General features: G+C 40.2%; 34 non-coding genes across 34 annotated transcripts; all 34 read right to left on the reverse strand.

Moving 5' to 3' along the window:
• Positions 1–5340: 5340 nt before the first annotated feature.
• On the reverse strand, positions 5341–5413 carry TRNAR-UCG (transfer RNA arginine (anticodon UCG)). The gene has a single exon. It is a non-coding gene; the product is annotated as a tRNA-Arg (tRNA).
• Positions 5414–20835: 15422 nt separating this feature from the next.
• On the reverse strand, positions 20836–20908 carry TRNAR-UCG (transfer RNA arginine (anticodon UCG)). Its single transcript has one exon. It is a non-coding gene; the product is annotated as a tRNA-Arg (tRNA).
• A 1752-nt stretch (positions 20909–22660) lies between these two features.
• TRNAR-UCG (transfer RNA arginine (anticodon UCG)) lies at positions 22661–22733 on the reverse strand. The gene has a single exon. It is a non-coding gene; the product is annotated as a tRNA-Arg (tRNA).
• A 1747-nt stretch (positions 22734–24480) lies between these two features.
• TRNAR-UCG (transfer RNA arginine (anticodon UCG)) lies at positions 24481–24558 on the reverse strand. Its single transcript has one exon. It is a non-coding gene; the product is annotated as a tRNA-Arg (tRNA).
• A 1751-nt stretch (positions 24559–26309) lies between these two features.
• Positions 26310–26382, reverse strand: TRNAR-UCG (transfer RNA arginine (anticodon UCG)). The gene has a single exon. It is a non-coding gene; the product is annotated as a tRNA-Arg (tRNA).
• A 1752-nt stretch (positions 26383–28134) lies between these two features.
• Positions 28135–28207, reverse strand: TRNAQ-UUG (transfer RNA glutamine (anticodon UUG)). The gene has a single exon. It is a non-coding gene; the product is annotated as a tRNA-Gln (tRNA).
• A 1752-nt stretch (positions 28208–29959) lies between these two features.
• Positions 29960–30032, reverse strand: TRNAR-UCG (transfer RNA arginine (anticodon UCG)). The gene has a single exon. It is a non-coding gene; the product is annotated as a tRNA-Arg (tRNA).
• Positions 30033–35432: 5400 nt separating this feature from the next.
• On the reverse strand, positions 35433–35505 carry TRNAR-UCG (transfer RNA arginine (anticodon UCG)). The gene has a single exon. It is a non-coding gene; the product is annotated as a tRNA-Arg (tRNA).
• A 1752-nt stretch (positions 35506–37257) lies between these two features.
• Positions 37258–37330, reverse strand: TRNAQ-UUG (transfer RNA glutamine (anticodon UUG)). Its single transcript has one exon. It is a non-coding gene; the product is annotated as a tRNA-Gln (tRNA).
• A 1752-nt stretch (positions 37331–39082) lies between these two features.
• TRNAR-UCG (transfer RNA arginine (anticodon UCG)) lies at positions 39083–39155 on the reverse strand. Its single transcript has one exon. It is a non-coding gene; the product is annotated as a tRNA-Arg (tRNA).
• A 3571-nt stretch (positions 39156–42726) lies between these two features.
• Positions 42727–42804, reverse strand: TRNAR-UCG (transfer RNA arginine (anticodon UCG)). Its single transcript has one exon. It is a non-coding gene; the product is annotated as a tRNA-Arg (tRNA).
• A 1751-nt stretch (positions 42805–44555) lies between these two features.
• TRNAR-UCG (transfer RNA arginine (anticodon UCG)) lies at positions 44556–44628 on the reverse strand. Its single transcript has one exon. It is a non-coding gene; the product is annotated as a tRNA-Arg (tRNA).
• Positions 44629–46380: 1752 nt separating this feature from the next.
• Positions 46381–46453, reverse strand: TRNAQ-UUG (transfer RNA glutamine (anticodon UUG)). The gene has a single exon. It is a non-coding gene; the product is annotated as a tRNA-Gln (tRNA).
• A 1752-nt stretch (positions 46454–48205) lies between these two features.
• Positions 48206–48278, reverse strand: TRNAQ-UUG (transfer RNA glutamine (anticodon UUG)). The gene has a single exon. It is a non-coding gene; the product is annotated as a tRNA-Gln (tRNA).
• Positions 48279–50025: 1747 nt separating this feature from the next.
• On the reverse strand, positions 50026–50103 carry TRNAR-UCG (transfer RNA arginine (anticodon UCG)). Its single transcript has one exon. It is a non-coding gene; the product is annotated as a tRNA-Arg (tRNA).
• A 1751-nt stretch (positions 50104–51854) lies between these two features.
• On the reverse strand, positions 51855–51927 carry TRNAR-UCG (transfer RNA arginine (anticodon UCG)). The gene has a single exon. It is a non-coding gene; the product is annotated as a tRNA-Arg (tRNA).
• A 1752-nt stretch (positions 51928–53679) lies between these two features.
• On the reverse strand, positions 53680–53752 carry TRNAQ-UUG (transfer RNA glutamine (anticodon UUG)). Its single transcript has one exon. It is a non-coding gene; the product is annotated as a tRNA-Gln (tRNA).
• A 1752-nt stretch (positions 53753–55504) lies between these two features.
• Positions 55505–55577, reverse strand: TRNAQ-UUG (transfer RNA glutamine (anticodon UUG)). Its single transcript has one exon. It is a non-coding gene; the product is annotated as a tRNA-Gln (tRNA).
• A 7226-nt stretch (positions 55578–62803) lies between these two features.
• On the reverse strand, positions 62804–62876 carry TRNAR-UCG (transfer RNA arginine (anticodon UCG)). The gene has a single exon. It is a non-coding gene; the product is annotated as a tRNA-Arg (tRNA).
• A 1752-nt stretch (positions 62877–64628) lies between these two features.
• On the reverse strand, positions 64629–64701 carry TRNAR-UCG (transfer RNA arginine (anticodon UCG)). Its single transcript has one exon. It is a non-coding gene; the product is annotated as a tRNA-Arg (tRNA).
• A 3577-nt stretch (positions 64702–68278) lies between these two features.
• TRNAR-UCG (transfer RNA arginine (anticodon UCG)) lies at positions 68279–68351 on the reverse strand. The gene has a single exon. It is a non-coding gene; the product is annotated as a tRNA-Arg (tRNA).
• A 3577-nt stretch (positions 68352–71928) lies between these two features.
• Positions 71929–72001, reverse strand: TRNAR-UCG (transfer RNA arginine (anticodon UCG)). The gene has a single exon. It is a non-coding gene; the product is annotated as a tRNA-Arg (tRNA).
• Positions 72002–73752: 1751 nt separating this feature from the next.
• TRNAR-UCG (transfer RNA arginine (anticodon UCG)) lies at positions 73753–73825 on the reverse strand. Its single transcript has one exon. It is a non-coding gene; the product is annotated as a tRNA-Arg (tRNA).
• A 21216-nt stretch (positions 73826–95041) lies between these two features.
• Positions 95042–95114, reverse strand: TRNAR-UCG (transfer RNA arginine (anticodon UCG)). Its single transcript has one exon. It is a non-coding gene; the product is annotated as a tRNA-Arg (tRNA).
• A 3571-nt stretch (positions 95115–98685) lies between these two features.
• TRNAR-UCG (transfer RNA arginine (anticodon UCG)) lies at positions 98686–98758 on the reverse strand. The gene has a single exon. It is a non-coding gene; the product is annotated as a tRNA-Arg (tRNA).
• Positions 98759–100510: 1752 nt separating this feature from the next.
• On the reverse strand, positions 100511–100583 carry TRNAR-UCG (transfer RNA arginine (anticodon UCG)). Its single transcript has one exon. It is a non-coding gene; the product is annotated as a tRNA-Arg (tRNA).
• A 1752-nt stretch (positions 100584–102335) lies between these two features.
• Positions 102336–102408, reverse strand: TRNAR-UCG (transfer RNA arginine (anticodon UCG)). The gene has a single exon. It is a non-coding gene; the product is annotated as a tRNA-Arg (tRNA).
• Positions 102409–104160: 1752 nt separating this feature from the next.
• TRNAR-UCG (transfer RNA arginine (anticodon UCG)) lies at positions 104161–104233 on the reverse strand. The gene has a single exon. It is a non-coding gene; the product is annotated as a tRNA-Arg (tRNA).
• A 1751-nt stretch (positions 104234–105984) lies between these two features.
• On the reverse strand, positions 105985–106057 carry TRNAR-UCG (transfer RNA arginine (anticodon UCG)). Its single transcript has one exon. It is a non-coding gene; the product is annotated as a tRNA-Arg (tRNA).
• A 1752-nt stretch (positions 106058–107809) lies between these two features.
• Positions 107810–107882, reverse strand: TRNAR-UCG (transfer RNA arginine (anticodon UCG)). Its single transcript has one exon. It is a non-coding gene; the product is annotated as a tRNA-Arg (tRNA).
• A 1752-nt stretch (positions 107883–109634) lies between these two features.
• On the reverse strand, positions 109635–109707 carry TRNAR-UCG (transfer RNA arginine (anticodon UCG)). Its single transcript has one exon. It is a non-coding gene; the product is annotated as a tRNA-Arg (tRNA).
• A 1752-nt stretch (positions 109708–111459) lies between these two features.
• Positions 111460–111532, reverse strand: TRNAR-UCG (transfer RNA arginine (anticodon UCG)). The gene has a single exon. It is a non-coding gene; the product is annotated as a tRNA-Arg (tRNA).
• Positions 111533–113284: 1752 nt separating this feature from the next.
• Positions 113285–113357, reverse strand: TRNAR-UCG (transfer RNA arginine (anticodon UCG)). The gene has a single exon. It is a non-coding gene; the product is annotated as a tRNA-Arg (tRNA).
• A 10872-nt stretch (positions 113358–124229) lies between these two features.
• TRNAR-UCG (transfer RNA arginine (anticodon UCG)) lies at positions 124230–124302 on the reverse strand. Its single transcript has one exon. It is a non-coding gene; the product is annotated as a tRNA-Arg (tRNA).
• Positions 124303–142206: the final 17904 nt, after the last annotated feature.

Here is a 142206-nt window from a genome sequence, read left to right on the forward strand (position 1 = left end):
TCCGTAGCGTTTATGAAGAGGTACTTTGGTATGGCAGAAAGACAGAAAAGTAGCAATGCTGAAGGCATAATGTGACTGATTGTGCAGGTTGGATTGGGCTTTCTTAATGAGTGAGAGTGAAAGGAGTATTGTAAGAGTGTGCCTCCAGTTTGTATGTAAAGATAAGTTGGGTGCTGTGAGAAAAAGACTCAACCATGAAGGGACTCGAACCATCAATCTTCTGATCAGAAGTCAGACGCCTTATCCATTAGGCCACATGGTCACTGACTGCAATATGTTTGGGTGTTTAGGGTTAGGTGGTATGAATGGATGTGGAACATATCAATTACAGGTGCACAGGACAGGATCCCATACCGTTCTTCATCTTCTTTCCATCAAAGGATTTTTTTCAAACAATATCTTGATAATTTCCAAAGTTTCATATCTTATGATGTGCTTTTTTGCCGTTAATCCTCCTTTCTTCTTTTATTGAATACTCTGTTTTATGCTGCAATTGTATTTTTGGATTATTTGAAAAGAGAATGAAACTGCTTTGACAGTAGTTCAGACTTCCCATTTCTTGACTTGCTAATTTGCTCCCTGAATTAGCTTATACAAGTGACTTGAACAGGGCCTTGACCTAAGCACGTAACTGAAAGCCTGTCACCACCTCTAGAAATAAAATTCACAGCAGCTCAAAACAATCATTTTGAAAGAGAATATTTCAAGTGAGTCCAAGTTTAATTTCAATAAAGAAAGCTGTATAAAATGACACGCTGCACATTTGGGTAACCAGCATGACTCTTTTCAGTGAAGAAGTGGAATGGTTCTGTTGCAATATACTATCACCCTGGTAAGCTGCTACGAGGAAGAGTAAACAATATGATTAGGTTACAGCAAAAAAGTATTAGTTCAGGGTGTGCACCTCAGATAGACTTAAACTTACACACCCCGGTCTGCGGGAGTAGTGCCCTATCCATTGCGGCATTGAGAGTAATCTGCAAGACAGAGTTCCAAAATCATCCTTTCATCTCAGTTCATGGCCACATAGAGTATTTCCATAGTCATTCGTTTCACTTTTCTGTCTTTAATTAAACTGACCATCTTAAACCTCCACCACCCACCACTTCAAAGTTACAGTTTTTATGTTATAATAGGGCCTTGGAACTATTGGCAAGTGAACAGAAGCAATCAGAGAACCACATGACAATACATACTCCTTTGCCTGATACCTTTCACAACAAACTGCTCTTGGAAAAAGACGTTAACCGGTCCTTGCTCTCAGACAGACACAGAAAGCCTATCACCACCTCTACTAACATACTTCAACCAAACCAATATATATCATTCAAACAATTATGCCTCTGTATCAATATAGCTACAACTCGAGACAGAAAGGAATTTACAAAACAATCTGCCCATTTGAATAACCAGCATGGTTTTAAGGACGTACAAATTGGAATGTGACAATTTCAGAGTTCCTCGTTCATAAGAAGTCTATGAGATAGTATCTATCCCCTATCTTCACAACCCTACTCCTATCTCTCTCCCTAATCTCCAATCCTCCTAACACTCACCCTCCTCCACCCTAAACCCCCTCCCCCAGCTCCTCTCACTCTACCTGTCCCCCCCCTCCCTCGCGCTTTCCCGCCGCGACCTCCTGCACGCCCCCGCCCCCCAGCTCCCATTCGCCCCCAGCTGACCCCTCCCCCCCCCCTCCTACCTCTTATGGCGCCCGTCCGCGCCTGGCCCGCGCCCAGCGCCACGACCCCTGGTCCCCAGCTCCCCCAAGCCCCGCTGATCCGCTACGACCCCACCACCCTCCACGCCCTCAACCCAGGGCGCTCCAAAACCTGCTTCCTAGCTCACCCCAAACGCACCCATGGACCCTTCGCCTGCAACTCCTGCAAACGCATCTTCCACCACGCAACTACCACGACCACAAGCCCACGCGCCATCAACCACCTCAAGTGCATCCTGGTCAACGCCCGCTCCGTCCACAAGCACGCCGTTGAACTTTGGGACCTCCTGGACTCCACAGCCCCGGACGTCGCCTTCATCACGGAGACATGGATGAACGCCTCCTCTGCTCCAGACATCGCTACCGCCATCCCCGAAGGCTACAAGATCTCCAGAAAAGACCGCACCAACCAAGTAGGAGGAGGTGTCGCCATCATCTTCAAAGACTCCATCAGCGTCACCACCTCCACCGAAGACCCCCCCCTCGCCGCTGAACACCTGCATTTTCAGATTCGCACCGACCCAAGGACCACCCTCAGAGGATCCCTCGTCTACCGTCCTCCCGGACCTCGCGCCTCTTTCAGCGACGCCGTCGCCGACTTCATCTCCCCGCACGCCCTCGCCTCACCGGACTACATCCTCCTAGGCGACCTCAACTTCCATCTGGAACAAAACAACGACCCCAACACCACCACCCTGCTCGACAACCTCGCCAACCTCGGCCTCAAACAACTGGTGAACACCGCCACCCACATCGCCGGACACACGCTCGACCCTATCTTCTCCGCCAGCAAACACGTCTTCTTCAGCCACACCTCTGCCCTACACTGGACCGACCACAGCTGCGTCCACTTCACATTCCGACGCGAGACCTCCCACCTCCGCACTCAACCCATCCCTCGTCGACAGTGGAACAAGATCCCTGAAGAGCAACTCTTCTCCGCTCTCGCCGCCAACCAACCCACCCTCACCACCGACCCCAACGACGCAGCTCTCAACCTCACAAACTGGATCTCCAACTGCGCTGACAACCTTGCTCCCCTCAAACGCACGCATCGACAGACCAACACCAAAAAACCTCTCTGGTTCTCTGACACCCTCAAAGAATCAAAGAAAACTTGTCGTGCCCTTGAGAAGGCCTGGCGCAAGGACCACACCGCTGACAACATGACCGCCCTCAAGAACGCTACACGCGAACACCACCACCTGATCCGCACTGCCAAAAGGAACTTTTTCACCGACAGACTAGACAAAAACAGCCACAACAGCAGAGAACTCTTCAGCATCGTCAAAGAGTTCTCCAACCCCAGCGCCAGCGCCAACGCCGTCACGCCCTCACAGGATTTGTGCGAATCCCTCGCCACTTTCTTCCATCGCAAGATCAGCGACCTCCACGACAGCTTCGGACACCAGACCCAACCATACACCACTGAACCCGCTTCCCCGGACATCACCCTCAACAACTGGACCCACATCAACACGGAAGAAACCAAATCCATCATGAACTCTATCCACTCCGGCGCCCCTTCGGACCCCTGCCCGCACTTCATCTTTAACAAAGCCGACGACATCATCGCCCCGCACCTCCAGACCGTCATCAACTCTTCTTTTTCTTCTGCTACCTTCCCAGAATGCTGGAAGCACGCTGAAGTCAACGCCCTACTAAAGAAACCTACGGCTGACCCAAGCGACCTGAAAAACTTCCGCCCCATCTCTCTTCTACCTTTCCCAGCCAAGGTAATAGAAAAGACCGTCAACAAACAGCTGACCACCTTCCTGGAAGACAACAACCTGCTCGACCCTTCACAAACCGGATTCCGAACCAACCACAGCACGGAAACCGCCCTCATCTCAGTCACAGACGACATCAGAACCCTGATGGACAACGGTGAAACAGTCGCCCTCATTCTCCTCGACCTCTCGGCTGCCTTTGACACCGTCTGTCACCGCACCCTAATCACCCGCCTACGCTCCACCGGGATCCAAGGCCAGGCCCTGGACTGGATCGCCTCCTTCCTCGCTAACCGCTCCCAAAGAGTTTACCTCCCTCCGTTTCGCTCAGAACCCACCAAGATCATCTGCGGCGTACCTCAAGGCTCATCGCTCAGCCCGACACTCTTCAATGTCTACATGAGCCCCCTCGCCGACATCGTACGCAAGCACGACATCATCATCACCTCCTACGCCGACGACATCCAACTTGTACTCTCCCTCACCAAGGACCCCGCCAGCGCCAAGACCAACCTACAAGAGGGTATGAAGGACGTCGCAGATTGGATGAGGCTCAGCCGCCTAAAGCTGAACTCTGAAAAAACGGAAGTCCTCATCCTCGGCAACACCCCGTCCGCCTGGGACGACTCCTGGTGGCCCACGGCCCTCGGCACCGCACCGACCCCCGCAGACCACGCCCGCAACCTCGGCTTCATCTTGGACCCTCTTCTCACCATGACCAAGCAAGTCAACGCCGTGTCCTCCGCCTGCTTCCTCACTCTCCGCATGCTCCGCAAGATCTTCCGCTGGATCCCCGCCGACACCAGAAAAACCGTGACCCACGCCCTTGTCACGAGTCGCCTGGACTACGGCAACACCCTCTACGCCGGGACCACCGCCAAACTCCAAAACCGCCTGCAACGCATCCAAAACGCCTCGGCCCGCCTCATCCTCGACGTACCCCGCAACAGCCACATCTCCGCACACCTGAGACACCTGCATTGGCTCCCAGTCAGCAAAAGGATCACCTTCCGTCTTCTCACCCACGCACACAAAGCCCTCCACAACAAGGGACCGGAATACCTCAACAGACGCCTCAGCTTCTACGTCCCCACCCGCCCCCTCCGCTCCGCTGGCCTCGCACTTGCTGCCGTCCCTCGCACCCGCCGCTCCACGGCGGGTGGGAGATCTTTCTCCTTCCTGGCGGCCAAGACCTGGAACTCCCTCCCCACCAGCCTCAGGACCACCCAGGACCACTCCGCTTTCCGGAGACTCCTAAAGACTTGGCTGTTCGAGCAGCGATAACCCCCCCTTTCCCCCCTAGCGCCTTGAGACCCGCACGGGTGAGTAGCGCGCTTTATAAATGTTAATGATTTGATTTGATTTCAGAAAGATCTCAAGTTTGTAGAATAAATGGTTGTAAGGGTAATTTTTACCACACAATTGCAACTAGGTGCCTCAATCTGCAAGAGACCAGTCCTTGACAGATTACACAACTGGGGCAACAGCAAAGGCAGCAATTGTGTCAATCCTTTATGATTCTTCTCTAGTACTATACTTTTTCTGAGGGACAATTTGCATTATTCCTGGAGAAAATCATAGAGCTTCTACGCATGCATAGTTTCTGCTTTCTGCACGCACACACACTCCCTGCACTGAATCTACCCACAGTTCTGTGCAGAATGATTGTGCCATGTCATATTGTTGCATACGTATTGCATATCCGTAGCTTTTATGAAGAGGTACTTTGGTATGGCAGAAAGACAGAAAAGTAGCAATGCTGAAGGCATAATGTGACTGATTGTGCATTTTGCATTGGGCTTTCCTAATGAGTGAGAGTGAAAGGAGTATTGTAAGAGTGTGCCTCCAGTTTGTATGTAAAGATAAGTTGGGTGCTGTGAGAAAAAGTCTCAACCATGAAGGGACTCGAACCCTCAATCTTCTGATCCGAAGTCAGATGCCTTATCCATTAGGCCACATGGTCACTGACTGCAATATGTTTGGGTGTTTAGGGTTAGGTGGAATGAATGGATGTTTAACATATCAATTACAGGTGCGCAGGACAGGATCCCATACCGTTCTTCATCTTCTTTCCATCAAAGGAGTTTTTTCAAACAATATCTTGATAATTTTCAAAGTTTCATATCTTATGATGTGCTTTTTTGCCGTTAAACCTCCTTTCTTCTTTTATTGAATACTCTGTTTTATGCTGCAATGGTATTTTTGGATTATTTGAAAAGAGAATGAAACTGCTTTGACAGTAGTTCAGACTTCCCATTTCTTGACTTGCTAATTTGCTCCCTGAATTAGCTTATACAAGTGACATGAACAGGGCCTTGACCTAAGCACGTACCTGAAAGCCTGTCACCACCTCTAGAAATAAAATTCACAGCAGCTCAAAACATTCATTTTGAAAGAGAATATTTCAAGTGATCCAAGTTTAATTTCAATAAAGAAAGCTGTATAAAATGACACGCTGCACATTTGGGTAACCAGCATGACTCTTTTCAGTGAAGAAGTGGAATGGTTCTGTTGCAATATACTATCACCCTGGCAAGCTGCTACGAGGAAGAGTAAACAATATGATTAGGTTTCAGCAAAAATGTATTAGTTCAGGGTGTGCACCTCAGATAGACTTAAACTTACACACCCTGGTCTGTGAGAGTAGTGCCCTATCCATTGCGGCATTGAGGGTAATCTGCAAGACAGAGTTCCAAAATCATCCTTTCATCTCAGTTCATGGCCATATACAGTATTTCTGCAGTCATTTGTTTCACTTTTCTGTCTTTAATTAAACTGACAATTTTAAACCTCCGGCACCCACCACTTCAATCTTACCGTTTTTGTGCTACCATAGGGCCTTGGAACTTTTGGCAAGTGGACAGAAGCAGTCAGAGAACCACATCACAATACATACTCCTTTGCCTGATACCTTTCACAACAAACTGCTCTTGGAAAAAGACGTTAACCGGTCCTTGCTCTCAGACAGACACAGAAAGCCTATCACCACCTCTACGAACATATTTCAATCAAACCAATGTATATCATTCAACAATTATGCCTCTGTATCATTATAACTACAACTAGAGACAGAAAGGAATTTAAAAAACAATCTGCCCATTTGAATAACCAGCATAGTTTTAAGGACGTACAAATTGGAATGTGACAATTTCAGAGTTCCTCATTCATAAGAAGTCTGTGAGATAGTATCTCAGAAAGATCTCAAATTTATAGCAAAAATGGTTGTAAGGGTGATTTATACCACACAATTGCAACTAGGTGCCTCAATCTGCAAGAGACCAGTCCTTGACAGATTACACAATTGGGGCAACAGCAAAGGCAACAATTGTGTCAATCCTTTATGATTCTTCTCCAGTACTATATTTTTTCTGAGGGACAATTTGCATTATTCCTGGAGAAAATCATAGAGCTTCTACGCATGCATAGTTTCTGCTTTCTGCACGCACACACTCCCTGCACTGCATCTACCCACAGTTCTGTTAAGAATGATTGTGCTGTGTCATATTGTTGTATACGTATTGCATATCCGTGGCATTTATGAAGAGGTACTTTGGTATGGCAGAAAGACAGAAAAGTAGCAATGCTGAAGGTATAACGTGACTGATTGTATTGGGCTTTCTTAATGAGTGAGAGTGAAAGGAGTATTGTAAGAGTGTGCCTCCAGTTTGAATGTAAAGATAAGTTGGGTGCTGTGAGAAAACGACTCAGCCACGAAGGGACTCGAACCCTCAAACTTCTGATCCGAAGTCAGACGCCTTATCCTTTAGGCCACATGGTCACTGACTGCAATATGTTTGGGTTTTTAGGGTTAGGTGTATGATTGGATGTGGAACATATCAATTACAGGTGCGCAGGACAGGATCCCATACCGTTCTTCATCTTCTTTTCATCAAAGGAGTTTTTTCAAACAATATCTAGATAATTTCCAAAGTTTCATATCTTATGAGGTGCTTTTTTGCAGTTGATCCTCCTTTCTTCTTTTATTGAATACTCTGTTTTATGCTGCAATGGTATTTTTCGATTATTTGAAAAGATAATGAAACTGCTTTGACAGTAGTTCAGACTTCCCATTTCTTGACTTGCTAATTTGCTCCCTGAATTAGCTTATACAAGTGACATGAACAGGGCCTTGACCTAAGCACGTACCTGAAAGCCTGTCACCACCTCTAGAAATCAAATTCACAGCAGCTCAAAACATTCATTTTGAAAGAGAATATTTCAAGTGATCCAAGTTTAATTTCAATAAAGAAAGCTGTATAAAATGACACGCTGCACATTTGGGTAACCAGCATGACTCTTTTCAGTGAAGAAGTGGAATGGTTCTGTTGCAATATACTATCACCCTGGCAAGCTGCTACGAGGAAGAGTAAACAATATGATTAGGTTTCAGCAAAAATGTATTAGTTCAGGGTGTGCACCTCAGATAGACTTAAACTTACACACCCTGGTCTGTGAGAGTAGTGCCCTATCCATTGCGGCATTGAGGGTAATCTGCAAGACAGAGTTCCAAAATCATCCTTTCATCTCAGTTCATGGCCATATACAGTATTTCTGCAGTCATTTGTTTCACTTTTCTGTCTTTAATTAAACTGACCATTTTAAACCTCCGGCACCCACCACTTCAATCTTACCGTTTTCGTGCTATCATAGGGCCTTGGAACTTTTGGCAAGTGGACAGAAGCAGTCAGAGAACCACATCACAATACATACTCCTTTGCCTGATACCTTTCACAACAAACTGCTCTTGGAAAAAGACGTTAACCGGTCCTTGCTCTCAGACAGACACAGAAAGCCTATCACCACCTCTACGAACATATTTCAATCAAACCAATGTATATCATTCAACAATTATGCCTCTGTATCATTATAACTACAACTAGAGACAGAAAGGAATTAAAAAAACAATCTGCCCATTTGAATAACCAGCAGAGTTTTAAGGACGTACAAATTGGAATGTGACAATTTCAGAGTTCCTCATTCATAAGAAGTCTGTGAGATAGTATCTCAGAAAGATCTCAAATTTATAGCAAAAATGGTTGTAAGGGTGATTTATACCACACAATTGCAACTAGGTGCCTCAATCTGCAAGAGACCAGTCCTTGACAGATTACACAATTGGGGCAACAGCAAAGGCAACAATTGTGTCAATCCTTTATGATTCTTCTCCAGTACTATATTTTTTCTGAGGGACAATTTGCATTATTCCTGGAGAAAATCATAGAGCTTCTACGCATGCATAGTTTCTGCTTTCTGCACGCACACACTCCCTGCACTGCATCTACCCACAGTTCTGTTAAGAATGATTGTGCTGTGTCATATTGTTGTATACGTATTGCATATCCGTGGCATTTATGAAGAGGTACTTTGGTATGGCAGAAAGACAGAAAAGTAGCAATGCTGAAGGTATAACGTGACTGATTGTGCAGTTTGCATTGGGCTTTCTTAATGAGTGAGAGTGAAAGGAGTATTGTAAGAGTGTGTTTCCAGTTTGTATGTAAAGATAAGTTGGGTGCTGTGAGAAAAAGACTCAACCATGAAGGGACTCAAACACTCAATCTTTTGATCAGAAGTCAGACGCCTTATCCATTAGGCCACATGGTCACTGACTGCAATATGTTTGGGTGTTTAGGGTTAGGTGGTATGAATGGATGTGGAATTATCAATTACAGGTGCGCAGGACAGGATCCCATACCGTTCTTCATCTTCTTTCCATCAAAGGAGTTTTTTCAAACAATATCTAGATAATTTCCAAAGTTTCATATCTTATGCTGCGCTTTTTTGCCGTTAATCCTCCTTTCTTCTTTTATTGAATACTCTGTTTTATGCTGCAATCGTATTTTTGGATTATTTGAAAAGAGAATGAAACTGCTTTGACATTAGTTCAGACTTCCCATTTCTTGACTTGCTAATTTGCTCCCTGAATTAGCTTATACAAGTGACATGAACAGGGCCTTGACCTAAGCACGTACCTGAAAGCCTGTCACTACCTCTAGAAATAAAATTCACAGCAGCTCAAAACATTCATTTTGAAAGAGAATATTTCAAGTGAGTCCAAGTTTAATTTCAATAAAGAAAGCTGTATAAAATGACACGCTGCACATTTGGGTAACCAGCATGACTCTTTTCAGTGAAGAAGTGGAATGGTTCTGTTGGAATATACTATCACCCTGGCAAGCTGCTACGAGGAAGAGTAAACAATATGATTAGGTTTCAGCAAAAATGTATTAGTTCAGGGTGTGCACCTCAGATAGACTTAAACTTACACACCCTGGTCTGTGAGAGTAGTGCCCTATCCATTGCGGCATTGAGGGTAATCTGCAAGACAGAGTTCCAAAATCATCCTTTCATCTCAGTTCATTGCCACATACAGTATTTCTGCACTCAGTCGTTTCACTTTTCTGTCTTTAATTAAACTGACCATTTTAAACCTCCGGCACCCACCACTTCAATCTTACCGTTTTTGTGCTATCATAGGGCCTTGGAACTTTTGGCAAGTGGACAGAAGCAGTCAGAGAACCACATCACAATACATACTCCTTTGCCTGATGCCTTTCACAACAAACTGTTCTTAGAAAAAGACGTTAACCGGTCCTTGCTCTCAGACAGACACAGAAAGCCTATCACCACCTCTACGAACATATTTCACTCAAACCAATATATATCATTCAACAATTATGCCTCTGTATCAATATAACTACAACTCGAGACAGAAAGGAATTTAAAAAACAATCTGCCCATTTGAATAACCAGCAGAGTTTTATGGACGTACAAATTGAAATGTGACAATTTCAGAGTTCCTCATTCATAAGAAGTCTGTGAGATAGAATCTCAGAAAGATCTCAAGTTTATAGCAAAAATGGTTGTAAGGGTGATTTATACCACACAATTGCAACTAGGTGCCTCAATCTGCAAGAGACCAGTCCTTGACAGATTACACAATTGGGGCAACAGCAAAGGCAGCAATTGTGTCAATCCTTTATGATTCTTCTCCAGTACTATATTTTTTCTGAGGGACAATTTCCATTATTCCTGGAGAAAATCATAGAGTTTCTACGCATGCATAGTTTCTGCTTTCTGCACGCACACACTCCCTGCACTGCATCTAACCACAGTTCTGTTAAGAATGATTGTGCTGTGTCATATTGTTGCATACGTATTGCATATCCGTGGCATTTATGAAGAGGTACTTTGGTATGGCAGAAAGACAGAAAAGTAGCAATGCTGAAGGCATAACGTGACTGACTGTGCAGTTTGTATTGGGCTTTCTTAATGAGTGAGAGTGAAAGGAGTATTGTAAGAGTGTGTTTCCAGTTTGTATGTAAAGATAAGTTGGGTGCTGTGAGAAAAAGAGTAAACCATGAAGGGACACAAACCCTCAATATTCTGATCCAAAGTCAGACGCCTTATCCATTAGGCCACATGGTCACTGACTAATTGGGTGTTTAGGATTAGGTGGTATGAATGGATGTGGAACATATCAATTACAGGTGCGCAGGACAGGATCCCATACCGTTCTTCATCTTCTTTCCATCAAAGGAGTTTTTTCAAACAATATCTTGATAATTTCCAAAATTTCATATCTTATGATGTGCTTTTATGCCGTTAATCCTCCTTTCTTTCTTTATTGAATACCCTGTTTTATGCTGCAATGGTATTTTTGGATTATTTGAAAGAGAATGAAACTGCTTTGACAGTAGTTCAGACTTCCCACTTCTTGACTTGCTAATTTGCTCCCTGACTTAGCTTATACAAGTGACATGAACAGGGGCTTGACCTAAGCACGTACCTGAAAGCCTGTCACCACCTCTAGAAATAAAATTCAGAACAGCTCAAAACAATCATTTTGAAAGAGAATATTTCAAAGGAGTCCAAGTTTAATTTCAATAAAGAAAGCTGTATAAAATGACACGCTGCACATTTGGGTAACCAGCATGACTCTTTTCAGTGAAGAAGTGGAATGGTTCTGTTGCAATATACTATCACCCTGGCAAGCTGCTACGAGGAAGAGTAAACAATATGATTAGGTTTCAGCAAAAATGTATTAGTTCAGGGTGTGCACCTCAGATAGACTTAAACTTACACACCCTGGTCTGTGAGAGTAGTGCCCTATCCATTGCGGCATTGAGGGTAATCTGCAAGACAGAGTTCCAAAATCTTCCTTTCATCTCAGCTCATGGCCACATACAGTATTTCTGCAGTCATTCGTTTCACTTTTCTGTCTTTAATTAAACTGACCATTTTAATCCTCCGGCACCCACCACTTCAATCTTACCGTTTTTGTGCTATCATAGGGCCTTGGAACTTTTGGCAAGTGGACAGAAGCAGTCAGAGAACCACCTCACAATACATACTCCTTTGCCTGATACCTTTCACAACAAACTGCTCTTGGAAAAAGACGTTAACCGGTCCTTGCTCTCAGACAGACACAGAAAGCCTATCACCACCTCTACGAACATATTTCAATCAAACCAATATATATCATTCAACAATTATGCCTCTGTATCAATATAACTACAACTCGAGACAGAAAGGAATTTAAAAAACAATCTGCCCATTTGAATAACCAGCAGAGTTTTAAGGACGTACAAATTGGAATGTGACAATTTCAGAGTTCCTCATTCATAAGAAGTCTGTGAGATAGTATCTCAGAAAGATCTCAAGTTTATAGCAAAAATGGTTGTAAGGGTGATTTTTACCACACAATTGCAACTAGGTGACTCAATCTGCAAGAGACCAGTCCTTGACAGATTACACAAGTGGGGCAACAGCAAAGGCAGCAATTGTGTCAATCCTTTATGATTCTTCTCTAGTACTATACTTTTTCTGAGGGACAATTTGCATTATTCCTGGAGAAAATCATAGAGCTTCTACCCATGCATAGTTTCTGCTTTCTGCACGCACACACTCCCTGCACTGAATCTACCCACAGTTCTGTTCAGAATGATTGTGCCATGTCATATTGTTGTATACGTATTGCATATCCGATGCATTTATGAAGAGGTACTTTGGTATGGCAGAAAGACAGAAAAGTAGCAATGCTGAAGGCATAACGCGACTGATTGTGCAGTTTGCATTGGGCTTTCTTAATGAGTGAGAGTGAAAGGAGTATTGTAAGAGTCTGTTTCCAGTTTGTATGTAAAGATAAGTTGGGTGCTGTGAGAAAAAGACTCAACCATGTAGGGACTCTAACCCTCAATCTTCTGATCCGAAGTAAAACGCCTTATCCATTAGGCCACATGGTCACTGACTAATTGGGTGTTTAGGATTAGGTGGTATGAATGGATGTGGAACATATCAATTACAGGTGCGCAGGACAGGATCCCATACCGTTCTTCATCTTCTTTCCATCAAAGGAGTTTTTTCAAACAATATCTTGATAATTTCCAAAATTTCATATCTTATGATGTGCTTTTATGCCGTTAATCCTCCTTTCTTTCTTTATTGAATACCCTGTTTTATGCTGCAATGGTATTTTTGGATTATTTGAAAGAGAATGAAACTGCTTTGACAGTAGTTCAGACTTCCCACTTCTTGACTTGCTAATTTGCTCCCTGACTTAGCTTATACAAGTGACATGAACAGGGGCTTGACCTAAGCACGTACCTGAAAGCCTGTCACCACCTCTAGAAATAAAATTCAGAACAGCTCAAAACAATCATTTTGAAAGAGAATATTTCAAAGGAGTCCAAGTTTAATTTCAATAAAGAAAGCTGTATAAAATGACACGCTGCACATTTGGGTAACCAGCATGACTCTTTTCAGTGAAGAAGTGGAATGGTTCTGTTGCAATATACTATCACCCTGGCAAGCTGCTACGAGGAAGAGTAAACAATATGATTAGGTTTCAGCAAAAATGTATTAGTTCAGGGTGTGCACCTCAGATAGACTTAAACTTACACACCCTGGTCTGTGAGAGTAGTGCCCTATCCATTGCGGCATTGAGGGTAATCTGCAAGACAGAGTTCCAAAATCTTCCTTTCATCTCAGCTCATGGCCACATACAGTATTTCTGCAGTCATTCGTTTCACTTTTCTGTCTTTAATTAAACTGACCATTTTAATCCTCCGGCAGCCACCACTTCAATCTTACCGTTTTTGTGCTATCATAGGGCCTTGGAACTTTTGGCAAGTGGACAGAAGCAGTCAGAGAACCACCTCACAATACATACTCCTTTGCCTGATACCTTTCACAACAAACTGCTCTTGGAAAAAGACGTTAACCGGTCCTTGCTCTCAGACAGACACAGAAAGCCTATCACCACCTCTACGAACATATTTCAATCAAACCAATATATATCATTCAACAATTATGCCTCTGTATCAATATAACTACAACTCGAGACAGAAAGGAATTTAAAAAACAATCTGCCCATTTGAATAACCAGCAGAGTTTTAAGGACGTACAAATTGGAATGTGACAATTTCAGAGTTCTTCATTCTAAAGAAGTCTGTGTGATAGTATCTCAGAAAGATCTCAAGTTTATAGCAAAAATGGTTGTAAGGGTGATTTATACCACACAATTGCAACTAGGTGCCTCAATCTGCAAGAGACCAGTCCTTGACAGATTACACAATGGGGGCAACAGCAAAGGCAGCAATTGTGTCAATCCTTTATGATTCTTCTCCAGTACTATATTTTTTCTGAGGGAAAATTTGCATTATTCCTGGAGAGAATCATAGAGCTTCTACGCATACATAGTTTCTGCTTTCTGCACGCACACACTCCCTGCACTGCATCTACCCGCAGTTCTGTTAAGAATGATTGTGCTGTGTCATATTGTGACATACGTATTGCATATCCGTGGCATTTATGAAGAGGTACTTTGGTATGGCAGAAAGACAGAAAAGTAGCAATGCTGAAGGCATAACGTGACTGATTGTGCAGTTTGTATTGGGCTTTCTTAATGAGTGAGAGTGAAAGGAGTATTGGAAGAGTGTGCCTCCAGTTTGCATGTAAAGATAAGTTGGGTGCTGTGAAGAAAAGACTCAACCACGAAGGGACTCGAACCCTCAATCTTCTGATCCGACATCAGACCCCTTATCCATTAGGCCACATGGTCACTGACTGCAATATGTTTGGGTGTTTAGGGTTAGGTGGTATGAATGGATGTGGAACATATCAATTACAGGTTCGCAGGACAGGATCCCATACCGTTCTTCATCTTCTTTCCATCAAAGGAGTTTTTTCAAACAATATCTAGATAATTTCCAAAGTTTCATATCTTATGATGTGCTTTTTTGCCGTTAATCCTCCTTTCTTCTTTTATTGAATACTCTGTTTTATGCTGCAATGGTATTTTTGGATTATTTGAAAAGAGAATGAAACTGCTTTGACAGTAGTTCAGACTTCCCATTTCTTGACTTGCTAATTTTCTCCCTGAATTAGCTTATACAAGTGACATGAACAGGGTCTTGATCTAAGCACGTACCTGAAAGCCTGTCACCACCTCTAGAAATAAAATTCACAGCAGCTCAAAACATTCATTTTGAAAGAGAATATTTCAAGTGAGTCCAAGTTTAATTTCAATAAAGAAAGCTGTATAAAATGACACGCTGCACATTTGGGTAACCAGCATGACTCTTTTCAGTGAAGAAGTGGAATGGTTCTGTTGCAATATACTATCACCCTGGCAAGCTGCTACGAGGAAGAGTAAACAATATGATTAGGTTTCAGCAAAAATGCATTAGTTCAGGGTGTGCACCTCAGATAGACTTAAACTTACACACCCTGGTCTGTGAGAGTAGTGCCCTATCCATTGCGGCATTGAGGGTAATCTGCAAGACAGAGTTCCAAAATCATCCTTTCATCTCAGTTCATGGCCACATAGAGTATTTCTGCAGTCATTCGTTTCACTTTTCTGTCTTTAATTAAACTGACCATTTTAAACCTCCACCTCCCACCACTTCAAGGTTACCGTATTTATGTTATAATAGGGCCTTGGAACTTTTGGCAAGTGGACAGAAGCAGTCAGAGAACCTCATAACAATACATACTCCTTTGCCTGATACCTTTCACAACAAACTGTTCTTAGAAAAAGACGTTAACCGGTCCTTGCTCTCAGACAGACACAGAAAGCCTATCACCACCTCTACGAACATATTTCAATCAAACCAATATATATCATTCAACAATTATGCCTCTGTATCAAAATAACTACAACTCGAGACAGAAAGGAATTTAAAAAACAATCTGCTGATTTGAATAACCAGCATAGTTTTAAGGACGTTCAAATTGGAATGTGACAATTTCAGAGTTCCTCATTCATAAGAAGTCTGTGAGATAGTATCTCAGAAAGATCTCAAGTTTATAGCAAAAATGGTTGTAAGGGTGATTTTTACCACACAATTGCAACTAGGTGCCTCAATCTGCAAGAGACCAGTCCTTGACAGATTACACAACTGGGGCAACAGCAAAGGCAGCAATTGTGTCAATCCTTTATGATTCTTCTCTAGTACTATACTTTTTCTGAGGGACAATTTGCATTATTCCTGGAGAAAATCATAGAGCTTCTACCCATGCATAGTTTCTACTTTCTGCACGCACACACTCCCTGCACTGAATCTACCCACAGTTCTGTTGAGAATGATTGTGCCATGTCATATTGTTGTATACGTATTGCATATCCGTGGCATTTATGAAGAGGTACTTTGGTATGGCAGAAGACAGAAAAGTAGCAATGCTGAAGGCATAACGTGACTGATTGTGCAGTTTGCATTGGGCTTTCTTAATGAGTGAGAGTGAAAGGAGTATTGTAAGAGTGTGCCTCCAGTTTGTATGTAAAGATAAGTTGGGTGCAGTGAGAAAAGGACTCAACCATAAAGGGACTCGAACCCTCACTCTTCTGATCTGAAGTCAGACGCCTTATCCATTAGGCCACATGGTCACTGACTGCAATATGTTTGGGTGTTTAGGGTTAGGTGGTATGATTGGATGTGGAACATATCAATTACAGGTGCGCAGGACAGGATCCCATACCGTTCTTCATCTTCTTTCCATCAAAGGAGTTTTTTCAAACAATATCTTGATAATTTCCAAAGTTTCATATCTTATGATGTGCTTTTTTGCCGTTAATCCTCCTTTCTTCTTTTATTGAATACTCTGTTTTATGCTGCAATGGTATTTTTGGATTATTTGAAAAGAGAATGAAACTGCTTTGACAGTAGTTCAGACTTCCCATTTCTTGACTTGCTAATTTGCTCCGTGAATTAGCTTATACAAGTGACATGAACAGGGCCTTGACCTAAGCACGTACCTGAAAGCCTCTCACCACCTGTAGAAATAAAATTCACAGCAGCTCAAAACAATCATTTTGATAGAGAATATTTCAAGTGAGTCTAAGTTTAATTTCAATAAAGAAAGCTGTATAAAATGACACGCTGCAAATTTGGGTAACCAGCATGACTCTTTTCAGTGAAGAAGTGGAATGGTTCTGTTGCAATATACTATCACCCTGGCAAGCTCCTACGAGGAAGAGTAAACAATATGATTAGGTTTCAGCAAAAATATATTAGTTAAGGGTGTGCACCTCAGATAGACTTAAACTTACACACCCTGGTCTGTGAGAATACTGCCCTATCCATTGCGGCATTGAGGGTAATCTGCAAGACAGAGTTCCAAAATCATCCTTTCATCTCAGTTCATGGCCACATAGAGGGGCATATTTATACTCCGTTTGCGCCGGAATTGCGTCGTTTTTTTTTACACAATTTCGACGCAAAACTAACTCCATATTTATACTTTGGCGTTAGACGCATCTAGCGCCAAAGTCCATGGAGTTTGCGTCATTTTTTAGCGTGGACACCTACTTTGCGTTAATGAGATGCAAGGTAGGCGTTCACGTCTAAAAAATCGACTCCGAGGCATGTGCGTCGGATTTATACTCCCGGGCAAAATTCACGCCCGGGAGTGGGCGGGTCAAAAAAAATGACGTAAGGCCGCTTTTGCGCCGTTTTTTTGCGCCTGCACAAGGCAGGCGTTAAGGGACCTGTGGGCTCTGAAGGAGCCCAGAGGTGCCCTCCCATGCCCCCAGGGACACCCCCTGTCACCCTTGCCCACCCCAGGAGGACACCCAAGGCTGGAGGGACCCATCCCAGGGACATTAAGGTAAGTTCAGGTAAGTGTTTTTTTTTTTTTTTTTGTGGCATAGGGGGGCCTGATTTGTGCCCGCCTACATGCCACTATGCCCAATGACCATGCCCAGGGGACATAAGTCCCCTGGGCATGGCCATTGGGCAAGGGGGCATGACTCCTGTCTTTGCTAAGACAGGAGTCATTTCTATGGGGGTTGGGAGTGAAAAAAAATGGCGCAAATCGGGTTGTGGCGAAAAAATTGCCTCAACCTGACTTGCCCCATTTCTTGACGCCCAAGCTCCATTTTCCCCTACGCCGGCGCTGTCTGGTGTACGTCGTTTTTTTTAACGCACACCAGACAGCGCCGCCGGCTAACGCCGGCTAATGTCATTCAATAAATACGGCGCCCACATGGCGCTTCAGAATGGCGTTAGCCGGCGCTAATTTTTTTGACGCAAAACTGAGTTAGCGCAGTTTTGCGTCAAAAAGTATAAATATGGGCCAGAGTATTTCTGCAGTCATTCGTTTCACTTTTCTGTCTTTAATTAAACTGACCATTTTAAACCTCCACCACCCACTACTTCAATGTTACCATTTTTATGTTATAATAGGGCCTTGGAACTTTTGGCAAGTGGACAGTAGCAGTCAGAGAACCTCATGACAATACATACTCCTTTGCCTGATACCTTTCACAACAAACTGTTCTTAGAAAAAGACGTTAACCGGTCCTTGCTCTCAGACAGACACTGAAAGCCTATCACCACCTCTACGAACATATTTCAATCAAACCAATATATATCATTCAACAATTATGCCTCTGTATCAATATAACTACAACTAGAGACAGAAAGGAATTTAAAAAACAATCTGCCCATTTGAATAACCAGCATAGTTTTAAGGACGTACAAATTGGAATGTGACAATTTCAGAGTTCCTCATTCATAAGAAGTCTGTGAGATAGTATCTCAGAAAGATCTCAAGTTTATAGCAAAAATGGTTGTAAGGGTGATGTTTACCACACAATTGCAACTAGGTGCCTCAATCTGCAAGAGACCAGTCCTTGACAGATTACACAACTGGGGCAACAGCAAAGGCAGCAATTGTGTCAATCCTTTATGATTCTTCTCTAGTACTATACTTTTTCTGAGGGACAATTTGCATTATTCCTGGAGAAAATCATAGAGCTTCTACCCATGCATAGTTTCTGCTTTCTGCACGCACACACTCCCTGCATTGAATCTACCCACAGTTCTGTTCAGAATGATTGTGCCATGTCATATTGTTGTATACGTATTGCATATCCGTGGCATTTATGAAGAGGTACTTTGGTATGGCAGAAAGACAGAAAAGTAGCAATGCTGAAGGCATAACGTGACTGATTGTGCAGTTTGCATTGGGCTTTCTTAATGAGTGAGAGTGAAAGGAGTATTGTAAGAGTGTGTTTCCAGTTTGTATGTAAAGATAAGTTGGGTGCTGTGAGAAAAAGACTCAACCGTGAACGGACTCGATCCTTCAATCTTCTGATCCGAAGTCAGACACCTTATCCATTAGGCCAAATGGTCACTGATTGCACTATGTTTGGGTGTTTAGGGTTAGGAGGTATGAATGGATGTGGAACATATCAATTACAGGTGCGCAGGACAGGATCCCATAACGTTCTTCATCTTCTTTCCATCAAAGGAGTTTTTTCAAACAATATCTTGATAATTTCCAAAGTTTCATATCTTATGATGTGCCTTTTTGCCGTTAATCCTCCTTTCTTCTTTTATTGAATACTCTGTTTTATGCTGCAATGGTATTTTTGGATTATTTGAAAATAGAATGAAACTGCTTTGACAGTAGTTCAGATTTCCCATTTCTTGACTTGCTAATTTGCTCCTTGAATTAGCTCATACAAGTGACATGAACAGGGCCTTGACCTAAGCACGTACCTCAAAGCCTGTCACCACCTCTAGAAATAAAATTCACAGCAGCTCAAAACAATCATTTTGAAAGAGAATATTTCAAGTGAATCCAAGTTTCATTTCGATAAAGAAAGCTGTATAAAATGACACGCTGCACATTTGGGTAACCAGCATGACTCTTTTCAGTGAAGAAGTGGAATGGTTCTGTTGCAATATACTATCACCCTGGCAAGCTGCTATGAGGAAGAGTAAACAATATGATTAGGTTTCAGCAAAAATGTATTAGTTCAGGGTGTGCACCTCAGATAGACTTAAACTTACACACCCTGGTCTGTGAGAGTAGTGCCCTATCCATTACGGCATTGAGGATAATCTGCAAGACTGAGTTCCAAAATCATCCTTTCATCTCAGTTGATGGCCACATAGAATATTTCTGCAGTCATTCGTTTCACTTTTCTGTCTTTAATTAAACTGACCATTTTTAACCTCCACCACCCACCACTTCAATGTTACCGTTTTTATGTTATAATAGGGCCTTGGAACTTTTGGCAAGTGGACAGAAGCAATCAGAGAACCACATGACAATACATACTCCTTTGCCTGATACCTTTCACAACAAACTGTTCTTGGAAAAAGACGTTAACCGTTCCTTGCTCTCAGACAGACACAGAAAGCCTATCACCACCTCTACGAACATATTTCAATCAAACCAATATATATCATTCAACAATTATGCCTCTGTATCAATATAACTCCAACTCGAGACAGAAAGGAATTTAAAAAACAATCTGCCCATTTGAATAACCAGCAGAGTTTTAAGGATGTACAAATTGAATGTGACAATTTCAGAGTTCCTCATTCATAAGAAGTCTGTGAGATAGTATCTCAGAAAGATCTCAAGTTTATAGCAAAAATGGTTGTAAGGGTAATTTATACCACACATTTGCAACTAGTTGCCTCAATCTGCAAGAGACCAGTCCTTGACAGATCACACAATTGGGGCAACAGCAAAGGCAGCAATTGTGTCAATCCTTTATGATTCTTCTCCAGTACTATACTTTTTCTGAGGGACAATTTGCATTATTCCTGGAGAAAATCATAGACCTTCTATGCATGCATAGTTTCTGCTTTCTGCACGCACACACACTCCCTGCACTGCATCTACCCACAGTTATGTTCAGAATGATTGTGCCGTGTCATATTGTTGCATACGTATTGCATATCCGTGGGATTTATGAAGAGGTACTTTGGTATGGCAGAAAGACAGAAAAGTAGCAATGCTGATGGCATAACGTGACTGATTGTGCAGTTTGCATTCGGCTTTCCTAATGAGTGAGAGTGAAAGGAGTATTGTAAGAGTGTGTTTCCAGTTTGTATGTGAAGATAAGTTGGGTGCTGTGAGAAAAAGACTCAACCATGAAGGGACTCGAACCCTCAATGTTCTGATCCGAAGTCAGACGCCTTATCCATTAGGCCACATGGTCACTGACTGCAATATGTTTGGGTGTTTAGGGTTAGGTGGTATGAATGGATGTGGAACATATCAATTACAGGTGCGCAGGACAGGATCCCATACCGTTCTTCATCTTCTTTCCATCAAAGGAGTTTTTTCAAACAATATCTAGATAATTTCCAAAGTTTCATATCTTATGCTGTGCTTTTTTGCCGTTAATCCTCCTTTCTTCTTTTATTGAATACTCTGTTTTATGCTGCAATGGTATTTTTGGATTATTTGAAAAGAGAATGAAACTGCTTTGACAGTAGTTCAGACTTCCCATTTCTTGACTTGCTAATTTGCTCCCTGAATTAGCTTATACAAGTGACATGAACAGGGCCTTGACCTAAGCACGTACCTGAAAGCCTGTCACCACCTCTAGAAATAAAATTCACAGCAGCTCAAAACATTCATTTTGAAAGAGAATATTTCAAGTGAGTCCAAGTTTAATTTCAATAAAGAAAGCTGTATAAAATGACACGCTGCACATTTGGGTAACCAGCATGACTCTTTTCAGTGAAGAAGTGGAATGATTCTGTTGCAATATACTATCACCCTGGCAAGCTGCTACGAGGAAGAGTAAACAATATGATTAGGTTTCAGCAAAAATGTATTAGTTCAGGGTGTGCACCTCAGATAGACTTAAACTTACACACCCTGGTCTGTGAGAGTAGTGCCCTATCCATTGCGGCATTGAGGGTAATCTGCAAGACAGAGTTCCAAAATCATCCTTTCATCTCAGTTCATGGCCACATACAGTATTTCTGCAGTCATTCGTTTCACTTTTCTGTCTTTAATTAAACTGACCATTTTAAACCTCCGGCACCCACCACTTCAATCTTTCTGTTTTTGTGCTATCATAGGGACTTGGAACTTTTGGCAAGTGGACAGAAGCAGTCAGAGAACTACATCACAATACATACTCCTTTGCCTGATACCTTTCACAACAAACTGCTCTTGGAAAAACACGTTAACCGGTCCTTGCTCTCAGACAGACACAGAAAGCCTATCACCACCTCTACGAACATATTTCAATCAAACCAATATATATCATTCAACAATGATGCCTCTGTATCAATATAACTACAACTCGAGACAGAAAGGAATTTAAAAAACAATCTGCCCATTTGAATAACCAGCAGAGTTTTAAGGACGTACAAATTGGAATGTGACAATTTCAGAGTTCCTCATTCATAAGAAGTCTGTGAGATAGAATCTCAGAAAGATCTCAAGTTTATAGCAAAAATGGTTGTAAGGGTGATTTTTACCACACAATTGCAACTAGGTGCCTCAATCTGCAAGAGACCAGTCCTTGACAGATTACACAACTGGGGCAACTGCAAAGGCAGCAATTGTGTCAATCCTTTATGATTCTTCTCTAGTACTATACTTTTTCTGAGCGACAATTTGCATTATTCCTGGAGAAAATCATAGAGCTTCTACCCATGCATAGTTTCTGCTTTCTGCACGCACACACTCCCTGCACTGCATCTACCCACAGTTCTGTTCAGAATGATTGTGCTATGTCATATTGTTGTATACGTATTACATATCCGTGGCATTTATGAAGAGGTACGTTGGTATAGCAGAAAGACAGAAAAGTAGCAATGCCGAAGGCATAACGTGACTGACTGTGCAGTTTGCATTGGGCTGTCTTAATGAGTGAGAGTGAAAGGAGTATTATAAGAGTGAATTTCCAGTTTGTATGTGAAGATAAGTTGGGTGCTGTGAGAGAAAGACTCAACCATGAAGGGACTCGAACCCTCAATCTTCTGATCCGAAGTCAGACGCCTTATCCATTAGGCCACATGGTCACTGACTGCAATATGTTCGGGTGTTTAGGGTTAGGTGGTTTGAATGGATGTGGAACATATCAATTACAGGTGCGCAGGACAGGATCCCATACCGTTCTTCATCTTCTTTCCATCAAAGGAGTTTTTTCAAACAATATCTTGATAATTTCCAAAGTTTCATATCTTATGCTGTGCCTTTTTGCCGTTAATCCTCCTTTCTTCTTTTATTGAATACTCTGTTTTATGCTGCAATGGTATTTTTGGATTATTTGAAAAGAGAATGAAACTGCTTTGACAGTAGTTCAGACTTCCCATTTCTTGACTTGCTAATTTGCTCCCTGAATTAGCTTATACAAGTGACATGAACAGGGCCTTGACCTAAGCACGTACCTGAAAGCCTGTCACCACCTCTAGAAATAAAATTCACAGCAGCTCAAAACATTCATTTTGAAAGAGAATATTTCAAGTGAGTCCAAGTTTAATTTCAATAAAGAAAGCTGCATAAAATGACACGCTGCACATTTGGGTAACCAGCATGACTCTTTTCAGTGAAGAAGTGGAATGGTTCTGTTGCAATATACTATCACCCTGGCAAGCTGCTACGAGGAAGAGTAAACAATATGATTAGGTTTCAGCAAAAATGTATTAGTTCAGGGTGTGCACCTCAGATAGACTTAAACTTACACACCCTGGTCTGTGAGAGTAGTGCCCTATCCATTGCGGCATTGAGGGTAATCTGCAAGACAGAGTTCCAAAATCATCCTTTCATCTCAGTTCATGGCCACATACAGTATTTCTGCTGTCATTCGTTTCACTTTTCTGTCTTTAATTAAACTGACCATTTTAAACCTCCGGCACCCACCACTTCAATCTTTCCGTTTTTGTGCTATCATAGGGCCTTGGAACTTTTGGCAAGTGGACAGAAGCAGTCAGAGAACCACATCACAATACATACTCCTTTGCCTGATACCTTTCACAACAAACTGCTCTTGGAAAAAGACGTTAACCGGTCCTTGCTCTCAGACAGACACAGAAAGCCTATCACCACCTCTACGAACATATTTCAATCAAACCAATATATATCATTCAACAATTCTGCCTCTGTATCAATATAACTACAACTCGAGACAGAAAGGAATTTAAAAAACAATCTGCCCATTTGAATAACCAGCAGAGTTTTAAGGACGTACAAATTGGAATGTGACAATTTCAGAGTTCCTCATTCATAAGAAGTCTGTGAGATAGAATCTCATAAAGATCTCAAGTTTATAGCAAAAATGGTTGTAAGGGTGATTTTTACCACACAATTGCAACTAGGTGCCTCAATCTGCAAGAGACCAGTCCTTGACAGATTACACAACTGGGGCAACAGCAAAGGCAGCAATTGTGTCAATCCTTTATGATTCTTCTCTAGTACTATAATTTTTCTGAGCGACAATTTGCATTATTCCTGGAGAAAATCATAGAGCTTCTACCCATGCATAGTTTCTGCTTTCTGCACGCACACACTCCCTGCACTGAATCTACCCACAGTTCTGTTCAGAATGATTGTGCTGTGTCATATTGTTGTATACGTATTGCATATCTGTGGTGTTTATGAAGAGGTACTTTGGTATAGCAGAAAGACAGAAAAGTAGCAACGCTGAAGGCATAACGTGACTGATTGTGCAGTTTGCATTGGGCTGTCTTAATGAGTGAGAGTGAAAGGAGTATTGTAAGAGTGTCTTTCCAGTTTGTATGTAAAGATAAGTTGGGTGCTGTGAGAGAAAGACTCAGCCATGAAGGGACTCGAACCCTCAATCTTCTGATCCGAAGTCAGACGCCTTATCCATTAGGCCACATGGTCACTGACTGCAATATGTTTGGGTGTTTAGGGTTAGGTGTATGATTGGATGTGGAACATATCAATTACAGGTGCGCAGGACAGGATCCCATACCGTTCTTCATCTTCTTTCCATCAAAGGAGTTTTTTCAAACAATATCTAGATAATTTCCAAAGTTTCATATCTTATGCTGTGCTTTTTTGCCGTTAATCCTCCTTTCTTCTTTTATTGAATACTCTGTTTTATGCTGCAATGGTATTTTTGGATTATTTGAAAAGAGAATGAAACTGCTTTGACAGTAGTTCAGACTTCCCATTTCTTGACTTGCTAATTTGCTCCCTGAATTAGCTTATACAAGTGACATGAACAGGGCCTTGACCTAAGCACGTACCTGAAAGCCTGTCACCACCTCTAGAAATAAAATTCACAGCAGCTCAAAACATTCATTTTGAAAGAGAATATTTCAAGTGAGTCCAAGTTTAATTTCAATAAAGAAAGTTGTATAAAATGACACGCTGCACATTTGGGTAACCAGCATGACTCTTTTCAGTGAAGAAGTGGAATGGTTCTGTTGCAATATACTATCACCCTGGCAAGCTGCTACGAGGAAGAGTAAACAATATGATTAGGTTTCAGCAAAAATGTATTAGTTCAGGGTATGCACCTCAGATAGACTTAAACTTACACACCCTGGTCTGTGAGAGTAGTGCCCTATCCATTGCGGCATTGAGGGTAATCTGCAAGACAGAGTTCCAAAATCATCCTTTCATCTCAGTTCATGGCCACATACAGTATTTCTGCAGTCATTCGTTTCACTTTTCTGTCTTTAATTTAACTGACCATTTTAAACCTCTGGCACCCACCACTTCAATCTTACCGTTTTTGTGCTATCATAGGGCCTTGGAACTTTTGGCAAGTGGACAGAAGCAGTCAGAGAACCACATCACAATACATACTCCTTTGCCTGATACCTTTCACAACAAACTGCTCTTGGAAAAACACGTTAACCGGTCCTTGCTCTCAGACAGACACAGAAACCCTATCACCACCTCTACGAACATATTTCAATCAAACCAATATATATCATTCAACAATTATGCCTCTGTATCAATATAACTACAACTCGAGACAGAAAGGAATTTAAAAAACAATCTGCCCATTTGAATAACCAGCAGAGTTTTAAGGACGTACAAATTGGAATGTGACAATTTCAGAGTTCCTCATTCATAAGAAGTCTGTGAGATAGAATCTCAGAAAGATCTTAAGTTTATAGCAAAAATTGTTGTAAGGGTGATTTTTACCACACAATTACAACTAGGTGCCTCAATCTGCAAGAGACGAGTCCTTGACAGATTACACAACTGGGGCAACAGCAAAGGCAGCAATTGTGTCAATCCTTTATGATTCTTCTCTAGTACTATACTTTTTCTGAGGGACAATTTGCATTATTCCTGGAGAAAATCATAGAGCTTCTACCCATGCATAGTTTCTGCTTTCTGCACGCACACACTCCCTGCACTGAATCTACCCACAGTTCTGTTCAGAATGATTGTGCCATGTCATATTGTTGTATACGTATTGCATATCCATGGCATTTATGAAGAGGTACTTTGGTATGGCAGAAAGACAGAAAAGTAGCAATGCTGAAGGCATAACGTGACTGATTGTGCAGTTTGCATTGGGCTTTCTTAATGAGTGAGAGTGAAAGGAGTATTGTAAGAGTGTGTTTCCAGTTTGTATGTAAAGATAAGTTGGGTGCTGTGAGAAAAAGAGTCAACCATGAAGGGACTCGAACCCTCAATATTCTGATCCGAAGTCAGACGCCTAATCCATTAGGCCACATGGTCACTGACTGCAATATGTTTGGGTGTTTAGGGTTAGGTGGTATGAATGGATGTGGAACATATCAATTACAGGTGCGCAGGACAGGATCCCATACCGTTCTTCATCTTCTTTCCATCAAAGGAGTTTTTTCAAACAATATCTAGATAATTTCCAAAGTTTCATATCTTATGCTGTGCTTTTTTGCCGTTAATCCTCCTTTCTTCTTTTATTGAATACTCTGTTTTATGCTGCAATGGTATTTTTGGATTATTTGAAAAGAGAATGAAACTGCTTTGACAGTAGTTCAGACTTCCCATTTCTTGACTTGCTAATTTGCTCCCTGAATTAGCTTATACAAGTGACATGAACAGGGCCTTGACCTAAGCACGTATCTGAAAGCCTGTCACCACCTCTAGAAATAAAATTCAAAGCAGCTCAAAACATTCATTTTGAAAGAGAATATTTCAAGTGAGTCCAAGTTTAATTTCAATAAAGAAAGTTGTATAAAATGACACGCTGCACATTTGGGTAACCAGCATGACTCTTTTCAGTGAAGAAGTGGAATGGTTCTGTTGCAATATACTATCACCCTGGCAAGCTGCTACGAGGAAGAGTAAACAATATGATTAGGTTTCAGCAAAAATGTATTAGTTCAGGGTGTGCACCTCAGATAGACTTAAACTTACACACCCTGGTCTGTGAGAGTAGTGCCCTATCCATTGCGGCATTGAGGGTAATCTGCAAGACAGAGTTCCAAAATCATCCTTTCATCTCAGTTCATGGCCACATACAGTATTTCTGCAGTCATTCGTTTCACTTTTCTGTCTTTAATTAAACCGACCATTTTAAACCTCCGGCACCCACCACTTCAATCTTTCCGTTTTTGTGCTATCATAGGGCCTTGGAACTTTTGGCAAGTGGACAGAAGCAGTCAGAGAACCACATCACAATACATACTCCTTTGCCTGATACCTTTCACAACAAACTGCTCTTGGAAAAAGACGTTAACCGGTCCTTGCTCTCAGATAGACACAGAAAGCCTATCACCACCTCTACGAACATATTTCAATCAAACCAATATATATCATTCAACAATTATGCCTCTGTATCAATATAACTACAACTCGAGACAGAAAGGAATTTAAAAAAGAATCTGCCCATTTGAATAACCAGCAGAGTTTTAAGGACGTACAAATTGGAATGTGACAATTTCAGAGTTCCTCATTCATAAGAAGTCTGTGAGATAGTATCTCAGAAAGATCTCAGGTTTATAGCAAAAATGGTTGTAAGGGTGATTTTTACCACACAATTACAACTAGGTGCCTCAATCTGCAAGAGACCAGTCCTTGACAGATTACACAACTGGGGCAACAGCAAAGGCAGCCATTGTGTGAATCCTTTATGATTCTTCTCTAGTACTATACTTTTTCTGAGCGACAATTTGCATTATTCCTGGAGAAAATCATAGAGCTTCTACCCATGCATAGTTTCTGCTTTCTGCACGCACACACTCCCTGCACTGAATCTACCCACAGTTCTGTTCAGAATGATTGTGCCATGTCATATTGTTGTATACGGATTGCATATCTGTGGCATTTATGAAGAGGTACTTTGGTATGGCAGAAAGACAGAAAAGTAGCAATGCTGATGGCATAACGTGACAGATTGTGCAGTTTGCATTGGGCTTTCCTAATGAGTGAGAGTGAAAGGAGTATTGTAAGAGTGTGTTTCCAGTTTGTATGTAAAGATAAGTTGGGTGCTGTGAGAGAATGACTCAACCATGAAGGGACTCGAACCTTCAATCTTCTGATCCAAAGTCAGACGCCTTATCCATTAGGCCACATGGTCACTGACTGCAATATGTTTGGGTGTTTAGGGTTAGGTGGTATGAATGGATGTGGAACATATCAATTACAGGTGCGCAGGACAGGATCCCATACCGTTCTTCATCTTCTTTCCATCAAAGGAGTTTTTTCAAACAATATCTAGATAATTTCCAAAGTTTCATATCTTATGCTGTGCTTTTTTGGCGTTAATCCTCCTTTCTTCTTTTATTGAATACTCTGTTTTATGCTGCAATGGTATTTTTGGATTATTTGAAAAGAGAATGAAACTGCTTTGACAGTAGTTCAGACTTCCCATTTCTTGACTTGCTAATTTGCTCCCTGAATTAGCTTATACAAGTGACATGAACAGGGCCTTGACCTAAGCACGTACCTGAAAGCCTGTCACCACCTCTAGAAATAAAATTCACAGCAGCTCAAAACATTCATTTTGAAAGAGAATATTTCAAGTGAGTCCAAGTTTAATTTCAATAAAGAAAGCTGTATAAAATGACACGCTGCACATTTGGGTAACCAGCATGACTCTTTTCAGTGAAGAAGTGGAATGATTCTGTTGCAATATACTATCACCCTGGCAAGCTGCTACGAGGAAGAGTAAACAATATGATTAGGTTTCAGCAAAAATGTATTAGTTCAGGGTGTGCACCTCAGATAGACTTAAACTTACACACCCTGGTCTGTGAGAGTAGTGCCCTATCCATTGCGGCATTGAGGGTAATCTGCAAGACAGAGTTCCAAAATCATCCTTTCATCTCAGTTCATGGCCACATACAGTATTTCTGCAGTCATTCGTTTCACTTTTCTGTCTTTAATTAAACTGACCATTTTAAACCTCCGGCACCCACCACTTCAATCTTTCTGTTTTTGTGCTATCATAGGGACTTGGAACTTTTGGCAAGTGGACAGAAGCAGTCAGAGAACTACATCACAATACATACTCCTTTGCCTGATACCTTTCACAACAAACTGCTCTTGGAAAAACACGTTAACCGGTCCTTGCTCTCAGACAGACACAGAAAGCCTATCACCACCTCTACGAACATATTTCAATCAAACCAATATATATCATTCAACAATGATGCCTCTGTATCAATATAACTACAACTCGAGACAGAAAGGAATTTAAAAAACAATCTGCCCATTTGAATAACCAGCAGAGTTTTAAGGACGTACAAATTGGAATGTGACAATTTCAGAGTTCCTCATTCATAAGAAGTCTGTGAGATAGAATCTCAGAAAGATCTCAAGTTTATAGCAAAAATGGTTGTAAGGGTGATTTTTACCACACAATTGCAACTAGGTGCCTCAATCTGCAAGAGACCAGTCCTTGACAGATTACACAACTGGGGCAACTGCAAAGGCAGCAATTGTGTCAATCCTTTATGATTCTTCTCTAGTACTATACTTTTTCTGAGCGACAATTTGCATTATTCCTGGAGAAAATCATAGAGCTTCTACCCATGCATAGTTTCTGCTTTCTGCACGCACACACTCCCTGCACTGCATCTACCCACAGTTCTGTTCAGAATGATTGTGCTATGTCATATTGTTGTATACGTATTACATATCCGTGGCATTTATGAAGAGGTACGTTGGTATAGCAGAAAGACAGAAAAGTAGCAATGCCGAAGGCATAACGTGACTGACTGTGCAGTTTGCATTGGGCTGTCTTAATGAGTGAGAGTGAAAGGAGTATTATAAGAGTGAATTTCCAGTTTGTATGTGAAGATAAGTTGGGTGCTGTGAGAGAAAGACTCAACCATGAAGGGACTCGAACCCTCAATCTTCTGATCCGAAGTCAGACGCCTTATCCATTAGGCCACATGGTCACTGACTGCAATATGTTCGGGTGTTTAGGGTTAGGTGGTTTGAATGGATGTGGAACATATCAATTACAGGTGCGCAGGACAGGATCCCATACCGTTCTTCATCTTCTTTCCATCAAAGGAGTTTTTTCAAACAATATCTTGATAATTTCCAAAGTTTCATATCTTATGCTGTGCCTTTTTGCCGTTAATCCTCCTTTCTTCTTTTATTGAATACTCTGTTTTATGCTGCAATGGTATTTTTGGATTATTTGAAAAGAGAATGAAACTGCTTTGACAGTAGTTCAGACTTCCCATTTCTTGACTTGCTAATTTGCTCCCTGAATTAGCTTATACAAGTGACATGAACAGGGCCTTGACCTAAGCACGTACCTGAAAGCCTGTCACCACCTCTAGAAATAAAATTCACAGCAGCTCAAAACATTCATTTTGAAAGAGAATATTTCAAGTGAGTCCAAGTTTAATTTCAATAAAGAAAGCTGCATAAAATGACACGCTGCACATTTGGGTAACCAGCATGACTCTTTTCAGTGAAGAAGTGGAATGGTTCTGTTGCAATATACTATCACCCTGGCAAGCTGCTACGAGGAAGAGTAAACAATATGATTAGGTTTCAGCAAAAATGTATTAGTTCAGGGTGTGCACCTCAGATAGACTTAAACTTACACACCCTGGTCTGTGAGAGTAGTGCCCTATCCATTGCGGCATTGAGGGTAATCTGCAAGACAGAGTTCCAAAATCATCCTTTCATCTCAGTTCATGGCCACATACAGTATTTCTGCTGTCATTCGTTTCACTTTTCTGTCTTTAATTAAACTGACCATTTTAAACCTCCGGCACCCACCACTTCAATCTTTCCGTTTTTGTGCTATCATAGGGCCTTGGAACTTTTGGCAAGTGGACAGAAGCAGTCAGAGAACCACATCACAATACATACTCCTTTGCCTGATACCTTTCACAACAAACTGCTCTTGGAAAAAGACGTTAACCGGTCCTTGCTCTCAGACAGACACAGAAAGCCTATCACCACCTCTACGAACATATTTCAATCAAACCAATATATATCATTCAACAATTCTGCCTCTGTATCAATATAACTACAACTCGAGACAGAAAGGAATTTAAAAAACAATCTGCCCATTTGAATAACCAGCAGAGTTTTAAGGACGTACAAATTGGAATGTGACAATTTCAGAGTTCCTCATTTATAAGAAGTCTGTGAGATAGTATCTCAGAAAGATCTCACGTTTATAGCAAAAATGGTTGTAAGGGTGATTTTTACCACACAATTACAACTAGGTGCCTCAATCTGCAAGAGACCAGTCCTTGACGGATTACACAACTGGGGCAACAGCAAGGGCAGCCATTGTGTCAATCCTTTATGATTCTTCTCTAGTACTATACTTTTTCTGAGGGACAATTTGCATTATTCCTGGAGAAAATCATAGAGCTTCTACCCATGCATAGTTTCTGCTTTCTGCACGCACACACTCCCTGCACTGAATCTACCCACAGTTCTGTTCGGAATGATTGTGCCATGTCATATTGTTGTATACGTATTGCATATCTGTGGCATTTATGAAGAGGTACTTTGGTATGGCAGAAAGACAGAAAAGTAGCAATGCTGATGGCATAACGTGACTGATTGTGCAGTTTGCATTGGGCCTTCCTAATGAGTGAGAGTGAAAGGAGTATTGTAAGAGTGTGTTTCCAGTTTGTATGTGAAGATAAGTTGGGTGCTGTGAGAAAAAGACTCAACCCTGAAGGGAGTAGAACCCTCAATTTTCTGATCAGAAGTCAGACGCCTTATCCGTTAGGCCATATGGTCACTGACTGCAATATGTTTGGGTGTTTAGGGTTAGGTGGTATGAATGGATGTGGAACATATCAATTACAGGTGCGCAGAACAGGATCCCATACCGTTCTTCATCTTCTTTCCATCAAAGGAGTTTTTTCAAACAATATCTAGATAATTTCCAAAGTTTCATATCTTATGCTGTGCTTTTTTGGCGTTAATCCTCCTTTCTTCTTTTATTGAATACTCTGTTTATGCTGCAATGGTATTTTTGGATTATTTGAAAAGAGAATGAAACTGCTTTGACAGTAGTTCAGACTTCCCATTTCTTGACTTGCTAATTTGCTCCCTGAATTAGCTTATACAAGTGACATGAACAGGGCCTTGACCTAAGCACGTACCTGAAAGCCTGTCACCACCTCTAGAAATAAAATTCACAGCAGCTCAAAACATTCATTTTGAAAGAGAATATTTCAAGTGAGTCCAAGTTTAATTTCAATAAAGAAAGCTGTATAAAATGACACTCTGCACATTTGGGTAACCAGCATGACTCTTTTCAGTGAAGAAGTGGAATGATTCTGTTGCAATATACTATCACCCTGGCAAGCTGCTACGAGGAAGAGTAAACAATATGATTAGGTTTCAGCAAAAATGTATTAGTTCAGGGTGTGCACCTCAGATAGACTTAAACTTACACACCCTGGTCTGTGAGAGTAGTGCCCTATCCATTGCGACATTGAGGGTAATCTGCAAGACAGAGTTCCAAAATCATCCTTTCATCTCAGTTCATGGCCACATACAGTATTTCTGCAGTCATTCGTTTCACTTTTCTGTCTTTAATTAAACTGACCATTTTAAACCTCCGGCACCCACCACTTCAATCTTTCTGTTTTTGTGCTATCATAGGGACTTGGAACTTTTGGCAAGTGGACAGAAGCAGTCAGAGAACTACATCACAATACATACTCCTTTGCCTGATACCTTTCACAACAAACTGCTCTTGGAAAAAGACGTTAACCGGTCCTTGCTCTCAGACAGACACAGAAAGCCTATCACCACCTCTACGAACATATTTCAATCAAACCAATATATATCATTCAACAATTATGCCTCTGTATCAATATAACTACAACTCGAGACAGAAAGGAATTTAAAAAACAATCTGCCCATTTGAATAACCAGCAGAGTTTTAAGGACGTACAAATTGGAATGTGACAATTTCAGAGTTCCTCATTCATAAGAAGTCTGTGAGATAGAATCTCATAAAGATCTCAAGTTTATAGCAAAAATGGTTGTAAGGGTGATTTTTACCACACAATTGCAACTAGGTGCCTCAATCTGCAAGAGACCAGTCCTTGACAGATTACACAACTGGGGCAACAGCAAAGGCAGCAATTGTGTCAATCCTTTATGATTCTTCTCTAGTACTATAATTTTTCTGAGCGACAATTTGCATTATTCCTGGAGAAAATCATAGAGCTTCTACCCATGCATAGTTTCTGCTTTCTGCACGCACACACTCCCTGCACTGAATCTACCCACAGTTCTGTTCAGAATGATTGTGCTGTGTCATATTGTTGTATACGTATTGCATATCTGTGGTGTTTATGAAGAGGTACTTTGGTATAGCAGAAAGACAGAAAAGTAGCAACGCTGAAGGCATAACGTGACTGATTGTGCAGTTTGCATTGGGCTGTCTTAATGAGTGAGAGTGAAAGGAGTATTGTAAGAGTGTCTTTCCAGTTTGTATGTAAAGATAAGTTGGGTGCTGTGAGAGAAAGACTCAGCCATGAAGGGACTCGAATCCTCAATCTTCTGATCCGAAGTCAGACGCCTTATCCATTAGGCCACATGGTCACTGACTGCAATATGTTTGGGTGTTTAGGGTTAGGTGTATGATTGGATGTGGAACATATCAATTACAGGTGCGCAGGACAGGATCCCATACCGTTCTTCATCTTCTTTCCATCAAAGGAGTTTTTTCAAACAATATCTAGATAATTTCCAAAGTTTCATATCTTATGCTGTGCTTTTTTGCCGTTAATCCTCCTTTCTTCTTTTATTGAATACTCTGTTTTATGCTGCAATGGTATTTTTGGATTATTTGAAAAGAGAATGAAACTGCTTTGACAGTAGTTCAGACTTCCCATTTCTTGACTTGCTAATTTGCTCCCTGAATTAGCTTATACAAGTGACATGAACAGGGCCTTGACCTAAGCACGTACCTGAAAGCCTGTCACCACCTCTAGAAATAAAATTCACAGCAGCTCAAAACATTCATTTTGAAAGAGAATATTTCAAGTGAGTCCAAGTTTAATTTCAATAAAGAAAGTTGTATAAAATGACACGCTGCACATTTGGGTAACCAGCATGACTCTTTTCAGTGAAGAAGTGGAATGGTTCTGTTGCAATATACTATCACCCTGGCAAGCTGCTACGAGGAAGAGTAAACAATATGATTAGGTTTCAGCAAAAATGTATTAGTTCAGGGTATGCACCTCAGATAGACTTAAACTTACACACCCTGGTCTGTGAGAGTAGTGCCCTATCCATTGCGGCATTGAGGGTAATCTGCAAGACAGAGTTCCAAAATCATCCTTTCATCTCAGTTCATGGCCACATACAGTATTTCTGCAGTCATTCGTTTCACTTTTCTGTCTTTAATTAAACTGACCATTTTAAACCTCTGGCACCCACCACTTCAATCTTACCGTTTTTGTGCTATCATAGGGCCTTGGAACTTTTGGCAAGTGGACAGAAGCAGTCAGAGAACCACATCACAATACATACTCCTTTGCCTGATACCTTTCACAACAAACTGCTCTTGGAAAAACACGTTAACCGGTCCTTGCTCTCAGACAGACACAGAAACCCTATCACCACCTCTACGAACATATTTCAATCAAACCAATATATATCATTCAACAATTATGCCTCTGTATCAATATAACTACAACTCGAGACAGAAAGGAATTTAAAAAACAATCTGCCCATTTGAATAACCAGCAGAGTTTTAAGGACGTACAAATTGGAATGTGACAATTTCAGAGTTCCTCATTCATAAGAAGTCTGTGAGATAGAATCTCAGAAAGATCTTAAGTTTATAGCAAAAATTGTTGTAAGGGTGATTTTTACCACACAATTACAACTAGGTGCCTCAATCTGCAAGAGACGAGTCCTTGACAGATTACACAACTGGGGCAACAGCAAAGGCAGCAATTGTGTCAATCCTTTATGATTCTTCTCTAGTACTATACTTTTTCTGAGGGACAATTTGCATTATTCCTGGAGAAAATCATAGAGCTTCTACCCATGCATAGTTTCTGCTTTCTGCACGCACACACTCCCTGCACTGAATCTACCCACAGTTCTGTTCAGAATGATTGTGCCATGTCATATTGTTGTATACGTATTGCATATCCATGGCATTTATGAAGAGGTACTTTGGTATGGCAGAAAGACAGAAAAGTAGCAATGCTGAAGGCATAACGTGACTGATTGTGCAATTTGCATTGGGCTTTCTTAATGAGTGAGAGTGAAAGGAGTATTGTAAGAGTGTGTTTCCAGTTTGTATGTAAAGATAAGTTGGGTGCTGTGAGAAAAAGAGTCAACCATGAAGGGACTCGAACCCTCAATATTCTGATCCGAAGTCAGACGCCTAATCCATTAGGCCACATGGTCACTGACTGCAATATGTTTGGGTGTTTAGGGTTAGGTGGTATGAATGGATGTGGAACATATCAATTACAGGTGCGCAGGACAGGATCCCATACCGTTCTTCATCTTCTTTCCATCAAAGGAGTTTTTTCAAACAATATCTAGATAATTTCCAAAGTTTCATATCTTATGCTGTGCTTTTTTGCCGTTAATCCTCCTTTCTTCTTTTATTGAATACTCTGTTTTATGCTGCAATGGTATTTTTGGATTATTTGAAAAGAGAATGAAACTGCTTTGACAGTAGTTCAGACTTCCCATTTCTTGACTTGCTAATTTGCTCCCTGAATTAGCTTATACAAGTGACATGAACAGGGCCTTGACCTAAGCACGTATCTGAAAGCCTGTCACCACCTCTAGAAATAAAATTCAAAGCAGCTCAAAACATTCATTTTGAAAGAGAATATTTCAAGTGAGTCCAAGTTTAATTTCAATAAAGAAAGTTGTATAAAATGACACGCTGCACATTTGGGTAACCAGCATGACTCTTTTCAGTGAAGAAGTGGAATGGTTCTGTTGCAATATACTATCACCCTGGCAAGCTGCTACGAGGAAGAGTAAACAATATGATTAGGTTTCAGCAAAAATGTATTAGTTCAGGGTGTGCACCTCAGATAGACTTAAACTTACACACCCTGGTCTGTGAGAGTAGTGCCCTATCCATTGCGGCATTGAGGGTAATCTGCAAGACAGAGTTCCAAAATCATCCTTTCATCTCAGTTCATGGCCACATACAGTATTTCTGCAGTCATTCGTTTCACCATACTGTCTTTAATTAAACCGACCATTTTAAACCTCCGGCACCCACCACTTCAATCTTTCCGTTTTTGTGCTATCATAGGGCCTTGGAACTTTTGGCAAGTGGACAGAAGCAGTCAGAGAACCACATCACAATACATACTCCTTTGCCTGATACCTTTCACAACAAACTGCTCTTGGAAAAAGACGTTAACCGGTCCTTGCTCTCAGACAGACACAGAAAGCCTATCACCACCTCTACGAACATATTTCAATCAAACCAATATATATCATTCAACAATTATGCCTCTGTATCAATATAACTACAACTCGAGACAGAAAGGAATTTAAAAAAGAATCTGCCCATTTGAATAACCAGCAGAGTTTTAAGGACGTACAAATTGGAATGTGACAATTTCAGAGTTCCTCATTCATAAGAAGTCTGTGAGATAGTATCTCAGAAAGATCTCAGGTTTATAGCAAAAATGGTTGTAAGGGTGATTTTTACCACACAATTACAACTAGGTGCCTCAATCTGCAAGAGACCAGTCCTTGACAGATTACACAACTGGGGCAACAGCAAAGGCAGCCATTGTGTGAATCCTTTATGATTCTTCTCTAGTACTATACTTTTTCTGAGCGACAATTTGCATTATTCCTGGAGAAAATCATAGAGCTTCTACCCATGCATAGTTTCTGCTTTCTGCACGCACACACTCCCTGCACTGAATCTACCCACAGTTCTGTTCAGAATGATTGTGCCATGTCATATTGTTGTATACGGATTGCATATCTGTGGCATTTATGAAGAGGTACTTTGGTATGGCAGAAAGACAGAAAAGTAGCAATGCTGATGGCATAACGTGACAGATTGTGCAGTTTGCATTGGGCTTTCCTAATGAGTGAGAGTGAAAGGAGTATTGTAAGAGTGTGTTTCCAGTTTGTATGTAAAGATAAGTTGGGTGCTGTGAGAGAATGACTCAACCATGAAGGGACTCGAACCTTCAATCTTCTGATCCAAAGTCAGACGCCTTATCCATTAGGCCACATGGTCACTGACTGCAATATGTTTGGGTGTTTAGGGTTAGGTGGTATGAATGGATGTGGAACATATCAATTACAGGTGCGCAGGACAGGATCCCATACCGTTCTTCATCTTCTTTCCATCAAAGGAGTTTTTTCAAACAATATCTAGATAATTTCCAAAGTTTCATATCTTATGCTGTGCTTTTTTGGCGTTAATCCTCCTTTCTTCTTTTATTGAATACTCTGTTTTATGCTGCAATGGTATTTTTGGATTATTTGAAAAGAGAATGAAACTGCTTTGACAGTAGTTCAGACTTCCCATTTCTTGACTTGCTAATTTGCTCCCTGAATTAGCTTATACAAGTGACATGAACAGGGCCTTGACCTAAGCACGTACCTGAAAGCCTGTCACCACCTCTAGAAATAAAATTCACAGCAGCTCAAAACATTCATTTTGAAAGAGAATATTTCAAGTGAGTCCAAGTTTAATTTCAATAAAGAAAGCTGTATAAAATGACACGCTGCACATTTGGGTAACCAGCATGACTCTTTTCAGTGAAGAAGTGGAATGATTCTGTTGCAATATACTATCACCCTGGCAAGCTGCTACGAGGAAGAGTAAACAATATGATTAGGTTTCAGCAAAAATGTATTAGTTCAGGGTGTGCACCTCAGATAGACTTAAACTTACACACCCTGGTCTGTGAGAGTAGTGCCCTATCCATTGCGGCATTGAGGGTAATCTGCAAGACAGAGTTCCAAAATCATCCTTTCATCTCAGTTCATGGCCACATACAGTATTTCTGCAGTCATTCGTTTCACTTTTCTGTCTTTAATTAAACTGACCATTTTAAACCTCCGGCACCCACCACTTCAATCTTTCTGTTTTTGTGCTATCATAGGGACTTGGAACTTTTGGCAAGTGGACAGAAGCAGTCAGAGAACTACATCACAATACATACTCCTTTGCCTGATACCTTTCACAACAAACTGCTCTTGGAAAAACACGTTAACCGGTCCTTGCTCTCAGACAGACACAGAAAGCCTATCACCACCTCTACGAACATATTTCAATCAAACCAATATATATCATTCAACAATGATGCCTCTGTATCAATATAACTACAACTCGAGACAGAAAGGAATTTAAAAAACAATCTGCCCATTTGAATAACCAGCAGAGTTTTAAGGACGTACAAATTGGAATGTGACAATTTCAGAGTTCCTCATTCATAAGAAGTCTGTGAGATAGAATCTCAGAAAGATCTCAAGTTTATAGCAAAAATGGTTGTAAGGGTGATTTTTACCACACAATTGCAACTAGGTGCCTCAATCTGCAAGAGACCAGTCCTTGACAGATTACACAACTGGGGCAACTGCAAAGGCAGCAATTGTGTCAATCCTTTATGATTCTTCTCTAGTACTATACTTTTTCTGAGCGACAATTTGCATTATTCCTGGAGAAAATCATAGAGCTTCTACCCATGCATAGTTTCTGCTTTCTGCACGCACACACTCCCTGCACTGCATCTACCCACAGTTCTGTTCAGAATGATTGTGCTATGTCATATTGTTGTATACGTATTACATATCCGTGGCATTTATGAAGAGGTACGTTGGTATAGCAGAAAGACAGAAAAGTAGCAATGCCGAAGGCATAACGTGACTGACTGTGCAGTTTGCATTGGGCTGTCTTAATGAGTGAGAGTGAAAGGAGTATTATAAGAGTGAATTTCCAGTTTGTATGTGAAGATAAGTTGGGTGCTGTGAGAGAAAGACTCAACCATGAAGGGACTCGAACCCTCAATCTTCTGATCCGAAGTCAGACGCCTTATCCATTAGGCCACATGGTCACTGACTGCAATATGTTCGGGTGTTTAGGGTTAGGTGGTTTGAATGGATGTGGAACATATCAATTACAGGTGCGCAGGACAGGATCCCATACCGTTCTTCATCTTCTTTCCATCAAAGGAGTTTTTTCAAACAATATCTTGATAATTTCCAAAGTTTCATATCTTATGCTGTGCCTTTTTGCCGTTAATCCTCCTTTCTTCTTTTATTGAATACTCTGTTTTATGCTGCAATGGTATTTTTGGATTATTTGAAAAGAGAATGAAACTGCTTTGACAGTAGTTCAGACTTCCCATTTCTTGACTTGCTAATTTGCTCCCTGAATTAGCTTATACAAGTGACATGAACAGGGCCTTGACCTAAGCACGTACCTGAAAGCCTGTCACCACCTCTAGAAATAAAATTCACAGCAGCTCAAAACATTCATTTTGAAAGAGAATATTTCAAGTGAGTCCAAGTTTAATTTCAATAAAGAAAGCTGCATAAAATGACACGCTGCACATTTGGGTAACCAGCATGACTCTTTTCAGTGAAGAAGTGGAATGGTTCTGTTGCAATATACTATCACCCTGGCAAGCTGCTACGAGGAAGAGTAAACAATATGATTAGGTTTCAGCAAAAATGTATTAGTTCAGGGTGTGCACCTCAGATAGACTTAAACTTACACACCCTGGTCTGTGAGAGTAGTGCCCTATCCATTGCGGCATTGAGGGTAATCTGCAAGACAGAGTTCCAAAATCATCCTTTCATCTCAGTTCATGGCCACATACAGTATTTCTGCTGTCATTCGTTTCACTTTTCTGTCTTTAATTAAACTGACCATTTTAAACCTCCGGCACCCACCACTTCAATCTTTCCGTTTTTGTGCTATCATAGGGCCTTGGAACTTTTGGCAAGTGGACAGAAGCAGTCAGAGAACCACATCACAATACATACTCCTTTGCCTGATACCTTTCACAACAAACTGCTCTTGGAAAAAGACGTTAACCGGTCCTTGCTCTCAGACAGACACAGAAAGCCTATCACCACCTCTACGAACATATTTCAATCAAACCAATATATATCATTCAACAATTCTGCCTCTGTATCAATATAACTACAACTCGAGACAGAAAGGAATTTAAAAAACAATCTGCCCATTTGAATAACCAGCAGAGTTTTAAGGACGTACAAATTGGAATGTGACAATTTCAGAGTTCCTCATTTATAAGAAGTCTGTGAGATAGTATCTCAGAAAGATCTCACGTTTATAGCAAAAATGGTTGTAAGGGTGATTTTTACCACACAATTACAACTAGGTGCCTCAATCTGCAAGAGACCAGTCCTTGACGGATTACACAACTGGGGCAACAGCAAGGGCAGCCATTGTGTCAATCCTTTATGATTCTTCTCTAGTACTATACTTTTTCTGAGGGACAATTTGCATTATTCCTGGAGAAAATCATAGAGCTTCTACCCATGCATAGTTTCTGCTTTCTGCACGCACACACTCCCTGCACTGAATCTACCCACAGTTCTGTTCGGAATGATTGTGCCATGTCATATTGTTGTATACGTATTGCATATCTGTGGCATTTATGAAGAGGTACTTTGGTATGGCAGAAAGACAGAAAAGTAGCAATGCTGATGGCATAACGTGACTGATTGTGCAGTTTGCATTGGGCCTTCCTAATGAGTGAGAGTGAAAGGAGTATTGTAAGAGTGTGTTTCCAGTTTGTATGTGAAGATAAGTTGGGTGCTGTGAGAAAAAGACTCAACCCTGAAGGGAGTAGAACCCTCAATTTTCTGATCAGAAGTCAGACGCCTTATCCGTTAGGCCATATGGTCACTGACTGCAATATGTTTGGGTGTTTAGGGTTAGGTGGTATGAATGGATGTGGAACATATCAATTACAGGTGCGCAGGACAGGATCCCATACCGTTCTTCATCTTCTTTCCATCAAAGGAGTTTTTTCAAACAATATCTAGATAATTTCCAAAGTTTCATATCTTATGCTGTGCTTTTTTGGCGTTAATCCTCCTTTCTTCTTTTATTGAATACTCTGTTTATGCTGCAATGGTATTTTTGGATTATTTGAAAAGAGAATGAAACTGCTTTGACAGTAGTTCAGACTTCCCATTTCTTGACTTGCTAATTTGCTCCCTGAATTAGCTTATACAAGTGACATGAACAGGGCCTTGACCTAAGCACGTACCTGAAAGCCTGTCACCACCTCTAGAAATAAAATTCACAGCAGCTCAAAACATTCATTTTGAAAGAGAATATTTCAAGTGAGTCCAAGTTTAATTTCAATAAAGAAAGCTGTATAAAATGACACTCTGCACATTTGGGTAACCAGCATGACTCTTTTCAGTGAAGAAGTGGAATGATTCTGTTGCAATATACTATCACCCTGGCAAGCTGCTACGAGGAAGAGTAAACAATATGATTAGGTTTCAGCAAAAATGTATTAGTTCAGGGTGTGCACCTCAGATAGACTTAAACTTACACACCCTGGTCTGTGAGAGTAGTGCCCTATCCATTGCGACATTGAGGGTAATCTGCAAGACAGAGTTCCAAAATCATCCTTTCATCTCAGTTCATGGCCACATACAGTATTTCTGCAGTCATTCGTTTCACTTTTCTGTCTTTAATTAAACTGACCATTTTAAACCTCCGGCACCCACCACTTCAATCTTTCTGTTTTTGTGCTATCATAGGGACTTGGAACTTTTGGCAAGTGGACAGAAGCAGTCAGAGAACTACATCACAATACATACTCCTTTGCCTGATACCTTTCACAACAAACTGCTCTTGGAAAAAGACGTTAACCGGTCCTTGCTCTCAGACAGACACAGAAAGCCTATCACCACCTCTACGAACATATTTCAATCAAACCAATATATATCATTCAACAATGATGCCTCTGTATCAATATAACTACAACTCGAGACAGAAAGGAATTTAAAAAACAATCTGCCCATTTGAATAACCAGCAGAGTTTTAAGGACGTACAAATTGGAATGTGACAATTTCAGAGTTCCTCATTCATAAGAAGTCTGTGAGATAGAATCTCATAAAGATCTCAAGTTTATAGCAAAAATGGTTGTAAGGGTGATTTTTACCACACAATTGCAACTAGGTGCCTCAATCTGCAAGAGACCAGTCCTTGACAGATTACACAACTGGGGCAACAGCAAAGGCAGCAATTGTGTCAATCCTTTATGATTCTTCTCTAGTACTATAATTTTTCTGAGCGACAATTTGCATTATTCCTGGAGAAAATCATAGAGCTTCTACCCATGCATAGTTTCTGCTTTCTGCACGCACACACTCCCTGCACTGAATCTACCCACAGTTCTGTTCAGAATGATTGTGCTGTGTCATATTGTTGTATACGTATTGCATATCTGTGGTGTTTATGAAGAGGTACTTTGGTATAGCAGAAAGACAGAAAAGTAGCAACGCTGAAGGCATAACGTGACTGATTGTGCAGTTTGCATTGGGCTGTCTTAATGAGTGAGAGTGAAAGGAGTATTGTAAGAGTGTCTTTCCAGTTTGTATGTAAAGATAAGTTGGGTGCTGTGAGAGAAAGACTCAGCCATGAAGGGACTCGAACCCTCAATCTTCTGATCCGAAGTCAGACGCCTTATCCATTAGGCCACATGGTCACTGACTGCAATATGTTTGGGTGTTTAGGGTTAGGTGTATGATTGGATGTGGAACATATCAATTACAGGTGCGCAGGACAGGATCCCATACCGTTCTTCATCTTCTTTCCATCAAAGGAGTTTTTTCAAACAATATCTAGATAATTTCCAAAGTTTCATATCTTATGCTGTGCTTTTTTGCCGTTAATCCTCCTTTCTTCTTTTATTGAATACTCTGTTTTATGCTGCAATGGTATTTTTGGATTATTTGAAAAGAGAATGAAACTGCTTTGACAGTAGTTCAGACTTCCCATTTCTTGACTTGCTAATTTGCTCCCTGAATTAGCTTATACAAGTGACATGAACAGGGCCTTGACCTAAGCACGTACCTGAAAGCCTGTCACCACCTCTAGAAATAAAATTCACAGCAGCTCAAAACATTCATTTTGAAAGAGAATATTTCAAGTGAGTCCAAGTTTAATTTCAATAAAGAAAGTTGTATAAAATGACACGCTGCACATTTGGGTAACCAGCATGACTCTTTTCAGTGAAGAAGTGGAATGGTTCTGTTGCAATATACTATCACCCTGGCAAGCTGCTACGAGGAAGAGTAAACAATATGATTAGGTTTCAGCAAAAATGTATTAGTTCAGGGTATGCACCTCAGATAGACTTAAACTTACACACCCTGGTCTGTGAGAGTAGTGCCCTATCCATTGCGGCATTGAGGGTAATCTGCAAGACAGAGTTCCAAAATCATCCTTTCATCTCAGTTCATGGCCACATACAGTATTTCTGCAGTCATTCGTTTCACTTTTCTGTCTTTAATTAAACTGACCATTTTAAACCTCTGGCACCCACCACTTCAATCTTACCGTTTTTGTGCTATCATAGGGCCTTGGAACTTTTGGCAAGTGGACAGAAGCAGTCAGAGAACCACATCACAATACATACTCCTTTGCCTGATACCTTTCACAACAAACTGCTCTTGGAAAAACACGTTAACCGGTCCTTGCTCTCAGACAGACACAGAAACCCTATCACCACCTCTACGAACATATTTCAATCAAACCAATATATATCATTCAACAATTATGCCTCTGTATCAATATAACTACAACTCGAGACAGAAAGGAATTTAAAAAACAATCTGCCCATTTGAATAACCAGCAGAGTTTTAAGGACGTACAAATTGGAATGTGACAATTTCAGAGTTCCTCATTCATAAGAAGTCTGTGAGATAGAATCTCAGAAAGATCTTAAGTTTATAGCAAAAATTGTTGTAAGGGTGATTTTTACCACACAATTACAACTAGGTGCCTCAATCTGCAAGAGACGAGTCCTTGACAGATTACACAACTGGGGCAACAGCAAAGGCAGCAATTGTGTCAATCCTTTATGATTCTTCTCTAGTACTATACTTTTTCTGAGGGACAATTTGCATTATTCCTGGAGAAAATCATAGAGCTTCTACCCATGCATAGTTTCTGCTTTCTGCACGCACACACTCCCTGCACTGAATCTACCCACAGTTCTGTTCAGAATGATTGTGCCATGTCATATTGTTGTATACGTATTGCATATCCATGGCATTTATGAAGAGGTACTTTGGTATGGCAGAAAGACAGAAAAGTAGCAATGCTGAAGGCATAACGTGACTGATTGTGCAATTTGCATTGGGCTTTCTTAATGAGTGAGAGTGAAAGGAGTATTGTAAGAGTGTGTTTCCAGTTTGTATGTAAAGATAAGTTGGGTGCTGTGAGAAAAAGAGTCAACCATGAAGGGACTCGAACCCTCAATATTCTGATCCGAAGTCAGACGCCTAATCCATTAGGCCACATGGTCACTGACTGCAATATGTTTGGGTGTTTAGGGTTAGGTGGTATGAATGGATGTGGAACATATCAATTACAGGTGCGCAGGACAGGATCCCATACCGTTCTTCATCTTCTTTCCATCAAAGGAGTTTTTTCAAACAATATCTAGATAATTTCCAAAGTTTCATATCTTATGCTGTGCTTTTTTGCCGTTAATCCTCCTTTCTTCTTTTATTGAATACTCTGTTTTATGCTGCAATGGTATTTTTGGATTATTTGAAAAGAGAATGAAACTGCTTTGACAGTAGTTCAGACTTCCCATTTCTTGACTTGCTAATTTGCTCCCTGAATTAGCTTATACAAGTGACATGAACAGGGCCTTGACCTAAGCACGTATCTGAAAGCCTGTCACCACCTCTAGAAATAAAATTCAAAGCAGCTCAAAACATTCATTTTGAAAGAGAATATTTCAAGTGAGTCCAAGTTTAATTTCAATAAAGAAAGTTGTATAAAATGACACGCTGCACATTTGGGTAACCAGCATGACTCTTTTCAGTGAAGAAGTGGAATGGTTCTGTTGCAATATACTATCACCCTGGCAAGCTGCTACGAGGAAGAGTAAACAATATGATTAGGTTTCAGCAAAAATGTATTAGTTCAGGGTGTGCACCTCAGATAGACTTAAACTTACACACCCTGGTCTGTGAGAGTAGTGCCCTATCCATTGCGGCATTGAGGGTAATCTGCAAGACACAGTTCCAAAATCATCCTTTCATCTCAGTTCATGGCCACATACAGTATTTCTGCAGTCATTCGTTTCACTTTTCTGTCTTTAATTAAACCGACCATTTTAAACCTCCGGCACCCACCACTTCAATCTTTCCGTTTTTGTGCTATCATAGGGCCTTGGAACTTTTGGCAAGTGGACAGAAGCAGTCAGAGAACCACATCACAATACATACTCCTTTGCCTGATACCTTTCACAACAAACTGCTCTTGGAAAAAGACGTTAACCGGTCCTTGCTCTCAGACAGACACAGAAAGCCTATCACCACCTCTACGAACATATTTCAATCAAACCAATATATATCATTCAACAATTATGCCTCTGTATCAATATAACTACAACTCGAGACAGAAAGGAATTTAAAAAAGAATCTGCCCATTTGAATAACCAGCAGAGTTTTAAGGACGTACAAATTGGAATGTGACAATTTCAGAGTTCCTCATTCATAAGAAGTCTGTGAGATAGTATCTCAGAAAGATCTCAGGTTTATAGCAAAAATGGTTGTAAGGGTGATTTTTACCACACAATTACAACTAGGTGCCTCAATCTGCAAGAGACCAGTCCTTGACAGATTACACAACTGGGGCAACAGCAAAGGCAGCCATTGTGTGAATCCTTTATGATTCTTCTCTAGTACTATACTTTTTCTGAGCGACAATTTGCATTATTCCTGGAGAAAATCATAGAGCTTCTACCCATGCATAGTTTCTGCTTTCTGCACGCACACACTCCCTGCACTGAATCTACCCACAGTTCTGTTCAGAATGATTGTGCCATGTCATATTGTTGTATACGGATTGCATATCTGTGGCATTTATGAAGAGGTACTTTGGTATGGCAGAAAGACAGAAAAGTAGCAATGCTGATGGCATAACGTGACAGATTGTGCAGTTTGCATTGGGCTTTCCTAATGAGTGAGAGTGAAAGGAGTATTGTAAGAGTGTGTTTCCAGTTTGTATGTAAAGATAAGTTGGGTGCTGTGAGAGAATGACTCAACCATGAAGGGACTCGAACCTTCAATCTTCTGATCCAAAGTCAGACGCCTTATCCATTAGGCCACATGGTCACTGACTGCAATATGTTTGGGTGTTTAGGGTTAGGTGGTATGAATGGATGTGGAACATATCAATTACAGGTGCGCAGGACAGGATCCCATACCGTTCTTCATCTTCTTTCCATCAAAGGAGTTTTTTCAAACAATATCTAGATAATTTCCAAAGTTTCATATCTTATGCTGTGCTTTTTTGGCGTTAATCCTCCTTTCTTCTTTTATTGAATACTCTGTTTTATGCTGCAATGGTATTTTTGGATTATTTGAAAAGAGAATGAAACTGCTTTGACAGTAGTTCAGACTTCCCATTTCTTGACTTGCTAATTTGCTCCCTGAATTAGCTTATACAAGTGACATGAACAGGGCCTTGACCTAAGCACGTACCTGAAAGCCTGTCACCACCTCTAGAAATAAAATTCACAGCAGCTCAAAACATTCATTTTGAAAGAGAATATTTCAAGTGAGTCCAAGTTTAATTTCAATAAAGAAAGTTGTTTAAAATGACACGATGCACATTTGGGTAACCAGCATGACTCTTTTCAGTGAAGAAGTGGAATGGTTCTGTTGCAATATACTATCACCCTGGAAAGCTGCTACGAGGAAGAGTAAACAATATGATTAGGTTTCAGCAAAAATGTATTAGTTCAGGGTGTGCACCTCAGATAGACTTAAACTTACACCCCCTGGTCTGTGAGAGTAGTGCCCTATCCATTGCGGCATTGAGGGTAATCTGCAAGACAGAGTTCCAAAATCATCCTTTCATCTCAGTTCATGGCCACATACAGTATTTCTGCAGTCATTCGTTTCACTTTTCTGTCTTTAATTAAACTGACCATTTTAAACCTCCGGCACCCACCACTTCAATCTTTCCGTTTTTGTGCTATCATAGGGCCTTGGAACTTTTGGCAAGTGGACAGAAGCAGTCAGAGAACCACATCACAATACATACTCCTTTGCCTGATACCTTTCACAACAAACTGCTCTTGGAAAAAGACGTTAACCGGTCCTTGCTCTCAGACAGACACAGAAAGCCTATCACCACCTCTACGAACATATTTCAATCAAACCAATATATATCATTCAACAATTATGCCTCTGTATCAATATAACTACAACTCGAGACAGAAAGGAATTTAAAAAACAATCTGCCCATTTGAATAACCAGCAGAGTTTTAAGGACGTACAAATTGGAATGTGACAATTTCAGAGTTCCTCATTCATAAGAAGTCTGTGAGATAGAATCTCAGAAAGATCTCAAGTTTATAGCAAAAATGGTTGTAAGGGTGATTTTTACCACACAATTACAACTAGGTGCCTCAATCTGCAAGAGACCAGTCCTTGACAGATTACACAACTGGGGCAACAGCAAAGGCAGCCATTGTGTGAATCCTTTATGATTCTTCTCTAGTACTATACTTTTTCTGAGCGACAATTTGCATTATTCCTGGAGAAAATCATAGAGCTTCTACCCATGCATAGTTTCTGCTTTCTGCACGCACACACTCCCTGCACTGAATCTACCCACAGTTCTGTTCAGAATGATTGTGCCATGTCATATTGTTGTATACGGATTGCATATCTGTGGCATTTATGAAGAGGTACTTTGGTATGGCAGAAAGACAGAAAAGTAGCAATGCTGATGGCATAACGTGACAGATTGTGCAGTTTGCATTGGGCTTTCCTAATGAGTGAGAGTGAAAGGAGTATTGTAAGAGTGTGTTTCCAGTTTGTATGTAAAGATAAGTTGGGTGCTGTGAGAGAATGACTCAACCATGAAGGGACTCGAACCTTCAATCTTCTGATCCAAAGTCAGACGCCTTATCCATTAGGCCACATGGTCACTGACTGCAATATGTTTGGGTGTTTAGGGTTAGGTGGTATGAATGGATGTGGAACATATCAATTACAGGTGCGCAGGACAGGATCCCATACCGTTCTTCATCTTCTTTCCATCAAAGGAGTTTTTTCAAACAATATCTAGATAATTTCCAAAGTTTCATATCTTATGCTGTGCTTTTTTGCCGTTAATCCTCCTTTCTTCTTTTATTGAATACTCTGTTTTATGCTGCAATGGTATTTTTGGATTATTTGAAAAGAGAATGAAACTGCTTTGACAGTAGTTCAGACTTCCCATTTCTTGACTTGCTAATTTGCTCCCTGAATTAGCTTATACAAGTGACATGAACAGGGCCTTGACCTAAGCACGTACCTGAAAGCCTGTCACCACCTCTAGAAATAAAATTCACAGCAGCTCAAAACATTCATTTTGAAAGAGAATATTTCAAGTGAGTCCAAGTTTAATTTCAATAAAGAAAGTTGTTTAAAATGACACGATGCACATTTGGGTAACCAGCATGACTCTTTTCAGTGAAGAAGTGGAATGGTTCTGTTGCAATATACTATCACCCTGGAAAGCTGCTACGAGGAAGAGTAAACAATATGATTAGGTTTCAGCAAAAATGTATTAGTTCAGGGTGTGCACCTCAGATAGACTTAAACTTACACCCCCTGGTCTGTGAGAGTAGTGCCCTATCCATTGCGGCATTGAGGGTAATCTGCAAGACAGAGTTCCAAAATCATCCTTTCATCTCAGTTGATGGCCACATACAGTATTTCTGCAGTCATTCGTTTCACTTTTCTGTCTTTAATTAAACTGACCATTTTAAACCTCCGGCACCCACCACTTCAATCTTTCTGTTTTTGTGCTATCATAGGGACTTGGAACTTTTGGCAAGTGGACAGAAGCAGTCAGAGAACTACATCACAATACATACTCCTTTGCCTGATACCTTTCACAACAAACTGCTCTTGGAAAAAGACGTTAACCGGTCCTTGCTCTCAGACAGACACAGAAAGCCTATCACCACCTCTACGAACATATTTCAATCAAACCAATATATATCATTCAACAATTATGCCTCTGTATCAATATAACTACAACTCGAGACAGAAAGGAATTTAAAAAACAATCTGCCCATTTGAATAACCAGCAGAGTTTTAAGGACGTACAAATTGGAATGTGACAATTTCAGAGTTCCTCATTCATAAGAAGTCTGTGAGATAGAATCTCATAAAGATCTCAAGTTTATAGCAAAAATGGTTGTAAGGGTGATTTTTACCACACAATTGCAACTAGGTGCCTCAATCTGCAAGAGACCAGTCCTTGACAGATTACACAACTGGGGCAACAGCAAAGGCAGCAATTGTGTCAATCCTTTATGATTCTTCTCTAGTACTATAATTTTTCTGAGCGACAATTTGCATTATTCCTGGAGAAAATCATAGAGCTTCTACCCATGCATAGTTTCTGCTTTCTGCACGCACACACTCCCTGCACTGAATCTACCCACAGTTCTGTTCAGAATGATTGTGCTGTGTCATATTGTTGTATACGTATTGCATATCTGTGGTGTTTATGAAGAGGTACTTTGGTATAGCAGAAAGACAGAAAAGTAGCAACGCTGAAGGCATAACGTGACTGATTGTGCAGTTTGCATTGGGCTGTCTTAATGAGTGAGAGTGAAAGGAGTATTGTAAGAGTGTCTTTCCAGTTTGTATGTAAAGATAAGTTGGGTGCTGTGAGAGAAAGACTCAGCCATGAAGGGACTCGAACCCTCAATCTTCTGATCCGAAGTCAGACGCCTTATCCATTAGGCCACATGGTCACTGACTGCAATATGTTTGGGTGTTTAGGGTTAGGTGTATGATTGGATGTGGAACATATCAATTACAGGTGCGCAGGACAGGATCCCATACCGTTCTTCATCTTCTTTCCATCAAAGGAGTTTTTTCAAACAATATCTAGATAATTTCCAAAGTTTCATATCTTATGCTGTGCTTTTTTGCCGTTAATCCTCCTTTCTTCTTTTATTGAATACTCTGTTTTATGCTGCAATGGTATTTTTGGATTATTTGAAAAGAGAATGAAACTGCTTTGACAGTAGTTCAGACTTCCCATTTCTTGACTTGCTAATTTGCTCCCTGAATTAGCTTATACAAGTGACATGAACAGGGCCTTGACCTAAGCACGTACCTGAAAGCCTGTCACCACCTCTAGAAATAAAATTCACAGCAGCTCAAAACATTCATTTTGAAAGAGAATATTTCAAGTGAGTCCAAGTTTAATTTCAATAAAGAAAGTTGTATAAAATGACACGCTGCACATTTGGGTAACCAGCATGACTCTTTTCAGTGAAGAAGTGGAATGGTTCTGTTGCAATATACTATCACCCTGGCAAGCTGCTACGAGGAAGAGTAAACAATATGATTAGGTTTCAGCAAAAATGTATTAGTTCAGGGTATGCACCTCAGATAGACTTAAACTTACACACCCTGGTCTGTGAGAGTAGTGCCCTATCCATTGCGGCATTGAGGGTAATCTGCAAGACAGAGTTCCAAAATCATCCTTTCATCTCAGTTCATGGCCACATACAGTATTTCTGCAGTCATTCGTTTCACTTTTCTGTCTTTAATTAAACTGACCATTTTAAACCTCTGGCACCCACCACTTCAATCTTACCGTTTTTGTGCTATCATAGGGCCTTGGAACTTTTGGCAAGTGGACAGAAGCAGTCAGAGAACCACATCACAATACATACTCCTTTGCCTGATACCTTTCACAACAAACTGCTCTTGGAAAAACACGTTAACCGGTCCTTGCTCTCAGACAGACACAGAAACCCTATCACCACCTCTACGAACATATTTCAATCAAACCAATATATATCATTCAACAATTATGCCTCTGTATCAATATAACTACAACTCGAGACAGAAAGGAATTTAAAAAACAATCTGCCCATTTGAATAACCAGCAGAGTTTTAAGGACGTACAAATTGGAATGTGACAATTTCAGAGTTCCTCATTCATAAGAAGTCTGTGAGATAGAATCTCAGAAAGATCTTAAGTTTATAGCAAAAATTGTTGTAAGGGTGATTTTTACCACACAATTACAACTAGGTGCCTCAATCTGCAAGAGACGAGTCCTTGACAGATTACACAACTGGGGCAACAGCAAAGGCAGCAATTGTGTCAATCCTTTATGATTCTTCTCTAGTACTATACTTTTTCTGAGGGACAATTTGCATTATTCCTGGAGAAAATCATAGAGCTTCTACCCATGCATAGTTTCTGCTTTCTGCACGCACACACTCCCTGCACTGAATCTACCCACAGTTCTGTTCAGAATGATTGTGCCATGTCATATTGTTGTATACGTATTGCATATCCATGGCATTTATGAAGAGGTACTTTGGTATGGCAGAAAGACAGAAAAGTAGCAATGCTGAAGGCATAACGTGACTGATTGTGCAGTTTGCATTGGGCTTTCTTAATGAGTGAGAGTGAAAGGAGTATTGTAAGAGTGTGTTTCCAGTTTGTATGTAAAGATAAGTTGGGTGCTGTGAGAAAAAGAGTCAACCATGAAGGGACTCGAACCCTCAATATTCTGATCCGAAGTCAGACGCCTAATCCATTAGGCCACATGGTCACTGACTGCAATATGTTTGGGTGTTTAGGGTTAGGTGGTATGAATGGATGTGGAACATATCAATTACAGGTGCGCAGGACAGGATCCCATACCGTTCTTCATCTTCTTTCCATCAAAGGAGTTTTTTCAAACAATATCTAGATAATTTCCAAAGTTTCATATCTTATGCTGTGCTTTTTTGCCGTTAATCCTCCTTTCTTCTTTTATTGAATACTCTGTTTTATGCTGCAATGGTATTTTTGGATTATTTGAAAAGAGAATGAAACTGCTTTGACAGTAGTTCAGACTTCCCATTTCTTGACTTGCTAATTTGCTCCCTGAATTAGCTTATACAAGTGACATGAACAGGGCCTTGACCTAAGCACGTATCTGAAAGCCTGTCACCACCTCTAGAAATAAAATTCAAAGCAGCTCAAAACATTCATTTTGAAAGAGAATATTTCAAGTGAGTCCAAGTTTAATTTCAATAAAGAAAGTTGTATAAAATGACACGCTGCACATTTGGGTAACCAGCATGACTCTTTTCAGTGAAGAAGTGGAATGGTTCTGTTGCAATATACTATCACCCTGGCAAGCTGCTACGAGGAAGAGTAAACAATATGATTAGGTTTCAGCAAAAATGTATTAGTTCAGGGTGTGCACCTCAGATAGACTTAAACTTACACACCCTGGTCTGTGAGAGTAGTGCCCTATCCATTGCGGCATTGAGGGTAATCTGCAAGACAGAGTTCCAAAATCATCCTTTCATCTCAGTTCATGGCCACATACAGTATTTCTGCAGTCATTCGTTTCACTTTTCTGTCTTTAATTAAACCGACCATTTTAAACCTCCGGCACCCACCACTTCAATCTTTCCGTTTTTGTGCTATCATAGGGCCTTGGAACTTTTGGCAAGTGGACAGAAACAGTCAGAGAACCACATCACAATACATACTCCTTTGCCTGATACCTTTCACAACAAACTGCTCTTGGAAAAAGACGTTAACCGGTCCTTGCTCTCAGACAGACACAGAAAGCCTATCACCACCTCTACGAACATATTTCAATCAAACCAATATATATCATTCAACAATTATGCCTCTGTATCAATATAACTACAACTCGAGACAGAAAGGAATTTAAAAAAGAATCTGCCCATTTGAATAACCAGCAGAGTTTTAAGGACGTACAAATTGGAATGTGACAATTTCAGAGTTCCTCATTCATAAGAAGTCTGTGAGATAGTATCTCAGAAAGATCTCAGGTTTATAGCAAAAATGGTTGTAAGGGTGATTTTTACCACACAATTACAACTAGGTGCCTCAATCTGCAAGAGACCAGTCCTTGACAGATTACACAACTGGGGCAACAGCAAAGGCAGCCATTGTGTGAATCCTTTATGATTCTTCTCTAGTACTATACTTTTTCTGAGCGACAATTTGCATTATTCCTGGAGAAAATCATAGAGCTTCTACCCATGCATAGTTTCTGCTTTCTGCACGCACACACTCCCTGCACTGAATCTACCCACAGTTCTGTTCAGAATGATTGTGCCATGTCATATTGTTGTATACGGATTGCATATCTGTGGCATTTATGAAGAGGTACTTTGGTATGGCAGAAAGACAGAAAAGTAGCAATGCTGATGGCATAACGTGACAGATTGTGCAGTTTGCATTGGGCTTTCCTAATGAGTGAGAGTGAAAGGAGTATTGTAAGAGTGTGTTTCCAGTTTGTATGTAAAGATAAGTTGGGTGCTGTGAGAGAATGACTCAACCATGAAGGGACTCGAACCTTCAATCTTCTGATCCAAAGTCAGACGCCTTATCCATTAGGCCACATGGTCACTGACTGCAATATGTTTGGGTGTTTAGGGTTAGGTGGTATGAATGGATGTGGAACATATCAATTACAGGTGCGCAGGACAGGATCCCATACCGTTCTTCATCTTCTTTCCATCAAAGGAGTTTTTTCAAACAATATCTAGATAATTTCCAAAGTTTCATATCTTATGCTGTGCTTTTTTGGCGTTAATCCTCCTTTCTTCTTTTATTGAATACTCTGTTTTATGCTGCAATGGTATTTTTGGATTATTTGAAAAGAGAATGAAACTGCTTTGACAGTAGTTCAGACTTCCCATTTCTTGACTTGCTAATTTGCTCCCTGAATTAGCTTATACAAGTGACATGAACAGGGCCTTGACCTAAGCACGTACCTGAAAGCCTGTCACCACCTCTAGAAATAAAATTCACAGCAGCTCAAAACATTCATTTTGAAAGAGAATATTTCAAGTGAGTCCAAGTTTAATTTCAATAAAGAAAGTTGTTTAAAATGACACGATGCACATTTGGGTAACCAGCATGACTCTTTTCAGTGAAGAAGTGGAATGGTTCTGTTGCAATATACTATCACCCTGGAAAGCTGCTACGAGGAAGAGTAAACAATATGATTAGGTTTCAGCAAAAATGTATTAGTTCAGGGTGTGCACCTCAGATAGACTTAAACTTACACCCCCTGGTCTGTGAGAGTAGTGCCCTATCCATTGCGGCATTGAGGGTAATCTGCAAGACAGAGTTCCAAAATCATCCTTTCATCTCAGTTCATGGCCACATACAGTATTTCTGCAGTCATTCGTTTCACTTTTCTGTCTTTAATTAAACTGACCATTTTAAACCTCCGGCACCCACCACTTCAATCTTTCCGTTTTTGTGCTATCATAGGGCCTTGGAACTTTTGGCAAGTGGACAGAAGCAGTCAGAGAACCACATCACAATACATACTCCTTTGCCTGATACCTTTCACAACAAACTGCTCTTGGAAAAAGACGTTAACCGGTCCTTGCTCTCAGACAGACACAGAAAGCCTATCACCACCTCTACGAACATATTTCAATCAAACCAATATATATCATTCAACAATTATGCCTCTGTATCAATATAACTACAACTCGAGACAGAAAGGAATTTAAAAAACAATCTGCCCATTTGAATAACCAGCAGAGTTTTAAGGACGTACAAATTGGAATGTGACAATTTCAGAGTTCCTCATTCATAAGAAGTCTGTGAGATAGAATCTCAGAAAGATCTCAAGTTTATAGCAAAAATGGTTGTAAGGGTGATTTTTACCACACAATTACAACTAGGTGCCTCAATCTGCAAGAGACCAGTCCTTGACAGATTACACAACTGGGGCAACAGCAAAGGCAGCCATTGTGTGAATCCTTTATGATTCTTCTCTAGTACTATACTTTTTCTGAGCGACAATTTGCATTATTCCTGGAGAAAATCATAGAGCTTCTACCCATGCATAGTTTCTGCTTTCTGCACGCACACACTCCCTGCACTGAATCTACCCACAGTTCTGTTCAGAATGATTGTGCCATGTCATATTGTTGTATACGGATTGCATATCTGTGGCATTTATGAAGAGGTACTTTGGTATGGCAGAAAGACAGAAAAGTAGCAATGCTGATGGCATAACGTGACAGATTGTGCAGTTTGCATTGGGCTTTCCTAATGAGTGAGAGTGAAAGGAGTATTGTAAGAGTGTGTTTCCAGTTTGTATGTAAAGATAAGTTGGGTGCTGTGAGAGAATGACTCAACCATGAAGGGACTCGAACCTTCAATCTTCTGATCCAAAGTCAGACGCCTTATCCATTAGGCCACATGGTCACTGACTGCAATATGTTTGGGTGTTTAGGGTTAGGTGGTATGAATGGATGTGGAACATATCAATTACAGGTGCGCAGGACAGGATCCCATACCGTTCTTCATCTTCTTTCCATCAAAGGAGTTTTTTCAAACAATATCTAGATAATTTCCAAAGTTTCATATCTTATGCTGTGCTTTTTTGCCGTTAATCCTCCTTTCTTCTTTTATTGAATACTCTGTTTTATGCTGCAATGGTATTTTTGGATTATTTGAAAAGAGAATGAAACTGCTTTGACAGTAGTTCAGACTTCCCATTTCTTGACTTGCTAAGTTGCTCCCTGAATTAGCTTATACAAGTGACATGAACAGGGCCTTGACCTAAGCACGTACCTGAAAGCCTGTCACCACCTCTAGAAATAAAATTCACAGCAGCTCAAAACATTCATTTTGAAAGAGAATATTTCAAGTGAGTCCAAGTTTAATTTCAATAAAGAAAGTTGTTTAAAATGACACGATGCACATTTGGGTAACCAGCATGACTCTTTTCAGTGAAGAAGTGGAATGGTTCTGTTGCAATATACTATCACCCTGGAAAGCTGCTACGAGGAAGAGTAAACAATATGATTAGGTTTCAGCAAAAATGTATTAGTTCAGGGTGTGCACCTCAGATAGACTTAAACTTACACCCCCTGGTCTGTGAGAGTAGTGCCCTATCCATTGCGGCATTGAGGGTAATCTGCAAGACAGAGTTCCAAAATCATCCTTTCATCTCAGTTGATGGCCACATACAGTATTTCTGCAGTCATTCGTTTCACTTTTCTGTCTTTAATTAAACTGACCATTTTAAACCTCCGGCACCCACCACTTCAATCTTTCCGTTTTTGTGCTATCATAGGGCCTTGGAACTTTTGGCAAGTGGACAGAAGCAGTCAGAGAACCACATCACAATACATACTCCTTTGCCTGATACCTTTCACAACAAACTGCTCTTGGAAAAACACGTTAACCGGTCCTTGCTCTCAGACAGACACAGAAAGCCTATCACCACCTCTACGAACATATTTCAATCAAACCAATATATATCATTCAACAATTATGCCTCTGTATCAATATAACTACAACTCGAGACAGAAAGGAATTTAAAAAACAATCTGCCCATTTGAATAACCAGCAGAGTTTTAAGGACGTACAAATTGGAATGTGACAATTTCAGAGTTCCTCATTCATAAGAAGTCTGTGAGATAGAATCTCAGAAAGATCTCAAGTTTATAGCAAAAATGGTTGTAAGGGTGATTTTTACCACACAATTACAACTAGGTGCCTCAATCTGCAAGAGACTAGTCCTTGACAGATTACACAACTGGGGCAACAGCAAAGGCAGCAATTGTGTCAATCCTTTATGATTCTTCTCTAGTACTATACTTTTTCTGAGGGACAATTTGCATTATTCCTGGAGAAAATCATAGAGCTTCTACCCATGCATAGTTTCTGCTTTCTGCACGCAAACACTCCCTGCACTGAATCTACCCACAGTTCTGTTCAGAATGATTGTGCCATGTCATATTGTTGTATACGTATTGCATATCCGTGGCATTTATGAAGAGGTACTTTGGTATGGCAGAAAGACAGAAAAGTAGCAATGCTGAAGGCATAACGTGACAGATTGTGCTGTTTGCATTGGGCTTTCTTAATGAGTGAGAGTGAAAGGAGTATTGTAAGAGTATGTTTCCAGTTTGTATGTAAAGATAAGTTGGGTGCTGTGAGAAAAAGACTCAACCATGAAGGGACTCGAACCCTCAATATTCTGATCCGAAGTCAGACGCCTTATCCATTAGGGCACATGGTCACTGACTGCAATATGTTTGGGTGTTTAGGGTTAGGTGGTATGAATGGATGTGGAACATATCAATTACAGGTGCGCAGGACAGGATCCCATACCGTTCTTCATCTTCTTTCCATCAAAGGAGTTTTTTCAAACAATATCTAGATAATTTCCAAAGTTTCATATCTTATGCTGTGCTTTTTTGCCGTTAATCCTCCTTTCTTCTTTTATTGAATACTCTGTTTTATGCTGCAATGGTATTTTTGGATTATTTGAAAAGAGAATTAAACTGCTTTGACAGTAGTTCAGACTTCCCATTTCTTGACTTGCTAATTTGCTCCCTGAATTAGCTTATACAAGTGACATGAACAGGGCCTTGACCTAAGCACGTACGTGAAAGCCTGTCACCACCTTTAGAAATAAAATTCACAGCAGCTCAAAACATTCATTTTGAAAGAGAATATTTCAAGTGAGTCCAAGTTTAATTTCAATAAAGAAAGTTGTATAAAATGACACGCTGCACATTTGGGTAACCAGCATGACTCTTTTCAGTGAAGAAGTGGAATGGTTCTGTTGCAATATACTATCACCCTGGCAAGCTGCTACGAGGAAGAGTAAACAATATGATTAGGTTTCAGCAAAAATTTATTAGTTCAGGGTGTGCACCTCAGATAGACTTAAACTTACACACCCTGGTCTGTGAGAGTAGTGCCCTATCCATTGCGGCATTGAGGGTAATCTGCAAGACAGAGTTCCAAAATCATCCTTTCATCTCAGTTCATGGCCACATACAGTATTTCTGCAGTCATTCGTTTCACTTTTCTGTCTTTAATTAAACTGACCATTTTAAACCTCCGGCACCCACCACTTCAATCTTTCCGTTTTTGTGCTATCATAGGGCCTTGGAACTTTTGGCAAGTGGACAGAAGCAGTCAGAGAACCACATCACAATACATACTCCTTTGCCTGATACCTTTCACAACAAACTGCTCTTGGAAAAAGACGTTAACCGGTCCTTGCTCTCAGACAGACACAGAAAGCCTATCACCACCTCTACGAACATATTTCAATCCAACCAATATATATCATTCAACAATTATGCCTCTGTATCAATATAACTACAACTCGAGACAGAAAGGAATTTAAAAAACAATCAGCCCATTTGAATAACCAGCAGAGTTTTAAGGACGTACAAATTGGAATGTGACAATTTCAGAGTTCCTCATTCATAAGAAGTCTGTGAGATAGTATCTCAGAAAGATCTCACGTTTATAGCAAAAATGGTTGTAAGGGTGATTTTTACCACACAATTACAACTAGGTGCCTCAATCTGCAAGAGACCAGTCCTTGATAGATTACACAACTGGGGCAACAGCAAAGGCAGCCATTGTGTCAATCCTTTATGATTCTTCTCTAGTACTATACTTTTTCTGAGCGACAATTTGCATTATTCCTGGAGAAAATCATAGAGCTTCTACCCATGCATAGTTTCTGCTTTCTGCACGCACACACTCCCTGCACTGAATCTACCCACAGTTCTGTTCAGAATGATTGTGCCATGTCATATTGTTGTATACGTATTGCATATCTGTGGCATTTATGAAGAGGTACTTTGGTATGGCAGAAAGACAGAAAAGTAGCAATGCTGATGGCATAACGTGACTGATTGTGCAGTTTGCATTGGGCTTTCCTAATGAGTGAGAGTGAAAGGAGTATTGTAAGAGTGTGTTTCCAGTTTGTATGTGAAGATAAGTTGGGTGCTGTGAGAAAAAGACTCAACCATGAAGGGAATAGAACCCTCAATGTTCTGATCCGAAGTCAGACGCCTTATCCATTAGGCCACATGGTCACTGACTGCAATATGTTTGGGTGTTTATGGTTAGGTGGTATGAATGGATGTGGAACATATCAATTACAGGTGCGCAGGACAGGATCCCATACCGTTCTTCATCTTCTTTCCATCAAAGGAGTTTTTTCAAACAATATGTAGATAATTTCCAAAGTTTCATATCTTATGCTGTGCTTTTTTGGCGTTAATCCTCCTTTCTTCTTTTATTGAATACTCTGTTTATGCTGCAATGGTATTTTTGGATTATTTGAAAAGAGAATGAAACTGCTTTGACAGTAGTTCAGACTTCCCATTTCTTGACTTGCTAATTTGCTCCCTGAATTAGCTTATACAAGTGACATGAACAGTGCCTTGACCTAAGCACGTACCTGAAAGCCTGTCACCACCTCTAGAAATAAAATTCACAGCAGCTCAAAACATTCATTTTGAAAGAGAATATTTCAAGTGAGTCCAAGTTTAATTTCAATAAAGAAATCTGTATAAAATGACACGCTGCACATTTGGGTAACCAGCATGACTCTTTTCAGTGAAGAAGTGGAATGATTCTGTTGCAATATACTATCACCCTGGAAAGCTGCTACGAGGAAGAGTAAACAATATGATTAGGTTTCAGCAAAAATGTATTAGTTCAGGGTGTGCACCTCAGATAGACTTAAACTTACACACCCTGGTCTGTGAGAGTAGTGCCCTATCCATTGCGACATTGAGGGTAATCTGCAAGACAGAGTTCCAAAATCATCCTTTCATCTCAGTTCATGGCCACATACAGTATTTCTGCAGTCATTCGTTTCACTTTTCTGTCTTTAATTAAACTGACCATTTTAAACCTCCGGCACCCACCACTTCAATCTTTCCGTTTTTGTGCTATCATAGGGCCTTGGAACTTTTGGCAAGTGGACAGAAGCAGTCAGAGAACCACATCACAATACATACTCCTTTGCCTGATACCTTTCACAACAAACTGCTCTTGGAAAAACACGTTAACCGGTCCTTGCTCTCAGACAGACACAGAAAGCCTATCACCACCTCTACGAACATATTTCAATCAAACCAATATATATCATTCAACAATTATGCCTCTGTATCAATATAACTACAACTCGAGACAGAAAGGAATTTAAAAAACAATCTGCCCATTTGAATAACCAGCAGAGTTTTAAGGACGTACAAATTGGAATGTGACAATTTCAGAGTTCCTCATTCATAAGAAGTCTGTGAGATAGAATCTCAGAAAGATCTCAAGTTTATAGCAAAAATGGTTGTAAGGGTGATTTTTACCACACAATTACAACTAGGTGCCTCAATCTGCAAGAGACGAGTCCTTGACAGATTACACAACTGGGGCAACAGCAAAGGCAGCAATTGTGTCAATCCTTTATGATTCTTCTCTAGTACTATACTTTTTCTGAGGGACAATTTGCATTATTCCTGGAGAAAATCATAGAGCTTCTACCCATGCATAGTTTCTGCTTTCTGCACGCACACACTCCCTGCACTGAATCTACCCACAGTTCTGTTCAGAATGATTGTGCCATGTCATATTGTTGTATACGTATTGCATATCCGTGGCATTTATGAAGAGGTACTTTGGTATGGCAGAAAGACAGAAAAGTAGCAATGCTGAAGGCATAACGTGACAGATTGTGCTGTTTGCATTGGGCTTTCTTAATGAGTGAGAGTGAAAGGAGTATTTTAAGAGTATGTTTCCAGTTTGTATGTAAAGATAAGTTGGGTGCTGTGAGAAAAAGACTCAACCATGAAGGGACTCGAACCCTCAATATTCTGATCTGAAGTCAGACGCCTTATCCATTAGGCCACATGGTCACTGACTGCAATATGTTTGGGTGTTTAGGGTTAGGTGGTATGAATGGATGTGGAACATATTAATTACAGGTGCGCAGGACAGGATCCCATACCGTTCTTAATCTTCTTTCCATCAAAGGAGTTTTTTCAAACAATATCTAGATAATTTCCAAAGTTTCATATCTTATGCTGTGCTTTTTTGCCGTTAATCCTCCTTTCTTCTTTTATTGAATACTCTGTTTTATGCTGCAATGGTATTTTTGGATTATTTGAAAAGAGAATGAAACTGCTTTGACAGTAGTTCAGAATTCCCATTTCTTGACTTGCTAATTTGCTCCCTGAATTAGCTTATACAAGTGACATGAACAGGGCCTTGACCTAAGCACGTACCTGAAAGCCTTTCACCACCTTTAGAAATAAAATTCACAGCAGCTCAAAACATTCATTTTGAAAGAGAATATTTCAAGTGAGTCCAAGTTTAATTTCAATAAAGAAAGCTGTATAAAATGACACTCTGCACATTTGGGTAACCAGCATGACACTTTTCAGTGAAGAAGTGGAATGGTTCTGTTGCAATATACTATCACCCTGGCAAGCTGCTACGAGGAAGAGTAAACAATATGATTAGGTTTCAGCAAAAATGTATTAGTTCAGGGTGTGCACCTCAGATAGACTTAAACTTACACACCCTGGTCTGTGAGAGTAGTGCCCTATCCATTGCGGCATTGAGGGTAATCTGCAAGACAGAGTTCCAAAATCATCCTTTCATCTCAGTTCATGGCCACATACAGTATTTCTGCAGTCATTCGTTTCACTTTTCTGTCTTTAATTAAACTGACCATTTTAAACCTCCGGCACCCACCACTTCAATCTTTCCGTTTTTGTGCTATCATAGGGCCTTGGAACTTTTGGCAAGTGGACAGAAGCAGTCAGAGAACCACATCACAATACATACTCCTTTGCCTGATACCTTTCACAACAAACTGCTCTTGGAAAAAGACGTTAACCGGTCCTTGCTCTCAGACAGACACAGAAAGCCTATCACCACCTCTACGAACATATTTCAATCAAACCAATATATATCATTCAACAATTATGCCTCTGTATCAATATAACTACAACTCGAGACAGAAAGGAATTTAAAAAACAATCTGCCCATTTGAATAACCAGCAGAGTTTTAAGGACATACAAATTGGAATGTGACAATTTCAGAGTTCCTCATTCATAAGAAGTCTGTGAGATAGTATCTCAGAAAGATCTCACGTTTATAGCAAAAATGGTTGTAAGGGTGATTTTTACCACACAATTACAACTAGGTGCCTCAATCTGCAAGAGACCAGTCCTTGACAGATTACACAACTGGGGCAACAGCAAAGGCAGCCATTGTGTCAATCCTTTATGATTCTTCTCTAGTACTATACTTTTTCTGAGCGACAATTTGCATTATTCCTGGAGAAAATCATAGAGCTTCTACCCATGCATAGTTTCTGCTTTCTGCACGCACACACTCCCCGCACTGAATCTACCCACAGTTCTGTTCAGAATGATTGTGCCATGTCATATTGTTGTATACGGATTGCATATCTGTGGCATTTATGAAGAGGTACTTTGGTATGGCAGAAAGACAGAAAAGTAGCAATGCTGATGGCATAACGTGACAGATTGTGCAGTTTGCATTGGGCTTTCCTAATGAGTGAGAGTGAAAGGAGTATTGTAAGAGTGTGTTTCCCGTTTGTATGTAAAGATAAGTTGGGTGCTGTGAGAAAAAGACTTAACCATGAAGGGACTCGAACCCTCAATCTTCTGATCCGAAGTCAGACGCCTTATCCATTAGGCCACATGGTCACTGACTGTAACATGTTTGGGTGTTTAGGGTTAGGTGGTATGAATGAATGTGGAACATATCAATTACAGTTGCGCAGGACAGGATCCCATACCGTTCTTCATCTTCTTTCCATCAAAGGAGTTTTTTCAAACAATATCTAGATAATTTCCAAAGTTTCATATCTTATGATGTGCTTTTTTGCCGTTAATCCTCCTTTATTCTTCTATTGAATACTCTGTTTTATGCTGCAATGGTATTTTTGGATTATTTGAAAAGAGAATGAAACTGCTTTGACAGTAGTTCAGACTTCCCATTTCTTGACTTGCTAATTTGCTCCCTGAATTAGCTTATACAAGTGACATGAACAGGGCCTTGACCTAAGCACGTACCTGAAAGCCTGTCACCACCTCTAGAAATAAAATTCACAGCAGCTCAAAACATTCATTTTGAAAGAGAATATTTCAAGTGAGTCCAAGTTTAATTTCAATAAAGAAAGTTGTATAAAATGACACGCTGCACATTTGGGTAACCAGCATGACTCTTTTCAGTGAAGAAGTGGAATGGTTCTGTTGCAATATACTATCACCCTGGCAAGCTGCTACGAGGAAGAGTAATCAATATGATTAGGTTTCAGCAAAAATGTATTAGTTCAGGGTGTGCACCTCAGATAGACTTAAACTTACACACCCTGGTCTGTGAGAGTAGTGCCCTATCCATTGCGGCATTGAGGGTAATCTGCAAGACAGAGTTCCAAAATCATCCTTTCATCTCAGTTCATGGCCACATACAGTATTTCTGCAGTCATTCGTTTCACTTTTCTGTCTTTAATTAAACTGACCATTTTAAACCTCCGGCACCCACCACTTCAATCTTACCGTTTTTGTGCTATCATAGGGCCTTGGAACTTTTGGCAAGTGGACAGAAGCAGTCAGAGAACCACATCACAATACATACTCCTTTGCCTGATACCTTTCACAACAAACTGCTCTTGGAAAAAGACGTTAACCGGTCCTTGCTCTCAGACAGACACAGAAAGCCTATCACCACCTCTACGAACATATTTCAATCAAACCAATATATATCATTCAACAATTATGCCTCTGTATCAATATAACTACAACTCGATACAGAAAGGAATTTAAAAAACAATCTGTCCATTTGAATAACCAGCAGAGTTTTAAGGAAGTACAAATTGGAATGTGACAATTTCAGAGTTCCTCATTCATAAGAAGTCTGTGAGATAGTATGTCAGAAAGATCTCAAGTTTATAGCAAAAATGGTTGTAAGGGTGATTTTTACCACACAATTGCAACTAGATGACTCAATCTGCAAGAGACCAGTCCTTGACAGATTACACAACTGGGGCAACAGCAAAGGCAGCAATTGTGTCAATCCTTTATGATTCTTCTCTAGTACTATACTTTTTCTGAGGGACAATTTGCATTATTCCTGGAGAAAATCATAGAGCTTCTACCCATGCATAGTTTCTTCTTTCTGCACGCACACACTCCCTGCACTGAATCTACCCACAGTTCTGTTCAGAATGATTGTGCCATGTCATATTGTTGTATACGTATTGCATATCCATTGCATTTATGAAGAGGTACTTTGGTATGGCAGAAAGATTGAAAAGTAGCAATGCTGAAGGTATAACGTGACTGATTGTGCAGTTTGCATTGGGCTTTCTTAATGAGTGAGAGTGAAAGGAGTATTGTAAGAGTGTGTTTCCAGTTTGTATGTAAAGATAAGTTGGGTGCTGTGAGAAAAAGACTTAACCATGAAGGGACTCGAACCCTCAATCTTCTGATCCGAAGTCAAACGCCTTATCCATTAGGCCACATGGTCACTGACTGCAACATGTTTGGGTGTTTAGGGTTAGGTGGTATGAATGGATGTGGAACATATCAATTACAGGTGCGCAGGACAGGATCCCATACCGTTCTTCATCTTCTTTCCATCAAAGGAGTTTTTTCAAACAGTATCTAGATAATTTCCAAAGTTTCATATCTTATGCTGTGCTTTTTTGGCGTTACTCCTCCTTTCTTCTTTTATTGAATACTCTGTTTTATGCTGCAATGGTATTTTTGGATTATTTGAAAAGAGAATGAAACTGCATTGACAGTAGTTCAGACTTCCCATTTCTTGACTTGCTAATTTGCTCCCTGAATTAGCTTATACAAGTGACATGAACAGGGCCTTGACCTAAGCATGTACCTGAAAACCTGTCACCACCTCTAGAAATAAAATTCACAGCAGCTCAAAACATTCATTTTGAAAGAGAATATTTCAAGTGAGTCCAAGTTTAATTTCAATAAAGAAAGTTGTATAAAATGACATGCTGCACATTTGGGTAACCAGCATGACTCTTTTCAGTGAAGAAGTGGAATGGTTCTGTTGCAATATACTATCACCCTGGCAAGCTGCTACGAGGAAGAGTAAACAATATGATTAGGTTTCAGCAAAAATGTATTAGTTCAGGGTGTGCACCTCAGATAGACTTAAACTTACACACCCTGGTCTGTGAGAGTAGTGCCCTATCCATTGCGGCATTGAGGGTAATCTGCAAGACAGAGTTCCAAAATCATCCTTTCATCTCAGTTCATGGCCACATACAGTATTTCTGCAGTCATTCGTTTCACTTTTCTGTCTTTAATTAAACTGACCATTTTAAACCTCCGGCACCCACCACTTCAATCTTACCGTTTTTGTGCTATCATAGGGCCTTGGAACTTTTGGCAAGTGGACAGAAGCAGTCAGAGAACCACATCACAATACATACTCCTTTGCCTGATACCTTTCACAACAAACTGCTCTTGGAAAAAGACGTTACCCGGTCCTTGCTCTCAGACAGACACAGAAAGCCTATCACCACCTCTACGAACATATTTCAATCAAACCAATATATATCATTCAACAATTATGCCTCTGTATCAATATAACTACAACTCGAGACAGAAAGGAATTTAAAAAACAATCTGCCCATTTGAATAACCAGCAGAGTTTTAAGGACGTACAAATTGGAATGTGACAATTTCAGAGTTCCTCATTCATAAGAAGTCTGTGAGATAGAATCTCAGAAAGATCTCAAGTTTATAGCAAAAATGGTTGTAAGGGTGATTTTTATCACACAATTACAACTAGGTGCCTCAATCTGCAAGAGACCAGTCCTTGACAGATTACACAACTGGGGCAACAGCAAAGGCAGCAATTGTGTCAATCCTTTATGATTCTTCTCTAGTAGTATACTTTTTCTGAGGGACAATTTGCATTATTCCTGGAGAAAATCATAGAGCTTCTACCCATGCATAGTTTCTGCTTTCTGCACGCACACACTCCCTGAACTGAATCTACCCACAGTTCTGTTCAGAATGATTGTGCCATGTCATATTGTTGTATACGGATTGCATATCTGTGGCATTTATGAAGAGGTACTTTGGTATGGCAGAAAGACAGAAAAGTAGCAATGCTGATGGCATAACGTGACAGATTGTGCAGTTTGCATTGGGCTTTCCTAATGAGTGAGAGTGAAAGGAGTATTGTAAGAGTGTGTTTCCAGTTTGTATGTGAAGATAAGTTGGGTGCTGTGAGAAAAAGACTCAACCATGAAGGGAGTAGAACCCTCAATGCTCTGATCCGAAGTCAGACGCCTTATCCATTAGGCCACATGGTCACTGACTGCAATATGTTTGTGTGTTTAGGGTTAGGTGGTATGAATGGATGTGGAACATATCAATTACAGGTGCACAGGACAGGATCCCATACCGTTCTTCATCTTCTTTCCATCAAAGGAGTTTTTTCAAACAATATCTAGATAATTTCCAAAGTTTCATATCTTATGATGTGCTTTTTTGGCGTTAATCCTCCTTTCTTCTTTTATTGAATACTCTGTTTTATGCTGCAATGGTATTTTTGGATTATTTGAAAAGAGAATGAAACTGCTTTGACAGTAGTTCAGACTTCCCATTTCTTGACTTGCTAATTTGCTCCCTGAATTAGCTTATACAAGTGACATGAACAGGGCCTTGACCTAAGCATGTACCTGAAAGCCTGTCACCACCTCTAGAAATAAAATTCACAGCAGCTCAAAACATTCATTTTGAAAGAGAATATTTCAAGTGAGTCCAAGTTTAATTTCAATAAAGAAAGTTGTATAAAATGACACGATGCACATTTGGGTAACCAGCATGACTCTTTTCAGTGAAGAAGTGGAATGGTTCTGTTGCAATATACTATCACCCTGGAAAGCTGCTACGAGGAAGAGTAAACAATATGATTAGGTTTCAGCAAAAATGTATTAGTTCAGGGTGTGCACCTCAGATAGACTTAAACTTACACACCCTGGTCTGTGAGAGTAGTGCCCTATCCATTGCGGCATTGAGGGTAATCTGCAAGACAGAGTTCCAAAATCATCCTTTCATCTCAGTTCATGGCCACATACAGTATTTCTGCAGTCATTCGTTTCACTTTTCTGTCTTTAATTAAACTGACCATTTTAAACCTCCGGCACCCACCACTTCAATCTTACCGTTTTTGTGCTATCATAGGGCCTTGGAACTTTTGGCAAGCGGACAGAAGCAGTCAGAGAACCACATCACAATACATACTCCTTTGCCTGATACCTTTCACAACAAACTGCTCTTGGAAAAACATGTTAACCGGTCCTTGCTCTCAGACAGACACAGAAAGCCTATCACCACCTCTACGAACATATTTCAATCAAACCAATATATATCATTCAACAATTATGCCTCTGTATCAATATAACTACAACTCGATACAGAAAGGAATTTAAAAAACAATCTGTCCATTTGAATAACCAGCAGAGTTTTAAGGACGTACAAATTGGAATGTGACAATTTCAGAGTTCCTCATTCATAAGAAGTCTGTGAGATAGTATCTCAGAAAGATCTCAAGTTTATAGCAAAAATGGTTGTAAGGGTGATTTTTACCACACAATTGCAACTAGATGACTCAATCTGCAAGAGACCAGTCCTTGACAGATTACACAACTGGGGCAACAGCAAAGGCAGCAATTGTGTCAATCCTTTATGATTCTTCTCTAGTACTATACTTTTTCTGAGGGACAATTTGCATTATTCCTGGAGAAAATCATAGAGCTTCTACCCATGCATAGTTTCTGCTTTCTACACGCACACACTCCCTGCACTGAATCTACCCACAGTTCTGTTCAGAATGATTGTGCCATGTCATATTGTTGTATACGTATTGCATATCCATTGCATTTATGAAGAGGTACTTTGGTATGGCAGAAAAATTGAAAAGTAGCAATGCTGAAGGTATAACGTGACTGATTGTGCAGTTTGCATTGGGCTTTCTTAATGAGTGAGAGTGAAAGGAGTATTGTAAGAGTGTGTTTCCAGTTTGTATGTAAAGATAAGTTGGGTGCTGTGAGAAAAAGACTTAACCATGAAGGGACTCGAACCCTCAATCTTCTGATCCGAAGTCAGACGCCTTATCCATTAGGCCACATGGTCACTGACTGCAACATGTTTGGGTGTTTAGGGTTAGGTGGTATGAATGAATGTGGAACATATCAATTACAGTTGCGCAGGACAGGATCCCATACCGTTCTTCATCTTCTTTCCATCAAAGGAGTTTTTTCAAACAATATCTAGATAATTTCCAAAGTTTCATATCTTATGATGTGCTTTTTTGCCGTTAATCCTCCTTTATTCTTCTATTGAATACTCTGTTTTATGCTGCAATGGTATTTTTGGATTATTTGAAAAGAGAATGAAACTGCTTTGACAGTAGTTCAGACTTCCCATTTCTTGACTTGCTAATTTGCTCCCTGAATTAGCTTATACAAGTGACATGAACAGGGCCTTGACCTAAGCACGTACCTGAAAGCCTGTCACCACCTCTAGAAATAAAATTCACAGCAGCTCAAAACATTCATTTTGAAAGAGAATATTTCAAGTGAGTCCAAGTTTAATTTCAATAAAGAAAGTTGTATAAAATGACACGCTGCACATTTGGGTAACCAGCATGACTCTTTTCAGTGAAGAAGTGGAATGGTTCTGTTGCAATATACTATCACCCTGGCAAGCTGCTACGAGGAAGAGTAATCAATATGATTAGGTTTCAGCAAAAATGTATTAGTTCAGGGTGTGCACCTCAGATAGACTTAAACTTACACACCCTGGTCTGTGAGAGTAGTGCCCTATCCATTGCGGCATTGAGGGTAATCTGCAAGACAGAGTTCCAAAATCATCCTTTCATCTCAGTTCATGGCCACATACAGTATTTCTGCAGTCATTCGTTTCACTTTTCTGTCTTTAATTAAACTGACCATTTTAAACCTCCGGCACCCACCACTTCAATCTTACCGTTTTTGTGCTATCATAGGGCCTTGGAACTTTTGGCAAGTGGACAGAAGCAGTCAGAGAACCACATCACAATACATACTCCTTTGCCTGATACCTTTCACAACAAACTGCTCTTGGAAAAAGACGTTAACCGGTCCTTGCTCTCAGACAGACACAGAAAGCCTATCACCACCTCTACGAACATATTTCAATCAAACCAATATATATCATTCAACAATTATGCCTCTGTATCAATATAACTACAACTCGATACAGAAAGGAATTTAAAAAACAATCTGTCCATTTGAATAACCAGCAGAGTTTTAAGGAAGTACAAATTGGAATGTGACAATTTCAGAGTTCCTCATTCATAAGAAGTCTGTGAGATAGTATCTCAGAAAGATCTCAAGTTTATAGCAAAAATGGTTGTAAGGGTGATTTTTACCACACAATTGCAACTAGATAACTCAATCTGCAAGAGACCAGTCCTTGACAGATTACACAACTGGGGCAACAGCAAAGGCAGCAATTGTGTCAATCCTTTATGATTCTTCTCTAGTACTATACTTTTTCTGAGGGACAATTTGCATTATTCCTGGAGAAAATCATAGAGCTTCTACCCATGCATAGTTTCTTCTTTCTGCACGCACACACTCCCTGCACTGAATCTACCCACAGTTCTGTTCAGAATGATTGTGCCATGTCATATTGTTGTATACGTATTGCATATCCATTGCATTTATGAAAAGGTACTTTGGTATGGCAGAAAGATTGAAAAGTAGCAATGCTGAAGGTATAACGTGACAGATTGTGCAGTTTGCATTGGGCTTTCCTAATGAGTGAGAGTGAAAGGAGTATTGTAAGAGTGTGTTTCCAGTTTGTATGTAAAGATAAGTTGGGTGCTGTGAGAAAAAGACTCAACCATGAAGGGAGTAGAACCCTCAATGCTCTGATCCGAAGTCAGACGCCTTATCCATTAGGCCACATGGTCACTGACTGCAATATGTTTGGGTGTTTAGGGTTAGGTGGTATGAATGGATGTGGAACATATCAATTACAGGTGCGCAGGACAGGATCCCATACCGTTCTTCATCTTCTTTCCATCAAAGGAGTTTTTTCAAACAATATCTAGATAATTTCCAAAGTTTCATATCTTATGCTGTGCTTTTTTGCCGTTAATCCTCCTTTCTTCTTTTATTGAATACTCTGTTTTATGCTGCAATGGTATTTTTGGATTATTTGAAAAGAGAATGAAACTGCTTTGACATTAGTTCAGACTTCCCATTTCTTGACTTGCTAATTTGCTCCCTGAATTAGCTTATACAAGTGACATGAACAGGGCCTTGACCTAAGCATGTACCTGAAAACCTGTCACCACCTCTAGAAATAAAATTCACAGCAGCTCAAAACATTCATTTTGAAAGAGAATATTTCAAGTGAGTCCAAGTTTAATTTCAATAAAGAAAGTTGTATAAAATGACACGATGCACATTTGGGTAACCAGCATGACTCTTTTCAGTGAAGAAGTGGAATGGTTCTGTTGCAATATACTATCACCCTGGAAAGCTGCTACGAGGAAGAGTAAACAATATGATTAGGTTTCAGCAAAAATGTATTAGTTCAGGGTGTGCACCTCAGATAGACTTAAACTTACACACCCTGGTCTGTGAGAGTAGTGCCCTATCCATTGCGGCATTGAGGGTAATCTGCAAGACAGAGTTCCAAAATCATCCTTTCATCTCAGTTCATGGCCACATACAGTATTTCTGCAGTCATTCGTTTCACTTTTCTGTCTTTAATTAAACTGACCATTTTAAACCTCCGGCACCCACCACTTCAATCTTACCGTTTTTGTGCTATCATAGGGCCTTGGAACTTTTGGCAAGCGGACAGAAGCAGTCAGAGAACCACATCACAATACATACTCCTTTGCCTGATACCTTTCACAACAAACTGCTCTTGGAAAAACATGTTAACCGGTCCTTGCTCTCAGACAGACACAGAAAGCCTATCACCACCTCTACGAACATATTTCAATCAAACCAATATATATCATTCAACAATTATGCCTCTGTATCAATATAACTACAACTCGATACAGAAAGGAATTTAAAAAACAATCTGTCCATTTGAATAACCAGCAGAGTTTTAAGGACGTACAAATTGGAATGTGACAATTTCAGAGTTCCTCATTCATAAGAAGTCTGTGAGATAGTATCTCAGAAAGATCTCAAGTTTATAGCAAAAATGGTTGTAAGGGTGATTTTTACCACACAATTGCAACTAGATGACTCAATCTGCAAGAGACCAGTCCTTGACAGATTACACAACTGGGGCAACAGCAAAGGCAGCAATTGTGTCAATCCTTTATGATTCTTCTCTAGTACTATACTTTTTCTGAGGGACAATTTGCATTATTCCTGGAGAAAATCATAGAGCTTCTACCCATGCATAGTTTCTGCTTTCTGCACGCACACACTCCTTGCACTGAATCTACCCACAGTTCTGTTCAGAATGATTGTGCCATGTCATATTGTTGTATACGTATTGCATATCCATTGCATTTATGAAGAGGTACTTTGGTATGGCAGAAAGATTGAAAAGTAGCAATGCTGAAGGTATAACGTGACTGATTGTGCAGTTTGCATTGGGCTTTCTTAATGAGTGAGAGTGAAAGGAGTATTGTAAGAGTGTGTTTCCAGTTTGTATGTCAAGATAAGTTGGGTGCTGTGAGAAAAAGACTTAACCATGAAGGGACTCGAACCCTCAATCTTCTGATCCGAAGTCAGACGCCTTATCCATTAGGCCACATGGTCACTGACTGCAACATGTTTGGGTGTTTAGGGTTAGGTGGTATGAATGAATGTGGAACATATCAATTACAGGTGCGCAGGACAGGATCCCATACCGTTCTTCATCTTCTTTCCATCAAAGGAGTTTTTTCAAACAATATCTAGATAATTTCCAAAGTTTCATATCTTATGATGTGCTTTTTTGCCGTTAATCCTCCTTTATTCTTCTATTGAATACTCTGTTTTATGCTGCACTGGTATTTTTGGATTATTTGAAAAGAGAATGAAACTGCTTTGACAGTAGTTCAGACTTCCCATTTCTTGACTTGCTAATTTGCTCCCTGAATTAGCTTATACAAGTGACATGAACAGGGCCTTGACCTAAGCACGTACCTGAAAGCCTGTCACCACCTCTAGAAATAAAATTCACAGCAGCTCAAAACATTCATTTTGAAAGAGAATATTTCAAGTGAGTCCAAGTTTAATTTCAATAAAGAAAGTTGTATAAAATGACACGCTGCACATTTGGGTACCTGCATGACTCTTTTCAGTGAAGAAGTGGAATGGTTCTGTTGCAATATACTATCACCCTGGCAAGCTGCTACGAGGAAGAGTAAACAATATGATTAGGTTTCAGCAAAAATGTATTAGTTCAGGGTGTGCACCTCAGATAGACTTAAACTTACACACCCTGGTCTGTGAGAGTAGTGCCCTATCCATTGCGGCATGGAGGGTAATCTGCAAGACAGAGTTCCAAAATCATCCTTTCATCTCAGTTCATGGCCACATACAGTATTTCTGCAGTCATTCGTTTCACTTTTCTGTCTTTAATTAAACTGACCATTTTAAACCTCCGGCACCCACCACTTCAATCTTACCGTTTTTGTGCTATCATAGGGCCTTGGAACTTTTGGCAAGTGGACAGAAGCAGTCAGAGAACCACATCACAATACATACTCCTTTGCCTGATACCTTTCACAACAAACTGCTCTTGGAAAAAGACGTTACCCGGTCCTTGCTCTCAGACAGACACAGAAAGCCTATCACCACCTCTACGAACATATTTCAATCAAACCAATATATATCATTCAACAATTATGCCTCTGTATCAATATAACTACAACTCGAGACAGAAAGGAATTTAAAAAACAATCTGCCCATTTGAATAACCAGCAGAGTTTTAAGGACGTACAAATTGGAATGTGACAATTTCAGAGTTCCTCATTCATAAGAAGTCTGTGAGATAGAATCTCAGAAAGATCACAAGTTTATAGCAAAAATGGTTGTAAGGGTGATTTTTATCACACAATTACAACTAGGTGCCTCAATCTGCAAGAGACCAGTCCTTGACAGATTACACAACTGGGGCAACAGCAAAGGCAGCAATTGTGTCAATCCTTTATGATTCTTCTCTAGTAGTATACTTTTTCTGAGGGACAATTTGCATTATTCCTGGAGAAAATCATAGAGCTTCTACCCATGCATAGTTTCTGCTTTCTGCACTCACACACTCCCTGCACTGAATCTACCCACAGTTCTGTTCAGAATGATTGTGCCATGTCATATTGTTGTATACGTATTGCATATCCGTGGCATTTATGAAGAGGTACTTTGGTATGGCAGAAAGACAGAAAAGTAGCAATGCTGAAGGCATAACGTGACTGATTGTGCTGTTTGCATTGGGCTTTCTTAATGAGTGAGAGTGAAAGGAGTATTGTAAGAGTATGTTTCCAGTTTGTATGTAAAGATAAGTTGGGTGCTGTGAGAAAAAGACTCAACCATGAAAGGACTCGAACCCTCAATCTTCTGATCCGAAGTCAGACGCCTTATCCATTAGGCCACATGGTCACTGACTGCAATATGTTTGGGTGTTTAGGGTTAGGTGGTATGAATGGATGTGGAACATATCAATTACAGGTGCGCAGGACAGGATCCCATACAGTTCTTCATCTTCTTTCCATCAAAGGAGTTTTTTCAAACAATATCTAGATAATTTCCAAAGTTTCATATCTTATGCTGTGCTTTTTTGGCGTTAATTCTCCTTTCTTCTTTTATTGAATACTCTGTTTTATGCTGCAATGGTATTTTTGGATTATTTGAAAAGAGAATGAAACTGCTTTGACAGTAGTTCAGACTTCCCATTTCTTGACTTGCTAATTTGCTCCCTGAATTAGCTTATACAAGTGACATGAACAGGGCCTTGACCTAAGCACGTACCTGAAAGCCTGTCACCACCTCTAGAAATAAAATTCACAGCAGCTCAAAACATTCATTTTGAAAGAGAATATTTCAAGTGAGTCCAAGTTTAATTTCAATAAAGAAAGTTGTATAAAATGACACGCTGCACATTTGGGTAACCAGCATGACTCTTTTCAGTGAAGAAGTGGAATGGTTCTGTTGCAATATACTATCACCCTGGCAAGCTGCTACGAGGAAGAGTAAACAATATGATTAGGTTTCAGCAAAAATGTATTAGTTCAGGGTGTGCACCTCAGATAGACTTAAACTTACACACCCTGGTCTGTGAGAGTAGTGCCCTATCCATTGCGGCATTGAGGGTAATCTGCAAGACAGAGTTCCAAAATCATCCTTTCATCTCAGTTCATGGCCACATACAGTATTTCTGCAGTCATTCGTTTCACTTTTCTGTCTTTAATTAAACTGACGATTTTAAACCTCCGGCACCCACCACTTCAATCTTTCTGTTTTTGTGCTATCATAGGGCCTTGGAACTTTTGGCAAGTGGACAGAAGCAGTCAGAGAACCACATCACAATACATACTCCTTTGCCTGATACCTTTCACAACAAACTGCTCTTGGAAAAAGACGTTAACCGGTCCTTGCTCTCAGACAGACACAGAAAGCCTATCACCACCTCTACGAACATATTTCAATCAAACCAATATATATCATTCAACAATTATTCCTCTGTATCAATAAAACTACAACTCGAGACAGAAAGGAATTTAAAAAACAATCTGCCCATTTGAATAACCAGCAGAGTTTTAAGGACATACAAATTGGAATGTGACAATTTCAGAGTTCCTCATTCATAAGAAGTCTGTGAGATAGTATCTCAGAAAGATCTCACGTTTATAGCAAAAATGGTTGTAAGGGTGATTTTTACCACACAATTACAACTAGGTGCCTCAATCTGCAAGAGACCAGTCCTTGACAGATTACACAACTGGGGCAACAGCAAAGGCAGCCATTGTGTCAATCCTTTATGATTCTTCTCTAGTACTATACTTTTTCTGAGCGACAATTTGCATTATTCCTGGAGAAAATCATAGAGCTTCTACCCATGCATAGTTTCTGCTTTCTGCACGCACACACTCCCTGCACTGAATCTACCCACAGTTCTGTTCAGAATGATTGTGCCATGTCATATTGTTGTATACGGATTGCATATCTGTGGCATTTATGAAGAGGTACTTTGGTATGGCAGAAAGACAGAAAAGTAGCAATGCTGATGGCATAACGTGACAGATTGTGCAGTTTGCATTGGGCTTTCCTAATGAGTGAGAGTGAAAGGAGTATTGTAAGAGTGTGTTTCCAGTTTGTATGTGAAGATAAGTTGGGTGCTGTGAGAAAAAGACTCAACCATGAAGGGAGTAGAACCCTCAATGCTCTGATCCGAAGTCAGACGCCTTATCCATTAGGCCACATGGTCACTGACTGCAATATGTTTGTGTGTTTAGGGTTAGGTGGTATGAATGGATGTGGAACATATCAATTACAGGTGCGCACACCCATACCGTTCTTCATCTTCTTTCCATCAAAGGAGTTTTTTCAAACAATATCTAGATAATTTCCAAAGTTTCATATCTTATGATGTGCTTTTTTGGCGTTAATCCTCCTTTCTTCTTTTATTGAATACTCTGTTTTATGCTGCAATGGTATTTTTGGATTATTTGAAAAGAGAATGAAACTGCTTTGACAGTAGTTCAGACTTCCCATTTCTTGACTTGCTAATTTGCTCCCTGAATTAGCTTATACAAGTGACATGAACAGGGCCTTGACCTAAGCATGTACCTGAAAGCCTGTCACCACCTCTAGAAATAAAATTCACAGCAGCTCAAAACATTCATTTTGAAAGAGAATATTTCAAGTGAGTCCAAGTTTAATTTCAATAAAGAAAGTTGTATAAAATGACACAATGCACATTTGGGTAACCAGCATGACTCTTTTCAGTGAAGAAGTGGAATGGTTCTGTTGCAATATACTATCACCCTGGAAAGCTGCTACGAGGAAGAGTAAACAATATGATTAGGTTTCAGCAAAAATGTATTAGTTCAGGGTGTGCACCTCAGATAGACTTAAACTTACACACCCTGGTCTGTGAGAGTAGTGCCCTATCCATTGCGGCATTGAGGGTAATCTGCAAGACAGAGTTCCAAAATCATCCTTTCATCTCAGTTCATGGCCACATACAGTATTTCTGCAGTCATTCGTTTCACTTTTCTGTCTTTAATTAAACTGACCATTTTAAACCTCCGGCACCCACCACTTCAATCTTACTGTTTTTGTGCTATCATAGGGCCTTGGAACTTTTGGCAAGCAGACAGAAGCAGTCAGAGAACCACATCACAATACATACTCCTTTGCCTGATACCTTTCACAACAAACTGCTCTTGGAAAAACATGTTAACCGGTCCTTGCTCTCAGACAGACACAGAAAGCCTATCACCACCTCTACGAACATATTTCAATCAAACCAATATATATCATTCAACAATTATGCCTCTGTATCAATATAACTACAACTCGATACAGAAAGGAATTTAAAAAACAATCTGTCCATTAGAATAACCAGTAGAGTTTTAAGGACGTACAAATTGGAATGTGACAATTTCAGAGTTCCTCATTCATAAGAAGTCTGTGAGATAGTATCTCAGAAAGATCTCAAGTTTATAGCAAAAATGGTTGTAAGGGTGATTTTTACCACACAATTGCAACTAGATGACTCAATCTGCAAGAGACCAGTCCTTGACAGATTACACAACTGGGGCAACAGCAAAGGCAGCAATTGTGTCAATCCTTTATGATTCTTCTCTAGTACTATACTTTTTCTGAGGGACAATTTGCATTATTCCTGGAGAAAATCATAGAGCTTCTACCCATGCATAGTTTCTGCTTTCTGCACGCACACACTCCCTGCACTGAATCTACCCACAGTTCTGTTCAGAATGATTGTGCCATGTCATATTGTTGTATACGTATTGCATATCCATTGCATTTATGAAGAGGTACTTTGGTATGGCAGAAAGATTGAAAAGTAGCAATGCTGAAGGTATAACGTGACTGACTGTGCAGTTTGCATTGGGCTTTCTTAATGAGTGAGAGTGAAAGGAGTATTGTAAGAGTGTGTTTCCAGTTTGTATGTAAAGATAAGTTGGGTGCTGTGAGAAAAAGACTTTACCATGAAGGGACTCGAACCCTCAATCTTCTGATCTGAAGTCAGACGCCTTATCCATTAGGCCACATGGTCACTGACTGTAACATGTTTGGGTGTTTAGGGTTAGGTGGTATGAATGAATGTGGAACATATCAATTACAGTTGCGCAGGACAGGATCCCATACCGTTCTTCATCTTCTTTCCATCAAAGGAGTTTTTTCAAACAATATCTAGATAATTTCCAAAGTTTCATGTCTTATGATGTGCTTTTTTGCCGTTAATCCTCCTTTATTCTTCTATTGAATTCTCTGTTTTATGCTGCAATGGTATTTTTGGATTATTTGAAAAGAGAATGAAACTGCTTTGACAGTAGTTCAGACTTCCCATTTCTTGACTTGCTAATTTGCTCCCTGAATTAGCTTATACAAGTGACATGAACAGGGCCTTGACCTAAGCACGTACCTGAAAGCCTGTCACCACCTCTAGAAATAAAATTCACAGCAGCTCAAAACATTCATTTTGAAAGAGAATATTTCAAGTGAGTCCAAGTTTAATTTCAATAAAGAAAGTTGTATAAAATGACACGCTGCACATTTGGGTAACCAGCATGACTCTTTTCAGTGAAGAAGTGGAATGGTTCTGTTGCAATATACTATCACCCTGGCAAGCTGCTACGAGAAAGAGTAATCAATATGATTAGGTTTCAGCAAAAATGTATTAGTTCAGGGTGTGCACCTCAGATAGACTTAAACTTACACACCCTGGTCTGTGAGAGTAGTGCCCTATCCATTGCGGCATTGAGGGTAATCTGCAAGACAGAGTTCCAAAATCATCCTTTCATCTCAGTTCATGGCCACATACAGTATTTCTGCAGTCATTCGTTTCACTTTTCTGTCTTTAATTAAACTGACCATTTTAAACCTCCGGCACCCACCACTTCAATCTTTCTGTTTTTGTGCTATCATAGGGCCTTGGAACTTTTGGCAAGTGGACAGAAGCAGTCAGAGAACCACATCACAATACATACTCCTTTGCCTGATACCTTTCACAACAAACTGCTCTTGGAAAAAGACGTTAACCGGTCCTTGCTCTCAGACAGACACAGAAAGCCTATCACCACCTCTACGAACATATTTCAATCAAACCAATATATATCATTCAACAATTATGCCTCTGTATCAATAAAACTACAACTCGAGACAGAAAGGAATTTAAAAAACAATCTGCCCATTTGAATAACCAGCAGAGTTTTAAGGACGTACAAATTGGAATGTGACAATTTCAGAGTTCCTCATTCATAAGAAGTCTGTGAGATAGTATCTCAGAAAGATCTCACGTTTATAGCAAAAATGGTTGTAAGGGTGATTTTTACCACACAATTACAACTAGGTGCCTCAATCTGCAAGAGACCAGTCCTTGACAGATTACACAACTGGGGCAACAGCAAAGGCAGCCATTGTGTCAATCCTTTATGATTCTTCTCTAGTACTATACTTTTTCTGAGCGACAATTTGCATTATTCCTGGAGAAAATCATAGAGCTTCTACCCATGCATAGTTTCTGCTTTCTGCACGCACACACTCCCTGCACTGAATCTACCCACAGTTCTGTTCAGAATGATTGTGCCATGTCATATTGTTGTATACGTATTGCATATCTGTGGCATTTATGAAGAGGTACTTTGGTATGGCAGAAAGACAGAAAAGTAGCAATGCTGATGGCATAACGTGACTGATTGTGCAGTTTGCATTGGGCTTTCCTAATGAGTGAGAGTGAAAGGAGTATTGTAAGAGTGTGTTTCCAGTTTGTATGTGAAGATAAGTTGGGTGCTGTGAGAAAAAGACTCAACCATGAAGGGAGTAGAACCCTCAATGTTCTGATCCGAAGTCAGACGCATTATCCACTAGGCCACATGGTCACTGACTGCAATATGTTTGGGTGTTTAGGGTTAGGTGGTATGAATGGATGTGGAACATATCAATTACAGGTGCGCAGGACAGGATCCCATACCGTTCTTCATCTTCTTTCCATCAAAGGAGTTTTTTCAAACAATATCTAGATAATTTCCAAAGTTTCATATCTTATGCTGTGCTTTTTTGGCGTTAATCCTCCTTTCTTCTTTTATTGAATACTCTGTTTTATCGTGCAATGGTATTTTTGGATTATTTGAAAAGAGAATGAAACTGCTTTGACAGTAGTTCAGACTTCCCATTTCTTGACTTGCTAATTTGCTCCCTGAATTAGCTTATACAAGTGACATGAACAGGGCCTTGACCTAAGCACGTACCTGAAAGCCTGTCACCACCTCTAGAAATCAAATTCACAGCAGCTCAAAACATTCATTTTGAAAGAGAATATTTCAAGTGAGTCCAAGTTTCATTTCAATAAAGAAAGTTGTATAAAATGACACGCTGCACATTTGGGTAACCAGCATGACTCTTTTCAGTGAAGAAGTGGAATGGTTCTGTTGCAATATACTATCACCCTGGTAAGCTGCTACGAGGAAGAGTAAACAATATGATTAGGTTTCAGCAAAAATGTATTAGTTCAGGGTGTGCACTGATAGAGCGTTCCTTCCTAATAAATTACCTGTATTTGGACGCTCTTGGGTCGATGAATCTTTTGACCAAGTGGGGCTCTCTTCACCCGAGATTAATCAATTTAATCAAATCAATAATCAATAACGAACATAAGCAATGCCCTGATCAACATAACACTTCACAATTAATCCAGAAAACATTTCGGCGAACCATGACCTTTCGGCCATGAATAACCACACCAGTTTATTCAAAGTTAATGAATTTATTTCCCTATATTAACAAAGCTAGCACGATATAAATGTGTCTCAACACCAAATGATAGATGTAAATGAACATTAATAGCTGTCCATAACGGCGAAAAAGATGCAATCTATGCAGCATTTGAATAACAATGCATTCGATAATAGCAACGCAAACCACTAAAACTATAATCTGTAATGAGCTAATTGCATACATTAGTCAGCATAACAAGGTCTCAAATTGCATCGTGCAACAAATGAATCCTCATCTAACCTCAAATTAGCATCTGCATGTGGGACTTCATGCAAAAACAATTTAGCAACATTGATTTGGAAAACTCCTAACTAGGGCTCTTATCAAAAATCAGCAGTTGGTTACCAAAAAAAGAAACACAATGCAATTGTACATTTTCCTTTCATATTTACCAAATTCAATCAGCATTCAAGGAAGTCTTCGTCTCACAGGTACCGGTTTCCGATCAGCATGGGACGGGGCAAAGGGGCGGGGTGGACGGGGCAATTGCCTCACAGCGGCAAGATAAAAGGACAAAACTACTACTTTATGCAAAGGGACAGATCAAAGTTAAAGTCTCTAGGGCGAGAATTTCTTAAAGTCTCTTTCTCTCGATTAGAGAAAGCATCAAAGTCTCATTCAAAATGGCGTCGAACATCAATTGGCATCGTAGAAGATGGCAAAATGACGAGGTCGGTAAGATGGGCCATAATGGCTGCAATGTCCTGCAAATGGCGGGTAATGGCTAATGGGCAATAATGTCCTCCATGGGTGCAGTGGGTAATGGCCAAAGGCTGATGGCTAAAAATGGCAATGGCTGCTTTCTTCTTGTGCACCAGGTTTAAATAAACAACAGTTCAAATCCAGTAGGGTCTTCCATTGGAGGGTTCATAGGTTGGCTTCAAATTGTCCAATCAAAAACAACAATTCACAAGCTTCTACCTAGGCATACATTATCCTTGGAGTCGGGAACGTAAGTTGCAACATATTTTACCAATTAACTCACTTTCAGAGCTTCCATTGTCTGCACCTGCAGATTGACCTTGGAGCAAAGAAGAAGATGCCAGGCTGGCACGAAACCTTAAAGATAAGCATGTGAACCGATCTCACTGGAAAAGTACAGCTTCAAGCAGGAATACACGTTTATTAGCACATTAGAAAAACACGAGCATCTAAACCGTGAGACAAGGCAACTAGGCCGAAGCCTCCACTGAAGTTATGCTAAGTTAAAACATTTCAAACAAGCAAATCATGGCACACGTTTACGGTTATGTCAGATTAGTACAATTCTAATACATCACGTTATATAAAGCACGCTTATAAATGTTGGCGAACTACTCTGAGGGCACATTTGTCCCCGTACAATCTTTATTAGTTCGGTTAAAGTCACACTTGATTATTGCAGCACTACGTTTATGCGCTAATAAATGTAAAACCTTCATTTCTGCGTCATCAATCCCTCCTCTGATGACTATTTGTCATCACACAAAACTATTCCCACAAATTTTATTCCATTAAAATTCTGTCAGTTCTCTTTGCCTTTTAGTTCCCCTTGTTCTTGCCTTGTATTCTTCTGCCATTCTTTTCATCATTTTCTCTTCCTTCCTTCTCTTAATTCTTGCCATGATCATTAGTATTCCCCTCTTTATTCCCCAAATCCCTAAGATGCAAATTAGTACTATTAGTATTCCCTGTATTATTTTTAGTAATATTCCATTCCAAATGCCACCAAACCAATTTCCCACTGAAGCAACTCCCTTTCCAACCTTCTCCCAAACTCCTGGTTCTTTCAATTCCTTCAAGTCTGCACTCTCTTTTGTTAGATTTGCAAGCATTGTTTTAATCTTCACACTGTTGTCTGGTATATACGTGCAACAGTGACGCGCACCAAGCATTTTGCAAACGCCACCATCCTTTGCTAAAAGAATGTCTAAGGCAAGCCTGTTTTGAAGAGTCATAGCTCTTTCTGCTGCAAGTTCAGCATCCATCAGGATTATAGCACCTGAAAACTTTGTCAACATGTTATCCACTATAGTAGACAACTTTCTTATTTTGATGGAATTCAACACAACTCCCAATGAAGGAATCATGGCTCCAAATATATCTCCTACCACAGCAGCTGCGGTCTCTCTTTTCTGGATACGATGAGATCCAGACGTCTTTGGAATCACCGATAGGTCATCCAGTTGATAAACCTTTGGGAACACTATACCCAAATAACATCTCCCCCACCATCCCTTTGGAAGACGATAATAGGAATTATGCCCACAAATGTAATATACACCAGGTATGACAGGGTCAAGTCCGTTCAGCATGAATGTCCATTTGGCCTTAAAGATAAACGTATGTTTACATTCACTCGCTCCCACGAAAATGTTATCATAATAAGATTCACCACGATATATACAAAATTTCCCTACATGCCAAGCGTCTAAAGCTATTCTCCCTTGTGTTTTTATTGCGGCAAAAGCATAATTATCTACTGAAGTCCTCTTACTTAGCTCTTTTTCTAATTTCGCATTCATTTGTGCCCTTCTATCATCTGTGCGATCTAAAAAGCTTATTTCTACTGCAGAGAGCGAGCAGGTAAGGTTTTCCCTATGAGCGTGAGCTGTTTCAAAAGGTTGCATTGGCTCGAAAAATTCCCTCATTATTTTAGCATCCCAATCTTTAGCAATCTGGCTTAGTTGCGTTATTATAGGAACATATGCAAAGGTAACATCATAATTTGAATAAAAATACTGTATGTTAGTTTGACCATAAAATCTAGAAGTTACTAAACTACATGTAATCCCATATGTAAGAGGCATGTGGTGATAAGTCACCCCTTCCGTTACCGATGTCGGTATCTGTGTACACACATAACAATCTTTCGCATCCATAGTTTCAACATATTCTGTTAGTAGGCGATAGAAAACATTATACGAAAGTTCCTTCTTATCATGCAAGTGTCTCTCATCTAATTCTAGTCTTTTCAATGCGGTTAATTCAGTGACAGTAACAGGAGCAGAAGTAGAAGCATCAATTTTCTCATTCTCACCCTTACCACGCGTTGCAAGCACTATTGCCATTATTATTAGTACACATGCGGTTATCAAGCCTATACACGCATATTTACAATATTTCACTCTACTGTTTTGTGTAGCCATGATCTGTATAGAATCAGAGAGCTAGAAGCACTTATAAAGAAACGATTTAGCAATTAGTTACAAAGCTGAACGAGCGCAATGTTCACACAGTTTTCTTCAGGAGCCCAGTCACTTATCGGTTAGCAGCATTTGTCTCAATTCAGCAATAACTCAGTCTTTTATCAGTTAGCAACGTTGTCTCAAATCGGGTTTAAGAGTCAATCAGGTTATCAAAGTCTTATCAAGTTAGCAAATGTCTCATCCGGTTTAGCAATGTCTCAGCTGGTTGTATCACGTTAGATTATAGCAAGCAATGTCATTTATCACCCTTTCAATCAACAGTGTCCATAAAACTTTTCTTTTCTATTGGTATCTCTTCTTCTTCGTTCTCGAGGCTAAGAGATACAAATTCGTCGGTCCAATCGTCATTGACTACATATGCCCATTCTGGACCGGAATATCTCCTGTTTGGTATCCTTTTCCTTTTCAATTTTGCATCTCTCTTCGATTCTGCCTCACTGGTACTTTCCTCTTTGGCCAAGTCTTTTTCTTCACTTGATGTTGGTACCACGACAGACACTTCCTTTCTTTTCTCTTTCACTCTTGGCCTTTCACTGTCGTTCAACGTTTCTCTAGTTCTTAGTTTTACTGGTGATACACTTGGTCTTCTCTTTGCACTGTGTCCACTTGATGGACCTGCGATCTCTTCTGTGGAAGTTTGAACAGCTTCGTTCTGTTCTGCCTTGTCCCCTCCTTCTGGGGAGTCAATCAGGTTTTTCTTTTCTTTTTCTGTACCGTCTGCTTCTGGGAAAGCCCTCCTCTGATCAGGCTCTCCTGCTTCTTCACCTCTTTCGAGCCCTTTGTCACCGTTACTTTCTCCAGGCTCTTTGTTACCTTCAGCTGCTTCAGGCTCTTTGTTACCTTCAGCTGCTTCAGGCTCTTTGCTACCCTCAGCTGCTTCAGGCTCTTTGTCACCCTCAGCTGCTTCAGGCTCTTTGTCACCTTCAGCTGCTTCATCGCTGTCTGAGGTTTCTCCTTGGTCTTCCCCAAGTGAATCAGCTGTTTCTTCCTCAGAGAATATTTCTCTCTCTTTTATTTCTGCCTGTTCGCTTCTAGTTCTGTTTTGCTCTGTCTCAGCGCTCGGCACTTTGTTATCAGTTACTGGCAGTTTCAGCGCTTCAACTTCCTCATCTGTGGGACACAACACCTTCTTTGTATGACTGGCGTGAATCCAGTTGGGAACTCCCGCACACTTCACAGCGGTAGTGGTCGTCAGGATCACTTAGAAAGGGCCTTTCCAACGGGGTTCCAGACACGACTTCCTCACGTGCTTCTTTATCACGACCCAGTCACCTGCTTTCAGTGTGTGTCCTGGACCTTGGATCGGTGACAAGGTGGTTGCTTCCACCTGGTGAGAGAAAGAGCGAACCACGTCAGCCAGACCTTTGCAGTAGTCTAACACCATATCATCTGTAATATTCAAAAGCGCGTTTGCGGGAACTGCAGGAAGTCTCATGGCCCTGCCCATGAGAATTTCGTGCGGGGACAATCCAGTCTTTCTGTCAGTGGTGTTTCTCATTGACATTAACATCAAAGGCAATGCGTCAGGCCATTTCAAATTTGTCGATGCACATATTTTCGCCATTCTTGATTTCAGTGTACCATTCATCTGCTCCACCAGTCCTGAGGCCTCAGGGCGATAGCTACAATGCAGTTTTTGCTCAATGTTCAGCGCTGTGCAAAGTAACTTTATCACCTCGTTATTGAAGTGACTTCCTCTATCTGATTCTAAAGAGATCGGGAATCCGAAACGTGGTATCAACTCCCTCAACAATAGTTTTGCAACTGTAAGGCTGTCATTTCTACGTGTGGGGTATGCTTCAATCCAGTGACTAAAAATGCACACAATCACCAACACATACTTCAGACCTCCATGCACAGGCATCTCAATAAAGTCCATCTGCATTCTGCTGAACGGGCCTCCCGCCCTGCCAATGTGGCTCACGTTCACAACCGTTCCCTTTCCTGGGTTCATCTGCTGACAAATGACACAACAATGGCAAACTGCTTCTGCAACTTGACGGAATCTGGGGTTAAACCAATCAGTTTTGAACAATCTTATCATGGCATCTCTCCCTAGGTGAGCCTGCCCATGATAGAATCGCGCTAGCTGCGATAAGAGACTATTTGGTAAAACAAATTTTCCCTCATTTGAAACCCATAACTCATCTGGTCTCCTTGTGCATTGTGACTTAATCCAGGAAACTCTTTCATCCTCCCTGACGCTATTCTGTAATGCTTTTAGTTCATCCATTGTATCTACGACCTTCAAGGCAAATGCTTCAGCTGGTTCGAGTTCTGGTTCACTTATCAAATTCCATTCATCCCTGAGCAATACACAGTTCAAGGCACAAAATCTTGCGACTTGATCCGCATATGCATTTCCCAGGGAAACATAGTCCTGTCCTTTTGTATGAGCACTACACTTTACCACTGCAATTTCGGCTGGCATCTGAATGGCGTGTAACAATTCCCTTATTCTCTCCCCGTTTTTCACTGGGGACCCTGAAGAGGTCAGGAAACCTCTCTGTGACCATAGTTGCCCAAAGTCGTGCACAATTCCAAACCCGTACTGACTATCAGTGTAAATGGTAACCTTCATCAATGTAGACAGTTGGCATGCTCTTGTAAGGGCTACAAGCTCTGCTACTTGTGCGGAATAGACTCCTTGAAGCCAGGATGCTTCCAAGACACCTGTTACAGTACATACAGCATATCCTGCTTTCAAAATTCCCAATGCATCTCTTAAACATGACTCATCAACAAAAACAATTTGGTCATTTTCATCAAGCTTAGTATCCTTAATGTCAGGTCGGGGTTTTGTGCAAAATTCAGTCATGCTCGACGTCTTCAGCGTTCTCAATTTCAGCATTTTCACCGGGAAGCAAGGTTGCTGGATTCAACGTAGTGCACCTTTTCAGCTGCACATTCGGTGAGCCCAGAATTATTGTTTCATACCTTGTGAGTCTTGCTCTAGTCATGTGTTGCGTTCGGGAGCGGGTCAAAAGTATCTCAACTGAGTGAGGGACCATGACTGTTAATGGGTGTCCCATCACTATTCCTTCACTCTGAGTGAGGCTGATACCAACTGCTGCTACGGCGCGCAAACACCCTGGCAGTGCTGCTGCGACCGGATCCAAAGTAGCTGAAAAATACGCTACTGGTCTGTTTATGCCACCATGGGCTTGGGTCAAGACAGACAAAGAACATGCATCACGTTCATGACAAAACAATGTGAAAGGCTTTGTGTAATCAGGCATACCTAAAGCTGGAGCCCTGCACATGCATTCTTTCAATTCAATAAAAGCATCCATCTCATCTCCTTTCAGCTCAATTTCATCCAAGGCATCCTTCTGGGTCAGTTTCAGTAAAGGCTTTGCTAGAGTTGAAAAGTTGGGAATCCACTGGCGACAGTCGCTCACCATCCCCAAAAACTTCCTCACCTCCCTCCTCGTCTTTGGTGGACTCATTTGAAGTACACTTGTTATTCTTTCCTTCATTATTCTCCGTGACCCTTTCTCTATTTGATGACCCAAGTATTTTACTTTCTTCTGACAGAACTGCAACTTTGAAGAAGACACCTTGTGTCCATTCCTTCCCAAATGGTTCAGTAGAGCAATGGTGTCGGCTGTGCAGCCACTTTCTGTCTTAGATGCAATCAGTAAGTCATCGATGTACTGTACTAGGGTTGACTCGAATGGCAATTCTAACGCTTCCAAGTCTTTCTTTAGAATCTGATTGAAAATTGACGGTGACTCCGAAAACCCTTGAGGAATTCGACACCAACTGTAAACTCTGTCTAAGAATTTGAAACAAAAGAGAAATTGGCTGTCCTCATGAAGAGGCACCGAAAAGAATGCTTGTGACAAGTCAATGACTGAGAACCACTCGGCATCGCAAGGGACTTGAAACATTATCACAGCTGGATTCGGTACTACAGGGCAGCATTTAATTATGATGTCATTTATTTTCCTCAAGTCCTGCACTATTCGGACCTTTCCACTCGGCTTTATTAGTCCCATGATTGGTGAATTACATGGACTGCTTAACACTTCTTTCAGTACTCCCTGTTTTACAAACTCGTCAATGAGTTGGGCGACTTTCATGAGGGTGTCTTGTGCCATGTGGTATTGTGGGGTCTGGGGAAAAGTTACATTGGGTTTTACGGTCACTTTCACTGGTTCCACTCCTTTCATCAATCCCACCTCTTTTCCTGTCATATCCCACACTTCCTTTCCGACTGTTTCCCGTAATTCAGCTGGAATATCTTCTTCAGTTATCATCGGAAAAAGGTTAATCAGAGGATATTCTTCATCGACAGTTTCCATCTCATCCCCCTCTACACTCTCCTCTTCTTCCCCATCACTGCTCGTCTGAATTCTAATTCCATTGTTCGAACACATAATCGAACATCCCAATTTGCACAATAGGTCTCTCCCTAACAGGGCTATCGGGCTTGAGTCACATACCACAAATTTATGTGACCCTTGATAGTTACCAATTCTGACTGGTACTGGATCTGTGATTGGGTTCGTCAGGTGCCTGTTTGCTACTCCCACTACTTGAACTGTTCTCCCTGAGAGTGGCAAATTTGGTACTTCAATGCTCCTAACAGTTGAACGTGTGGCTCCTGTGTCAACCAAGAATGAAACACTATGACCCATAACTCTTCCCTCCACATATGGACCCTTTTGATCAACTTCCAAGGATGCTGCAAGCACACAATTTCCTTCCTCATCTGAACTTTCACTCTCCCATACATTGTTTATTCCATTCTCACTGTGTAATGGGAACTGTTGTACGGTGCCATTTGTATTCATCACCTGACCCGAGACCTGTGGAGGAACCATCACTTGCTGCTGACTCACTGGTGCCAAAGGTATTTGCATTTGCTGATTAGGTACCATGGGAAACTGCTGTTGCATTGGCTGCATTTGCGTCATCTGCATACGGGGCATCTGCATCTGCTGCGGTTGCATGGGCTGTAATCCCTGCAGCTGATTTATGGTCTGAAAATTTGGGTTTGGACCTCTCATTTTCGGTCCCCTCATTGTCTGGAATGCATTGACATCGTTGTTTTTCTGACCAACACCTGCACCTTCCTGCACCACCATCGGGCACTCGCGTTTCCAATGACCGACGATTCCGCACGCGTGACACGGCATCACCCTTTTCATTGCCTGCACACCATTCGGAATCGCAACAGTGTTCAAATCCGGACCATTACTCCCAAAGCCTCCTCTGCCTCTGCCTCTCGCCTGTGGCTGAAACACCATATTTCCCTGTGGCTGCGGCTGCGGTATCTGCTGTTGGAACCCTTGCAACCCTTGCAGACCTGTCTGAGCTGCTTTAAGTTGCATCACCATCACTTTCTCTTTCAACCTTTTCTGTTTCACTTCAATTTCGTCGCTACAGTATTTCGCATAATTCAACACCTCATCAATAGGTTTCGACTGCCAACAAATCAAATGCGTCTTTATCATCTGACTTATCTCTGGTCTCAGCCCTTCCACAAATCTAAACACAAAATGAAGCATGTCCTTCGCCTCTATTGTTTCCGTGCCACTGTAGTTCTTGAACGCCTTCAACAACCTCTCATAGTAACCATGAATCGACTCTTTAGCCTCTTGGGCAGTTCGATCAATCTTCTGCCAATCCACATTTTTCGCGGCAACCTTCGTCTTCAAATGCTCAATCACCTTATAGTACAAGCTCATTACCATAGGTGATGGTGCACCCGTATCCCTGTCTCTCTCTGGTTCACTTGTCGGCCAACCTACAGCCCTTTTGCAGTCTTCCCACAAATCTGCCGGAACCACATTCTCAAAGAGGGTGTTCAGGTCTTCCCAAAGACATTTTGGAAGCTTCACAAACCTATCAGTCTGTTGATACCATTCAATCGGTTTCTCTCTCAGTTTGGGAAAATCATCCGTAAAAGACTGAATGTCGCTTCTGTGCCACGGTACATGTATTAATTTTCCCCCTGCTGTCTCCCTCATTGGTAACATGGTTATTGCATCACTACTCTGTGATCTTTTCTCGTTGTGCTCTGGGACACTGTCTTTCCTCTTTTCCTTTTTCTTTGCCCATCTGCTTTCCCATTTGTCTTAGCACCCCCACACTTGTGCACTCTGCAGCAATTCTCTAAGGTGCGTTTTCATGCCTGCTGACCTCATGTGTTCAAAGTCTGTGGTCCCGAAATCCAATCTATAGCTCCTGCTCAAGTGTTTTGTCTTGTCTATCTCAACCCCGTTTTTGTCAGCTATTTCTTGCAACCTTCTATGTACCTTGTTCACTTCTCTCGTAATCCTAGGACATAGATACCTCAGCTCTTCTTCCGAGTAGGACTCTAACCTATTCAAACCCATAGTCCCTTCCACCAATTCTTCTGCTTCCATGTTCAACCTGACCCTATTCAGATAGTCTTCTCCCTTCCCACTGGCTGAGCTTTGTGTGGAATTCAGACTGTTGAACCACTGTGTCAGCTGTTGCGCATTCAACCCCATCAGTGTAGCATTCACATCGACTGCCATTGATGGTTGCGGCAACTTTTCAGTGTTCGATGATAGCGGTATCATCAGTGGGGGACTCGACCTCACCACTGTTGACTGAGCACATATGGGACTAAACTCCATCAAGGACCCAGATCCAGTTGGCAGAGCCGCTGGAGTGTTTTGTATGCACCTCCTTTCCGTCCCACTCTGCACCATTGATCCTTGACCGCTCATACCTGAGTTAGGCTGAATGTACAAAGGTACCGGTGGACCTACAGTAATGGGTAGGGATATCGCATCTGGGTTCTGTCCATTCCCCATGTTCTGAGGCATGTTCATTCCCACACTATGGGTCATCATTGCCGGCATGCCCGTCTGACTCCCCGTCATCTGAGCATGTGCGGTTCCCCCCTGCATCTGCTTTTGAGGCATCAAAAACTGGGTTGATTCAGCTTGTGCCAATGTTGGGTTGCGACCATTCTGTACTCCCATTACAGTTGGATCTAGGGTCATTCCCGTACTGTTGTCACTGCTGTAGTACCTTGGGACCTGCGGCTGATAATTTTCTGCTGTTTTCAATATAGGCACATCTGGGTATATTCTCCTAACCTGCGGTATCTGCGGTGGTGAACAGTAAACTCGGGTCCTTAGATCCCGATGGCGTTTCTGAACTCGGAGTTTCATTATTCTGTACCGGTGCCGGAGGGGCAGAACTGGTACTTGGACCTTGTCCACTCTCTGCATAAGGTGGTGGACGGTCGTTCAGCAATTGCATGATTAACTCCTCATCCTCTAACTCTTCTTCTCTCCTTAACTTTTCCTCGTCCTCTCTATCTTTGGAACACCTCCTGTTTGTCTTACAGGTAGCTTTCTTGCCTGTCGCCTCTTCTTCCTTAGCAATTGCGGGAAACAATTTTATCCCCTGCAATATATCTGACCTCCACACCTTCTGTGCATTATCCCACCTAGCGTCCGCTAGTGTCTTTTCTACCTTTCTTATCCTGGTCTCGAACTTCTTTTGCTGTTGTTGTCTAGCCATTAGTTCCCAAATCGCTAGAGCCTCAAACTGTGCTGGCCTTGGAGGTACCTTCATGTCGTACATCGCGAATCTAAAATTCTCTAGGATCCTTATATTGAATGTCCCATGGATCGGGAACGCTACGCTCCCATGTTTCTCTGTCAGCTTGTGCCATTGCTTTAGCCAAAGGCACGGAGCTACCCCTTTTTCCTCCATTACAATGTAAGCTGGTGTACCTTCGGGTGGCGTCTCCTCTCCTACGCTCACTTTAATGTAAGACTCCCCCTTCATCGCACTCTTTAATGCTTTAAAAAATTTCATTTTCTCGTCTTTTATTTCACAAAGTTTGTAATCAATAAGTGACTTTAATTCCCGGAATACTCTTCGCCTGCCTTTCCCCTTCCAATCGAGCCCCACGGACTGCGTCCAATCCGTGCACGGCCCTTCTTTGCAACCAACCTATCCCAGCGCGGCTCCTAGTGACGTCACACTCACACACACTGCGGCTGACAAAGCCTCGCGGCTTGTCCTCCTTCACTCCGCTCCTCTCGTAACAACTTCTGGCATGTATCGCGAGCAACCAAATAATAATAAAACAGATCTGTCGGTTTACTACAGGAAGGGTAACACAATCGCTTCAGGACCTTAGGGATTTTTCACTAGCCTCGGCAGTTATTCCATCTTTCTCGGTCCCCACTTTCGCAAGCAAATCCTGACCCGCAGACTCTGCTCTCAACTTGTCAATGATCTATTCTAGTGCACTTAGAATTTGTCAAAGCCCGAAGTCGAAGTTTTCTTTCACTCCCTTAACACACGTACCGACTCGTTGACCACGCCCGGTCAACCTATTAAACCGACCAGACCACAACATAAAACAAGTGTCTCATACACTTTTCAACATACTCCGGAGTCTCTTGACTTTGCAGGGCCCGTCTCAACAACAACAACCACGTGGACCTTTTTCTGCACAAAGCGCCACATGCACATGAAGTTCGACGACTTCCCTACTCTCACACTCAGAGTCGCACCTCCGCTATTCTCTAAAATCCTCGCAACCTTTTCAAACAATCTGCGGCAATAAGCTGTGCAAGCGCAAAACCCTGACTTCACTCATGCCGTCACTAGTACCGCCAACGCCGATTTCACACCTCCATTCTCTCCATTCGCAAGCTCCGAGATCCCGGGAAAGTCGCGGGGGACTTAGGGCATCATCATTCTCTCAATCTGTTTTACCCAAGAAAAAATCTAATTCAACACCATATACCTCTCGAGTGGGGGTCCCAAAGGGCGTAACCGTTACCTCTCGAGCAGGGTCCCAAAGGGCGAAACCATTACCTCTCGAGTGGGGTCCCAAAGGGCGAAACCATTACCTCTGATAGAGCGTTCCTTCCTAATAAATTACCTGTATTTGGACGCTCTTGGGTCGATGAATCTTTTGACCAAGTGGGGCTCTCTTCACCCGAGATTAATCAATTTAATCAAATCAATAATCAATAACGAACATAAGCAATGCCCTGATCAACATAACACTTCACAATTAATCCAGAAAACATTTCGGCGAACCATGACCTTTCGGGCATGAATAACCACACCAGTTTATTCAAAGTTAATGAATTTATTTCCCTATATTAACAAAGCTAGCACGATATAAATGTGTCTCAACACCAAATGATAGATGTAAATGAACATTAATAGCTGTCCATAACGGCGAAAAAGATGCAATCTATGCAGCATTTGAATAACAATGCATTCGATAATAGCAACGCAAACCACTAAAACTATAATCTGTAATGAGCTAATTGCATACATTAGTCAGCATAACAAGGTCTCAAATTGCATCGTGCAACAAATGAATCCTCATCTAACCTCAAATTAGCATCTGCATGTGGGACTTCATGCAAAAACAATTTAGCAACATTGATTTGGAAAACTCCTAACTAGGGCTCTTATCAAAAATCAGCAGTTGGTTACCAAAAAAAGAAACACAATGCAATTGTACATTTTCCTTTCATATTTACCAAATTCAATCAGCATTCAAGGAAGTCTTCGTCTCACAGGTACCGGTTTCCGATCAGCATGGGACGGGGCAAAGGGGCGGGGTGGACGGGGCAATTGCCTCACAGCGGCAAGATAAAAGGACAAAACTACTACTTTATGCAAAGGGACAGATCAAAGTTAAAGTCTCTAGGGCGAGAATTTCTTAAAGTCTCTTTCTCTCGATTAGAGAAAGCATCAAAGTCTCATTCAAAATGGCGTCGAACATCAATTGGCATCGTAGAAGATGGCAAAATGACGAGGTCGGTAAGATGGGCCATAATGGCTGCAATGTCCTGCAAATGGCGGGTAATGGCTAATGGGCAATAATGTCCTCCATGGGTGCAGTGGGTAATGGCCAAAGGCTGATGGCTAAAAATGGCAATGGCTGCTTTCTTCTTGTGCACCAGGTTTAAATAAACAACAGTTCAAATCCAGTAGGGTCTTCCATTGGAGGGTTCATAGGTTGGCTTCAAATTGTCCAATCAAAAACAACAATTCACAAGCTTCTACCTAGGCATACATTATCCTTGGAGTCGGGAACGTAAGTTGCAACATATTTTACCAATTAACTCACTTTCAGAGCTTCCATTGTCTGCACCTGCAGATTGACCTTGGAGCAAAGAAGAAGATGCCAGGCTGGCACGAAACCTTAAAGATAAGCATGTGAACCGATCTCACTGGAAAAGTACAGCTTCAAGCAGGAATACACGTTTATTAGCACATTAGAAAAACACGAGCATCTAAACCGTGAGACAAGGCAACTAGGCCGAAGCCTCCACTGAAGTTATGCTAAGTTAAAACATTTCAAACAAGCAAATCATGGCACACGTTTACGGTTATGTCAGATTAGTACAATTCTAATACATCACGTTATATAAAGCACGCTTATAAATGTTGGCGAACTACTCTGAGGGCACATTTGTCCCCGTACAATCTTTATTAGTTCGGTTAAAGTCACACTTGATTATTGCAGCACTACGTTTATGCGCTAATAAATGTAAAACCTTCATTTCTGCGTCATCAGCACCTCAGATAGACTTAAACTTACACACCCTGGTCTGTGAGAGTAGTGCCCTATCCATTGCGGCATTGAGGGTAATCTGCAAGACAGAGTTCCAAAATCATCCTTTCATCTCAGTTCATGGCCACATATAGTATTTCTGCAGTCATTCGTTTCACTTTTCTGTCTTTAATTAAACTGACCATTTTAAACCTCCGGCACCCACCACTTCAATCTTACCGTTTTTGTGCTATCATAGGGCCTTGGAACTTTTGGCAAGTGGACAGAAGCAGTCAGAGAACCACATCACAATACATACTCCTTTGCCTGATACCTTTCACAACAAACTGCTCTTGGAAAAAGACGTTAACCGGTCCTTGCTCTCAGACAGACACAGAAAGCCTATCACCACCTCTACGAACATATTTCAATCAAACCAATATATATCATTCAACAATTATGCCTCTGTATCAATATAACTACAACTCGATACAGAAAGGAATTTAAAAAACAATCTGTCCATTTGAATAACCAGCAGAGTTTTAAGGACGTACAAATTGGAATGTGACAATTTCAGAGTTCCTCATTCATAAGAAGTCTGTGAGATAGTATCTCAGAAAGATCTCAAGTTTATAGCAAAAATGGTTGTAAGGGTGATTTTTACCACACAATTGCAACTAGATGACTCAATCTGCAAGAGACCAGTCCTTGACAGATTACACAACTGGGGCAACAGCAAAGGCAGCAATTGTGTCAATCCTTTATGATTCTTCTCTAGTACTATACTTTTTCTGAGGGACAATTTGCATTATTCCTGGAGAAAATCATAGAGCTTCTACCCATGCATAGTTTCTTCTTTCTGCACGCACACACTCCCTGCACTGAATCTACCCACAGTTCTGTTCAGAATGATTGTGCCATGTCATATTGTTGTATACGTATTGCATATCCATTGCATTTATGAAGAGGTACTTTGGTATGGCAGAAAGATTGAAAAGTAGCAATGCTGAAGGTATAACGTGACTGATTGTGCAGTTTGCATTGGGCTTTCTTAATGAGTGAGAGTGAAAGGAGTATTGTATGAGTGTGTTTCCAGTTTGTATGTAAAGATAAGTTGGGTGCTGTGAGAAAAAGACTTAACCATGAAGGGACTCGAACCCTCAATCTTCTGATCCGAAGTCAGACGCCTTATCCATTAGGCCACATGGTCACTGACTGCAACATGTTTGGGTGTTTAGGGTTAGGTGGTATGAATGGATGTGGAACATATCAATTACAGGTGCGCAGGACAGGATCCCATACCGTTCTTCATCTTCTTTCCATCAAAGGAGTTTTTTCAAACAGTATCTAGATAATTTCCAAAGTTTCATATCTTATGCTGTGCTTTTTTGGCGTTACTCCTCCTTTCTTCTTTTATTGAATACTCTGTTTTATGCTGCAATGGTATTTTTGGATTATTTGAAAAGAGAATGAAACTGCTTTGACAGTAGTTCAGACTTCCCATTTCTTGACTTGCTAATTTGCTCCCTGAATTAGCTTATACAAGTGACATGAACAGGGCCTTGACCTAAGCACGTACCTGAAAGCCTGTCACCACCTCTAGAAATAAAATTCACAGCAGCTCAAAACATTCATTTTGAAAGAGAATATTTCAAGTGAGTCCAAGTTTAATTTCAATAAAGAAAGTTGTATAAAATGACACGCTGCACATTTGGGTAACCAGCATGACTCTTTTCAGTGAAGAAGTGGAATGGTTCTGTTGCAATATACTATCACCCTGGCAAGCTGCTACGAGGAAGAGTAAACAATATGATTAGGTTTCAGCAAAAATGTATTAGTTCAGGGTGTGCACCTCAGATAGACTTAAACTTACACACCCTGGTCTGTGAGAGTAGTGCCCTATCCATTGCGGCATTGAGGGTAATCTGCAAGACAGAGTTCCAAAATCATCCTTTCATCTCAGTTCATGGCCACATACAGTATTTCTGCAGTCATTCGTTTCACTTTTCTGTCTTTAATTAAACTGACCATTTTAAACCTCCGGCACCCACCACTTCAATCTTTCTGTTTTTGTGCTATCATAGGGCCTTGGAACTTTTGGCAAGTGGACAGAAGCAGTCAGAGAACCACATCACAATACATACTCCTTTGCCTGATACCTTTCACAACAAACTGCTCTTGGAAAAAGACGTTAACCGGTCCTTGCTCTCAGACAGACACAGAAAGCCTATCACCACCTCTACGAACATATTTCAATCAAACCAATATATATCATTCAACAATTATGCCTCTGTATCAATAAAACTACAACTCGAGACAGAAAGGAATTTAAAAAACAATCTGCCCATTTGAATAACCAGCAGAGTTTTAAGGACGTACAAATTGGAATGTGACAATTTCAGAGTTCCTCATTCATAAGAAGTCTGTGAGATAGTATCTCAGAAAGATCTCAAGTTTATAGCAAAAATGGTTGTAAGGGTGATTTTTACCACACAATTGCAACTAGGTGCCTCAATCTGCAAGAGACCAGTCCTTGACAGATTACACAACTGGGGCAACAGCAAAGGCAGCAATTGTGTCAATCCTTTATGTTTCTTCTCTAGTACTATACTTTTTCTGAGGGACAATTTGCATTATTCCTGGAGAAAATCATAGAGCTTCTACCCATGCATAGTTTCTGCTTTCTGCACGCACACACTCCCTGCACTGAATCTACCCACAGTTCTGTTCGGAATGATTGTGCCATGTCATATTGTTGTATACGTATTGCATATCCGTGGCATTTATGAAGAGGTACTTTGGTATGGCAGAAAGACAGAAAAGTAGCAATGCTGAAGGCATAACGTGACTGATTGTGCAGTTTGCATTGGGCTTTCTTAATGAGTGAGAGTGAAAGGAGTATTGTAAGAGTGTATTTCCAGTTTGTATGTAAAGATAAGTTGGGTGCTGTGATGAAAAGTCTCAACCATGAAGGTACTCAAACACTCAATCTTCTGATCCGAAGTCAGATGCCTTATCCATTAGGCCACATGGTCACTGACAGCAATATGTTTATGTGTTTAGGGTTAGGTGGTATGAATGGATGTGGAACATATGAATTACAGGTGCGCAGGACAGGATCCCATACCGTTCTTCATCTTCTTTCCATCAAAGGAGTTTTTTCAAACAATATCTAGATAATTTCCAAAGTTTCATATCTTATGATGTGCTTTTTTGCTGTTAATCCTCCTTTCTTCTTTTATTGAATACTCTGTTTTATGCTGCAATGGTATTTTTGGATTATTTGAAAAGAGAATGAACTGACAGTAGTTCAGACTTCCCATTTCTTGACTTGCTAATTTGCTCCCTGAATTAGCTTATACAAGTGACCTGAACAGGGCCTTGACCTAAGCACGTACCTGAAAGCCTGTCACCACCTCTAGAAATAAAATTCACAGCAGCTCAAAACATTCATTTTGAAAGAGAATATTTCAAGTGAGTCCAAGTTTAATTTCAATAAAGAAAGTTGTATAAAATGACACGCTGCACATTTGGGTAACCAGCATGACTCTTTTCAGTGAAGAAGTGGAATGGTTCTGTTGCAATATACTATCACCCTGGCAAGCTGCTACGAGGAAGAGTAAACAATATGATTAGGTTTCAGCAAAAATGTATTAGTTCAGGGTGTGCACCTCAGATAGACTTAAACTTACACACCCTGGTCTGTGAGAGTAGTGCCCTATCCATTGCGGCATTGAGGGTAATCTGCAAGACAGAGTTCCAAAATCATCCTTTCATCTCAGTTCATGGCCTCATACAGTATTTCTGCAGTCATTCGTTTCACTTTTCTGTCTTTAATTAAACTGACCATTTTAAACCTCCGGCACCCACCACTTCAATCTTACCGTTTTTGTGCTATCATAGGGCCTTGGAACTTTTGGCAAGTGAACAGAAGCAGTCAGAGAACCACATCACAATACATACTTCTTTGCCTGATACCTTTCACAACAAACTGCTCTTGGAAAAACACGTTAACCAGTCCTTGCTCTCAGACAGACACAGAAAGCCTATCACCACCTCTACGAACATATTTCAATCAAACCAATATATATCATTCAACAATTATGCCTCTGTATCAATATAACTACAACTCGAGACAAAAAGGAATTTAAAAAACAATCTGCCCATTTGAATAACCAGCAGAGTTTTAAGGACGTACAAATTGGAATGTGACAATTTCAGAGTTCCTCATTCATAAGAAGTCTGTGAGATAGTATCTCAGAAAGATCTCAAGTTTATAGCAAAAATGGTTGTAAGGGTGATTTTTACCACACAATTGCAACTAGGTGACTCAATCTGCAAGAGACCAGTCCTTGACAGATTACACAAGTGGGGCAACAGCAAAGACAGCAATTGTGTCAATCCTTTATGATTCTTCTCTAGTACTATACTTTTTCTGAGGGACAATTTGCATTATTCCTGGAGAAAATCATAGAGCTTCTACCCATGCATAGTTTCTGCTTTCTGCACGCACACACTCCCTGCACTGAATCTACCCACAGTTCTGTTCAGAATGATTGTGCCATGTCATATTGTTGTATACGTATTGCATATCCGTGGCATTTATGAAAAAGTACTTTGGTATGGCAGAAAGACAGAAAAGTAGCAATGCTGATGGCATAACGTGACTGATTGTGCAGTTTGCATTGGGCTTTCTTAATGAGTGAGAGTGAAAGGAGTATTGTAAGAGTGTGTTTCCAGTTTGTATGTGAAGATAAGTTGGGTGCTGTGAGAAAAAGACTCAACCATGAAGGGACTCGAACCCTCAATGTTCTGATCCGAAGTCAGACACCTTATCCATTAGGCCACATGGTCACTGACTGCAATATGTTTGGGTGTTTAGGGTTAGGTGGTATGAATGGATGTGGAACATATCAATTACAGGTGCGCAGGACAGGATCCCATACCGTTCTTCATCTTCTTCCCATCAAAGGAGTTTTTTCAAACAATATCTAGATAATTTCCAAAGTTTCATATCTTATGCTGTGCTTTTTTGCCGTTAATCCTCCTTTCTTTTTTTATTGAATACTCTGTTTTATGCTGCAATGGTATTTTTGGATTATTTGAAAAGAGAATGAAACTGCTTTGACAGTAGTTCAGACTTCCCATTTCTTGACTTGCTAATTTGCTCCCTGAATTAGCTTATACAAGTGACATGAACAGGGCCTTGACCTAAGCACGTACCTGAAAGCCTGTCACCACCTCTAGAAATAAAATTCACAGCAGCTCAAAACATTCATTTTGAAAGAGAATATTTCAAGTGAGTCCAAGTTTAATTTCAATAAAGAAAGCTGTATAAAATGACACGCTGCACATTTGGGTAACCAGCATGACACTTTTCAGTGAAGAAGTGGAATGGTTCTGTTGCAATATACTATCACCCTGGCAAGCTGCTACGAGGAAGAGTAAACAATATGATTAGGTTTCAGCAAAAATGTATTAGTTCAGGGTGTGCACCTCAGATAGACTTAAACTTACACACCCTGGTCTGTGAGAGTAGTGCCCTATCCATTGCGGCATTGAGGGTAATCTGCAAGACAGAGTTCCAAAATCATCCTTTCATCTCAGTTCATGGCCACATACAGTATTTCTGCAGTCATTCGTTTCACTTTTCTGTCTTTAATTAAACTGACCATTTTAAACCTCCGGCACCCACCACTTCAATCTTACTGTTTTTGTGCTATCATAGGGCCTTGGAACTTTTGGCAAGTGGGCAGAAGCAGTCAGAGAACCACATCACAATACATACTCCTTTGCCTGATACCTTTCACAATAAACTGCTCTTGGAAAAACATGTTAACCGGTCCTTGCTCTCAGACAGACACAGAAAGCCTATCACCACCTCTACGAACATATTTCAATCAAACCAATATATATCATTCAACAATTATGCCTCTGTATCAATATAACTACAACTCGAGACAGAAAGGAATTTAAAAAACAATCTGCCCATTTGAATAACCAGCAGAGTTTTAAGGACGTACAAATTGGAATGTGACAATTTCAGAGTTCCTCATTCATAAGAAGTCTGTGAGATAGTATCTCAGAAAGATCTCAAGTTTATAGCAAAAATGGTTGTAAGGGTGATTTTTACCACACAATTGCAACTAGGTGACTCAATCTGCAAGAGACCAGTCCTTGACAGATTACACAACTGGGGCAACAGCAAAGGCAGCAATTGTGTCAATCCTTTATGATTCTTCTCTAATACTATACTTTTTCTGAGGGACAATTTGCATTATTCCTGGAGAAAATCATAGAGCTTCTACCCATGCATAGTTTCTGCTTTCTGCACGCACGCACTCCCTGCACTGAATCTACCCATAGTTCTGTTCAGAATGATTGTGCCATGTCATATTGTTGTATACGTATTGCATATCCATGGCATTTATGAAGAGGTACTTTGGTATGGCAGAAAGACAGAAAAGTAGCAATGCTGAAGGTATAACGTGACTGATTGTGCAGTTTGCATTTGGCTTTCTTAATGAGTGAGCGTGAAAGGAGTATTGTAAGAGTGTGTTTCCAGTTTGTATGTAAAGATAAGTTGGGTGCTGTGAGAAAAAGACTCAACCATGAAGGGACTCGAACCCTCAATCTTCTGATCCGAAGTCAGACGCCTTATCCATTAGGCCACATGGTCACTGACTGCAACATGTTTGGGTGTTTAGGGTTAGGTGGTATGAATGGATGTGGAACATATCAATTACAGGTGCGCAGGACAGGATCCCATACCGTTCTTCATCTTCTTTCCATCAAAGGAGTTTTTTCAAACAATATCTAGATAATTTCCAAAGTTTCATATCTTATGCTGTGCTTTTTTGCCGTTAATCCTCCTTTCTTCTTTTATTGAATACTCTGTTTTATGCTGCAATGGTATTTTTGGATTATTTGAAAAGAGAATGAAACTGCTTTGACAGTAGTTCAGACTTCCCATTTCTTGACTTGCTAATTTGCTCCCTGAATTAGCTTATACAAGTGACATGAACAGGGCCTTGACCTAAGCACGTACCTGAAAGCCTGTCACCACCTCTAGAAATAAAATTCACAGCAGCTCAAAACATTCATTTTGAAAGAGAATATTTCAAGTGAGTCCAAGTTTAATTTCAATAAAGAAAGTTGTATAAAATGACACGCTGCACATTTGGGTAACCAGCATGACTCTTTTCAGTGAAGAAGTGGAATGGTTCTGTTGCAATATACTATCACCCTGGCAAGCTGCTACGAGGAAGAGTAAACAATATGATTAGGTTTCAGCAAAAATGTATTAGTTCAGGGTGTGCACCTCAGATAGACTTAAACTTACACACCCTGGTCTGTGAGAGTAGTGCCCTATCCATTGCGGCATTGAGGGTAATCTGCAAGACAGAGTTCCAAAATCATCCTTTCATCTCAGTTCATGGCCTCATACAGTATTTCTGCAGTCATTCGTTTCACTTTTCTGTCTTTAATTAAACTGACCATTTTAAACCTCCGGCACCCACCAGTTCAATCTTACCGTTTTTGTGCTATCATAGGGCCTTGGAACTTTTGGCAAGTGGACAGAAGCAGTCAGAGAACCACATCACAATACATACTTCTTTGCCTGATACCTTTCACAACAAACTGCTCTTGGAAAAACACGTTAACCAGTCCTTGCTCTCAGACAGACACAGAAAGCCTATCACCACCTCTACGAACATATTTCAATCAAACCAATATATATCATTCAACAATTATGCCTCTGTATCAATATAACTACAACTCGAGACAAAAAGGAATTTAAAAAACGATCTGCCCATTTGAATAACCAGCAGAGTTTTAAGGACGTACAAATTGGAATGTGACAATTTCAGAGTTCCTCATTCATAAGAAGTCTGTGAGATAGTATCTCAGAAAGATCTCAAGTTTATAGCAAAAATGGTTGTAAGGGTGATTTTTACCACACAATTGCAACTAGGTGACTCAATCTGCAAGAGACCAGTCCTTGACAGATTACACAAGTGGGGCAACAGCAAAGACAGCAATTGTGTCAATCCTTTATGATTCTTCTCTAGTACTATACTTTTTCTGAGGGACAATTTGCATTATTCCTGGAGAAAATCATAGAGCTTCTACCCATGCATAGTTTCTGCTTTCTGCACGCACACACTCCCTGCACTGAATCTACCCACAGTTCTGTTCAGAATGATTGTGCCATGTCATATTGTTGTATACGTATTGCATATCCGTGGCATTTATGAAAAAGTACTTTGGTATGGCAGAAAGACAGAAAAGTAGCAATGCTGATGGCATAACGTGACTGATTGTGCAGTTTGCATTGGGCTTTCTTAATGAGTGAGAGTGAAAGGAGTATTGTAAGAGTGTGTTTCCAGTTTGTATGTGAAGATAAGTTGGGTGCTGTGAGAAAAAGACTCAACCATGAAGGGACTCGAACCCTCAATGTTCTGATCCGAAGTCAGACACCTTATCCATTAGGCCACATGGTCACTGACTGCAATATGTTTGGGTGTTTAGGGTTAGGTGGTATGAATGGATGTGGAACATATCAATTACAGGTGCGCAGGACAGGATCCCATACCGTTCTTCATCTTCTTCCCATCAAAGGAGTTTTTTCAAACAATATCTAGATAATTTCCAAAGTTTCATATCTTATGCTGTGCTTTTTTGCCGTTAATCCTCCTTTCTTTTTTTATTGAATACTCTGTTTTATGCTGCAATGGTATTTTTGGATTATTTGAAAAGAGAATGAAACTGCTTTGACAGTAGTTCAGACTTCCCATTTCTTGACTTGCTAATTTGCTCCCTGAATTAGCTTATACAAGTGACATGAACAGGGCCTTGACCTAAGCACGTACCTGAAAGCCTGTCACCACCTCTAGAAATAAAATTCACAGCAGCTCAAAACATTCATTTTGAAAGAGAATATTTCAAGTGAGTCCAAGTTTAATTTCAATAAAGAAAGCTGTATAAAATGACACGCTGCACATTTGGGTAACCAGCATGACACTTTTCAGTGAAGAAGTGGAATGGTTCTGTTGCAATATACTATCACCCTGGCAAGCTGCTACGAGGAAGAGTAAACAATATGATTAGGTTTCAGCAAAAATGTATTAGTTCAGGGTGTGCACCTCAGATAGACTTAAACTTACACACCCTGGTCTGTGAGAGTAGTGCCCTATCCATTGCGGCATTGAGGGTAATCTGCAAGACAGAGTTCCAAAATCATCCTTTCATCTCAGTTCATGGCCACATACAGTATTTCTGCAGTCATTCGTTTCACTTTTCTGTCTTTAATTAAACTGACCATTTTAAACCTCCGGCACCCACCACTTCAATCTTACTGTTTTTGTGCTATCATAGGGCCTTGGAACTTTTGGCAAGTGGGCAGAAGCAGTCAGAGAACCACATCACAATACATACTCCTTTGCCTGATACCTTTCACAATAAACTGCTCTTGGAAAAACATGTTAACCGGTCCTTGCTCTCAGACAGACACAGAAAGCCTATCACCACCTCTACGAACATATTTCAATCAAACCAATATATATCATTCAACAATTATGCCTCTGTATCAATATAACTACAACTCGAGACAGAAAGGAATTTAAAAAACAATCTGCCCATTTGAATAACCAGCAGAGTTTTAAGGACGTACAAATTGGAATGTGACAATTTCAGAGTTCCTCATTCATAAGAAGTCTGTGAGATAGTATCTCAGAAAGATCTCAAGTTTATAGCAAAAATGGTTGTAAGGGTGATTTTTACCACACAATTGCAACTAGGTGACTCAATCTGCAAGAGACCAGTCCTTGACAGATTACACAACTGGGGCAACAGCAAAGGCAGCAATTGTGTCAATCCTTTATGATTCTTCTCTAATACTATACTTTTTCTGAGGGACAATTTGCATTATTCCTGGAGAAAATCATAGAGCTTCTACCCATGCATAGTTTCTTCTTTCTGCACGCACACACTCCCTGCACTGAGTCCACCCACAGTTCTGTTCAGAATGATTGTGCCATGTCATATTGTTGTATACGTATTGCATATCCATGGCATTTATGAAGAGGTACTTTGGTATGGCAGAAAGACAGAAAAGTAGCAATGCTGAAGGTATAACGTGACTGATTGTGCAGTTTGCATTTGGCTTTCTTAATGAGTGAGCGTGAAAGGAGTATTGTAAGAGTGTGTTTCCAGTTTGTATGTAAAGATAAGTTGGGTGCTGTGAGAAAAAGACTCAACCATGAAGGGACTCGAACCCTCAATCTTCTGATCCGAAGTCAGACGCCTTATCCATTAGGCCACATGGTCACTGACTGCAACATGTTTGGGTGTTTAGGGTTAGGTGGTATGAATGGATGTGGAACATATCAATTACAGGTGCGCAGGACAGGATCCCATACCGTTCTTCATCTTCTTTCCATCAAAGGAGTTTTTTCAAACAATATCTAGATAATTTCCAAAGTTTCATATCTTATGCTGTGCTTTTTTGCCGTTAATCCTCCTTTCTTCTTTTATTGAATACTCTGTTTTATGCTGCAATGGTATTTTTGGATTATTTGAAAAGAGAATGAAACTGCTTTGACAGTAGTTCAGACTTCCCATTTCTTGACTTGCTAATTTGCTCCCTGAATTAGCTTATACAAGTGACATGAACAGGGCCTTGACCTAAGCACGTACCTGAAAGCCTGTCACCACCTCTAGAAATAAAGTTCACAGCAGCTCAAACATTCATTTTGAAAGAGAATATTTCAAGTGAGTCCAAGTTTAATTTCAATAAAGAAAGCTGTATAAAATGACAAGCTGCATATTTGGGTAACCAGCATGACTCTTTTCAGTGAAGAAGTGGAATGGTTCTGTTGCAATATACTATCACCCTGGCAAGCTGCTACGAGGAAGAGTAAACAATATGATTAGGTTTCAGCAAAAATGTATTAGTTCAGGGTGTGCACCTCAGATAGACTTAAACTTACACACCCTGGTCTGTGAGAGTAGTGCCCTATCCATTGCGGCATTGAGGGTAATCTGCAAGACAGAGTTCCAAAATCATCCTTTCATCTCAGTTCATGGCCACATACAGTATTTCTGCAGTCATTCGTTTCACTTTTCTGTCTTTAATTAAACTGACCATTTTAAACCTCCGGCACCCACCACTTCAATCTTACAGTTTTTGTGCTATCATAGGGCCATGGAACTTTTGGCAAGTGGACAGAAGCAGTCAGAGAACCACATCACAATACATACTCATTTGCCTGATACCTTTCACAACAAACTGCTCTTGGAAAAAGACGTTAACCGGTCCTTGCTCTCAGACAGACACAGAAAGCCTATCACCACCTCTATGAACATATTTCAATCAAACCAATATATATCATTCAAGAATTATGCCTCTGTATCAATATAACTACAACTAGAGACAGAAAGGAATTTAAAAAACAATCTGCCCATTTGAATAACCAGCATAGTTTTAAGGACGTACAAATTGGAATGTGACAATTTCAGAGTTCCTCATTCATAAGAAGTCTGTGAGATAGTATCTCAGAAAGATCTCAAGTTTATAGCAAAAATGGTTGTAAGGGTGATTTTTACCACACAATTGCAACTAGGTGCCTCAATCTGCAAGAGACCAGTCCTTGACAGATTACACAACTGGGGCAACAGCAAAGGCAGCAATTGTGTCAATCCTTTATGATTCTTCTCTAGTACTATACTTTTTCTGAGGGACAATTTGCATTATTCCTGGAAAAAATCATAGAGCCTCTACCCATGCATAGTTTCTGCTTTCTGCACGCACACACTCCCTGGACTGAATCTACCCACAGTTCTGTTCGGAATGATTGTGCCATGTCATATTGTTGTATACGTATTGCATATCCGTGGCATTTATGAAGAGGTACTTTGGTATGGCAGAAAGACAGAAAAGTAGCAATGCTGAAGGCATAACGTGACTGATTGTGCAGTTTGCATTGGGCTTTATTAATGAGTGAGAGTGAAAGGAGTATTGTAAGAGTGTATTTCCAGTTTGTATGTAAAGATAAGTTGAGTGCTGTGAGAAAAAGACTCAACCATGAAGGGACTCGAACCCTCAATCTCCTGATCCGAAGTCAGACGCCTTATCCATTAGGCCACATGGTCACTGACAGCAATATGTTTGGTTGTTTAGGGTTAGGTGGTATGAATGGATGTGGAACATATCAATTACAGGTGCGCAGGACAGGATCCCATACCGTTCTTCATCTTCTTTCCATCAAAGGAGTTTTTTCAAACAATATCTAGATAATTTCCAAAGTTTCATATCTTATGATGTGCTTTTTTGCTGTTAATCCTCCTTTCTTCTTTTATTGAATACTCTGTTTTATGCTGCAATGGTATTTTTGGATTATTTGAAAAGAGAATGAAACTGCTTTGACAGTAGATCAGACTTCCCATTTCTTGACTTGCTAATTTGCTCCCTGAATTAGCTTATACAAGTGACATGAACAGGGCCTTAACCTAAGCACGTACCTGAAAGCCTGTCACCACCTCTAGAAATAAAAGTCACAGCAGCTCAAAACATTCATTTTGAAAGAGAATATTTCAAGTGAGTCCAAGTTTAATTTCAATAAAGAAAGCTGTATAAAATGACACGCTGCTCATTTGGGTAACCAGCATGACACTTTTCAGTGAAGAAGTGGAATGGTTCTGTTGCAATATACTATCACCCTGGCAAGCTGCTACGAGGAAGAGTAAACAATATGATTAGGTTTCAGCAAAAATTTATTAGTTCAGGGTGTGCACCTCAGATAGACTTAAACTTACACACCCTGGTCTGTGAGATTAGTGCCCTATCTATTGCGGCATTGAGGGTAATCTGCAAGACAGAGTTCCAAAATCATCCTTTCATCTCAGTTCATGGCCACATACAGTATTTCTGCAGTCATTCGTTTCACTTTTCTGTCTTTAATTAAACTGACCATTTTAAACCTCCGGCACCCACCACTTCAATCTTACCGTTTTTGTGCAATCATAGGGCCTTGGAACTTTTGGCAAGTGGACAGAAGCAGTCAGAGAACCACATCACAATACATACTCCTTTGCCTGATACCTTTCACAATAAACTGCTCTTGGAAAAAGACGTTAACCGGTCCTTGCTCTCAGACAGACACAGAAAGCCTATCACCACCTCTACGAACATATTTCAATCAAACCAATATATATCATTCAACAATTATGCCTCTGTATCAATATAACTACAACTCGAGACAGAAAGGAATTTAAAAAACAATCTGCCCATTTGAATAACCAGCATAGTTTTAAGGACGTACAAATTGGAATATGACAATTTCAGAGTTCCTCATTCATAAGAAGTCTGTGAGATAGTATCTCAGAAAGATCTCAAGTTTATAGCAAAAATGGTTGTAAGGGTGATTTTTACCACACAATTGCAACTAGGTGCCTCAATCTGCAAGAGACCAGTCCTTGACAGATTACACAACTGGGGCAACAGCAAAGGCAGCAATTGTGTCAATCCTTTATGATTCTTCTCTAGTACTATACTTTTTCTGAGGGACAATTTCCATTATTCCTGGAGAAAATCATAGAGCTTCTATCCATGCATAGTTTCTGCTTTCTGCACGCACACACTCCCTGCACTGAATCTACCCACAGTTCTGTTCGGAATGATTGTGCCATGTCATATTGTTGTATACGTATTGCATATCCAAGGCATTTATGAAGAGGTACTTTGGTATGGCAGAAAGACAGAAAAGTAGCAATGCTGAAGGCATAACGTGACTGATTGTGCAGTTTTCATTGGGCTTTCTTAATGAGTGAGAGTGAAAGGAGTATTGCAAGAGTGTATTTCCAGTTTGTATGTAAAGATAAGTTGAGTGCTGTGAGAAGAAGACTCAACCATGAAGGGACTTGAACCCTCAATCTCCTGATCCGAAGTCAGACGCCTTATCCATTAGGCCACATGGTCACTGACAGCAATATGTTTGGTTGTTTAGGGTTAGGTGGTATGAATGGATGTGGAACATATCAATTACAGGTGCGCAGGACAGGATCCCATACCGTTCTTCATCTTCTTTCCATCAAAGGAGTTTTTTCAAACAATATCTAGATAATTTCCAAAGTTTCATATCTTATGATGTGCTTTTTTGCTGTTAATCCTCCTTTCTTCTTTTATTGAATACTCTGTTTTATGCTGCAATGGTATTTTTGGATTATTTGAAAAGAGAATGAAACTGCTTTGACAGTAGTTCAGACTTCCCATTTCTTGACTTGCTAATTTGCTCCCTGAATTAGCTTATACAAGTGACATGAACAGGGCCTTGACCTAAGCACGTACCTGAAAGCCTGTCACCACCTCTAGAAATAAAAGTCACAGCAGCTCAAAACATTCATTTTGAAAGAGAATATTTCAAGTGAGTCCAAGTTTAATTTCAATAAAGAAAGCTGTATAAAATGACACGCTGCTCATTTGGGTAACCAGCATGACACTTTTCAGTGAAGAAGTGGAATGGTTCTGTTGCAATATACTATCACCCTGGCAAGCTGCTACGAGGAAGAGTAAACAATATGATTAGGTTTCAGCAAAAATGTATTAGTTCAGGGTGTGCACCTCAGATAGACTTAAACTTACACACCCTGGTCTGTGAGAGTAGTGCCCTATCTATTGCGGCATTGAGGGTAATCTGCAAGACAGAGTTCCAAAATCATCCTTTCATCTCAGTTCATGGCCACATACAGTATTTCTGCAGTCATTCGTTTCACTTTTCTGTCTTTAATTAAACTGACCATTTTAAACCTCCGGCACCCACCACTTCAATCTTACCGTTTTTGTGCAATCATAGGGCCTTGGAACTTTTGGCAAGTGGACAGAAGCAGTCAGAGAACCACATCACAATACATACTCCTTTGCCTGATACCTTTCACAATAAACTGCTCTTGGAAAAAGACGTTAACCGGTCCTTGCTCTCAGACAGACACAGAAAGCCTATCACCACCTCTACGAACATATTTCAATCAAACCAATATATATCATTCAACAATTATGCCTCTGTATCAATATAACTACAACTCGAGACAGAAAGGAATTTAAAAAACAATCTGCCCATTTGAATAACCAGCATAGTTTTAAGGACGTACAAATTGGAATATGACAATTTCAGAGTTCCTCATTCATAAGAAGTCTGTGAGATAGTATCTCAGAAAGATCTCAAGTTTATAGCAAAAATGGTTGTAAGGGTGATTTTTACCACACAATTGCAACTAGGTGCCTCAATCTGCAAGAGACCAGTCCTTGACAGATTACACAACTGGGGCAACAGCAAAGGCAGCAATTGTGTCAATCCTTTATGATTCTTCTCTAGTACTATACTTTTTCTGAGGGACAATTTCCATTATTCCTGGAGAAAATCATAGAGCTTCTATCCATGCATAGTTTCTGCTTTCTGCACGCACACACTCCCTGCACTGAATCTACCCACAGTTCTGTTCGGAATGATTGTGCCATGTCATATTGTTGTATACGTATTGCATATCCAAGGCATTTATGAAGAGGTACTTTGGTATGGCAGAAAGACAGAAAAGTAGCAATGCTGAAGGCATAACGTGACTGATTGTGCAGTTTTCATTGGGCTTTCTTAATGAGTGAGAGTGAAAGGAGTATTGCAAGAGTGTATTTCCAGTTTGTATGTAAAGATAAGTTGAGTGCTGTGAGAAGAAGACTCAACCATGAAGGGACTTGAACCCTCAATCTCCTGATCCGAAATCAGACGCCTTATCCATTAGGCCACATGGTCACTGACAGCAATATGTTTGGTTGTTTAGGGTTAGGTGGTATGAATGGATGTGGAACATATCAATTACAGGTGCGCAGGACAGGATCCCATACCGTTCTTCATCTTCTTTCCATCAAAGGAGTTTTTTCAAACAATATCTAGATAATTTCCAAAGTTTCATATCTTATGATGTGCTTTTTTGCTGTTAATCCTCCTTTCTTCTTTTATTGAATACTCTGTTTTATGCTGCAATGGTATTTTTGGATTATTTGAAAAGAGAATGAAACTGCTTTGACAGTAGTTCAGACTTCCCATTTCTTGACTTGCTAATTTGCTCCCTGAATTAGCTTATACAAGTGACATGAACAGGGCCTTGACCTAAGCACGTACCTGAAAGCCTGTCACCACCTCTAGAAATAAAAGTCACAGCAGCTCAAAACATTCATTTTGAAAGAGAATATTTCAAGTGAGTCCAAGTTTAATTTCAATAAAGAAAGCTGTATAAAATGACACGCTGCTCATTTGGGTAACCAGCATGACACTTTTCAGTGAAGAAGTGGAATGGTTCTGTTGCAATATACTATCACCCTGGCAAGCTGCTACGAGGAAGAGTAAACAATATGATTAGGTTTCAGCAAAAATGTATTAGTTCAGGGTGTGCACCTCAGATAGACTTAAACTTACACACCCTGGTCTGTGAGAGTAGTGCCCTATCTATTGCGGCATTGAGGGTAATCTGCAAGACAGAGTTCCAAAATCATCCTTTCATCTCAGTTCATGGCCACATACAGTATTTCTGCAGTCATTCGTTTCACTTTTCTGTCTTTAATTAAACTGACCATTTTAAACCTCCGGCACCCACCACTTCAATCTTACCGTTTTTGTGCAATCATAGGGCCTTGGAACTTTTGGCAAGTGGACAGAAGCAGTCAGAGAACCACATCACAATACATACTCCTTTGCCTGATACCTTTCACAATAAACTGCTCTTGGAAAAAGACGTTAACCGGTCCTTGCTCTCAGACAGACACAGAAAGCCTATCACCACCTCAACGAACATATTTCAATCAAACCAATATATATCATTCAACAATTATGCCTCTGTATCAATATAACTACAACTCGAGACAGAAAGGAATTTAAAAAACAATCTGCCCATTTGAATAACCAGCATAGTTTTAAGGACGTACAAATTGGAATATGACAATTTCAGAGTTCCTCATTCATAAGAAGTCTGTGAGATAGTATCTTAGAAAGATCTCAAGTTTATAGCAAAAATGGTTGTAATGGTGATTTTTACCACACAATTGCAACTAGGTGCCTCAATCTGCAAGAGACCAGTCCTTGACAGATTACACAACTGGGGCAACAGCAAAGGCAGCAATTGTGTCAATCCTTTATGATTCTTCTCTAGTACTATACTTTTTCTGAGGGACAATTTGCATTATTCCTGGAGAAAATCATAGAGCTTCTATCCATGCATAGTTTCTGCTTTCTGCACGCACACACTCCCTGCACTGAATCTACCCACAGTTCTGTTCCGAATGATTGTGCCATGTCATATTGTTGTATACGTATTGCATATCCAAGGCATTTATGAAGAGGTACTTTGGTATGGCAGAAAGACAGAAAAGTAGCAATGCTGAAGGCATAACGTGACTGATTGTGCAGTTTGCATTGGGCTTTCTTAATGAGTGAGAGTGAAAGGAGTATTGTAAGAGTGTGTTTCCAGTTTGTATGTAAAGATAAGTTGGGTGCTGTGAGAAAAAGACTCAACCATGAAGGGACTCGAACCCTCAATGTTCTGATCCGAAGTCAGACGCCTTATCCATTAGGCCACATGGTCACTGACTGCAATATGTTTGGGTGTTTAGGGTTAGGTGGTATGAATGGATGTGGAACATATCAATTACAGGTGCGCAGGACAGGATCCCATACCGTTCTTCATCTTCTTTCCATCAAAGGAGTTTTTTCAAACCATATCTAGATAATTTCCAAAGTTTCATATCTTATGCTGTGCTTTTTTGCCGTTAATCCTCCTTTCTTTTTTTATTGAATACTCTGTTTTATGCTGCAATGGTATTTTTGGATTATTTGAAAAGAGAATGAAACTGCTTTGACAGTAGTTCAGACTTCCCATTTCTTGACTTGCTAATTTGCTCCCTGAATTAGCTTATACAAGTGACCTGAACAGGGCCTTGACCTAAGCACGTACCTGAAAGCCTGTCACCACCTCTAGAAATAAAATTCACAGCAGCTCAAAACATTCATTTTGAAAGAGAATATTTCAAGTGAGTCCAAGTTTAATTTCAATAAAGAAAGCTGTATAAAATGACACGCTGCACATTTGGGTAACCAGCATGACACTTTTCAGTGAAGAAGTGGAATGGTTCTGTTGCAATATACTATCACCCTGGCAAGCTGCTACGAGGAAGAGTAAACAATATGATTAGGTTTCAGCAAAAATGTATTAGTTCAGGGTGTGCACCTCAGATAGACTTAAACTTACACACCCTGGTCTGTGAGAGTAGTGCCCTATCTATTGCGGCATTGAGGGTAATCTGCAAGACAGAGTTCCAAAATCATCCTTTCATCTCAGTTCATGGCCACATACAGTATTTCTGCAGTCATTCGTTTCACTTTTCTGTCTTTAATTAAACTGACCATTTTAAACCTCCGGCACCCACCACTTCAATCTTACCGTTTTTGTGCTATCATAGGGCCTTGAAACTTTTGGCAAGTGGGCAGAAGCAGTCAGAGAACCACATCACAATACATACTCCTTTGCCTGATACCTTTCACAATAAACTGCTCTTGGAAAAAGACGTTAACCGGTCCTTGCTCTCAGACAGACACAGAAAGCCTATCACCACCTCTACGAACATATTTCAATCAAACCAATATATATCATTCAACAATTATGCCTCTGTATCAATATAACTATAACTCGAGACAGAAAGGAATTTAAAAAACAATCTGCCCATTTGAATAACCAGCATAGTTTTCAGGACGTACAAATTGGAATGTGACAATTTCAGAGTTCCTCATTCATAAGAAGTCTGTGAGATAGTATCTCAGAAAGATCTCAAGTTTATAGCAAAAATGGTTGTAAGGGTGATTTTTACCACACAATTGCAACTAGGTGCCTCAATCTGCAAGAGACCAGTCCTTGACAGATTTCACAACTGGGGCAACAGCAAAGGCAGCAATTGTGTCAATCCTTTATGATTCTTCTCTAGTACTATACTTTTTCTGAGGGACAATTTGCATTATTCCTGGAGAAAATCATAGAGCTTCTACCCATGCATAGTTTCTGCTTTCTGCACGCACACACTCCCTGCACTGAATCTACCCACAGTTCTGTTCAGAATGATTGTGCCATGTCATATTGTTGTATACGTATTGCATATCCGTGGCATTTATGAAGAGGTACTTTGGTATGGCAGAAAGACAGAAAAGTAGCAATGCTGATGGCATAACGTGACTGATTGTGCAGTTTGCATTGGGCTTTCTTAATGAGTGAGAGTGAAAGGAGTATTGTAAGAGTGTGTTTCCAGTTTGTATGTAAAGATAAGTTGGGTGCTGTGAGAAAAAGACTCAACCATGAAGGGACTCGAACCCTCAATCTTCTGATCCGAAGTCAGACACCTTATCCATTAGGCCACATGGTCACTGACTGCAACATGTTTGGGTGTTTAGGGTTAGGTGGTATGAATGAATGTGGAACATATCAATTACAGGTGCGCAGGACAGGATCCCATACCGTTCTTCATCTTCTTTCCATCAAAGGAGTTTTTTCAAACAATATCTAGATAATTTCCAAAGTTTCATATCTTATGCTGTGCTTTTTTGCTGTTAATCCTCCTTTCTTTTTTTATTGAATACTCTGTTTTATGCTGCAATGGTATTTTTGGATTATTTGAAAAGAGAATGAAACTGCTTTGACAGTAGTTCAGACTTCCCATTTCTTAACTTGCTAATTTGCTCCCTGAATTAGCTTATACAAGTGACATGAACAGGGCCTTGACCTAAACACGTACCTGAAAGCCTGTCACCACCTCTAGAAATAAAATTCACAGCAGCTCAAAACATTCATTTTGAAAGAGAATATTTCAAGTGAGCCCAAGTTTAATTTCAATAAAGAAAGTTGTATAAAATGACACGCTGCACATTTGGGTAACCAGCATGACTCTTTTCAGTGAAGAAGTGGAATGGTTCCGTTGCAATATACTATCACCCTGGCAAGCTGCTACGAGGAAGAGTAAACAATATGATTAGGTTTCAGCAAAAATGTATTAGTTCAGGGTGTGCACCTCAGATAGACTTAAACTTACACACCCTGGTCTGTGAGAGTAGTGCCCTATCCATTGCGGCATTAAGGGTAATCTGCGAGACAGAGTTCCAAAATCATCCTTTCATCTCAGTTCATGGCCTCATACAGTATTTCTGCAGTCATTCGTTTCACTTTTCTGTCTTTAATTAAACTGACCATTTTAAACCTCCGGCACCCACCACTTCAATCTTACAGTTTTTGTGCTATCATAGGGCCATGGAACTTTTGGCAAGTGGACAGAAGCAGTCAGAGAACCACATCACAATACATACTCATTTGCCTGATACCTTTCACAACAAACTGCTCTTGGAAAAAGACGTTAACCGGTCCTTGCTCTCAGACAGACACAGAAAGCCTATCACCACCTCTATGAACATATTTCAATCAAACCAATATATATCATTCAAGAATTATGCCTCTGTATCAATATAACTACAACTAGAGACAGAAAGGAATTTAAAAAACAATCTGCCCATTTGAATAACCAGCATAGTTTTAAGGACGTACAAATTGGAATGTGACAATTTCAGAGTTCCTCATTCATAAGAAGTCTGTGAGATAGTATCTCAGAAAGATCTCAAGTTTATAGCAAAAATGGTTGTAAGGGTGATTTTTACCACACAATTGCAACTAGGTGCCTCAATCTGCAAGAGACCAGTCCTTGACAGATTACACAACTGGGGCAACAGCAAAGGCAGCAATTGTGTCAATACTTTATGATTCTTCTCTAGTACTATACTTTTTCTGAGGGACAATTTGCATTATTCCTGGAGAAAATCATAGAGCTTCTACCCATGCATAGTTTCTGCTTTCTGCACGCACACACTCCCTGCACTGAATCTACCCACAGTTCTGTTCGGAATGATTGTGCCATGTCATATTGTTGTATACGTATTGCATATCCGTGGCATTTATGAAGAGGTACTTTGGTATGGCAGAAAGACAGAAAAGTAGCAATGCTGAAGGCATAACGTGACTGATTGTGCAGTTTGCATTGGGCTTTCTTAATGAGTGAGAGTGAAAGGAGTATTGTAAGAGTGTATTTCCAGTTTGTATGTAAAGATAAGTTGGGTGCTGTGACAAAAAGACTTAACCATAAAGGGACTCAAACCCTCAATCTTCTGATATGAAGTCAGACGCCTTATCCATTAGGCCACATGGTCACTGACTGCAATATGTTTGGGTGTTTAGGGTTAGGTGCATGATTGGATGTGGAACATATCAATTACCTGTGTGCAGGACAGGATCCCATACCGTTCTTCATCTTCTTTCCATCAAAGGAGTTTTTTCAAACAATATCTAGATAATTTCCAAAGTTTCATATCTTATGCTGTGCTTTTTTGCCGTTAATCCTCCTTTCTTCTGTTATTGAATACTCTGTTTTATGCTGCAATGGTATTTTTGGATTATTTGAAAAGAGAATGAAACTGCTTTGACAGTAGTTCAGACTTCCCATTTCTTGACTTGCTAATTTGCTCCCTGAATTAGCTTATACAAGTGACATGAACAGGGCCTTGACCTAAGCACGTACCTGAAAGCCTGTCACCACCTCTAGAAATAAAATTCACAGCAGCTCAAAACATTCATTTTGAAAGAGAATATTTCAAGTGAGTCCAAGTTTAATTTCAATAAAGAAAGCTGTATAAAATGACACGCTGCGCATTTGGGTAACCAGCATGACTCTTTTCAGTGAAGAAGTGGAATGGTTCTGTTGCAATATACTATCACCCTGGCAAGCTGCTACGAGGAAGAGTAAACAATATGATTAGGTTTCAGCAAAAATGTATTAGTTCAGGGTGTGCACCTCAGATAGACTTAAACTTACACACCCTGGTCTGTGAGAGTAGTGCCCTATCCATTGCGGCATTGAGGGTAATCTGGAAGACAGAGTTCCAAAATCATCCTTTCATCTCAGTTCATGGCCACATACAGTATTTCTGGAGTCATTCGTTTCACTTTTCTGTCTTTAATTAAACTGACCATTTTAAACCTCCGGCACCCACCACTTCAATCTTACAGTTTTTGTGCTATCATAGGGCCTTGGAACTTTTGGCAAGTGGACAGAATCAGTCAGAGAACCACATCACAATACATACTTCTTTGCCTGATACCTTTCACAACAAACTGCTCTTGGAAAAAGACGTTAACCGGTCCTTGCTCTCAGACAGACACAGAAAGCCTATCACCACCTCTACGAACATATTTCAATCTAACCAATATATATCATTCAACAATTTTGCCTCTGTATCAATATAACTACAACTCGAGACAGAAAGGATTTTAAAAACAATCTGCCCATTTGAATAACCAGCATAGTTTTAAGGACGTACAAATTGGAATGTGACAATTTCAGAGTTCCTCATTCATAAGAGGTCTGTGAGATAGTATCTCAGAAAGATCTCAAGTTTATAGCAAAAATGGTTGTAAGGGTGATTTTTACCACACAATTGCAACTAGGTGCCTCAATCTGCAAGAGACCAGTCCTTGACAGATTACACAACTGGGGCAACAGGAAAGGCAGCAATTGTTTCAATCCTTTATGATTCTTCTCTAGTACTATATTTTTTCTTAGGGACAATTTGCATTATTCCTGGAGAAAATCATAGAGCTTCTACCCATGCATAGTTTCTGCTTTCTGCACGCACACACTCCGTGCACTGAATCTACCCACAGTTCTGTTCAGAATGATTGTGCCATGTCATATTGTTGTATACGTATTGCATATCTTTGCAATTTATGAAGAGGTACTTTGGTATGGCAGAAAGACAGAAAAGTAGCAATGCTGAAGGCATAACGTGACTGATTGTGCAGTTTACATTGGGCTTTCTTAATGAGTGAGAGTGAAAGGAGTATTGTAAGAGTGTTTTTCCAGTTTGTATGTAAAGATAAGTTGGGTGCTGTGAGAAAAAGAATCAACCATGAAGAGACTCGAATACTCAATCTTCTGATCCGAAGTCAGACGCCTTATCCATTAGGCCACATGGTCACTGACTGCAATATGTTTGGGTGTTTAGGGTTAGGTGGTATGAATGGATGTGGAACATATCAGTTACAGGTGCGCAGGACAGGATCCCATACCGTTCTTCATCTTCTTTCCATCAAAGGAGTTTTTTCAAACAATATCTAGATAATTTCCAAAGTTTCATATCTTATGCTGTGTTTTTTTGCCGTTAATCCTCCTTTCTTCTTTTATTGAATACTCTGTTTTATGCTGCAATGGTATTTTTGGATTATTTGAAAAGAGAATGAAACTGCTTTGACAGTAGTTCAGACTTCCCATTTCTTGACTTGCTAATTTGCTCCCTGAATTAGCTTATACAAGTGACATGAACAGGGCCTTGACCTAAGCATGTACCTGAAAGCCTGTCACCACCTCTAGAAATAAAATTCACAGCAGCTCAAAACATTCATTTTGAAAGAGAATATTTCAAGTGAGCCCAAGTTTCATTTCAATAAAGAAAGCTGTATAAAATGACACGCTGCACATTTGGGTAACCAGCATGACTCTTTTCAGTGAAGAAGTGGAATGGTTCTGTTGCAATATACTATCACCCTGGCAAGCTGCTACGAGGAAGAGTAAACAATATGATTAGGTTTCAGCAAAAATGTATTAGTTCAGGGTGTGCACCTCAGATAGACTTAAACTTACACACCCTGGTCTGTGAGAGTAGTTCCCTATCCATTGCGGCATTGAGGGTAATCTGCAAGACAGAGTTCCAAAATCATCCTTTCATCTCAGTTCATGGCCACATACAGTATTTCTGCAGTCATTCGTTTCACTTTTCTGTCTTTAATTAAACTGACCATTTTAAACCTCCGGCACCCACCACTTCAATCTTACAGTTTTTGTGCTATCATAGGGCCTTGGAACTTTTGGCAAGTGGACAGAATCAGTCAGAGAACCACATCACAATACATACTCCTTTGCCTGATACCTTTCACAACAAACTGCTCTTGGAAAAAGACGTTAACCGGTCCTTGCTCTCAGACAGACACAGAAAGCCTATCACCACCTCTACGAACATATTTCAATCAAACCAATATATATCATTCAACAATTATGCCTCTGTATCAATATAACTACAACTCGAGACAGAAAGGAATTTAAAAAGCAATCTGCTCATTTGAATAACCAGCATAGTTTTAAGGACGTACAAATTGGAATGTGACAATTTCAGAGTTCCTCATTCATAAGAAGTCTGTGAGATAGTATCTCAGAAAGATCTCAAGATTATAGCAAAAATGGTTGTAAGGGTGATTTATACCACACAATTGCAACTAGGTGCCTCAGTCTGCAAGAGACCAGTCCTTGACAGATTACACAATTGGGGCAACAGCAAAGGCAGCAATTGTGTCAATCCTTTATGATTCTTCTCCAGTACTATATTTTTTCTGAGGGACAATTAGCATTATTCCTGGAGAAAATCATAGAGCTTCTACGCATGCATAGTTTCTGCTTTCTGCACGCACACACTCCCTGCACTGCATCTACCCACAGTTCTGTTAAGAATGATTGTGCTGTGTCATATTGTTGCATACGTATTGCATATCCATGGCATTTATGAAGAGGTACTTTGGTATGGCAGAAAGACAGAAAAGTAGCAATGCTGAAGGCATAACGTGACTGATTGTGCAGTTTGCATTGGGCTTTCTAAATGAGTGAGAGTGAAAGGAGTATTGTAAGAGTGTGCCTCCAGTTTGTATGTAAAGATAAGTTGGGTGCTGTGAGAAAAAGACTCAACCACGAAGGGACTCGTACCCTCAATCTTCAGATCCAAAGTCAGACGCCTTATCCATCAGGCCACATAGTGACTGACTGTGATATGTTTGGGTGTTTAGGGTTAGGTGTATGATTGGATGTGGAACATATCAATTACAGGTGCGCAGGACAGGATCCCATACCGTTCTTCATCTTCTTTCCATCAAAGGAGTTTTTTCAAACAATATCTAGATAATTTCCAAAGTTTCATATCTTATGCTGTGCTTTTTTGCTGCTAATCCTCCTTTCTTCTTTTATTGAATACTCTGTTTTATGCTCTAATGGTATTTTTGGATTATTTGAAAAGAGAATGAAACTGCTTTGACAGTAGTTCAGACTTCCCATTTCTTGACTTGCTAATTTGCTCCCTGAATTAGCTTATACAAGTGACATGAACAGGGCCTTGACCTAAGCACGTACCTGAAAGCCTGTCACCACCTCTAGAAACAAAATTCACAGCAGCTCAAAACATTCATTTTGAAAGAGAATATTTCAAGTGAGTCCAAGTTTAATTTCAATAAAGAAAGCTGTATAAAATGACACGCTGCACATTTGGGTAACCAGCATGACTCTTTTCAGTGAAGAAGTGGAATGGTTCTGTTGCAATATACTATCATCCTGGCAGGCTGCTACGAGGAAGAGTAAACAATATGATTAGGTTTCAGCAAAAATGTATTAGTTCAGGGTGTGCACCTCAGATAGACTTAAACTTACACACCCTGGTCTGTGAGAGTAGTGCCCTATCCATTGCGGCATTGAGGGTAATCTGGAAGACAGAGTTCCAAAATCATCCTTTCATCTCAGTTCATGGCCACATACAGTATTTCTGGAGTCATTCGTTTCACTTTTCTGTCTTTAATTAAACTGACCATTTTAAACCTCCGGCACCCACCACTTCAATCTTACAGTTTTTGTGCTATCATAGGGCCTTGGAACTTTTGGCAAGTGGACAGAATCAGTCAGAGAACCACATCACAATACATACTTCTTTGCCTGATACCTTTCACAACAAACTGCTCTTGGAAAAAGACGTTAACCGGTCCTTGCTCTCAGACAGACACAGAAAGCCTATCACCACCTCTACGAACATATTTCAATCTAACCAATATATATCATTCAACAATTTTGCCTCTGTATCAATATAACTACAACTCGAGACAGAAAGGATTTTAAAAACAATCTGCCCATTTGAATAACCAGCATAGTTTTAAGGACGTACAAATTGGAATGTGACAATTTCAGAGTTCCTCATTCATAAGAGGTCTGTGAGATAGTATCTCAGAAAGATCTCAAGTTTATAGCAAAAATGGTTGTAAGGGTGATTTTTACCACACAATTGCAACTAGGTGCCTCAATCTGCAAGAGACCAGTCCTTGACAGATTACACAACTGGGGCAACAGGAAAGGCAGCAATTGTTTCAATCCTTTATGATTCTTCTCTAGTACTATATTTTTTCTTAGGGACAATTTGCATTATTCCTGGAGAAAATCATAGAGCTTCTACCCATGCATAGTTTCTGCTTTCTGCACGCACACACTCCGTGCACTGAATCTACCCACAGTTCTGTTCAGAATGATTGTGCCATGTCATATTGTTGTATACGTATTGCATATCTTTGCAATTTATGAAGAGGTACTTTGGTATGGCAGAAAGACAGAAAAGTAGCAATGCTGAAGGCATAACGTGACTGATTGTGCAGTTTACATTGGGCTTTCTTAATGAGTGAGAGTGAAAGGAGTATTGTAAGAGTGTTTTTCCAGTTTGTATGTAAAGATAAGTTGGGTGCTGTGAGAAAAAGAATCAACCATGAAGAGACTCGAATACTCAATCTTCTGATCCGAAGTCAGACGCCTTATCCATTAGGCCACATGGTCACTGACTGCAATATGTTTGGGTGTTTAGGGTTAGGTGGTATGAATGGATGTGGAACATATCAGTTACAGGTGCGCAGGACAGGATCCCATACCGTTCTTCATCTTCTTTCCATCAAAGGAGTTTTTTCAAACAATATCTAGATAATTTCCAAAGTTTCATATCTTATGCTGTGCTTTTTTGCCGTTAATCCTCCTTTCTTCTTTTATTGAATACTCTGTTTTATGCTGCAATGGTATTTTTGGATTATTTGAAAAGAGAATGAAACTGCTTTGACAGTAGTTCAGACTTCCCATTTCTTGACTTGCTAATTTGCTCCCTGAATTAGCTTATACAAGTGACATGAACAGGGCCTTGACCTAAGCATGTACCTGAAAGCCTGTCACCACCTCTAGAAATAAAATTCACAGCAGCTCAAAACATTCATTTTGAAAGAGAATATTTCAAGTGAGCCCAAGTTTCATTTCAATAAAGAAAGCTGTATAAAATGACACGCTGCACATTTGGGTAACCAGCATGACTCTTTTCAGTGAAGAAGTGGAATGGTTCTGTTGCAATATACTATCACCCTGGCAAGCTGCTACGAGGAAGAGTAAACAATATGATTAGGTTTCAGCAAAAATGTATTAGTTCAGGGTGTGCACCTCAGATAGACTTAAACTTACACACCCTGGTCTGTGAGAGTAGTTCCCTATCCATTGCGGCATTGAGGGTAATCTGCAAGACAGAGTTCCAAAATCATCCTTTCATCTCAGTTCATGGCCACATACAGTATTTCTGCAGTCATTCGTTTCACTTTTCTGTCTTTAATTAAACTGACCATTTTAAACCTCCGGCACCCACCACTTCAATCTTACAGTTTTTGTGCTATCATAGGGCCTTGGAACTTTTGGCAAGTGGACAGAATCAGTCAGAGAACCACATCACAATACATACTCCTTTGCCTGATACCTTTCACAACAAACTGCTCTTGGAAAAAGACGTTAACCGGTCCTTGCTCTCAGACAGACACAGAAAGCCTATCACCACCTCTACGAACATATTTCAATCAAACCAATATATATCATTCAACAATTATGCCTCTGTATCAATATAACTACAACTCGAGACAGAAAGGAATTTAAAAAGCAATCTGCTCATTTGAATAACCAGCATAGTTTTAAGGACGTACAAATTGGAATGTGACAATTTCAGAGTTCCTCATTCATAAGAAGTCTGTGAGATAGTATCTCAGAAAGATCTCAAGATTATAGCAAAAATGGTTGTAAGGGTGATTTATACCACACAATTGCAACTAGGTGCCTCAGTCTGCAAGAGACCAGTCCTTGACAGATTACACAATTGGGGCAACAGCAAAGGCAGCAATTGTGTCAATCCTTTATGATTCTTCTCCAGTACTATATTTTTTCTGAGGGACAATTAGCATTATTCCTGGAGAAAATCATAGAGCTTCTACGCATGCATAGTTTCTGCTTTCTGCACGCACACACTCCCTGCACTGCATCTACCCACAGTTCTGTTAAGAATGATTGTGCTGTGTCATATTGTTGCATACGTATTGCATATCCATGGCATTTATGAAGAGGTACTTTGGTATGGCAGAAAGACAGAAAAGTAGCAATGCTGAAGGCATAACGTGACTGATTGTGCAGTTTGCATTGGGCTTTCTAAATGAGTGAGAGTGAAAGGAGTATTGTAAGAGTGTGCCTCCAGTTTGTATGTAAAGATAAGTTGGGTGCTGTGAGAAAAAGACTCAACCACGAAGGGACTCGTACCCTCAATCTTCAGATCCAAAGTCAGACGCCTTATCCATTAGGCCACATAGTGACTGACTGTGATATGTTTGGGTGTTTAGGGTTAGGTGTATGATTGGATGTGGAACATATCAATTACAGGTGCGCAGGACAGGATCCCATACCGTTCTTCATCTTCTTTCCATCAAAGGAGTTTTTTCAAACAATATCTAGATAATTTCCAAAGTTTCATATCTTATGCTGTGCTTTTTTGCTGCTAATCCTCCTTTCTTCTTTTATTGAATACTCTGTTTTATGCTCTAATGGTATTTTTGGATTATTTGAAAAGAGAATGAAACTGCTTTGACAGTAGTTCAGACTTCCCATTTCTTGACTTGCTAATTTGCTCCCTGAATTAGCTTATACAAGTGACATGAACAGGGCCTTGACCTAAGCACGTACCTGAAAGCCTGTCACCACCTCTAGAAACAAAATTCACAGCAGCTCAAAACATTCATTTTGAAAGAGAATATTTCAAGTGAGTCCAAGTTTAATTTCAATAAAGAAAGCTGTATAAAATGACACGCTGCACATTTGGGTAACCAGCATGACTCTTTTCAGTGAAGAAGTGGAATGGTTCTGTTGCAATATACTATCATCCTGGCAGGCTGCTACGAGGAAGAGTAAACAATATGATTAGGTTTCAGCAAAAATGTATTAGTTCAGGGTGTGCACCTCAGATAGACTTAAACTTACACACCCTGGTCTGTGAGAGTAGTGCCCTATCCATTGCGGCATTGAGGGTAATCTGCAAGACAGAGTTCCAAAATCATCCTTTCATCTCAGTTCATGGCCACATACAGTATTTCTGCAGTCATTCGTTTCACTTTTCTGTCTTTAATTAAACTGACCATTTTAAACCTCCGGCACCCACCACTTCAATCTTACCGTTTTTGTGCTATCATAGGGCCTTGGAACTTTTGGCAAGTGGACAGAATCAGTCAGAGAACCACATCACAATACATACTCCTTTGCCTGATACCTTTCACAACAAACTGCTCTTGGAAAAAGACGTTAACCGGTCCTTGCTCTCAGACAGACACAGAAAGCCTATCACCACCTCTACGAACATATTTCAGTCAAACCAATATATATCATTCAACAATTATGCCTCTGTATCAATATAACTACAACTCGAGACAGAAAGGAATTTAAAAAACAATCTGCCCATTTGAATAACCAGCAGAGTTTTAAGGACGTACAAATTGGAATGTGACAATTTCAGAGTTCCTCATTCATAAGAAGTCGGTGAGATAGTATCTTAGAAAGATCTCAAGTTTATAGCAAAAATGGTTGTAAGGGTGATTTTTACCACAGAATTGCAATTAGGTGCCTCAATCTGCAAGAGACCAGTCCTTGACAGATTACGCAATTGGGGCAACAGCAAAGGCAGCAATTGTGTCAATCCTTTATGATTCTTCTCCAGTACTATATTTTTTCTGAGGGACAATTTTCATTATTCCTGGAGAAAATCATAGAGTTTCTACGCATGCATAGTTTCTGCTTTCTGCACGCACACACTCCCTGCACTGCATCTACCCACAGTTCTGTTAAGAATGATTGTGCCATGTCATATTGATGTATACGTATTGCATATCGGGGCAATTTATGAAGAGGTACTTTGGTATGGCAGAAACACAGAAAAGTAGCCATGCTGAAGGCATAACGTGACTGATTGTGCAGTTTGCATTGGGCTTTCTTAATGAGTGAGAGTGAAAGGAGTATTGTAAGAGTGTGTTTCCAGTTTGTATGTAAAGATAAGTTGGGTGCTGTGAGAAAAAGACTCAACCATGAAGGGACTCGAACCCTCAATCGTCTGATCCGAAGTCAGACGCCTTATCCATTAGGCCACATGATCATTGACTGCAGTATGTTTGGGTGTTTAGGGTTAGGTGGTATGAATGGATGAGGAACATATCAATTACAGGTGCGCAGGACAGGATCCCATTCTTCATCTTCTTTCCATCAAAGGAGTTTTTTCAAACAATATCTAGATAATTTCCAAAGTTTCATATCTTATGATGTGCTTTTTTGCCGTTAATCCTCCTTTCTTCTTTTATTGACTACTCTGTTTTATGCTGCAATGGTATTTTTGGATTATTTGAAAAGAGAATGAAACTGCTTTGACAGTAGTTCAGACTTCCCATTTCTTGACTTGCTAATTTGCTCCCTGCATTAGCTTATACAAGTGACATGAACAGGGCCTTGACCTAAGCACGTACCTGAAAGCCTGTCACCACCTCTAGAAATAAAATTCACAGCAGCTCAAAACATTCATTTTGAAAGAGAATATTTCAAGTGAGTCCAAGTTTAATTTCAATAAAGAAAGCTGTATAAAATGACACGCTGCACATTTGGGTAACCAGCATGACTCTTTTCAGTGAAGAAGTGGAATGGTTCTGTTGCAATATACTATCACCCTGGCAAGCTGCTACGAGGAAGAGTAAACAATATGATTAGGTTTCAGCAAAAATGTATTAGTTCAGGGTGTGCACCTCAGATAGACTTAAACTTACACACCCTGGTCTGTGAGAGTAGTGCCCTATCCATTGCGGCATTGAGGGTAATCTGCAAGACAGAGTTCCAAAATCATCCTTTCATCTCAGTTCATGGCCACATACAGTATTTCTGCAGTCATTCGTTTCACTTTTCTGTCTTTAATTAAACTGACCATTTTAAACCTCCGGCACCCACCACTTCAATCTTACCGTTTTTGTGCTATCATAGGGCCTTGGAACTTTTGGCAAGTGGACAGAAGCAGTTAGAGAACCACATCACAATACATACTCCTTTGCCTGATACCTTTCACAACAAATTGCTCTTGGAAAAAGACGTTAACCGGTCCTTGCTCTCAGACAGACACAGAAAGCCTATCACCACCTCTACGAACATATTTCAATCAAACCAATATATATCATTCAACAATTATGCCTCTGTATCAATATAACTACAACTCGAGACAGAAAGGAATTTAAAAAACAATCTGCCCATTTGAATAACCAGCATAGTTTTAAGGACGTACAAATTGGAATGTGACAATTTCAGAGTTCCTCATTCATAAGAAGTCTGTGAGATAGTATCTCAGAAACATCTCAAGTTTATAGCAAAAATGGTTGTAAGTGTGATTTTTACCACACAATTGCAACTAGGTGCCACAATCTGCAAGAGACCAGTCCTTGACAGATTACACAACTGGGGCAACAGCAAAGGCAGCAATTGTGTCAATCCTTTATGATTCTTCTCTAGTACTATACTTTTTCTGAGGGACAATTTGCATTATTCCTGGAGAAAATCATAGAGTTTCTACGCATGCATAGTTTCTGCTTTCTGCACGCACACACTCCCTGCACTGAATCTACCCACAGTTCTGTTAAGAATGATTGTGCCATGTCATATTGTTGTATACGTATTGCATATCCGTGGCATTTATGAAGAGGTACTTTGGTATGGCAGAAAGACAGAAAAGTAGCAATGCTGAAGGCATAACGTGACTGATTGTGCAGTTTGCATTGGGCTTTCTTAATGAGTGAGAGTGAAAGGAGTATTGTAAGAGTGTGTTTCCAGTTTGTATGTAAAGATAAGTTGGGTGCTGTGAGAAAAAGATTCAACCACAAAGGGACTCAAACCCTCAATCTTCTGATATGAAGTCAGATGCTTTATCCATTAGGCCACATGGTCACTGACTGCAATATGTTTGGGTGTTTAGGGTTAGGTGTATGATTGGATGTGGAACATATCAATTACAGTTGCGCAGGTCAGGATCCCACACCGTTCTTCATCTTCTTTCCATCAAAGGAGTTTTTTCAAACAATATCTAGATAATTTCCAAAGTTTCATATCTTATGATGTGCTTTTTTGCCGTTAATCCTCCTTTCTTCTTTTATTGAATACTCTGTTTTATGCTGCAATGGTATTTTTGGATTATTTGAAAAGAGAATGAAACTGCTTTGACAGTATTTCAGACTTCCCATTTCTTGACTTGCTAATTTGCTCCCTGAATTAGCTTATACAAGTGACATGAACAGGGCCTTGACCTAAGCACGTACCTGAAAGCCTGTCACCACCTCTAGAAATAAAATTCACAGCAGCTCAAAACATTCATTGTGAAAGAGAATATTTCAAGTGAGTCCAAGTTTAATTTCAATAAAGAAAGCTGTATAAAATGACACGCTGCACATTTGGGTAACCAGCATGACTCTTTTCAGTGAAGAAGTGGAATGGTTCTGTTGCAATATACTATCACCCTGGCAAGAAGCTACAAGGAAGAGTAAACAATATGATTAGGTTTCATTAAAAATGTATTAGTTCAGGGTGTGCATTTCAGATAGACTTAAACTTACACACTCTGGTCTGTGAGAGTAGTGCCCTCTCCATTGCGGCATTGAGGGTAATCTGCAAGACAGAGTTCCAAAATCATCCTTTCATCTCAGTTCATGGCCACATACAGTACTTCTGCAGTCATTCGTTTCACTTTTCTGTCTTTAATTAAAATGACCATTTTAAACCTCCGGCACCCACCACTTCAATCTTACAGTTTTTGTTCTATCATAGGGCCTTGGAACTTTTGGCATGTGGACAGAAGCAGTCAGAGAACCACATCACAATACATACTCCTTTGCCTGATACCTTTCACAACAAACTGCTCTTGGAAAAAGACGTTAACCGGTCCTTGCTCTCAGACAGACACAGAAAGCCTATCACCACCTCTACGAACATATTTCAATCAAACCAATATATATCATTCAACAATTATGCCACTGTATCAATATAACTACAACTCGAGACAGAAAGGAATTTAAAAAACAATCTGCCCATTTGAATAACCAGCATAGTTTTAAGGACGTACAAATTGGAATGTGACAATTTCAGAGTTCCTCATTCATAAGAAGTCTGTGAGATAGTATCTCAGAAACATCTCAAGTTTATAGCAAAAATGGTTGTAAGGGTGATTTATACCACACAATTGCAACTAGGTGCCTCAATCTGCAAGAGACCAGTCCTTGACAGATTACACAACTGGGACAACAGCAAAGGCAGCAATTGTGTCAATCCTTTATGATTCTTCTCTAGTACTATACTTTTTCTGAGGGATAATTTGCATTATTCCTGGAGAAAATCATAGAGTTTCTACGCATGCATAGTTTCTGCTTTCTGCACGCACACACTCCCTGCACTGCATCTACCCACAGTTCTGTTAAGAATGATTGTGCCATGTCATATTGTTGTATACGTATTGCATATCCGTGGCATTTATGAAGAGGTACTTTGGTATGGCAGAAAGACAGAAAAGTAGCAATGCTGAAGGCATAACGTGACTGATTGTGCAGTTTGCATTGGGCTTTCTTAATGAGTGAGAGTGAAAGGAGTATTGTAAGAGTGTGTTTCCAGTTTGTATGTAAAGATAAGTTGGGTGCTGTGAGAAAAAGATTCAACCACAAAGGGACTCAAACCCTCAATCTTCTGATCCGAAGTCAGACGCCTTATCCATTAGGCCACATGGTCACTGACTGCAATATGTTTGGGTGTTTAGGGTTAGGTGGTATGAATGGATGTGGAACATATCAGTTACAGGTGCGCAGGACAGGATCCCATACCGTTCTTCATCTTCTTTCCATCAAAGGAGTTTTTTCAAACAATATCTAGATAATTTCCAAAGTTTCATATCTTATGCTGTGCTTTTTTGCCGTTAATCCTCCTTTCTTCTTTTATTGAATACTCTGTTTTATGCTGCAATGGTATTTTTGGATTATTTGAAAAGAGAATGAAACTGCTTTGACAGTAGTTCAGACTTCCCATTTCTTGACTTGCTAATTTGCTCCCTGAATTAGCTTATACAAGTGACATGAACAGGGCCTTGACCTAAGCATGTACCTGAAAGCCTGTCACCACCTCTAGAAATAAAATTCACAGCAGCTCAAAACATTCATTTTGAAAGAGAATATTTCAAGTGAGCCCAAGTTTCATTTCAATAAAGAAAGCTGTATAAAATGACACGCTGCACATTTGGGTAACCAGCATGACTCTTTTCAGTGAAGAAGTGGAATGGTTCTGTTGCAATATACTATCACCCTGGCAAGCTGCTACGAGGAAGAGTAAACAATATGATTAGGTTTCAGCAAAAATGTATTAGTTCAGGGTGTGCACCTCAGATAGACTTAAACTTACACACCCTGGTCTGTGAGAGTAGTTCCCTATCCATTGCGGCATTGAGGGTAATCTGCAAGACAGAGTTCCAAAATCATCCTTTCATCTCAGTTCATGGCCACATACAGTATTTCTGCAGTCATTCGTTTCACTTTTCTGTCTTTAATTAAACTGACCATTTTAAACCTCCGGCACCCACCACTTCAATCTTACAGTTTTTGTGCTATCATAGGGCCTTGGAACTTTTGGCAAGTGGACAGAATCAGTCAGAGAACCACATCACAATACATACTCCTTTGCCTGATACCTTTCACAACAAACTGCTCTTGGAAAAAGACGTTAACCGGTCCTTGCTCTCAGACAGACACAGAAAGCCTATCACCACCTCTACGAACATATTTCAATCAAACCAATATATATCATTCAACAATTATGCCTCTGTATCAATATAACTACAACTCGAGACAGAAAGGAATTTAAAAAGCAATCTGCTCATTTGAATAACCAGCATAGTTTTAAGGACGTACAAATTGGAATGTGACAATTTCAGAGTTCCTCATTCATAAGAAGTCTGTGAGATAGTATCTCAGAAAGATCTCAAGATTATAGCAAAAATGGTTGTAAGGGTGATTTATACCACACAATTGCAACTAGGTGCCTCAGTCTGCAAGAGACCAGTCCTTGACAGATTACACAATTGGGGCAACAGCAAAGGCAGCAATTGTGTCAATCCTTTATGATTCTTCTCCAGTACTATATTTTTTCTGAGGGACAATTAGCATTATTCCTGGAGAAAATCATAGAGCTTCTACGCATGCATAGTTTCTGCTTTCTGCACGCACACACTCCCTGCACTGCATCTACCCACAGTTCTGTTAAGAATGATTGTGCTGTGTCATATTGTTGCATACGTATTGCATATCCATGGCATTTATGAAGAGGTACTTTGGTATGGCAGAAAGACAGAAAAGTAGCAATGCTGAAGGCATAACGTGACTGATTGTGCAGTTTGCATTGGGCTTTCTAAATGAGTGAGAGTGAAAGGAGTATTGTAAGAGTGTGCCTCCAGTTTGTATGTAAAGATAAGTTGGGTGCTGTGAGAAAAAGACTCAACCACGAAGAGACTCGTACCCTCAATCTTCAGATCCAAAGTCAGACGCCTTATCCATTAGGCCACATAGTGACTGACTGTGATATGTTTGGGTGTTTAGGGTTAGGTGTATGATTGGATGTGGAACATATCAATTACAGGTGCGCAGGACAGGATCCCATACCGTTCTTCATCTTCTTTCCATCAAAGGAGTTTTTTCAAACAATATCTAGATAATTTCCAAAGTTTCATATCTTATGCTGTGCTTTTTTGCTGCTAATCCTCCTTTCTTCTTTTATTGAATACTCTGTTTTATGCTCTAATGGTATTTTTGGATTATTTGAAAAGAGAATGAAACTGCTTTGACAGTAGTTCAGACTTCCCATTTCTTGACTTGCTAATTTGCTCCCTGAATTAGCTTATACAAGTGACATGAACAGGGCCTTGACCTAAGCACGTACCTGAAAGCCTGTCACCACCTCTAGAAACAAAATTCACAGCAGCTCAAAACATTCATTTTGAAAGAGAATATTTCAAGTGAGTCCAAGTTTAATTTCAATAAAGAAAGCTGTATAAAATGACACGCTGCACATTTGGGTAACCAGCATGACTCTTTTCAGTGAAGAAGTGGAATGGTTCTGTTGCAATATACTATCATCCTGGCAGGCTGCTACGAGGAAGAGTAAACAATATGATTAGGTTTCAGCAAAAATGTATTAGTTCAGGGTGTGCACCTCAGATAGACTTAAACTTACACACCCTGGTCTGTGAGAGTAGTGCCCTATCCATTGCGGCATTGAGGGTAATCTGCAAGACAGAGTTCCAAAATCATCCTTTCATCTCAGTTCATGGCCACATACAGTATTTCTGCAGTCATTCGTTTCACTTTTCTGTCTTTAATTAAAATGACCATTTTAAACCTCCGGCACCCACCACTTCAATCTTACCGTTTTTGTGCTATCATAGGGCCTTGGAACTTTTGGCAAGTGGACAAAATCAGTCAGAGAACCACATCACAATACATACTCCTTTGCCTGATACCTTTCACAACAAACTGCTCTTGGAAAAAGACGTTAACCGGTCCTTGCTCTCAGACAGACACAGAAAGCCTATCACCACCTCTACGAACATATTTCCGTCAAACCAATATATATCATTCAACAATTATGCCTCTGTATCAATATAACTACAACTCGAGACAGAAAGGAATTTAAAAAACAATCTGCCCATTTGAATAACCAGCAGAGTTTTAAGGACGTACAAATTGGAATGTGACAATTTCAGAGTTCCTCATTCATAAGAAGTCTGTGAGATGGTATCTCAGAAACATCTCAAGTTTATAGCAAAAATGGTTGTAAGTGTGATTTTTACCACACAATTGCAACTAGGTGCCACAATCTGCAAGAGACCAGTCCTTGACAGATTACACAACTGGGGCAACAGCAAAGGCAGCAATTGTGTCAATCCTTTATAATTCTTCTCTAGTACTATACTTTTTCTGAGGGACAATTTGCATTATTCCTGGAGAAAATCATAGAGTTTCTACGCATGCATAGTTTCTGCTTTCTGCACGCACACACTCCCTGCACTGAATCTACCCACAGTTCTGTTAAGAATGATTGTGCCATGTCATATTGTTGTATACCTATTGCATATCCGTGGCATTTATGAAGAGGTACTTTGGTATGGCAGAAAGACAGAAAAGTAGCAATGCTGAAGGCATAACGTGACTGATTGTGCAGTTTGCATTGGGCTTTCTTAATGAGTGAGAGTGAAAGGAGTATTGTAAGAGTGTGTTTCCAGTTTGTATGTAAAGATAAGTTGGGTGCTGTGAGAAAAAGATTCAACCACAAAGGGACTCAAACCCTCAATCTTCTGATATGAAGTCAGATGCTTTATCCATTAGGCCACATGGTCACTGACTGCAATATGTTTGGGTGTTTAGGGTTAGGTGTATGATTGGATGTGGAACATATCAATTACAGTTGCGCAGGTCAGGATCCCACACCGTTCTTCATCTTCTTTCCATCAAAGGAGTTTTTTCAAACAATATCTAGATAATTTCCAAAGTTTCATATCTTATGATGTGCTTTTTTGCCGTTAATCCTCCTTTCTTCTTTTATTGAATACTCTGTTTTATGCTGCAATGGTATTTTTGGATTATTTGAAAAGAGAATGAAACTGCTTTGACAGTATTTCAGACTTCCCATTTCTTGACTTGCTAATTTGCTCCCTGAATTAGCTTATACAAGTGACATGAACAGGGCCTTGACCTAAGCACGTACCTGAAAGCCTGTCACCACCTCTAGAAATAAAATTCACAGCAGCTCAGAACATTCATTGTGAAAGAGAATATTTCAAGTGAGTCCAAGTTTAATTTCAATAAAGAAAGCTGTATAAAATGACACGCTGCACATTTGGGTAACCAGCATGACTCTTTTCAGTGAAGAAGTGGAATGGTTCTGTTGCAATATACTATCACCCTGGCAAGAAGCTACAAGGAAGAGTAAAACAATATGATTAGGTTTCATTAAAAATGTATTAGTTCAGGGTGTGCACCTCAGATAGACTTAAACTTACACACTCTGGTCTGTGAGAGTAGTGCCCTCTCCATTGCGGCATTGAGGGTAATCTGCAAGACAGAGTTCCAAAATCATCCTTTCATCTCAGTTCATGGCCACATACAGTACTTCTGCAGTCATTCGTTTCACTTTTCTGTCTTTAATTAAAATGACCATTTTAAACCTCCGGCACCCACCACTTCAATCTTACAGTTTTTGTTCTATCATAGGGCCTTGGAACTTTTGGCATGTGGACAGAAGCAGTCAGAGAACCACATCACAATACATACTCCTTTGCCTGATACCTTTCACAACAAACTGCTCTTGGAAAAAGACGTTAACCGGTCCTTGCTCTCAGACAGACACAGAAAGCCTATCACCACCTCTACGAACATATTTCAATCAAACCAATATATATCATTCAACAATTATGCCACTGTATCAATATAACTACAACTCGAGACAGAAAGGAATTTAAAAAACAATCTGCCCATTTGAATAACCAGCATAGTTTTAAGGACGTACAAATTGGAATGTGACAATTTCAGAGTTCCTCATTCATAAGAAGTCTGTGAGATAGTATCTCAGAAAGATCTCAAGTTTATAGCAAAAATGGTTGTAAGGGTGATTTATACCACACAATTGCAACTAGGTGCCTCAATCTGCAAGAGACCAGTCCTTGACAGATTACACAACTGGGACAACAGCAAAGGCAGCAATTGTGTCAATCCTTTATGATTCTTCTCTAGTACTATACTTTTTCTGAGGGATAATTTGCATTATTCCTGGAGAAAATCATAGAGTTTCTACGCATGCATAGTTTCTGCTTTCTGCACGCACACACTCCCTGCACTGCATCTACCCACAGTTCTGTTAAGAATGATTGTGCCATGTCATATTGTTGTATACGTATTGCATATCCGTGGCATTTATGAAGAGGTACTTTGGTATGGCAGAAAGACAGAAAAGTAGCAATGCTGAAGGCATAACGTGACTGATTGTGCAGTTTGCATTGGGCTTTCTTAATGAGTGAGAGTGAAAGGAGTATTGTAAGAGTGTGTTTCCAGTTTGTATGTAAAGATAAGTTGGGTGCTGTGAGAAAAAGATTCAACCACAAAGGGACTCAAACCCTCAATCTTCTGATCTGAAGTCAGATGCCTTATACATTAGGCCACATGGTCACTGACTGCAATATGTTTGGGTGTTTAGGGTTAGGTGGAATGAATGGATGTGGAACATATCAATTACAGGTGTGCAGGACAGGATCCCATACCGTTCTTCATCTTCTTTCCATCAAAGGAGTTTTTTCAAACAATATCTAGATAATTTCCAAAGTTTCATATCTTATGCTGTGCTTTTTTGCCGTTAATCCTCCTTTCTTCTTTTATTGAATACTCTGTTTTATGCTGCAATGGTATTTTTGGATTATTTGAAAAGAGAATGAAACTGCTTTGACAGTAGTTCAGACTTCCCATTTCTTGACTTGCTAATTTGCTCCCTGCATTAGCTTATACAAGTGACATGAACAGGGCCTTGACCTAAGCACGTACCTGAAAGCCTGTCACCACCTCTAAAAATAAAATTCACAGCAGCTCAAAACATTCATTTTGAAAGAGAATATTTCAAGTGAGTCCAAGTTTAATTTCAATAAAGAAAGCTGTATAAAATGACACGCTGCACATTTGGGTAACCAGCATGACTCTTTTCAGTGAAGAAGTGGAATGGTTCTGTTGCAATATACTATCACCCTGGCAAGCTGCTACGAGGAAGAGTAAACAATATGATTAGGTTTCAGCAAAAATGTATTAGTTCAGGGTGTGCACCTCAGATAGACTTAAACTTACACACCCTGGTCTGTGAGAGTAGTGCCCTATCCATTGCGGCATTGAGGGTAATCTGCAAGACAGAGTTCCAAAATCATCCTTTCATCTCAGTTCATGGCCACATACAGTATTTCTGCAGTCATTCGTTTCACTTTTCTGTCTTTAATTAAACTGACCATTTTAAACCTCCGGCACCCACCACTTCAATCTTACCGTTTTTGTGCTATCATAGTGCCTTGGAACTTTTGGCAAGTGGACAGAAGCAGTTAGAGAACCACATCACAATACATACTCCTTTGCCTGATACCTTTCACAACAAATTGCTCTTGGAAAAAGACGTTAACCGGTCCTTGCTCTCAGACAGACACAGAAAGCCTATCACCACCTCTACGAACATATTTCAATCAAACCAATATATATCATTCAACAATTATGCCTCTGTATCAATATAACTACAACTCGAGACAGAAAGGAATTTAAAAAACAATCTGCCCATTTGAATAACCAGCATAGTTTTAAGGACGTACAAATTGGAATGTGACAATTTCAGAGTTCCTCATTCATAAGAAGTCTGTGAGATAGTATCTCAGAAACATCTCAAGTTTATAGCAAAAATGGTTGTAAGTGTGATTTTTACCACACAATTGCAACTAGGTGCCACAATCTGCAAGAGACCAGTCCTTGACAGATTACACAACTGGGGCAACAGCAAAGGCAGCAATTGTGTCAATCCTTTATGATTCTTCTCTAGTACTATACTTTTTCTGAGGGACAATTTGCATTATTCCTGGAGAAAATCATAGAGTTTCTACGCATGCATAGTTTCTGCTTTCTGCACGCACACACTCCCTGCACTGAATCTACCCACAGTTCTGTTAAGAATGATTGTGCCATGTCATATTGTTGTATACGTATTGCATATCCGTGGCATTTATGAAGAGGTACTTTGTTATGGCAGAAAGACAGAAAAGTAGCAATGCTGAAGGCATAACGTGACTGATTGTGCAGTTTGCATTGGGCTTTCTTAATTAGTGAGAGTGAAAGGAGTATTGTAAGAGTGTGTTTCCATTTTGTATGTAAAGATAAGTTGGGTGCTGTGAGAAAAAGATTCAACCACAAAGGGACTCAAACCCTCAATCTTCTGATCTGAAGTCAGATGCCTTATCCATTAGGCCACATGGTCACTGTCTGCAACATGTTTGGGTGTTTAGGGTTAGGTGGTATGAATGGATGTGGAACATATCAATTACAGTTGCGCAGGTCAGGATCCCATACCGTTCTTCATCTTCTTTCCATCAAAGGAGTTTTTTCAAACAATATCTAGATAATTTCTAAAGTTTCATATTTTATGCTGTGCTTTTTTGCCGTTAATCCTCCTTTCTTCTTTTATTGAATACTCTGTTTTATGCTGCAATGGTATTTTTGGATTATTTGAAAAGAGAATGAAACTGCTTTGACAGTAGTTCAGACTTCCCATTTCTTGACTTGCTAATTTGCTCCCTGAATTAGCTTATACAAGTGACATGAACAGGGCCTTGACCTAAGCACGTACCTGAAAGCCTGTCACCACCTCTAGAAATAAAATTCACAGCAGCTCAAAACATTCATTTTGAAAAAGAATATTTCAAGTGAGTCCAAGTTTAATTTCAATAAAGAAAGCTGTATAAAATGACACGCTGCACATTTGGGTAACCAGCATGACACTTTTCAGTGAAGAAGTGGAATGGTTCTGTTGCAATATACTATCACCCTGGCAAGCTGCTACGAGGAAGAGTAAACAATATGACTAGGTTTCAGCAAAAATGTATTAGTTCAGGGTGTGCACCTCAGATAGACTTAAACTTACACACCCTGGTCTGTGAGAGTAGTGCCCTATCCATTGCGGCATTGAGGGTAATCTGCAAGACAGAGTTCCAAAATCATCCTTTCATCTCAGTTCAGGGCCACATACAGTATTTCTGCAGTCATTCGTTTCACTTTTCTGTCTTTAATTACACTGACCATTTTAAACCTCCGGCACCCACCACTTCAATCTTACCGTTTTTGTGCTATCATAGGGCCTTGGAACTTTTGGCAAGTGGATAGAATCAGTCAGAGAACCACATCACAATACATACTCCTTTGCCTGATACCTTTCACAACAAACTGCTCTTGGAAAAAGACGTTAACCGGTCCTTGCTCTCAGACAGACACAGAAAGCCTATCACCACCTCTACGAACATATTTCAATCAAACCAATATATATCATTCAACAATTATGCCACTGTATCAATATACCTACAACTAGAGACAGAAAGGAATTTAAAAAACAATCTACCCATTTGAATAACCAGCAGAGTTTTAAGGACGTACAAATTGGAATGTGACAATTTCAGAGTTCCTCATTCATAAGAAGTCTGTGAGATAGTATCTCAGAAAGATCTCAAGATTATAGCAAAAATGGTTGTAAGGGTGATTTATACCACACAATTGCAACTAGGTGCCTCAATCTGGAAGAGACCAGTCCTTGACAGATTACACAATTTGGGCAACAGCAAAGGCAGCAATTGTGTCAATCGTTTATGATTCTTCTCCAGTACTATATTTTTTCTGAGGGACAATTAGCATTATTCCTGGAGAAATTCATACAGCTTCTACGCATGCATAGTTTCTGCTTTCTGCACGCACACACTCTCTGCACTGCATCTACCCACAGTTCTGTTAAGAATGATTGTGCCGTGTCATATTGTTGCATACGTATTGCATATCCATGGCATTTATAAAGAGGTACTTTGGTATGGCAGAAAGACAGAAAAGTAGCAATGCTGAAGGCATAACGTGACTGATTGTGCAGTTTGCATAGGGCTTTCTTAATGAGTGAGAGTGAAAGGAGTATTGTAAGAGTGTGTATGTAAAGATAAGTCGGGTGCTGTGAGAAAGAGACTCAACCATGAATGGTCTCAAACCCCCAATCTTCTCATCCGAAGTCAGACGCCTTATCCATTAGGCCACATGGTCACTGACTGCAATATGTTTGGGTGTTTAGGGTTAGGTGGTATGAATGGATGTGGAACATATCAATTACAGGTGCGCAGGACAGGATCCAATACCGTTCTTCATCTTCTTTCCATCAAAGGAGTTTTTTCAAACAATATCTAGATAATTTCCAAAGTTTCATATCTTATGATGTGTTTTTTTGCCGTTAATCCTCCTTTCTTCTTTTACTGAATACTCTGTTTTATGCTGCAATGGTATTTTTGGATTATTTGAAAAGAGAATGAAACTGCTTTGACAGTAGTTCAGACTTCCCATTTCTTGACTTGCTAATTTGCTCCCTGAATTAGCTTACACAAGTGACATGAACAGGGCCTTGACCTAAGCACGTACCTGAAAGCCTGTCACCACCTCTAGAAATAAAATTCACAGCAGCTCAAAACATTCATTTTGAAAGAGAATATTTCAAGTGAATCCAAGTTTAATTTCAATAAAGAAAGCTGTATAAAATGACACGCTGCACATTTGGGAAACCAGCATGACTCTTTTCAGTGAAGAAGTGGAATGGTTCTGTTGCAATATACTATCACCCTGGCAAGCTGCTACGAGGAAGAGTAAACAATATGATTAGGTTTCAGCAAAAATGTATTAGTTCAGGGTGTGCACCTCAGATAGACTTAAACTTACACACCCTGGTCTGTGAGAGTAGTGCCCTATCCATTGCGGCATTGAGGGTAATCTGCAAGACAGAGTTCCAAAATCATCCTTTCATCTCAGTTCATGGCCACATACAGTATTTCTGCAGTCATTCGTTTCACTTTTCTGTCTTTAATTAAATTGACCATTTTAAACCTCCAGCACCCACCACTTCAATCTTACCGTTTTTGTGCTATCATAGGGCCTTGGAACTTTTGGCAAGTGGACAGAAGCAGTCAGAGAACCACATCATAATACATACTCCTTTGCCTGATACCTTTCACAACAAACTGCTCTTGGAAAAAGACGTTAACCGGTCCTTGCTCTCAGACAGACACAGAAAGCCTATCACCACCTCTACGAACATATTTCAATCAAACCAATATATATCATTCAACAATTATGCCTCTGTATCAATATAACTACAACTCGAGACAGAAAGGATTTTAAAAACAATCTGCCCATTTGAATAACCAGCATAGTTTTAAGGACGTACAAATTGGAATGTGACAATTTCAGAGTTCCTCATTCATAAGAAGTCTGTGAGATAGTATCTCAGAAAGATCTCAAGTTTATAGCAAAAATGGTTGTAAGTGTGATTTTTACCACACAATTGCAACTAGGTGCCTCAATCTGCAAGAGACCAGTCCTTGACAGATTACACAACTGGGGCAACAGCAAAGGCAGCAATTGTTTCAATCCTTTATGATTCTTCTCTAGTACTATACTTTTTCTGAGGGACAATTTGCATTATTCCTGGAGAAAATCATAGAGCTTCTACCCATGCATAGTTTCGGCTTTCTGCATGCACACACTCCCTGCACTGAATCTACCCACAGTTCTGTTCAGAATGATTGTGCCATGTCATATTGTTGTATACGTATTGCATATCTGGGCAATTTATGAAGAGGTACTTTGGTATGGCAGAAAGACAGAAAAGTAGCAATGCTAAAGGCATAACGTGACTGATTGTGCAGTTTGCATTGGGCTTTCTTAATGAGTGAGAGTGAAAGGAGTATTGTAAGAGTGTTTTTCCAGTTTGTATGTAAAGATAAGTTGGGTGCTGTGAGAAAAAGACTCAACCGTGAAGGGACTCGAATCCTCAATCTTCTGATCCGAAGTCAGACGCCTTATCCATTAGGCCTCATGGTCACTGACTGCAATATGTTTGGGTGTTTAGGGTTAGGTGGTATGAATGGATGTGGAACATATCAATTACAGGTGTGCAGGACAGGATCCCATACCGTTCTTCATCTTCTTTCCATCAAAGGAGTTTTTTCAAACAATATCTAGATAATTTCCAAAGTTTCATATCTTATGCTGTGCTTTTTTGCCGTTAATCCTCCTTTCTTCTTTTATTGAATACTCTGTTTTATGCTGCAATGGTATTTTTGGATTATTTGAAAAGAGAATGAAACTGCTTTGACAGTAGTTCAGACTTCCCATTTCTTGACTTGCTAATTTGCTCCCTGAATTAGCTTATACAAGTGACATGAACAGGGCCTTGACCTAAGCACGTACCTGAAAGCCTGTCACCACCTCTAGAAATAAAATTCACAGCAGCTCAAAACATTCATTTTGAAAGAGAATATTTCAAGTGAGTCCAAGTTTAATTTCAATAAAGAAAGCTGTATAAAATGACACGCTGCACATTTGGGTAACCAGCATGACTCTTTTCAGTGAAGAAGTGGAATGGTTCTGTTGCAATATACTATCACCCTGTCAAGCTGCTACGAGGAAAAGTAAACAATATGATTAGGTTTCAGCAAAAATGTATTAGTTCAGGGTGTGCACCTCAGATAGACTTAAACTTACACACCCTGGTCTGTGAGAGTAGTGCCCTATCCATTGCGGCATTGAGGGTAATCTGCAAGACAGAGTTCCAAAATCATCCTTTCATCTCAGTTCATGGCCACATACAGTATTTCTGCAGTCATTCATTTCACTTTTCTGTCTTTAATTAAATTGACCATTTTAAACCTCCGGCACCCACCACTTCAATCTTACCGTTTTTGTGCTATCATAGGGCCTTGGAACTTTTGGCAAGTGGACAGAAGCAGTCAGAGAACCACATCACAATACATACTCCTTTGCCTGATACCTTTCACAACAAACTGCTCTTGGAAAATGACGTTAACCGGTCCTTGCTCTCAGACAGACAAAGAAAGCCTATCACCACCTCTACGAACATATTTCAATCAAACCAATATATATCATTTAACAATTATGCCTCTGTATCAATATAGCTACAACTAGAGACAGAAAGGAATTTAAAAAACAATCTGCCAATTTGAATAACCAGCAGAGTTTTAAAGACGTACAAATTGGAATGTGACAATTTCAGAGTTCCTCATTCATAAGAAGTCTGTGAGATAGTATCTCAGAAAGATCTCAAGATTATAGCAAAAATGGTTGTAAGGGTGATTTATACCACACAATTGCAACTAGGTGCCTCAGTCTGCAAGAGACCAGTCCTTGACAGATTACACAATTGGGGCAACAGCAAAGGCTGCAATTGTGTCAATCCTTTATGATTCTTCTCCAGTACTATATTTTTTCTGAGGGACAATTAGCATTATTCCTGGAGAAAATCATAGAGCTTCTACGCATGCATAGTTTCTGCTTTCTGCACGCACACACTCCCTGCACTGCATCTACCCACAGTTCTGTTTAGAATGATTGTGCCGTGTCATATTGTTGCATACGTATTGCATATCCATGGCATTTATGAAGAGGTACTTTGGTATGGCAGAAAGACAGAAAAGTAGCAATGCTGAAGGCATAACGTGACTGATTGTGCAGTTTGCATTGGGCTTTCTAAATGAGTGAGAGTGAAAGGAGTATTGTAAGAGTGTGCCTCCAGTTTGTATGTAAAGATAAGTTGGGTGCTGTGAGAAAAAGACTCAACCACGAAGGGACTCGTACCCTCAATCTTCAGAGCCAAAGTCAGACGCCTTATCCATTAGGCCACATAGTGACTGACTGTGACATGTTTGGGTGTTTAGGGTTAGGTGTATGATTGGATGTGGAACATATCAATTACAGGTGCGCAGGACAGGATCCCATACCGTTCTTCATCTTCTTTCCATCAAAGGAGTTTTTTCAAACAATATCTAGATAATTTCCAAAGTTTCATATCTTATGCTGTGCTTTTTTGCTGCTAATCCTCCTTTCTTCTTTTATTGAATACTCTGTTTTATGCTCTAATGGTATTTTTGGATTATTTGAAAAGAGAATGAAACTGCTTTGACAGTAGTTCAGACTTCCCATTTCTTGACTTGCTAATTTGCTCCCTGAATTAGCTTATACAAGTGACATGAACAGGGCCTTGACCTAAGCACGTACCTGAAAGCCTGTCACCACCTCTAGAAACAAAATTCACAGCAGCTCAAAACATTCATTTTGAAAGAGAATATTTCAAGTGAGTCCAAGTTTAATTTCAATAAAGAAAGCTGTATAAAATGACACGCTGCACATTTGGGTAACCAGCATGACTCTTTTCAGTGAAGAAGTGGAATGGTTCTGTTGCAATATACTATCACCCTGTCAAGCTGCTACGAGGAAGAGTAAACAATATGATTAGGTTTCAGCAAAAATGTATTAGTTCAGGGTGTGCACCTCAGATAGACTTAAACTTACACACCCTGGTCTGTGAGAGTAGTGCCCTATCCATTGCGGCATTGAGGGTAATCTGCAAGACAGAGTTCCAAAATCATCCTTTCATCTCAGTTCATGGCCACATACAGTATTTCTGCAGTCATTCATTTCACTTTTCTGTCTTTAATTAAATTGACCATTTTAAACCTCCGGCACCCACCACTTCAATCTTACCGTTTTTGTGCTATCATAGGGCCTTGGAACTTTTGGCAAGTGGACAGAAGCAGTCAGAGAACCACATCACAATACATACTCCTTTGCCTGATACCTTTCACAACAAACTGCTCTTGGAAAATGACGTTAACCGGTCCTTGCTCTCAGACAGACACAGAAAGCCTATCACCACCTCTACGAACATATTTCAATTAAACCAATATATATCATTTAACAATTATGCCTCTGTATCAATATAGCTACAACTAGAGACAGAAAGGAATTTAAAAAACAATCTGCCCATTTGAATAACCAGCAGAGTTTTAAAGACGTACAAATTGGAATGTGACAATTTCAGAGTTCCTCATTCATAAGAAGTCTGTGAGATAGTATCTCAGAAAGATCTCAAGATTATAGCAAAAATGGTTGTAAGGGTGATTTATACCACACAATTGCAGCTAGGTGCCTCAGTCTGCAAGAGACCAGTCCTTGACAGATTACACAATTGGGGCAACAGCAAAGGCAGCAATTGTGTCAATCCTTTATGATTCTTCTCCAGTACTATATTTTTTCTGAGGGACAATTAGCATTATTCCTGGAGAAAATCATAGAGCTTCTACGCATGCATACTTTCTGCTTTCTGCACGCACACACTCCCTGCACTG

The sequence above is a fragment of the Pleurodeles waltl genome, chromosome 4_1 (assembly GCF_031143425.1).
Source record: "Pleurodeles waltl isolate 20211129_DDA chromosome 4_1, aPleWal1.hap1.20221129, whole genome shotgun sequence".
Lineage (NCBI taxonomy): Eukaryota > Metazoa > Chordata > Amphibia > Caudata > Salamandridae > Pleurodeles > Pleurodeles waltl.